Source organism: Chiloscyllium plagiosum, unplaced genomic scaffold (genome assembly GCF_037043375.1).
Source record: "Chiloscyllium plagiosum isolate Xiang-an unplaced genomic scaffold, Cpla_swu_hap1 HiC_scaffold_32, whole genome shotgun sequence".
Lineage (NCBI taxonomy): Eukaryota > Metazoa > Chordata > Chondrichthyes > Orectolobiformes > Hemiscylliidae > Chiloscyllium > Chiloscyllium plagiosum.
In genome coordinates, this window is record NW_028270170.1 from 21,273,130 (window position 1) to 21,417,308 (window position 144,179).

General features: G+C 41.3%; 1 protein-coding gene across 1 annotated transcript; it reads right to left on the reverse strand.

Annotated features, from left to right (window-relative positions):
- Nucleotides 1-88,681: 88,681 nt before the first annotated feature.
- Nucleotides 88,682-90,818, reverse strand: LOC122539905 (protein HEXIM1-like). The gene has a single exon (XM_043675063.2). The coding sequence runs from the start codon at nucleotides 90,662-90,664 to the stop codon at nucleotides 89,756-89,758; it is 909 nt and encodes a 302-aa protein (XP_043530998.1). The 5' UTR covers nucleotides 90,665-90,818; the 3' UTR covers nucleotides 88,682-89,755.
- Nucleotides 90,819-144,179: the final 53,361 nt, after the last annotated feature.

A 144,179-nucleotide genomic window follows, 5' to 3' on the forward strand; every position in this document is an offset into this window, starting at 1 on the left:
TGAATGGAATTTTTAATGGTGTATTCTAATAGAGAGACAGTACACTATATTTAAACTGCTGCTAATTCGCACTATATAAAACACAACAATCATGCCTAAAATTAGATGTAATGTGCACATGTCACCTTGTACCAAGAGGTCTAGCTTTGTCATTCTTTAATTGTCTTCTAAAAATTTGGACGAGGGTTTAACTTGAGGGAAGAAAGAAAAGAACTTGTATATGCACCCACATTCTGGCTTTATTCAGGAGATCCTGGGGTACACCCACCTCAAAGCCAGAAGATCCAGGTGCAAAGACCACCGTAAGGACTTGATGGCACTGGAGAGATTTCTGCGCCTTCCCGCCATCAGCAATCTGTTCTGGGCCTGAAAGGTATGTGGGCTACGTTCTCAACTCGACACCAATTAAGACCTATAAGTGGTAAATCAACAATGTCTATGTTGGCCATTCTAAATGGTCAATTACAGCATCAACACCACCACCACTCCGCACTGCCACTCCACCAGCTAGACTTATTAAATATTTGTTTATGGGATTTGGGTGTCACTGGCTGGGCCAACATTTATTGTCCATCTCTAATTGCCCGGGGGCAGTTAAGAATAAATCACATTGCTGTACATCTGGAGTTGCATGTCGGCCAGGCTAGGTAAAGGTGACGGATTTTCTTCCTTAAAGGATATTAAGTGAATCTGGTTGGGTTTTTATAACAAGTGACAGCAGTTACATGGTCACCCTTCGATGACTTTTTTAACTTTGATTTGTATTGAGCTTAAATTTTACCATATGCCATGGTAGGATTTGAACCCGTATTCCCATATTGGCCTGAGTTTCAAAATTGCTAGCTTAGTCTCAATATCACCTGGGCAGGCAGGAAAAATAACTGCATTCCTGACAAGGAAACCAGCACTGCCAGACTGCCAGATTTCTAAGGGGGTTTGTCCTTAACATGCTTCATGGATATGGGAATAAGGATCCTCGATAGGGGCAGTGGGGTGGTCACTGATAGCCATTAACCTGCTGTTACAATTGATCCTGCTGACACCCCTCTCCCCATTGCCTCTAGCTCACAGTTTTGCCCCTGGAAAACATACCTCCTCGCTAACACAGATCTTCATGGCTGCACAGTTTGGCGTTCAATTGACACTCTTTGGCTCCCAGTGGCTGCTCATCTGTGAAGGGCGGATGTTTTCTCTTTGGTGGGGGTGAGGGTATCATCATCATTTAGGACCCCCACCATTGCTCTTCTTACAAAAAGCCCAAAATACAGCCCTCGTTTTGCAAAAACGTGAGTATTTCTGACTCAGGGTGAGACTGAAAGAATAAGAGTGAGTAATGACATAACAGCAATGTTGTTGGACTCAAAATCCTGAGGCCCAGACAAATGTTCTGGAATTAAAACCTCACAACAGCAGCTGAGGAAATTTAAATTCAATTAATTAACAAATCCAAGATAAAATGTCAATTTTATTAATAATAGTGATCGAATGACCAATGGTCATTAATTAAATTCCATCTGGTTCACGAATTTTCTTCAAGGGAGGAAATCTGCCATCCTTATCAAGCCGGGTCTACTTATGACTGCATCTAGTTGATTCTTGACTTCACTCTGAGACTGTGCAATACGCAGCACTGTGTATCAAACAGCCAGAGGAAAACAGCATCACATGGACTGCAACGGTTCAAGAAGCTGAATCACCACCAACTTGAAGAGCAAATAAAAATTGACAATAAATGCTGGTCTTGCTTCCAAGAATAAATATATGAACATTTAAAAACAGAGGGGCATCAGAGTGTTGAGAGATAAGATTGCACCATTGGAATTTTGTGCCTGAATTTGGTCATATTACTCTCTCTGAGTGTGTTTCAAATTCAGCAGGGAGATATTAGTGGACTCATGCTGTAATCTGAAAATGTGTTGCTGGAAAAGCGCAGCAGGTCAGGCAGCATCCAGGGAACAGGAGAATTGACGTTTCGGGCATAAGCCCTTCTTCAGGAATGAAGAAGGGCTTATGCCCGAAACGTCGATTCTCCTGTTCCCTGGATGCTGCCTGACCTGCTGCGCTTTTCCAGCAACACATTTTCAGCTCTGATCTCCAGCATCTGCAGACCTCACCTTCTCCTCATGCTGTAATCTGCCCAGCAATCAAAATCCAGCAGCACAGCATGGCGTCATCATGAGGTCAATTCTCCCCATGCCCTTTTGTGCCCCTTGCACATTTCAGGTGCACTGCTGCAGTCAGTGCAGTGCAGCACAAAGCAATCAGGCATCATCACAACTACTTTGTGAAATGTGGATTCAGGTGCTGGGTGCAAGGGACTAATTTTGCCTGCAACCTCTTTCCATTCTGCCTTCAGCCTCTGAGAAACAGTACTAGTGGGGTTGTAATGCTCTTTGGAACCTTATTCAAAATTGCTGCAATTTCTTTTTATCCTATTGCTGTCACATCTGTTTATATTTTCACCTATCATTAAGACTTTGGTTTCTCCCATTAGGTTAGCTTGGCCAAAATTGCACTGATAGCTATGAATAATTATGCAAATGAACCAAACATATAAATTTGCATATCATTAGTTGATTACTTGCATTCCTAGATTCATGAATTATTGAATTATTTTGGACTGAATTCTACCTGAACCTCCAACAAAAAAAACCTACCCTCTCAGCTTGAAGGGCAAGGAAGTGTTGTCAAAAAGTAGACATTGGGGAGACTGGGCGCCTCCTAGCAGACCGCTTTAGGGAACATTTCCGGGACACCCGCACCAATCAACCTCACCGCCCCGTGGCCCAACATTTCAACTCCCCCTCCCACTCTGCCGAGGACATGGAGGTCCTGGGCCTCCTTCACCGCCGCTCCCTCAGCACCAGACGCCTGGAGGAAGAACGCCTCATCTTCCGCCTCGGAACACTTCAACCCCAGGGCATCAATGTGGACTTCAACAGTTTCCTCATTTCCCCTTCCCCCACCTCACCCTAGTTATAAACTTCCAGCTCAGCACTGTCCCCATGACTTGTCCGGACTTGTCCTACCTGCCTATCTCCTTTTCCACATATCCACTCCAACCTCTCCTCCCTGACCTGTCACCTTCATCCCCTCCTCCACTCACCCATTGTACTCTATGCTACTTTCTCCCCACCCCACCCTCCTCGAGCTTATCTCTCCACGCTCCAGGCTCACTGCCTTTATTCGTGATGAAGGGCTTTTGCCCGAAACGTCGATTTCAAAGCTCCTTGGATGCTGCCTGAACTGCTGTGCTCTTCCAGCACCACTAATCCAGAATCCTGTGGTATACATCTATCCTCGGTCAAGAGTATAACAGGTTGAGTCAGATCACCACCAAGAATCCTAAGCTGCAGTCAGGACAGCTTTGGCAGAGTCAAATTCAAGAGAGGTGGCAAGCAGCCTGCAGGAATAAAATATAATTGGAAACCATGTTGTCCTTGTGCAGCATATAGTACACTGGGAGCTCGGTGTATTAGGATATATTAAACAAAGTGAAACTGGATCATATACTTGGGTGTGACAACAATTGTGTGGATCTATGGAGCCTGTCTCATTCCAGCTGCCTCATCAGGCTGACCACATTGCTTTTTTGTACAGACGATGCCTTGAAAAGATGAAGACCATGTAAATTTGGAATTTAATTAAAGATCAGATGAGCTGGAATCTTTACTATGGAGGGCACCGCATTTGATTGCACGTTGATGTATTTCTGGAATAAAGTTTCCAGCTTGGAAGCTGTCAAAGAATTCTTCCTCAAGTTACTCAAATTTTGTGTGTTAGTTGTGGCTCACTTGCCACTGATTTGCAAGATTCTTGATCCAAGTCCCACAATGATGCGATATGGTGGCTCAGTGGTGAGCACTGCTGCCTCACAGTGCCAGGGACCCTGGTTTGATTCCAGCCTAGGGTGACTGTCTGTGTGGAATTTGCATATTGTCCCCAGTAACTGTGCGGGTTTCCTCCCACAGTCCAAAGATTTGCAGTTTAGGTGGATTGGCCATGCTAATCTCATCTAATCTAAATTTCCAGGGATGTGTAGGCTAGGTGGGTTAGTCATGGTAAATGAAGGGTTAAAGGGATGGGAAGGGTCTGGGTGGGATGCTCAATGGAGGATCAGTGCAGACTTGCCAGGCCAAATGCCTGTTTCTATTCTTCGACCTTTTAGATGAGGTATTAAAGTGAGAATGCATGCATCTGGAGCAGGGGCTTATCCTGTGTTTGCTGGCTAGTGCTTACCCCTTAATCATCATCACCTGATAATGGTATTGTTTGTGGGAGTTTGCTGTGTACAAATTGACTGCTGTGTTTCCAGTAACACAGCATTACTGCGTGTTATGCTGTATTACCACTGGGGAGTTGGTTAGCTCAATTGGCTGAATGGCTGGTTTGCAATGCATAGTGATGCCAACAGCGTGGGTTCAATTATTGCTCACCAGCGAAGGCTACCATGAAGCATTCTCCATCACATCCTCTCCCCTCATCAGTGACATTGTCACCCTCGAGTCAAACCACCACCAGTGGTGGTTTCTCTCTCATCCTCTGATACGACAAGTATCTATGACTATATTGCAAAAGTATTTCATTTGTTGTAAAGTACTGTAGTGCTCATGAAAGTGTTGTATAAATAAAACTTTTTTTGTCACTTGCTTCAATGTAGAGCTTCCAGTGCTGAAGACAGTGACTCAAGTTGTAAAGGATACCATCTGGGCCAAATGGCCTTTATTATTCACAAGGTTAGTCATTCACCCAGAGAGTGTGATAGCTGAGGCAAATTGGGTTCCTATTCATATGCCAGAGGCAGCCATTAGCCTCAGAAACCAGATCTTCAGACAATTAGGTAAGGCTGGTCAGTATCCTAAAGCTAGCAATTTACCTTAGCTGAGTAACATTTGATACCCTTTCCTAACAAAAACAAAGATCAATTTTACATTTTAGTTGATGAGTAAAGGAGTCTTAATCTCTTTGAAAAATCAGTGAGTGAAGCGACTGGAGATGGAACCTAGTCCACTCCATGTCTCAAAGTGTCATGTCCCTGCCTCAGTATTAATATGATAATTGCTGGTGATTGTCCGATTTTGCAGCATTGAAGTACAGAAGGGTCGGAGATGTGCCATGAGGATTTTTTGAGGCTGGCACATATTGGGTGCCTATGGAAATGGGGATTCATGGCCTCATGCCCACTGTGCATACCCTGAGATGTTGGGGCCCATTGTCCAACATGGAGATCCTATGAAGCAAGAGGTGAGCTGAATCTATCAGGTACCTGTACCAGTTGCCATATTGGGGTTTTCTTGACAGCTAGCTTGTTTGGCATGTTTGGTAAAATGGAAAGCAAAAGATTGAGGTGAGTCAGGACATCAATAAGTTATTTAATGAGCAATAATTCCCCCTTACTTGGCAACTCATCAGTGCCAGACAAGAAATCCACCCCACTACTTGTGAAAAGTATAAAAGAGGCAGCGAGATGTTTCAAAGTTCGATCAGCCTCACTGCACTTCTCCTTCAATTCTGCCACCCATCATAACATAGCTCATGTTGCTCAGACCCCCTATAGGACTCTGCCCTTTGAATAGTAAGGAAAATACAGATAGATTCTGGGTAAGTAAGGGGATGAAAACTGTTGGAGGTAGTTAGGAATATGGAGTAATCAGATCAACCATGCATTGATTAAATGGCACAGCAGGCTTGTAGAGCCAAATGGCCCAATCCTAATTTGGATATTCAATCAATCCTTAACCTTGATTTTTTTTAATGTGGGGTGGTGGGGAAGGAGGAAGAAGAGAGTTTCACATTTTATAAAAGCTTCTGATTCTCTTCTGACATTAGCCTTGAACAATGCAGTTTTAATTTTCTGCTCATGCCGCTGTGGGTTCCCTAAACACTCCATCGCAGGTGAGATTATATTCCTGAAGAAGGGTCAGTAGACCCAAAACATTAACTCTGCTTTCTCTCTACAGATGCTGCCAGATCTGATGAGTTTTCCAACGATTTCTATTTTTTGGTCCTGATTTCCGGCATCCACAAAGTTCTTTGTTACTTTTTGTTTAGAAATGATATTCCTGTTATCTTGAGAGCAGTTGCCAGTGCCAGATTAATTTAGATTACACCAAAAGTTGCAGAGTTGCTCTGCTGCCTTCTAAAGATGAGGTTACCTGTGATCAGATAATTAAACAAATTGCTGAACTGAAGGAGGGTTCTCTGTTCATTCCCCGTGGTAGATGGAGAGTGGCAATTTGTTAGTCTTCACAGACACTTTTTGCCTTTGGGCAACAATGGACAAATGTTGGAAAGTTTCGCAGGCTGATATTAATCTGGGAAACTTTGTCCCAAACAGCCAAGAAATCCAGGAGTGTGGCTTGAATGGAGAGGAGGATCTACATACCTCCAGAGGGAACTTCTGAGAAACACTTCCATCCCAGACACAGGAGATTGCACCACTGAGGAAGAAACATTGGCCCCAGTGGGTTCCAAGGAAATCTTACAACTTTGTGGCTTTTAAATGGAAATGTATTTTCATCTATTAGGTCTGTTGTTGATTATGAGTCAGGGTAAAGAGAGAATGGGGTATCTGCTAGCTCTGTGGAAAATTGGCTCAAACTATACCAGTGGGTATCTGTAAATAATAATTGAGGAATAGCTCCATAAAATAAAAGAATCACATGGGTCCATAAAACAAAATAATTACTTGAATGTTGCTGGAAAGAGGTTGCGGAAATTAAGAATTAATTTTTAATAATTTCTCCACTCAATTGCCCCAATCCTCACCGACTATGAAATGATCAAATCCTTTCAGAAGTTCCTTATCCAGAGCTACTATCTTATTAACACAAAGAGCCTGAAAGTTTACGTTGCACTCATTGACAATTTCACTGTGAGAGGTTCAACTGGAATAATCTTCCCCTTGTGTATTAGGGAAGTATTTTTCACAAAAACATTTGGAAACAGAAGGTGAAAATTTTCAAAATATGCTGTGGATGATGTAAATACCCTTGACACACATCAACAGGCCAGCTTTGCTTGGATTGTACTATCAGAGGTCCCAGCATATGGCCAATTGTATCCAACTGCTACATCCCCATATTCCCAAGATCAATCGCGATAGAGGTCAATTAATAATGGCAGATACAATTTCCACAAACCTCTGCACTCCAGATGCCATTCAATCATGACAGGTACAGCTCCAATGTGGTATGTTGCACATGTTGTCGTTATGATGAGTTCAGCAGTAGGAAAAACAGGAGGAGGAGGAGGCTCGTGATAGTGTCATAGTGTGCCTACCTCTGAGCCAGGAGACCTGAGTTTAAGTCCCACCTACTTCAGTGTCTAATAACCTAACTGAACAGATTGATAATAATCACTAAAACAGGAGGAGGAAATGCATCCATGCCTCCCCTTTGCCTCCCACCCCTCTCTACATCAGATCTCAGGAGCGTGTCTGCAAGATTAATCCTTAAACATCAACACAAAACTCGAGGCTGAAACTGCAATGCACTAGCAAGGGTATGCTGCACCAGCAGAGATGCTATCTTTCAGAGAAGATGTTAAACCAAGGTTCCATCAACCTACTCTGAAGGACTATTACAAAGAAGAGCAGAGGAGTTATCCCTGACGTCCTGGCTAATTTTGCTCTACCAACCGCACAAAAACAAATGATCTGATCATTATCACATAGCTGCTTGTGAGCATTTCTATGCACAAAATTGACTGCTGTGTTTCCTGCATTTCATCAGTGACTATTAAAAATTTTAAAATAGTATCATAGCCAATGTGTGATAGAGTCTTCACAGAATTTGGAAGATGAGAGTATAAAGTCATAGAGATGTACAGCACGGAAACAGAAGCTGAACATATACTCTAAAATAATCTAGTTCCATTTGCCAGCATTTAAACCATATCCCTCTAAACCCTTCCTATTCATATACCCATCCAGAAGCCTTTTAAATGTTGCAATTGTACCAGCCTCCACCACTTCTTCTGGCAACTCATTCCACACACGCACCATCCTCTGCGTGAAAATATTGCCTCTTAGGTCCGTTTTAAATCTTTCCCCTCTCACTTTAAACCCATGCCCTCTAGTTTTGGACTCCCCTACTCTTGGGAAAAGACGTTGACTATTCACCCTATTCACGCCCCTCATGATTTTATAAACTTCTAGAAATTGCCCGTACTGTTAGGTACATTAGTCAGGAGTAATATGGGGAATGGGTCTGGGCAGGTTACTCTTCGAAGGGTCGGTGTGGACTTGTTGGGCCGAAGGGCCTGTTTCCATACTGTAGGGAATCTAATCTAATCTAAAAGAAAGGTCACCCCTCAGCCTCTGATGCTCCAGGAAAATAATCCCAGCCTATTCAGCCTCTCCCTTTGGCTCAAACCCTCCAACCCTGACAACATCCTTGTAAATTTCTTCTGAATAGTCAAGAGTTTTGGGGAGGAATAACAGGATAAAACAGTTGCTTGCTCAAGCTAGAAGTATGTTTTTCTTTGAGGAGGGACTGAAAGGGAGAGGGGTAGTACCTAAGGAAAGGGATTCATTTACATTGTCAGCTAATATGGGTTCAGAAAGAATAATGAGTGGCCAGAGGACACAGAGAAGTAGATGGGATTCATTTGGAGAGGATATCAGGGTTCATGGTGGAAAAATGAGGGAGACAAATTGATTAAGTGCTCAGGTGAGGAATGTAGGGAAAGGCTTGTGTTGGTGGAAAGAAAGAACTGGGAATAGCAGAAGCAAGTGAGGTCTCAATCTTGGCAACAAATTTTATCAGCATCTTGCACTTGTTGATGGAGGTGGAGGGAAAGCAAAGGGGCAAAGGAAGGTCTTGTTCTCTAGGATAATCCTGGACTAGCGTGTGGTTTAGCAGATGAGAACAATACTCCTAAGCGCATCATATGGTCCAACTATAAGTAATGATGGATAGTTAAAGCAACATGTGAGTTGAATAAACTGAAAACTGTACCTTTTTCACTCATGGAAGCAAAGATGAGAACCATGTAAGTGGGAACCTCTGAAATGTGTGGAAGACCAAGCAAAGGTTTTACTGGAACCAAAGTATCTAAGATGGGGGTGAAGCGATGGCTAAGTAAATTACCAACGAAAGAATCCCAGCGAACAGAAAGCCAAACTTCAGTATGCGGTTGAATGTTTCTGAAAGAAGCAGTCTCCGGGAACATTTGGTAAATATTATGCAGTTTTTACAACTCTCAGGAGAAACCCCAGTAGGATCTACTCCAGCAAATGAACCAATGTTGGGCTCATGTTGGCAAATGGTAAATTATAAACAGAATTAATTTAAAAGTTCCAACCTAAGCCTTCATCATAACTCCACAATATTTACTTTTAAGAGACTGAATCAGTTATCGAGTTAACTTGCCTGCTCTACAACACCCTCATCAGGATGTATAATGTACAATGCAAGCACAACCAATTTTCAAAGGACAAAAATCTATTTATATTTTGCTTCAATGATTATGTGACAAACTTAACAGTTTTGGCTGTGCTTTTTTAGCGTGTAAAAAGAGAAACCCTGATAATTGAACCTGTCAGTAGTTCTTAGCATCTCACATACAATCTTCTGTGGATCACCAGCAGATAGTCACAAGTTGAGAAATATCAAAAACACAAACACGACATTTCATTCATGACTGTGTGTCAGAATTGTAATTAGGGTCAATCCAAAATAAGTTACAGCACTACGTATATCCTGCACAATCCAGTGCTTCAATCTGACCTAGCTATACAATAAAATCCTGAACAATTACAATGGCTAAATGTTCAAGTGTTCCCATTTTTTAGCAATACAGGAAATGCACAGTAGGATCATTTCAACTGAATGTGGAAGCATGAGGCATACCCAGTACAGGATGATGTCCTCTTGCTGACAACAGCAAGAGCTGAAATGTTACCAACAGCCCTCACGATAAGTGAAGGAGGAAGGGACTAATGGAGGGATATACAATGGAAGGTTCAAGTTCACTATCCCAAGGGTATAATCTCAGGCCAGCGTGGGGGAAGTGGGGTCGGAAAGATCATTCCATAGTTGGGATGGAAGGGCTGGAGGGCCTGTGATGGTTGGCTGCAGGGGAATCAATGCATTTTGAGACGATTAACTAGTAAGGAGTGTGGGTGGGGGAATGAGGATAATTAGCAAGGCAGCTAATATTATTGAGATCAGGTACAGTACGCCTACTCCTTCTGTCTCCGCATCAGGTAGGTATGGCCATCATGCCAATTACCATCACATTGTTAATAAATCAAGAAGGAGTCTTTGAAGTGAAGGACCATATTTAAGTAAATGATTGCCACATTTGAATACTCTTTGCGTGACCTTCTGTCATCAATCCAACCACCTTATCCAGTAAAACAGACTGTTGAAGGCTATAGGCCGATGGTCTTTTTTTATTTGTTTGTGGAATTTGGGCTCGCTACCATTTATTGCCCGTCCATGGTTGCACTTGAGAAGGTGGTGGTGAGCTGCCTTCTTGAACCACTGCAGTCCACACGCTGTGAGTTGATCCACAATGCCACTGGGGAGGGAATTCCAGGATTTGAACAGTGAAGGTATGGTGATATGTTTCCAAGACAGGATAGTGAGTCGCTTCGAGGGGAACTTGAATGTTTTCATAATTCTGAAACCAAAAGAGAAAATGCTGGAAAATCTCAGCAGCTTTGACAAAGGGTCAGTTAGACTCGAAACGTCAGCTCTTTTCTCTCCTTACAGATGCTGCCAGACCTGCTGAGATTTTCCAGCATTTTCTCTTTTGGTTTCAGATTCCAGCATCTGCAGTAATTTGCTTTTGTTTCCATAATTCCGCTGCCCTTGTCCTTCTAGATGGATGTGGTCATGGGTTTGGAAGGTGTTATCTGAAGCCGTGTGACAAAAGCTGACTGGTTAGTGCAGCCCTGCATTTGGGTCCCCAGAACATTCACACTTACAATTGTTTCCTGGCTAATTAATTCCTAGCTCTATAAAGACAAATAAAATTTAACAGAAACCCAATATTAAATTCTGACTGTGGAATAGTCAGCAGTGAAATTTTACACCTTGCATACAAAATTTCTTACCCTGTTTTTCTTTGTTTAGCTGATAAAAAGCAGATTTGCAGCAGCTTCTCAGTGAAGAAACTCGTCTCTTGTCTTTGAAACTACTTGCTGATAGATTGATTTTTTTTGCTCACAGCTCCTGGAGCCAACTGCACAACTTGATTATTTCTTTGCATGGGCAAAAGGCAGAAAGTAGCCCAGAATTCTGATAGCAGTGGGAAACACTGATTTTTTTCGAAGAATTTGTTCAGATGTTTACAAAGTCAAAATATTTATTTCTTGGTCTGAAATGGAACACACGTTCACAGTTTAAAACCATAGATGGCAATAACAAAGGAAGGTCAATGTTTGTGAGAAGATTTGTAGCTCGGGTGCTCGTTGTTGTGGTTCTGTTCGCCGAGCTGGGAATTTGTGTTGCAGACGTTTCGTCCCCTGTCTAGGTGACATCCTCAGTGCTTGGGAGCCTCCTGTGAAGCGCTTCTGTGATCTTTCCTCCGGCATTTGTAGTGGTTTGAATCTGCTGCTTCCGGTTGTCAGTTCCAGCTGTCCACTGCAGTGGTTGGTATATTGGGTCCAGGTCGATGTGCTTATTGATTGAATCTGTGGATGAGTGACATGCCGCTAGGAATTCCCTGGCTGTTCTCTGTTTGGCTTGTCCTATAATAGTAGTGTTGTCCCAGTCGAATTCATGTTGCTTGTCATTTGCGTGTGTGGCTACAAAGGATAACTGGTCGTGTTGTTTCGTGGCTAGTTGGTGTTCATGGATGCGGATCGTTAGCTGTCTTCCTGTTTGTCCTATGTAGTGTTTTGTGCAGTCCTTGCATGGGATTTTGTACACAACATTGGTTTTACTCATGCTGGGTATTGGGTCCTTCGTTCTGGTGAGTTGTTGTCTGAGAGTGGCTGTTGGTTTGTGTGCTGTTATGAGTCCTAGTGGTCGCAGTAGTCTGGCTGTCAGTTCGGAAATGCTCTTGATGTATGGTGGTTCTGGAGTATAAGATCATAAGATTCTGCGTCTTACGATCTTATACTCCATAACCACCTGATGAAGGAGCAGCGCTTCGAAAGCTAGTGCTTCCAAATAAACCTGTTGGACTATAACCTGGTGTTGTGTGATTTTTAACTTTGTACACCCCAGTCCAACACCAGCATCTCTAAATCGCTGAGTGAAATATAGGTATAGAACTGGGGGAAAAAAACTGATGACAAAAATGTGGGTGACTCAAATCTACCAGCTAGTGGACCAAGTGCATTACTCATCGCTTCCACTGACTGTGGTAAGTTTAACATTAGCTTATGAATGCATCTCTAATGGATCAGACCACTGCTTGGCAATTCCTCAGACACTAACTACCTCTGGCCGCTCTTCATTATCAGACCTGCTTTCAATTATTTCAGTGGCAAGACATTTTGGATTGTATAATTTCCACATTCCATAATTGATTAAACATGAGCACATTGTGGAAACATTTCTCAGCAAAGCAATGAAATAAATAGACAAAAAAGAAACATGCATAAATTTTAGTACTGAAATATTTAGTGCAAACATTAGATTACCACTACATGTGTTTGTATTGCAGTAAAAGTCACCACAAATACATTCATTTATTTAATTGAAAGAAATGCTCTTTTTGATTTCTGTGCTGCTCCTTTGGGAAAACGTCTTATCAAAGGTAACAGAATAGGCAGTTCATTCAAAAAGTCATCCAGAATAAAATGATGAAGCTGCAAGTAGATTGAAAAGGTTATCAGAAAGTAGAATCTCTGTTGCTTCTGATAAAAATTTTGGTTCAGCCACATCTAGGTCTTTTAAGATTTTCTTCCATGGAAGTGTTGAACACACAAATGTCAATTCATGTGTGATCATTAGAAATATGATTGGAGAAGGTGCAATTAGAGGAAACAATCTGGTTATGAAGAAAGGATTGAACTGACATATATACAGTATGCTGGAGCTGAATATCAATCCCGGGATAACTGCCCACATCCTGTGCAGATATGAATGATTACAGGAGAACTTCAATTTTATCAGCAACAGGAAGGCTTCTCTTTACAAATTTCATTAGGCAATGCCACCACACTATCTCTCCTCTCCTCTCCTCTCCTCTCCTCTCCTCTCCTCTCCTCTCCTCTCCTCTCCTCTCCTCTCCTCTCCTCTCCTCTCCTCTCCTCTCCTCTCCTCTCCCCAGTTCATCCCCATATGCTTTCTGAATGTGCAAATAGGATGCAAGGAGGAAGACCTGTAGCACAGCGCTGAATAAGATCAAGTAGCAGCCATTTTTCAGATAAGCTGGTGTGCTGGTCTTGCTGCAGAAAATACAGCAAATGTGGCTGAGGGTGCTTGTGGTGGGAGGAATCTGTGTTATCATAGAATTCCTATAGTGTAGAAAAAGGCCATTCAGCCCATTGAGTCTGCACCGATCCTTCGAATAACATTTCATGCAAACCCAAACCCCAACCCTCTACCCTATCCCTGTAATCCTGCGTTTACCATGGCCAATCCACCTAACCTGCACATCCCTGGACACTGTGGGCAATTTAGCATGGCCAATACACCTGACCTGCACAGTTTTGGACAACAGGAAGAATCCTACGCAGGCACGGGGAGAAAAAATGCAAACTCCACACAGACAGTCACCCAAAGGTGGAATCAAACCTGGGTGCCTGGAGCTGTGAGGCAGCAGTGCAAACCACTGAGCAACCAGGCTGTTGTATGACAAATGGCAGGTCGTTCTCCATCGCAGGAAAAAAACCTGGTCATCAAGTGTGAGGCACTGTCATTGCTGCTGTACGTGGCACAGGTCTGGCCTATTCCCAGAACCTGCGCCACTGCAATCACCCGGGCCATCTTCCAGTTTATATGGAGGTCAAAGATGGACCGGGTTCGAAGGGACTCGCTGTACAAAGATCTGGGCAACGGGGGAAAAAATACACCCAATGCTACCCTCACCCTTTGTGTGTGGCTGCATCAAGCTGTGCGTGGATCCCCAGTACGCAAACACCAAGTGTCACTACGTACTGAGGTTCTACCTGTCCCCGGTGTTGCGAAGGATGGGCCTGGCCTCGCTGCCGCGGAGTTGGACCGTTCCGTATACCTGTCCTTCGTGGAGAAGTTTATGAAGAAAAACACCTTTGACCACAAGTCCATCAGGAAGTGGTCAGCACGTAGTGTCCTTGGGACCCTTCGGGAAAAGGAGAGGGCGGATCCTATCGAGCGGTTCCCTGAGCAGACTGTCAAAGCCATTTGGCAGAATGCCTCATCGCCAGAACTTTCCAACAAGCACCAAGACATGGCTTGGCTGGTGGTGAGAAGGGCTCTGCCTGTGAGATCCTTTATGCACGCCCGGACTCTCAGCCGCACCGCACGCTGCCCTCGAAGCGGCTGTGGGGGGGACGAGACTGTCACACACCTCCTTCTGGAATGTGCCTACACAGAGGAAATCTGGAGAGGAATGCAGTGGTGTTTGTCGAGGTTCGCCCCGAGCAGCGCCGTGACGCGGGACTCCGTGCTCTACGGCCTGTTCCCCGGGACGCACACCGAGACGAACATCAACTGTGCCTGGAGGATTATCAACTCGGTGAAGGACGCTCTCTGGGTGGTCCAAAACCTGATGATCTTCCAGCTGAAGGAGTTGACCCTGACTGAGTGCTGCAGATTGGCACGTTCCAAGGTCCAGGACTACGTATTGAGGGACGCGCTGAAGCTTGGGGCAGCTGCTGCCAAGGCGCGGTGGGGAAAGACCACCGTGTAACATCTGCCTGTCTAAGGAGAACAGGGGGCCTGCGCAGTCATTTGGGTTCTGCTGACGCCTCAGCTAAATATATGGACATATGATTTGAAAAACGTACAGACTATATAAAAATGATAAATTCTGATCTCTTTATGTAAATGTTTACATATGTATGGCATGACCAACTGTACTGACCATCAAATTATTTTATGAATAAAGTATATTTTTGAAATAAAAAAAAAGTGTGGGAGCCAATAGACATTCATTGGCACTGGAAGTCACACAGTCATTGTATATACCTTCTTGTCCATGCATTTCTTTGGCTACAAAAGGGGAAGAATAAATGTCAATGTTGAACTTCTGAAATCATAGAGAGACAGCAATGAAAACATGGAGTAACCACCACCCTTCTTCAACATTCCTTCATTCATGAAAGTTGTAGGACATATCTCTAATGAAGCACACCAATAATCAACCATGTAGCAGTTTAAATGTCAGCTTGAGATATACATGGTCAAGATAAACTGCCTAGAGGCTAATTTTCAGTGTTCTCGTGTGATGGGAGGCGTTCTGGACACATCGGGTGGTGTTTGAGTATCTGAGGAAGTTGCTAACATTTCCATAAATGCAGAACCAACTAAAATGAAAAGACAGGTGGGAGGCAAGTCAGTCATATGCCAGGAATTGCATTGCCAATTTATACTGACCAATTTCTTGATTGTTACAATGGTCACATTGTGCAGAAACACAGGGGCATGATTTGTATTTAGGAAGAAAAAGATTAAGATCATTATATCAAGACTGCAAGAATACTGCCTATTTGATCTCATGTGTTTTGCAAAGGGCACTAGTCTGCAGTTTCTTCACTAATTGGTATCACTGATACTGTTATGTCAGGTTGAGTTCTAGATTACTTTTGTGGGGTCATACACTGCCGTAAGGATATATCTAGACTCTTAGGTCTTTTTTAAAGTAATAATCTATTAGCATCCAGGTAACTAGCTACATTGCACACTACAGGAGATCTAAGCTCCTAAGATTAGTCCTCTCATCATCATGTCGATCATCACGTGGTCGTATCATCAGTGGCCCAGTTTCCTGTGTTCATTGTTCAATTAACTCTTTACTTCACAATGACCATTTTCCTCAGCCTAATCTTATTCAAAGCGACAATATGCGATACAATTGATTAGCTTCATAAGCACAGCTGGAAATATGCTAACATAGTTATGAGCGAGACTTGGCTGAAAAATAGATGGTGAAGGCAGCTCCAAATTCCTGATTATAGGGTATTCTGACAAGACAGAAAGGGGAAATAAAGGGGTGTCACAATATTGAAAAAGGAATCAAATAAAGCAGCAAGAAGGGATAATATCTTGGAAGCATCATCAACATACCAAAGCAGCAACCCCGTAGGTGGATGTGTACTGTAGGCCTCCAAACAGTAGGAAGAGATAAAGGATCAAATGTGTAATCAAAATTCAGAGAAGTGTAAGAATAATAAGGTAACAATTGTATGGAATTTTAACTGCCCAGATATTAATTGGAATATTCTAATGGACATGGAAGGGAAGGAACAAAATTCTTAAATTAAATCCAGGAAAAAATTTTTGGCCAGAAAATAAACAGCTCAACAAAGGAGAAGGCAGTTCTGAAGTAAATGTTCAGAAATAAGCCTGGACACATTGAAGGCAAATCAGTGGGGTAATATTTCAGAGAGTAGGTAAAAACAAGGACTGCAGATGCTGGGAACCAGATTCTAGATTAGAGTGGTGCTGGAAAAGCACAGCAGTTCAGGCAGCATCCGAGGAGCAGGAAAATTGACGTTTCGGGCAAAAGCTGAAAATGTGTTGCTGGAAAAGCGCAGCAGGTCAGGCAGCATCCAAGGAACAGGAGAATCGACGTTTTGGGCATAAGTCCTTCTTCAGGAATAGAGGCAGAGTACCTGCAGGGTGGAGAGATAAATGAGAGGAGGGAGGAGGGTGGGGGAAGGTAGCAAAGAGTACAATGGGTGAATGGGGGTGGGGATGAAGGTGATAGGTCAGAGAGGGGGGTGGAGTGGATAGGTGGAAAGGAAGATAGGCAGGTAGGAACAAGTCATGGGGACAGTGCTGAGCTGGAAGTTTGGAACTGGGGTGAGGTGGGGAAGGAGAAATGAGGAAACTGGTGAAGTCCACATTGATGCCCTGGGGTTGAAATGTTCCGAGGTGGAAGATGAGGCGTTCTTCCTCCAGGTGTCGGGTGGTGAGGGAGTGACGGTGAAGGAGGCCCAGGACCTACATGTCCTTGGCTGAGTAGGAGGGGAGTTGAAATTTTGGGCCACAGGGCAGTGTGGTTGATTGCTGTGGGTGTCCCAGAGATGATCCCTGAAGAGCTCTGCTAGGAGGCGTCCTGTCTCCCCAATGTAGAGGAGACCACATCGAGAGCAATGGATACAATAAATGATATTGGTGGATGTGCAGGTCAAACTTTGATGGATGTGGAAGACTCCTTTAGGGCCTTGGATGGAGGTGAGGGGGAGGTGTGGGCGCAGGTTTTGCAATTCCTGCGTGGCAGGGGAAGGTGCCAGGCTGGGAGGGTGGGTTGTTGGGGGGCGTGGACCTGACCAGGTAGTCATGGAGGGAACGGTCTTTGCGGAAGGCGGAAAGGGTGGGGAGGGAAATATATCCCTGGTGGTGGGGTCTTTTTGGAGGTGGCGGAAATGTCGGAAGATGATTTGGTTTATGTGAAGGTTGGTAGGGTGGAAGGTGAGCACGGGGGGGGGGGGGGGGGGGGGGGGGTGGTTCTGTCCTTGTTATGGTTGGAGGGGTGGGGTCTGAGGGCGGAGGTGTGGGATGTGGACGAGATGCATTGGAGGGCATCTTTAACCACATGGGAAGGGAAATTGCGGTCTCTAAAGAAGGAGACCATCTGGTGTGTTCTGTGGCGGAGCAGATACGGCGGAGGCGGAGGAATAGGGAATACGGGATGGAATTTTTGCAAGAGGTAGGGTGGGAAGAGGTGTAATTCAGGTAGCTGTGGGAGTCGGTGGGTTTGTAAAAAATATCAGTGTCAAGTCGGTCATCGTTAATGGAGATGGAGAGGTCCAGGAAGGGGAGGGAGGTGTCAGAGATGGTCCAGGTAAATTTAAGGTCAGGGTGGAATGTGTTGGTGAAGTTGATGAATTGCTCAACCTCCTCGCGGGAGCACGAGGTGGCGCCAATGCAGTCATTGATGTAGTGGAGGAAGAGGTGGGGAGTGGTGCCGGTGTCATTACGGAAGATGGACTGTTCTACGTAGCCAACAAAGAGACAGGCATAGCTAGGGTCCATATGGCGGCACGGTGGCACAGTGGTTAGCACTGCTGCCTCACAGCGCCAGAGACCCGGGTTCAATTCCCGACTCAGGCGACTGTCAGTGTGGAGTTTGCATGTTTTCCCCGTGTCTGCGTGGGTTTCCTCTGGGTGCTCCGGTTTCCTCCCACAGTCCAAAGATGTGCAGGTCAGGTGAATTGGCCATGCTAAATTGCCCGTAGTATTAGGTAAGGGGGTAAATGTAGGGGAATTGGTGGGTTGCGCTTCGGCGGGTCGGTGTGGACTTGTTGGGCCGAAGGGCCTGTTTCCACACTGTAAGTAATCCAATCTAATCTAATCTAATCTAATCTAATACGGGTGCCCATGGCTACTCCTGTGGTCTCGAGGAAGTGGGAGGATTCAAAGGAGAAATTGTTAAGGATGAGGACCAGTTCAGCCAAACGAATGAGAGCGTCGGTGGAAGGGTACTGTTGGGGACATTGGGAGAGGAAGAAACGGAGGGCTTGGAGGCCCTGGTCATGATAGATGGAGGTGTAGAGGGATTGGATATCCATGGTGCAGATGAGGCATTGGGGCCGGGGAAACGGAAGTCTTGGAGGAGGTGGAGGGCATGGGTGGTGTCTCAAACTAATGTGGAGAGTTCCTGGACTAGGGGGGTAGGACAGTGTCGAGGTAGGTAGAGATGAGTTCAGTGGGGCAGGATCATGCTGAGACAATGGGTCGGCCAGGGTGGTCAGGCTTGTGGGTTTTGGGACGGAGGTAGAACCGGGCAGTGCGGGGTTCCCGGACTATGAGGTTGGAAGCTGTGGGTGGGAGATCTCCTGAGGTGATGAGGTTCTGTATGGTCTGGGAGATGATGGCTTGGTGATGGGGGGTGGGGTCATGGTTGAGATGGCAGTAGGAAGAGATGTCTTCGAGTTGGCGTTTGGCTTCAGTGGTGTAGCGGTCAGTGCGGCAGACTACCACTGCACCCCCTTTATCCGCTGGCTTGATGGTGAGGTTGGGATTGGTGCAGAGGGAGTGGAGGGCTGCGCGTTGTGAGGTTGAGAGGTTGGAGTGGGGGAGGGGGGTAGACAGGTTGAGGCGGTTAATGTCCTGGCAGCAGTTGGAGCATTTCAGAGATCATGACCACAACTCAGTCAGATTTTGAAACAAAAACAGAAGTTTCTGGAAAAGCTCAGCAGGTCTGGCTACATCTGTGAAGAGAAATCAGAGTTTTGGGTCCAAAACATTAGTTTTGGGTCCAGTGACCCTTCCTCATTTAGATTTTGAAAAGGATAAGGATGTCCTGGGAGTAAAAGGTGTAAATGGGGAAATAATACTTTTACTAATGGAAGATACAGTTTGAGCCAAGTGGATGGAAGCAGCTACTAGCAGATAAAACAGTGTCAGGGTAATGGGAGGCATTCAGGGATGTAATAGCAAAAGTACAGAAAACATAATGACAAAGGGGGGACCGGGAAGAGATAACACTGGATATCAAGGGAAATACAGGCTAAGATTAAGTAATAAAAGAGAAGCTTAGAGCAGATACTGAGGGCTTAAATATGACAGAGTTCCTAGAGGAGTATAAAAAGTGCTGTGGAATCTTTGACCTAAGGGGCACCTTTTTCACGGAGAGGGTGATATGTGTATGGAATGAGCTGCCAGAGGAAGTGGTGGAGGCTAGTAAAATTGCAACATTTAATAGGCATCTGGATGGGTATATGAATAGGAAGGGTTTGGAGGGACATGGACCAGGTGCTGGCAGATGGGACTAGATTGGGTTGGGATATCTGGTCGGCACGGACGGGTTGGACTGAAGGGTCTGTTTTCATCCTGTACATCTCTATGACTCTAAGACAACTCGAAAAGCAAAGAGAGTGTATGAGAAAATGGTGGTAGAGTAAAACAAGAATCCAAAGGAAATATTCAAATATATAAAGATCAAGAAATAACCAGGGAAACATTAGGATTAATTAGGGACAAGAGAGGTAATGTGTGTGTAGACCTGGAGGACTGTGAAATATTAAAAGAAATTAACAAAGTGGGAGAGGAGATTGTAACAATCTTACCAACTTTTAAAAGGAATAAATCATTAGACTGAAGGAGATGTATCCCAGGCATTTAAGGGAAGCAAATGAGGAGATATTAGGGATTCTAGCATTAATTTTCAAATCCTCTAAGTCCACAGGCAAGGTGCCAGAAGACTGGGAGACTGCTAACATGATCATTATTTAAAAAGGGAGGAAGCAATAGACCAGGAAATGACAGGCCAGTCAGTCTAACCTCAGTGGTGGCAAATCTATCAGAAAGAATTCAGAGGGGCAAAATATAACTGCACTTGAAGAGAAATGGATTAATCAGGTGGTCAGGGTGAATTTGTTCAGGAAAGGTAGTGTTTGACAAATTTGATAAAAGTTTTTGAGGTGGTAACCAGGAACATTGAAAATGGCTGTGCATTTGATGTAGTCTACATCAAATTTAGCAAAGCTGTTGATATGGTCCCTCATCTCAGACTAGTCAAGAAGATAGATGGATGGTGATGATGATAGGTGGATTTTCTGTAACTAGAAATCAATACACACTGGCAATGAAGGACACCAATTCTACTGGGACAATGTTACGATACTGGGAAAGGCAAAACAAAGACAAACTTGGGAATTCCTGGAGGCCTGGTATACATCCACAGTCTGTCCAATCCCTCATCATACCTGAAACTGTCCAGCCCAGGCACCACCCTGGTAAATCTCCTCTGCACCCTCTCCAGTATTATCACATCCCTCCTGTAATGTGGATTGTAGAACTGCACATATTACTCTAGCTATGGCCCAATTTACATTTTATCCAGTAGTGAGTGCTTATGGAACTACAAAGGGTGATTAACAAATGGGATGGTTTCCCAGACAGACCAATTGAGATGAAAACCCTGACATCATTAAAGAATCAATAGTATAAACAAACATGTTGAAATAGACCCCATCTACAGACCACGACAGTACAAAACCAGAAATAGAACCACTCGCCATGACAAACAGAACCGTATAAATTCTGAGCAGATCACAACAACAGCACTTCATCCGGAGGCTACCCAGCGCTGAAGATGTCACTCAGGGGATTAAACATTTGCAAAAAAAAAATCAACCAGCTTAGAGAACCAAACAACAACTCCATCTAGAAATCTGCTCACAGTGGGATTCTGCAGAGCTCAGTGCTGGAGCCCTTGCTGTCTGTGGTGTATATTTAATGATTTGGACTGAAACGTTAAGGGTGCAATCAAGAAGTTAATGGATGACACGAATTGGCGAGTTAGTAAATAGTGGAGCATAGCTAATAAACTGCAGGAGGATATCAATGGACTTGTCAGTTAGGCATAGCAATGGGAAATGGAATTCAACCCGGAAAACTGTGAAGTAATTCACTGCAGAGGGCTAATAAACCAAGGTATGACACGATGAATGGCAAGTCTTTGGAAAGAACTGAAGAACAGAAAGATCTTGGTGTGCGTATCCACAAACCACTGAAAGTCGCAGGGCAGGTAGATAACATGGTTAAGAAGGCCAAGGGGATACTTGCCTTGATTAGCCAAGGCACAGAATAAAGGAGGCTATGCTGAAACTATATAAAAAGCTGGTTAGGCCAAACTATGGACCACATGAAGTTCTGGTCACAAGTTATAGGAAGGATATGATTGGATTAGAAAGGTTGTAGAGCAGCTTTTCTGCAATGTTGTCTGAGCTGAGGGATCCTGAGCTATGAAGAAAGATTTGACAGACAGAAGTCATTTTCCTTGGAGCAGAGATGGCTGAGAGGATTCCTGATAGATGTGTATAAGGTTCGGAGGGGCACAGATAGGATGTTGCTTTCTCCATTTGTGGAGGGGTCAATAACCAGTGGGCATGGAGTTAAGGTAATAGAAAGCTAAGAAGAGAATTGAGAACTTTTTCTTTTAGAGTGTGGTGGGAGTTTGGGACTCACTAGTTGAGTTGGAAACCTCACATAATATTTAAGCAGTACTTAGACATTTATTTGCGTTGCCATTGCCTGCGGAGATGGGATTAATGGTAAATGGTATTTGTGCCGTCAGATCCTGGCCGAATAGCCTCATTCTTTGTTGCAAGTGCCTATACGTCTATTATGTACTCAAGTCTCCAGAGTGGAGCTTGAACACACAATGTTCTGAGTTAGAGCTGCAAGTGTTAGCACTGAGCCAAAACTAACACCTCTCGGTGACGCATTCCAGGAGATGGATCAGAGTTAGTTGGGAAGCCAGACTTCAAGAGAGATATTAAACAGAGGAAATGGGTGTTAGGGATATTATTGTTTTACACATCCTCATAATGTACACAGCTTGCATCTCAGTTGAGGTGGAAATAATTAAAGTTACAGCACTGATGGGAGTTTGTGTAAAGTTCAACTGCATCTTTCGGTTACTCTCAATATTAAAGAGAAAGAGTTAGAGCTGGATAGTTTCAGGTATGATGAGGGATTGGACAGACTGGGGTTATTTTCCTTAAAGCAAAAGAGATTGAGAGGAGACATGACTGAGATGAATAAAATTCTGAGTAGTGTAGACAATGTCGACAGGAAGGAACATTTTCCCTTGATGGAGGAATCAGTGATGGGGAGCATAGATTTAGGGGAAGGTGCAGAAAGTTTAGAGATGTAAGGTAAAACCTTTTCACCCAGAGGGTGGTGGAAATATGCCACCAGGTGAACTCATACTGAACTCAGATGCTGTGTGATACCACAATAACAGCAGACATATTCAATTAATCTGACTAGAAGGACTCAGATTCCAGAATAAACATTTGTTAGAATGTGGTGCGATTTAATTTTCATCAAGGATATTTAAATAGCACAATATTTAATTGCAGTAAGTAACCTGCTAACTTTCACTGATTGCCATGATGTGGAGATGCTGGTGTTGGACTGGAAGTGGACAAAGTCAGAAGTCACACAGCACCAGGTTATAGTCCAACAGGTTTATTTGAAATCACAAGCCCCTGACAAAGGGGCAAAGCTCCAAAATCTTGTGATTTCAAATAAACCTATTGGACTATAACCTGGTGTCATGTGACTTCTGACTATCAATGATTGGTCATATATCTGTTATAGTTATGGAAATGTACAGCACAGAAAAAGGCTCTTCAGCCCAAAACATTCTTGCCTGTCAAAAACAACCACCTAACTATTCTAATCCCATTTTCCAACACCTGTGCCCATAACTTTGTGCCTTGGCATTGCAATAAACATCGAATACTTCTTAAATGTTATCAGGATTTCTGCCTCTACCACACATACAGTTGCAGACTCCCACCACCCTCTGGGTGAAAAGGTTTTACCTTACATCTCCTCTAAACTTTCTGCGCCTTCCCCTAAATCTATGCTCCCCATCACTGATTCCCCCATCAAGGGAAAATGTTCCTTCCTGTCTACCTTATCTACACCCCTCAGAATTTTATGTATCTCAATCATGTCTTCTCTCAATCTCCGCCACTTTCAGGAAAGCAACCCCAGTCTGTCCAATCCCTCATCATATCTGAAACTGTCCAGCCCAGGCAACACCCTGGTAAATCTTCTCTGCACCCTCTCCAGTATTATCACATCCCTCCTACAATGTGAATTGTAGAACTGCACACATTGCTCTAGCTATGGCCCAATCTACATTTTATATAGTAGTGAGTGACTGCTTATGGAACTACAAAGGGTGATTAACAAATGGAATGGTCTCCCAGACAGACCAATTGAGATGAAAACCCTGATGTCATTAAAGAATCAGTAGTATCCTGCAGCAGGAGGATTTGGTGATCACTATTGTTAGACAAATTAAGACGGGTCATGGTACTTTTCTTGGGTTCCTTTATGTAAACTCACCAATTACCCACACAACATTGGTAAACCAAAGCAGATTTTGTTTATTTGAAGACTCCAGCTGAAGAACATACACATTACAAGACAGCTCAGCTGTGTGGAGTACTCTAGGGTTCAGCCAGAGTACATTACTGACAGTAAGTGCTACAATTGAACTCCTGCAATACCAACTGATTACAGGTCACATATTCTGTACATCCTGATTCCATAATGATATATTTCTATCAATTGCAAATTCCCTTCAAGTGATATCACAATTGGCCAATGGTCCTCCTTCAGCCATGATTATCTAGCCATTGCATCTTAGCAAGTTTTAATACCAAGGTTCTACAATGTCTGCATCAGACTGTGGCAGGAAGGGGAATGGATAGGGATCAAAGATTATGGCTTTGGTCTTCCCAGTGTTCGATGAGAGGAAATTGCACCTCCCTGAAGACAAGATGTTGAATATGCAGTCTCCCACCACAGTAAGAGTGACAGGATTTTAAGTGGTCCAGTAGTACTGAGTGTTATTAGTCTACATGGCGGAGCTGATCTCATACCTGTAGGGTATGATGGAACATATGCATTTAGGGTTCTGTGGTGACATGTGCAGAGGGAGCAGAAGTGAGTATAGATCTCTGGGTATTGCCAATTAGTGTAAACAAGCAAGGGTGGCTACAGTTAGACAAGAGGCAAGGTGTTAGAAGTGGTTGACTTGGCCAACCCAGCCTAAAGTGAAACCAGAGAATGAGAAAGGAGGAGCAGAGGTAATGCACTGTGATCATAGTTACAGGATTCAAATGTGGTGGCAGGAATGGTGCAATGATCTGGGACATGACATTACAAGGACTTTGCAAGGAAAAATGAGATAGGAAACATTTTGCAAGGATATATAGATTGAGGGAGAGAATATTTTGATGACAGGGTTATGACAGCAGTTTTGAAAGACTACCTCAGAATTGAACTATTAGCAATGTTAGCTAGCGTTGCGTTGGAGGGGGGAGGTGAGTCAGGAAGAGAAAAGTTCCGTTTTCAATTTAGTGAAACTGGAGTTTCAAGCAACAGGAGATGAGATTGAGAATTGTACAGATCAAAATAGGAGAAAAAACTGGAAGACCATGTGGGACAGAGATTGTAGGATACAGGAAGTAGGTGGTTAGGTTTGGTAGGTAGGTGGGAGGGAAAGAAATAGAAGAGGTTGAATGGAAAGTGACAAAACAAAACCCCATGGTTTTCTAGAATGAATGAATGGAATGAGGATCAAGTGGGCAATGGTGAAGGACTCCAGGAAACCTTTAGTATTCAAGAAAAGACAATGGGAGTTCTTATTCCAGAGAGCATTAAGGCCCTGATGTTTGCCAACCAGATCTGGCTGTGATAACTAAGACAATTCTGTGGCTCAATTCACTGTCAGACTGAAACTGATATTGCAGTTGTGACCATTTTGCCGAGGTCACAGTCATTTAAAGTGGAGGTGAAAGAATGGTTAAACAAATTAATAGTTCCAAAGGCATTGCAGCAATAAGATGGTCAAATGTAACACAGTTCAATAACCATGGTGGCTCAGTGGTTAGCAGTGCTGCCTCACAGCGCCAGGAACCCGGCTTCGATTCCAGCCTCGGGCGACTGTCTGTGTGAAGTTTGCACATTCTCCCAGTGTCTGCATGGGTTTCCTCTGGGTGCTCTGGTTTCCTCTCACAGTCCAAAGATGTGCAGGTCAGGTGATTTGGTTGTGCTAAATTGCCCATAAAGTTAGGTGCATCAGTCAGGGGGAATGGGCCTGGGTGGGTTGCTGTTCGGAGGGTCGGTGTGGACTGGTTGGGCAGAAGTGCCTGTTTCCACACTGTAGGGAATTTAATCTAAATTTGGGGTGGCACAGTGGCACAGTGGTTAGCACTGCTGCCTCACAGCGCCAGAGACCCAGGTTCAATTTCCACCTCAGGCAACTGTCTGTGTGGAGTTTGCACATTCTCTCCGTGTCTGCATAGGTTTCCTCCGGGTGCTCTGGTTTCCTCCCACAGTCCAAAAATGTGCAGGTTAGGTGAATTGGCCATGCTAAATTGCCCGTAGTGTAAGGTGAAGGGGGTAAGTGTAGGGGAATGGGTCTGGGTGGGTTGCTCTTTGGAGGGTTGGTATGAACTTGTTGGGCCGAAGGGCCTGTTTCCACGCTGTAAGTAATCTAATCAAATTACAAATGTGCAATGGTAAATGAAACGGATGCAGATAAAGAAAATGTGGGGGAATATAATTGATTAGGTAATTGAATTATATCAGGAATGGAGACCATCCATAGGAAATGGCAGTTATGGGGACAGCCATGGTTAACGGTGGACATATATATATATATATATATTATATGGGAAAGCGGTTTATGGAGAATAAAAGGTGATGAATTTAGAGGTAATAGGTCAAGAGAATCTGAGGTGAAGATTAAAATCATGGAAAATAAATCAACACAACAATTTTAGACATTACTACTTATATGATCAAATTGTTTTTAAGATAAATTTACCTAATGTTTTTCATTGTCATTTTAAATAACATCACCTGATATTCTCGAATATTAGAAATGAACAGGAAATCTGTTTTCAATTCCGTGTTTCTCTTGGCCTCACTTCCAGGAGATAAGCCCAGATTAAACTCCCTGTAGCTCGTTTTTCCTTCTCCTTATACAATAGACATTCACAGTGCAATCAGATTCTAGATTGAGAGAGTTAGTAATGAGCTTCATCAAGCTGAATGGAATTCTCTTATTTAAGATTTCTATTCACAAAACAGCAGTAAAACAAATTAGTAATTAATGCCCAAACATGAAATAACAGTACATTTTCACCAATCCAAAATACCCCTTCAGCAACAGCATATCAATCCATGCATTGTCAGCAATCTGAGCTCATCAGAAGCCAAAATCTCTTTACTTTAAGTGATGCAATTATAAAAAGCAGTAAGAGATCAATCAAGGCATGACTGTGATAAAAGAAAGTCCATTAAGAGTATCACTGAGCATTTGTAAGCAATTCAGCATGACACCAGTGTTTGGCATTGATAACCTGACAATCCTGAGTCAAATCCAAGGTTTCATGTCATCTGTCAGAAAGCTTCCCACTTAATATTCTAATTCACTTTAAGAACCAGCAATAAAATCTCCAGAACACTGGAGAAAAAAAGACATGCTTTCAAGTTTAGCTAATCCTATTGACATTATTATCAATGATTTCAAGTGACAGAGACTAAACAATCATTAACTTAATAAATACTAGGTTTAAATTACAGTCTGAAATGTGAGATTAAAACAAATTTTGACTTGGGAGAACATGTCATTTAGGTCATATTCATTTTGAAGGATTATAATATCCTCGCTGGCTCATTCAATTAATATATAATATCTCCTGAAATATACATTTTTTAAATCAAATAAAGTGAAAAAGGCTACAACATCCTTTTTTGTATGAGATAGTTTGTAGCGGCACAATATCTATATTGAGACATCAACCTAAAGGAAAAGGGCTTAGGTCCAATATATTGCATAGAGTCATGGTGATGTACAGCATGGAAACAGACCCTTTGGTCTAACTTGTTCATGCCGACCAGCTATCCTAAATTAATCTAGTCCCATTTGCTAGCACTTGGCCCATATCCCTCTAAACCCTTCCTATTCATCCAAATGTTGTAACTGTACCAGCCTCCACCACTTCCTCTGGCAGCTCATTCCATACATGCACAAACCTCTGCGTGAAAAAGTTGCCCCTTAGGTCCCTTTTAAATTTTTCTCCTTTCACCCTTAACCTATGCTCTCTAGTTCTGGACTCCCCCAACCCAGGGAAACGATCTTGTCTATTTACCCTATCCATGCCTCTCATGATTTTATAAACCTCTATAATGTCATCCCTCAGCCTCCGACCCTCCAGGGAAAACAAGCCCAGCCTATTCGGCCTCTTCCTATAGCTCAAACTTTTCAACCCTGGCAATATTCTTGTAAATCTTTTCTGAACCCTTTCAAGTTTCACAACATTCTTCCAATGGAAGGGAGACGAGAATTGTACACAATATTTCAAAAGTGGCTTAACCAATGTCCTGTACAGCTGCAACAACATTCCAACTCCCATACTCAATGCTCTGACCAATAACAGAAAGCATACCAAACACCTTCTTCACTGTCCTATCTATTTGCAACTCCACTTTCAAGGAACTATGAACCTGCACTCCAAGGTCTCTTTGTTCAGCTTCACTCTCTAGGACTTTACCATTAAATGTTAAGTCCTGCCCTGATTTGCCTTTCCAAAATGCAGCATGTCACATTTATCTAAATTAATCTCTATCTGCCACTTCTTGGTCCACTGGCCCATCTAATCAACAACCTGTTGTATTCTGAGGTTACCTTCTTTGCTGTCCACTTAATTGAACAGAATAAGGTGAGAAAAGTTAGAGAATAGTGATTAGACAATACTCAAGTTGGCTTTTGACAGTTAGAGGCTTATGGAGGAGAGGACTCACTTAAAGTGGTAAGTAACTGCACAATATTAAGATCCCAGTGAAGAATGAGTATCCAGAGGCTGTGTAAAGCTTTTATATCACTACCAAATAGCAATGCTGACATTTCCAAAGAACTGATATAACCTAATCTAATCAAACTTTTAACATGTGAAAGCATCCCAAGATGCTGTACAGTGCCATTATCAAACAAAATATGACAACAAGTCACATATTGGGACAGATGACCATAACTTGGTCAAAGAAGTAGATTATAAGGGGAATCTCAAAGGAAGGAAAAAAGATAGACAGACAGAAATGTTTAAGAAAGGAATTCCAGAGCTTGGAGTCATCAGCAGTGGACCAATGAAAATTAGGTGTGCACAAAAGGCTAGAATTGCTGGAGAATTGTAGAGGGATACATGAGGATGCTTTTTCAACTTAAAAATGGGGAATTTTAAGAATGTTACTGAATAACAGCTTTCTGTGAAAGCAAGACTGTAACATATTCACAGAGTTCAAGCAATGTCAGAACCATAGAAATGACATAGAAGTAGTTATCAAATGCCACCTGAACTCCAAAATAACAACTTTAGACAAAGTTCCAGCATTTTCTTTCTAACATGCCCAGAGTTAAAGTGCGTTGTTTTGGAGTGAACAATGTTAAATTCCTTCGTCTGCCTTTGTTATTATTTTATTCTTTGTGAATGACTTTGAATTCTAAAGCTAACTGTGGTTATGACAGATCAGAATACTGTAACTGAATCATAAAATGAGGCCATACAACCTCTAACGCCTGTGCTGATCCTCTAAAGGACCGATGAATTGCCTGTCATTTATACATCTTTTCCCCATTTCCTTCCAGTTTTTCTTTTCAGACAGTGTTCCAATTCCCATTTGAAAGTTTCAATGGATCCTGCCTTCAACATATTCTCAGACTGTGCATTCCAGATGTTAGCCACTTCCTGCATGAAAAATATTTTACTAATATCACCATTGTTTCTTTTGACATAAACCTTAAACTTGTGCCTTCTGCCTTTCAGCCCTTTGAACAACAGAAAATTTTATCTCTATTCGCTCTGATGGTTTTGAACACCTAGATTTAATCTCCTCTCAACCTTCAATTCTCCATGAAGAGCAGCCCCAATTTCTCCAATCTTTCTATGTAATGTATGTTTCTTAATCCTGGAATCAATCTTACAAATCTTTCTGCACCCTCTTCATTGTCTTTACATCTCTCCTGAAGTGTGGAGCCTAGAACTGGATGCAAAATTCTAGCTGAGGCCAAACGCATGTTTCATACAACTTTAATAGAACATATTTTCTTTTGTACAGGAGCAAATATTGCTGGAAAAGCTCAGCAGATCTGGCAGCATCTGTGGAGAGAAAGCAGAGTTACCAATTTAGGTCCATTGAAGCATCTTCAGTCCTTCTATCCACCCGTTGAAGTCATTTTAATGTTCTTTGCTATTACTTACATGGTTCACAGCATTTCCAAGTTTTGTATCAGCTGCAAACTTTGAAATTCTGCTATGTGCATCAAGGTCCAGTCCATTAATATCTGCAAGGAGGAGCAAGGAGCCTAACATTGACCAAGGGGAAACTCCTTGATAACCCCCTCTCCAATCCGAGAAACTTCACAATTACGGTTTGTTTTCCGTCACTTAGCTAATTTTGCTTCCATGTTGCTATTGTTAATTAATTCCACAAGTTTCAATCTTGTTTTACAATACTGGGTTGAATCTTAACAAAAAATGGCTAAGTGTCATTTTGGTGAGTTCCATGGGAGGATTTTTCTGTGAGCTCCAGCAAGTGTTTTTTCATGCTATCGTCCCAAAATCACTCCATTAATGACCCTATTGTGCCCTACATGTCATTATCTCCAAGTTGCCATGGGCAAAAGTATTGGCCAATGCCAGAACATCCCAGGACTCCTGGCACCAGCGCCATCTTGAAAAGCCCAGCCATGCAGCAGGGGACCTGCACTGGTCAAGCCACAGAGATGTTGGACTGATTTGTTCTGAGGTCCAAACGTCCTGACGGGTTTATTTTTTGGGAAGAGTGGGAGGGCAGGAAGTTGGGTTGATCACTTCCTACCCATGGAGGCTGCCTGAAACATTGAGGACTGGTGTCTTAGATGGACGGATTGGGGACAAAGTGGCAAGCTGGAGTCACCAAGTCATTTGGAAATCCAGCAGGTGAGCAAATGAGAAACTATGTGTCCATTAGGCCAGCCTTTCACTACTTCCAACAAGTGATAGTACATGAAATGAATTCCCAGAGAGAGGACTGCAGACATAATCCTAGTATAATTTAAGAACCAGTTGGTTCTTACAATCAAAGAGTGTGGTGCTGGTAAAGCAAAGCTGGTCAGGCAGCATCCGAGGAGCAGGAGAATCGACATTTCTGGCATAAGCCCTTCATCAGGATTCTCCTGCGCCTCAGATGCTGCCTGACCGGCTGTGCTTTTCCAGCACCATACTCTTTGAATGTGATCCACAGCATCTGCAGTTCTCACTTTCTACTGTTTCCAACAGTCAGAGGACTTCAGGTTCATTCCTGATGGTTGAAACTGGATTTGTCATCTATAATTATGGTATTCATTTTCAATACAGGATTAACAGAGTCCTGCACTGTTAGATATACTGTCTCTATCAAACCAAAGTATTGAATATAATATGGACTCGATTTTAACTTTATATCAGTGAATAGGTTTTGAGGAAGTTAAAATTTAGATACCTATCTCTCTACTGAAATAAATGGAGGAGACTGTGCCTTCATGGTAATGTCACTGGATAACTAATTCAGAATCACTGGCTAATGCCCTGAGACCATGGGTTAATGTCCCACCAGGGCAGCTGGTCGAATTGAAATTCAATGAATAAATTTGGAATCTAAATTTACCATCAATTATATATCGGGGGAAACTCTCTGGTGGTCAAAATCATATCTGACAAATAGGAAAATAAAATCACGAGGGGCATAGACAAGGTGAATAGCATAGGGTCTTTTCTCTAGGGTAGGGGAGTTCAAAACTAGAGGGCATATTTTTAAGGTGAGAGGAGAGATTTAAAAGAGACATGGGGGCAACTTTATCATGAAAGGGTGGTTCATATGTGGAATGAACTGCCAGAGAAAGTGGTAGATGCAGGTACAGTTATAACATTTAAAAGACATTTGCACAGGCATACAAATAGGAAAGGTTTAGATGGATACGGGCCAAACACAGGCAATGGAACTAGTTTAGTTTGGGAAATTTGATCAGTATGGATTTGTTGGTCTGTTTCTGTGCTGTATGACTCCAAGTGTTGTTCAATGTAGAGGTGTAGCAATTCATCAGCTGAGAAAGGATGATATGCAGGAATCAGCAGGAGGTTTCCTTGCCTAATTTTAACCTGAAGCCACAAGACTTCATGGGTTCTGGAGTTAATGTTGAGGACTCCAGAGTAACACCTTCCTGACTGCATGCCAACTCTGCTGGATCTGTCCTGTCAGTGGGACAGGACTTATCCAGGGATCATGGTGGTAGTCTCTGGGCTATTGTCTGGTATGATTCCATGAATATGATTATTTCAGGCTAATGCTTGACTAGTTGGTGAGACAGCTAGATGTTAGGAAAGAGGACTTTGCAGGGTCAACAGAACTGTTTTGGCTGTTGTCTTTTCCTGTGCCTTTGTCAATGCCAGGTGATTTGTCTGGTTCCATTTCTTTGAGACTTTATAGCAATCGATATAACTAAATGGCCATTTCAGAGGGCAACTGAGAGTCAACTGCATTGCTGTGGGCCTGGAGTCACATGTAGGTGAGGATGACAGATTTCCTTTCCTGAAGGGCATTAGTGAACCAGATGGGTTTTTCTGACAATCGGCAATGGTTTCATAGTCATTAGTAGATTCTTAATTCCAGATTTTTAAAAAAATTAAATTGAAATTCCACCATTTTCTGTGGTCCAGAACCTTACCTGAGTTTCTGGATTAATAGTCTAGCAATAATAGCACTAGACCATCACCTCCCACCTCTGCATAAGATCCTGTGAAATGTTTAAGAGACAGCACAGTAATATCTCAGTATTTTGTCCTGAAACACCACCATGACAGGAGTAATTGATCACTGGTTTCATTTGCCTTTTGGAATCTTTCTGTGCTCAAGTTTGCTTACTTCAATACAGGGCTATCTTTATGAAAAGTAAATGTAGATGCTGAGGACATGATACATGAATTTGAGGTTATTTTCCCTTAGAGGAAAATAAGAATTCTGGTAACAACATCACAAATTGAAAGGTGCCAGGCCATAGAGCAATATAAAAAACACGTTCCAATTTTTAGCTGAGATGAACAACTGGCTACAACATTGCTGTTGGTTTTGTTACAATTTTATTTTAGCTGCAGGCTTTCCTTCTGCACCAGACTACATTTTAACTCGTGTTTGTTCTCTGTTCTGATGACGCAGTGATGTTCAAAACTGCTCTTTTGCAAAATGCTCAAACATCTTACAGCAAATGTCACAGGAGTTCCAAATATAGCTGTAACAGATGGGAGGATTTTACAACTGCTGAGGCTGATTAAGTCTAAACTTTGAAAATAAAACCCACCACTTAGATAATGTGAGACTAAAGGTGAAGGTTCGAGGTCCACAGAGTACAAAACATCCAAAATTGAAATAAGTTTAAATCAGGTTAGTAACTCCAAAGCCTGGATATTTTCAGGAGAAGCAAAGGGCCCACAGTACTGAACTAATGTAGACCTACTACATAATGGTCATTTCAACAAGCAGGCTCGAGCTTAAAACAAATGAGATTCCTTCATTGTATAATACAATACTTGGGAAAGAATAACTATAGAAAGAAAAGATATGCAGATATATGGATGTATACCAAGTAGTACCCTTAATTCCCAGGGCTTAAGCTCACTTGTTTACTTACGTTGTTCCATTTAGATTTTCACTACTCTATTAATCATTCTAGGGTAAAAACTTGCAGCTATAAAAAAGTCAGCGATAAGCATTCCTGTCCAGCTTACATTTCAGGTACTGCCTATCTAAAACCGAACCATTTCCTTGACTTTTCTTTGGTTCAACAGGCCAAATCCTCCTGATGAAAGGCATTTAAGGTCAAAGATTTCTTCAAGCCATACCGCCTCTAAGTTACTATTTAAAGTTGAATCTTATTTTGGCTGTAAAGCTATGACATTACATAAGGTCAGTGCTTCACTCTGTTATTGGGACCAGTGTTGGCCAGAGGCTCTTGCCGAGAGCAGCAAAAGGATAAGTGGACGACTCACAAAATTGCATAAATAAACAAACAGCCTTTGGCAGTAGGAATGAAAAGGTCTAATTCGACAGATATACTTCTAAATATTTTAATCTATATTTAGATTTCCATGTACTTACATTGTAGCCTTACCCAAATTTCCTGCTACATTCCTCAGACTGAATATAATAATAGTTTTACAAATTTGTATACCTACATGAATTCCTAAGGTTTAACCTATTATCGGAACTGGTGAGAAGGTTAATAAAATATATAAGAAAGGAAAACAGATAATTGAATAAAATAATTACATAGTTAATTCAGACATGTAGAATGACAGAACAAGTGAAGGACCAAGGTATAGTTTGTACGTTTGCTGATAGGTAAGGAAGTAAGGAAACTGCAAAGGGATATAAACATGTTAAGTAAGTGGGCAAGGATCTGGCTAATGGTGTGCAATGTGGGAAAATCTATGCATCAATTTTGACAGGGATAATAATAAAGGAATACATTACCTAAATGGTGACAGACTGCAGAGCTCCAAGATGCAGAGGGATCAAGGAAATATATTTTTATATCGCATCACGACTCTTGGAATAAAGGGATGAGAGTGATTAATATCCAGACTCCAGCTTCAGTATTAACACCATTTAAAGAACATATTATAAACAAACTGCTGTTTTATACAATGCACTGTTCCCTCAATAAATATCATTCTCAGAGAATTCACTCAAGCTACCTCGAGCTTTTACACTGAAGTTAAATCCACCAAATTACTTAATTGCAACCAAGTGGTAAAATTACTCATCAACCATTGTAAATTATGTCCAATTGCTTTGTCAAGTCAGTGGAGAGATTAATTGCAAAGTACAGCACAAAATTTCCACAGGACCTTTACTGACCCCATAGCTACAGGGCTTTTAAACACTACTGGCAAGTCAATAAATTATGGAATTAATACAGTTCCCTTGATATCAGTCAAAGCAGTGAGCCATAATTCACAGGATGAAGTATAATTGTCTGCAGAAAAATCTCAGTGCCAAAATTAAAGAGGGATGGTACTTTTTCCAGTATGAGTACTTCGGCTTCCAGGATTGAATTATTGGTAATGGGGGCTCGAGTAAAGAGTCTGTGCTAAGTTAATGGTCTATTGTAGATCTATTTAGATTCTAATCATCATAAAAGATTACTTGCCTGAAATAAATTAAGCTTTTGTTGAACAATTCCATGTGTGAAAAACTGAAGATTTGTTACTATGCAATCAATGCCAATGTATTCAGTATCATTAGCTACTTCACAAGAAACCTGATTGGTAGCATTGAAAGCGGAAGCATGGACTATAAGTTACTATGAACTTTGGCAGTAAATAAAATGAAAATCATCTTATTGCAGCGTCCAGTGAATTTAATAAGATTCTATATTCCTGTACACCTTGCCCATGACACTTTATGTTTAGAAATAATATTATGGTGGGTTATCTGAAATGACGTAGTTTTGTTGGACATATTACAGGCAATCTCCAAGCACACCTAATCATTCTGAATTGAAATCCTATTGTTATCATAATAAATTCTTCTATACATGAGTGGATGTAATTTTCATAAATGAATAATGGTTAAATCTTTTATAGGAACATACTGGAGGCAAATGTATGAACATGACTACAATATGGGCATACCCGGCCATTAACAGAAATATGATTGATCATAGGCCTCAACTCCACTTTATTATCTGTTCATTGTAGTACTGTTCTCTGTAACAGTTTGCAGAAATTTACTAGAGTCGGACAGCAGGCATTCTTAGAAATGATTACAGAAACTACCAAAAGACACAACGATAGCCATCTCTTTAATGTACAGAGTAGAACCCCTAAGTTTCATGACAACACAAACAATTTCCCGCATTACCTGATTTCCCAAGAGGCCAAATTTCAAATTCGCCTTGATTGTACAACCAAGCAAGTGAGACTAGGGGAGGCCTATTGGTGCCCAGTTAAATGCCCAATTGGCTCTTAATATGGTGACCCTGCCCAAAAAAAGGTTAAGCAGGGATTTCACCAGCTCTCCAGCCACCAGGTGAAAACCTTGTCACCTCTGTTAAATACCATCCCTTGTCTTCATTAACTGTTTGCTCCATGTATCTGACATCAAAAATTCATCTCTGTAGTTTCCACAAACATGGAACTATATCTATCCATTCCAGGACTTGGCTCAGGAGCAAACATCCTTGACTGGCTCAGACTGTCGGTTCAGCTTCCAATAGATGAGCATGTCATAATTGCAGCTGCTATTTCTGTGTGAATTTGAAGCAAGTTAAATAGTGAAAGCAGTGTTGGTAATCCTAGTACCAAACAGTGCAGGCAAGAGCACAGCAAGAAGCAAGGGATGTCTAGGTTAAACTGCATTTGTTTCGATGTAAGAGGCCTGACAGATAAGGCAAATGAACTCGGGGCATGGATGGGTACATGGGACTGGGATATTAAAGCTATTACAGAAACATGGTTGAGGGAGGGACAGCACTGGCAGTTCAATGATCTGGGATACAGACGCTACATGAAGGATAGAAGGGGAGACAAGAGGAGGGGCAGTTGTGTTTCTGATTAGAGAGACCATGATGACAGCAGTGAGAGAGGTCATTCTTAGGTTTCGACCACTGAGTCTATATGGGTAGAACTGAGAAATAAAAAGGGGGAGATCACTTTGATAGCATAGGTTCCCCAGTAGTCAGCAGAAAATTGAGGAGCAAATATGTAAGGAGATCACAAATAGATGCAAAAGTAATAGGATTGTAGTAGGGAATTTTAACTTTCCTGACATTGACTGGAACTGCCACAGTGTTAAGAGCTTGGATGGAGGGAAATTTGTCAGGTATGTTCAGGAAAAATTTCTCATGCATTATGTAGATAGCCCTAATAGAGAAGGGCCAAAATTTGACCTCCTCTTGGGAAATAAGGCAGGCAAATGATGGAAGTGTTAGTGGGGGAGCACTTTGGGATCAGTGACCATAATTTTCAAGGTTTTAAAATAGCTGTGGAAAAAGATAGGTCTGGTCCACAAGTTAAAGTTCTAAATTGGGGCAAGGCCATGATCTTAGACAGAAACTTTCAAAAGTTGATTGGAGGAGGCTGTTTGCAGGCAAAGGGACATCTGCTAAGTGAGAGCCTTTCAAAAATGAATTTTTTTTAGATTAGATTCCCTACAGTGTGGAAACAGGCCTTTCGGCCCAATTAGTCCACACCGTCCCTCCGAAGAGTAACCCACCCAGACCCATTTCCCTCTGACTATAGGCAATTTAGCAATCTAGCTGGTGTTCGCGCATCCTGGTGGCTAACTTTCTTACTGTTTGCCCTACGTAGTGTTTGTGGCAGTCCTTGCATGGAATTTTGTAGATGACGTTGGTTTTGTCCATGGGTTGTACTGGGTCTTTTAAGCTTGTTAGCTTTTGTTTGAGAGTGTTGGTGGGTTTGTGTGCTACTAGGATTCTGAGGGGTCTTAATAGTCTGGCTGTCATTTCTGAGACTTCTTTGATATGTGGTAAGGTGGTTAGGGTTTCTGGCTACGTAGGACAAGCAGGAAGAAAGTTAGCCACCAGGATACACAAACACCAGCTAGCCACAAAAAGACACGACCCTCTCTCCCTCGTAGCCTTAACACGGATGAAAAAAACCACCATTTCAACTGGGACAACACATCTATCCTGGGACAGGCTAAGCAAAGACATACCAGAGAATTCCTAGAGGCCTGGCACTCCAACCACAACGCCATAAACAAACACATAGATCTAGATACCATCTATCAACCCCTCAGAAAACAAACAGGAAATGACATCACCACAAACCCCAGGAACCCCATCCAGGACAAACATATAAATAGAAAGCAGGAGACAACAGCTTTGCTTCACTTGGAGGTCGCCACTGATGATGTTACCTAGCCAGGTAATGAAATGTCTGGATATCAAACCTACAGCTCAGCGAGCAAACCTACACCCTAAACCTCAACCTGAGCTACAAACCTTCACAAACCTTACTTGAGGAGTATAGAGGGTGTTGGACTACACTTAAGAGAGAAATCAAGAGGGCTAAAAGGAAACACAAGATAGCTTTGGCAGATAAGGTAAAGAAGAATCCAAAGAGATTCTATAAGTACATGAAGGGCAAAAGAATAACTAGGGAGAGAATATGGCCTCTTAAAGATCAACAAGGACATCCATGTGTGGAGCCACAAGAGATAGGTAGAAAAAGACAATGGTGTTGAGGACAATACTGAGATACAGGCTTCAGGAGTAAATGGGATTGAAGTTCGCAAGGAGGAGGTGTTAGCAATTCTGTAAAGTGTGAAAATAGATAAGTCCTCTGGGCCAGATGTGATTTATCCTAGGATTCTCTGGGAAGTGAGGGAGGGCATTGCAGAGCATTTGACTTTGACCTTTATGTCGTCATTGTCTACATGAATAGTGCCAGAAGACTGGAGGATAGCAAATGTTGTCCCCTTGCTCAAGAAGAGGAGTAGAGACAACCCTGGTAATTATAGACCAATGAGCCTTACTTCAGTTGTGGGTAAAGTGTTGGAAAAGGTTATAAGAGATAGGATTTATGATCATCTTGAGAGAAATAAGTTGATTAGGGATAGTCAACACGGTTTTGTGAAAGGTAGGTCATGCCTCACAAACCTTACTGAGTTCTTTGAGATGGTGATCAAACAGATGGATGAGGGTAAAGTGGTTGATGTGGCATATACGGATTTCAGTAAGACGTTTGATTAGGTTCCCCATGGTAGGTTATTGCACAAACTACATTGGCATGGAATTAAGGGTGATTTAATGGTTTGGATCAGAAATTGGCTAGCTGAAAGAAGACAGAGGGTGGTTGATGGGAAATGTTCATCCTGGAGTTCATTTACTAGTGGTGTACCGCAAGGATCTGTTTTGGGTTCACTGCTATCTGTCATTTTTATAAATGACCTAGATGAGGCCATAGAAGATGGGTAAGCAAATGTGCAGATGACACTAAGGTCGGTGGAGTTGTGGATAGTGCTGAAGGATGTTGCAGGTTACAGAGGGACGTAGATAAGCTGCAGAACTGGGCTAAGAGGTGGCAAATGGAGTTTAATGCTGAAAAGTGTGAGGTGATTCACTTTGGAAGAAACAACAGGAATAAAGAGTACTGGGCTAATGGTAAGATTCTTGGTAGTGTAGATGAGCAGAGAGATCTCAGTGTCCATGTACATAGATCCCTGAAAGTTGCCACCCAGGTTGATAGGGTTGTTAAGAAGGCAAACGGTGTATCAGCTTTTTTCGGTAGAGGGATTGGGTTTCGAGTCCACAAAGTCATGCTACAGCTGTACAAAACTCTGGTCTGGCCGCACTTGGAGTATTGCATACAGTTCTGTTCACCACATTATAGGAAGGATTTGGAAGCTTTGGAGAAGGTGTTGCTTGGTATGGTAGGAAGATTTTATGAGGAAAGACTGAGGGACTTGAGGCTGTTTTCATTAGAGAGAAGAAGATTGAGAGGCGACTTAATTGAGACATACAAGATAATCAGAGGGTTAGATAGTCTGTACAATGAGAGCCTTCTTTCTCAGATGGCGATGACTAGCATGAGAGGACATAGGTTTAAATTGAGGGGTGATAGATATTGGACAGATGTTAGAGGTAGTTTCTTCAGTCAGAGAGTAGTAGGGGCATGGAATGCACTGCCTGCAACAGTAGTAGACTCGTTAACTTTAAGGACATTTAATGGTCATTGGATAGACATATGGATGAAAATGGAATAGTGTAGGATAGATGGGCTCCAGATAGGTTCCACAGGTCGGCGCAACATCAAGGGCTGAAGGACCTGTACTGTGCTGTAATGTTCTATGTTGCATCCTAAATTAATATTTCTCGTCATTATTTACTGTCGTGAAAGGCAAAGATGCCAAGGAACTTGGGGAAATAAATAATGATGTTTTGAAGAGAGTCCACCTTATAGAAAAGGTGGTGCTGGAAGTCTTAAACGCATTAAGGTGGATAAATTCCCTGATGAAGTGTATCCCAGGTTTTGTGGGAGGCTAGTGATGATATTGCGGGTCCCCTAGTGGAGACATTGGGTGAAATGCCCGAAGATTGGAGGATACCTAATGTTGTGCCATTATTTAAGAAAGGCTGCAGGGAAATGCCTGGGAGTTACAGATCAGTGAGTTTAACATCTGTGTGGGGTAAGTTGTTGGGGGGGATTCTGAGAGATAGGATCTACAGGCACTTGGAGAGATAAGGTCTCCTTTGGGACAGTCAGTTTTGTGTGTGGGAAATGGTGCCTCATGAATTTATTGAGTTTTTTGAAGAAAGGGTGACAAAGAAAGTAGATGAAGGCAGTTCAGTAGATGTTATCTACATGGACTTTAGTAAGGCCTTTGACAAGTTACCACATGGTGGGTTGTTGAGTAAGGTGAAATCTCATGGGATCCAGGGAGAGCTGGCCAATTGGATATAAAATTGGCTTGAAGGTAGAAGACACAGGGTGGTGCTAAAGGGTTGGGAGGCCTGTAATCAGCGGTGTGTCACAGGGATTGGTGCTGGATACACTGTTATTTAGAAAATTATTTGGATGAAAATATATAGAGGGCATGGCCAATAAGTTTGCAGATGAGATTGGTGATATATTGGACAGTGTAGAAGGTTATTTGGGAATACAGCGAGATTTTAAATCAACTGGGCCACTGGGCTGAAAAATGGCAGATGGAGTTTAATTTAGATAAATGTTGCGTTTTGGTAGATCAAACCAGGGCAGGACATGCACAGTCAATGGTAGGGCCCTGGGGAGTGTTATTGAATAAAGAGACTAGGGGTACCGGTTCATAACTCCTTGAAAGTGGAGTCACAGGTAGACAGTGCGGTGAAGACAACTTTCAGCATGCTTGCTTTCATTGGTCACAGTATTGAGTAGAGAGTTGGGATGTCTTCTTGCTGCTGTACAAGATGTTGGTAAGGTCACATTTGGAGTGCCACATGCAATTCTGGTTTCCCTCCTTTTGAAAGGATTTTATTACACTAGAAAGAGTGCAGAAAAGATTTATTAGGCCGCTACCTGGCCTGGAAGGTTTGTGTTATAAGGAGAGGCTGGATAGGCTGGGACATTTTTCTCTGGAGTGTAGGAGACTGAGGGGTGACCTTATAAAATCTATAAAATCATGAGAGGCATACATAAGGTAACCAACATCTTTTCCCCATGGTACAGGAGTCTAAAACTAGAGGGCATAGGTTTCAGGTGAGGGATACAAAAGTGTCCAGAGGGGAAATTCTTTCACAGCGGATAGTGAGTGTCTGGAACAAGCTGTTAGAAGCAGTAGTGGAGGCGTGTACAATTTCGTTAATTAAGCAACAATTGGACAGGTACACAGGTAAGATCGGCATGGAGGGATAAGGACCAGACACAGGCAAATGGGAATACTTTAATTGTGAAAACTGGATAGCATAGGCAAATTGGGCCAAATGGCCTGTTTCCCTGCTGTAAACCTCTATGACTTTACGAATATTGCATTGTTAGAGGGTCAGGTTTTTTTCCCCCTCTTTTGGATAAAGATCACCTATCCTTTACTGATTTAGACATAGTGACCCACACCACAGAGAAAATGCTGAATGCCCTGTTGCTTGGTTTGTTCCTGAATGCCTGGGTTTCAAAAATGTTTGCAAACAACGCTGTTTGAGGTACAGGCTGATAACAAACAGGACATTTCTATCTGGGATCACAGAGGGCAGCATCTCCTTAAATCTATGGGATTTCACAATGAAGTAATACATAGAACAAGGCCAGAGATAAAAGCTGAACTTAAGTTAAGTTACTGAAGTTAAGTATAGAAAGATAAAAAAGGACAGACTGAATTAAGAGTGGGAAAATGAGGGACAAAGGAAATTTCAGAAATAATTCTTTTAAAAATTGAATTTTATGAAAAGACTAATGTGCTGAAGAACTGAAACTCCAGATATTTAAGTGGTTACTTTCTCAAGAAGAGAGGTTGATTAGTAGTTATCAATAATGATCTCACTGTTAAGAGTACTTCTATGGTAATTACTAGTCTAAACCTTCAGTGGATCTGCAGTATTGACTCTTGCCTCTTTAAAAAATACTGTGGCAAGATCAGCAGTTAGTTATGCGCCAACAAAGTAACTTCATGAAAGTCATGTGAAGGTTATCTGAGAGATGTCATTTTTACAATGTTAAAGCAGGTAAAGTCTGTCAGCAACGTCTGTGTACTTACAAGTCAAGCGGTATCATTCCCTCTCCAAATGTCACTTGCCAATAATAACGACATATATCATTCAAACACAGTTATTTGTCTGCAAAATTTGGCCCAAGCCTTATCGCATTGCCACTGCGAACACCTACCATTATCTTAGTATCAGCTTCAGCTCACTGAGAGATTTGAGTACTGTTCTTGTTCAGTTACTGGGCACAATTAAAAGAAGGGCTGAAACATTCCCACTTCTTCATCAGAAGGTTAAACACTGGTCTGAAAAGACAGTGCTTTGTCACTATTTGTTTGACCATTTGCATTTATGAGGGATGTGCACATTAAAGAGTCTAACAATTATAACGATTATTGGACTCTTGTGTGGGAGAAGCAGCAACAGAAAGAACGTGACAAAGAAAATTGGAAAATGAACTACAGAGAAAGAACAAGGTAAATCAAAGGCTGATAAAAGAAAGCATAAGTGTATAGAGGTTAAAATGTAGCAGAGAAATTAAGAAATCAAAACGCTGGTTAAGAAAAAGGACCAAAATATGTCAAATATAAAAAGCTGGGATGAAGTGAATCCCTGGAGGAGTACAGGTGGATTAGGCTGCAGAGGGAAATCAGGAGGGCAAAAAGGGGATATGAGATAGCCTTGGTAAATAAGGTTGAGAGATTCCACAAAAAACATTAAAGGCAAAAGAGTTACCAGGGTGAGAAGAGGACCCCTTAAAGATCAACAATGTTATGTATGTGTGAAACCACAGGAGGTGTGTGAGATACTAAATGAATATTTCACCTCAGTATTCACAGAACAGGAGGTGAGGTGGCACGGAAGCTCAATGATTAGCATTTCTGCCCCATAGCACCAGGGGCCTGGGTTTGATTCCACCCTCAGGCGACTGTCTGTGTGGAGTCTGCACACTCTCTTCATGTTCGTGCAGGCTTCCTCTGGGTGCTCCAGTTCCCTCCCACTGTCCAAAGATGTGCAGATTAGGTGGATTGGCCATGGGACATTCAGGGATAGGTTAGGGAGATAGGTCTGGGTGGAATGCTGTAGAGGGTCAGTCTGGACTTGATGGACTGAAAGGCCTGCTTCCACACTGCATTGATTCTTTTAAGTATTGGAGGTCTTAAAATGCATGAAGGTAGATAAATCCCCAGGACCTGATCAAGGGTAATCCAAACACTGTCAGAAGCTTTGGAAGAGATTGCAAAGCCCCTTGTTAAGATATTTGTATCATCTACAGCCATAGGTGAGGTGCCTGAAAACTGGAGGGTTTAAGAAAGGCAGCAAGGAAAAGCCAGGGAACTAAAGACAGTGAGCCTTACTTCAGTGGTGGGTAAGTTGTTGAAGGAGAATCTGAGAGATAGGGTTTACACGCATTTGGAAAGGCAAGGGCTGATTAGGAATAGTCAGCATGGCTTTGTGCAAGGGAGGTGGTGTCTCACAAAATTGGTTGAGTAATTTGAAAAGGTTACCAAGAAGATAGATGAAGGTAAAGTAGTAGACATTGTCTGCATGGACTTTAGCAAGGTCTTCATCAAGATCCCACACGGTGGACGGTTAGTAAGGTTAGATTACATGGGATCAAGTGATAGATAGCCAATTGGATACAAAATTGACTTGATGGCAGAAGACAGGAGAAGAAGCTTCTTATTCAGACTGGAGGCCTGTCACCAATGATGTTCCAGAAGTGTCAGTTCTGGGTCCACTGTTGTTTATCATTTATATCAACAATTTGGATGAGAACATAGGAGGCACGGTTAATAAGATTGCGAATAATACCAAAATTGGTGATATAGTGGACAGTAAAGAAAGTTACCTAAGATTACAAATAGATCTTGATCAGACGGGCTAAAGAACTGAGAAGTGGCAGATGGAGTTTAATTTAGATAAATGCGAGGTGTTGCATTTTGGTTAGGCAAAACAGGGCAGGACTCACAATTAATGGTAGGGCCCTGAGGAGTTTGACGGTCCCAGTCTATGTTTGGAATGTTAAAATTGCCTACCATTACAATCCTATTTTTCTTACAGATACCTGAGATCTCCTTACATCTTTGCTTCTCAATTCCCCACTGACTATTGAGGACCTATAATACAATCCCAACAAAGTGATCATCCCTTTCTTATTTCTCAGTTTCGTCCATATATAACTTCACTGGATGATCTCCCAGGAATAATCTCCCTAAGTACAGCCATCATGTTATCCCTAACAAAAAACGCCACTCCCCATCCTCTCTTGCTTCCCTTTCTATCCTTCCAAGAGCATCTACATCCCAGGACATGAATCTGCCAGTCCTGTCAATCCCTGAGTCATGTTTCTATAACAGCAATGATATCCCAATCCTATTTTCCCAACCATGCCCTAAGTTCACCTGCCTTACCTGTCAGGCCTTGTGCATTGAAGTAAATACAGTTTGTTAGTCTTATCTCATTCGTTGCCAAGCTCTTGTCTACCATGACCGTTTGACTTGGGTCCCTTATCTACTGTACTAGCCTCAGCCTTTTCTCGCTGCTGCTTTGCTTCCCCACCCAACATCCCTCCAACCCAGAAATAAAGGAAAGTGGTCCACTTATATTATTCACCAATACTAAACATAATGATCAAAGTTGAATACAATGGAATTTAACACATATTCCCAAATATATCCACTCCAGCCACTGTACCCAACAAAAGGAATTGTCAATTAAAACATAGAAATTATTTTTTACAATACTGAATGAACATTTCACAACTCAATATGCCATTTCTGTCTTTTATCAAAATCCTGGCATTAAGCTACTTACTAGTATATACATATTGAAAGTATGTATCAGAAAACTGTGCACTCAGCATGTGATCTTTTATCCATTAATTTTTAGATGGAGAAAATTTATACTTGAATATATTAAGGTAGAGACCTGAAGACAGAATTCAGTTGATGACTGGCAAATCACTAGATCAATACTCAATCCACCTCTTCAGCATTCAGTCCCTCTATTGCTGATAAACCGGAGAAGCTGTATACCATATATAAGCTCCATTGGAGTAAAATAAATGAGCAAGGGCATCAAACACATAAAAACATCATCACAAGCAAATTCCTCTAGTCACACACTATCTGACTTGGAAACTTGCCAGCATTCCTCAACTGTCACTTGGTCAAAATTCTAGAACTCACTTCAGAACGGCACCTACATTGACAAAGCCTGCAGTAGTTCAAGTAAGCAGCTCACCACCATATTTACAAGAGTAATTGGAGATGGGCGATAAATTCTAATCCTGTTCACGATGTTCATGATTCATGTTATGACTCAGGCTGACAGGCAGGAACAGGTCAGACTTACTTCATCAGTGACCTCCCTCCGTCATGTTATCAGATGTGGTACAGTTCACTCTGATTGCACAATCTCCAGCACCATTCAATACTTCTCAGATATGGTGAATACACGCATATATCTATCTGGTAATGATCCACTCTTCAACTGGTAAGTGGCAACTAACATTGATGCCACACAAATACCAGAAAACACCATCTCTAACAAGAGAGAATCTAACCATTGCTCTTTGACGCTCAATAGCATTACCATCACTGTTCTGCCACTTCCAACACCTGACAGGGATTAGAATAGACCAGCAACCAATTGGGACCAGCTATACAAATATTATTGCTGCAAGACCAGGTCAGAGTCTACGAGTTCTGCTGCATGTAATTCACTTCTTATCTCCTCAGTGCCTATCCATCATCTACAATGCACAAAACAGGAATGTGGTGGAATACTGTCCACTGTCCTGGATTAGTACAACTTCAACAACACTCAAGCTTGACACCATCCAGGGCATAACTGCCACTGGATTGCCACTGCATTCATAATGCTTCAAAATGTTCCCCTTTCATCAGTGATGCACAGTAGCAGCAGCATATACGATCTGCAATACGCTCTGCAGAAACTCACTGAGGTCCTTTGGATTGCACTTTTCAAATCCATGACCTCTACTACTCGGAAGTATAAGGACAGCAGATGCATGGGAATATAACCACTTGCAAGATTCCACCTCCAAGTCACATCATCTGGATGTGGAACTATTTTCACCATTCCTTCACTGTCAACGAGTTAAAATCCTGGAGCTCCCTTCATAATATCAGGGACTGCAGTGGGTCAAGGTGGCAGTGAGCTGGGATGGGCAATAAATGCCTAGCAAACGCCACCCACATCCTATGAACAAATAAAATCTCCTTAGCCCAGGTGGACTCCAGAATCACAGGCCCCCTCAAAATACTGCGGGCCCTGACACCTCTCCCTATGCAAAACTCTTACATTCATCCAAAGCTAATTGAGCAGTCTTGCTGCTAGTAATATAATGTCCTCTTCTCATAAACCTTAAGATTTACTGTGAGCAGTGCCCTGGTTATTTTATGTCTATGTTGTATCCATAAAAGTCTATTGCTTTTTAAAAAAAAATCATAAATGGGGCAAGATCACTAATGCTGCAGATGTCCTTAATTCTATTTTCGATGAATTTAAACGTTCATGAGTGACACTGTTAGAATGATTTTGATTGCATTGCTTCTGAAATATTTCCAGAACTGGATCAATATTTTAAACTGATGTCAGTCTGGCTTAGTCTAAGCATACAATGTTGCATGTGTTAAGTTGCTAGCAAGCCACTGGGATTCCTTGAATCTATTTGGGAATGTGTTGTACAACAGTGGAAGTTATGTTACAATAACTTGATAACATCAAGATTTCCCTTCTAAAGGCACCGAGAGCTTCCCTGATGATTCTGATAATATACTGGATTTTGTGGAATGGAGATATGTATGCTAAAAAGATCTCAGGCTCATTGCCAGGATACAGTAAGAGTGCCACAATTGGTTTCAGTTCCCCGGAGTTATGGAGGAGGAAAGTATTTGTCAGAGTTCCACTCCCAATCAGAATTCAACCTGTGCCCCATGAACTAAGCCATGTAGACTTCATACCATCAATGATGAACACACATTCTACATCTCAGTTAGCACTGTCACAGCTTGCCGTTCTAAAATGCTTTAGGTCATTTTACTGGCTCTGACACATCAACCTGCTTAGTCAGACAGATTTTATATCACAGTTTACAGTCACACTGCCAATTCTAACATATCCTAGCCAGCATTAGGCATTACTAACACAATCCAAATTTCACAGTACACACTAACGACCAGCCACATCACATTGCTGGACTCAGTAGTTCCTGCAACACATTTGAGGTCTTAGCCTACTGTGTACACCACACTCTGGAAAAACCACCCTGTCACAATGATACCCCGACCAACCCTCAATAATCACACAGATATCCGTGATGAATTATATTGTGTTTGGTGAATCAGATGCACCCGGGCCATCAGAGATCCAGCTCTGACATATTAATTTTGTTATATTACCAGATATTTTACATTACAATCTCCAAAATGCCCTTTTGCACCACAGCTAGCCTCTGTGACATACTGGCTGTGTATGACACAACTAACCTTAATAATGCATTTACAAAACACTAATGTGTTTGAGACTCTCTTTGCATCACACCTTCAGTAATAGATATCCTGTTTGTCACTTTTATGACTCTGGCATAATCCAACTGGATGGACACAATGGTTAATTTACAGATCCAGGACTCTCTGGCTACTCTATCACAGTGTTGTCTATGATGTACTCTCATTAATCTGTTAATTCCAACATGCTATCCACATTTGAATCCAAACACACATTGGCCCGAGGTATCGTTTGGATTAAATTGCTGTGCCTGACCATTTATTCATACAGTCACATTGTACCTTTTACATCATATTACAAAGCTGAATGCATTCTCTGTCATATTATTGGCAGTATTTCTTCTGTGTCACAAAAGTGGCCCTGATGTAACTTGTAAAATACTTATAACGCACAATACATACAATTCTGGCCCTTGTTCATGAAACATAACTGATTATAATAAACTCTAAAATTTAGATCAATTTACTATTTATTCTGATCCCACATTAAAAGAACACAGGCTGTTCCCTTCCACACTCCACTCCCACTTTCTCATAGTTGCAAGCTTGGGTTTAAATTCCTTCATTTCCACACCCTTCCATATTTTTGTAATTTCCTCTACCTTAGGGGTACAAACCTCCCACAATTATCTGTTCCTCTGAATTCGGTATCTTGCTCCCAGGGCCACCCCCAACATTCAGTCCTCACAATGCCTTATTAATGACATCATGATGTCACATCAGAAGCCCAGAACATTTTGAATACCAAGATGTATTTTTTTTAAGAAAGGGCTGCTACAGACCAAAAAGAAATGACTGCTGATGTAAACAGAGTTCTATCTGGCAGTGCCATGTGTGGGACCCATGGAATGCTGCACCTGTGTAATATCAGGGTAACTTCAAATAGAGAAAAAGACTTAACAGGAAGATATAATGAGAACACTGACCATGTCCTCCTCCTTCAGAGAAAGCTACTGCTTGCAGATAGTTTTCATTTTTGCCTATTTAGGTATAGACAAAAATGTGTTCAATACTGACTGCAACTATCGTCTGTATGAGCTAGTGGGAGAAAATTGTGTCAGTTAACGGATATTAGCGTATACAGGTAGTTCTCCTATAACGCTGTATTGCATTCCAGCAAAACCTCACTTAATAAAAATAATGGGGCCTAGGGAAAAGTGGGCTATGGGCAGACCAGCAAAAAATATCACTCACAATCACTCAAAAATCTCCCAAAAGCCTAACACAAAGTATAGCACAGCCTGAATGAAGGTTTAAATCATATTTATTAATAAAACAAAAGTAAATTTAACACACTACACTGAAAAAATATTGTTAACGCAAGGACAGAGGGTCATCATCACCAACACCTTCAGGTGCAGTTGTGGTTGCAGTAATGGATGGCTGTAGCTGATTGTTTTCTGACTGTCTCTGGGGAGTTGATTTAGATTGTGTGATATGCAGGTAGAAGAACAAATTAGAAAGGCAAATGGTATGTATAAGAGTAATGCAGTCTTGCAGGAATTATTCAGGGCTTGTACAGGAATTATACAAGAATATTCTTGTCTCAGACAGAGAGCAATGAATATTCATTAGTTTAATTTTTGAGATGAAGCTGTTCAATGTATAGTACTATACCTCTCGCATGCTCTTACGGCAGCTGACATTGGTGTATGTACAGAATAAAGCGCGTGAAATGATTGCTGCTGGAAGTGTGCTATTTTGAACAGAGGGAAGCATTCTTGAAAATACCTTTTCCTAATTCTTCAACGACACTGTAGCCAAATTGTGCTGCCGAAACACATCTTATATGTGAATTACCTGTACTATTCTGGGTTCAAGTGCTAGTATGTGCTGAAGGTTAAGGTTTAAGAACCACCTACTCGTCATCCCTGCATTGCAGGTAAAATGGGTTTCTTACCCAGAGTGCTGGAAGCTGGCCAGCTAACAAGCCAGTCAAAGGAAACAGTACAACAGAAGGATGCTCCTGCTTGGCGTGCTGCCAGCTAAGCACTGTCAACAAAACCATTTCAACTCATTTTAAAAGCCATTAGATCACAGAAACAACTGTTCAATGATCAACTTTCCACTATCTACTCTTCTTGAACAACCTAGAGACACTAGCCATTATAAATTTTAACTTTTTTTGACACACTTATTTCTAATCTGTGTATGTGTTGTTACGACTGTTCGTGTTTAGTTTCTAATAAACACATCTTTTTTTAAAAGAAATGCAGGAAAACCTGGTTAATTTGGTTAAACAAATTCATTTGGTCGGGAGAAAGGCATCCACAAAGGAGACATTCTTTTTAAAGTAACCTTGTTGTGACCATATGCATCCCTTCTTACGAGGAGATTAATAATTTGGGGTATCCATCCAAAACCACAAAAATTTGGGGAATCTTACCCAGCATCTGGTCATAACAGCTAGGCCTTTAGCCATTAAATGCAGTGCTGCAGAGGTGGACTACTTTCTAGTTGTCTGGTATTAAAAGCACTATATAAATATATATTGTTGTTGGCTGTTTTAGAGTATCACTTTGTTGAAATAGTTGGTCAATGTTTATAATTGTTTTTAAGGAGGTTAGCAGATAGGCTTTCTTCTCAAAAATCGCTAAGACTTGTATTTCCTCAGCTCACCATCACCTTCTCAAAAGCAATTATGGACGGGCAATAATGATCGGCCCAATCAGGGACACCCACATCCCCTGAATGATTATAAAGGGAAAATCCCACATATACACACAGCCCAGGTTAACTTCTGAAGCATATATGGTGATATTAAAAGATTTTTTAACTTAAAAGTATAATTGAATGATAAAATCCAATACCGTAAGTAACTACAGAGACCAACTCAAATGAGAAGAGAAGTTTGGGAAATTATAAGTTGAACCACATGTAAGGAAGCTATCGATTCTCCTGATTAAAGTGCAGGAGATTGAGACAACCATAATAGCTTCACTGTGAAGCTATCTACAGTGCAGGCACATTGGGCTTTTATGGTACTTAGATTTCTGTCATTTTATATCATCTCAGTTTCAACAATCATATACATATGCCTTGTGTAATAAAGCTGATCCTGACTTATATTATACCACAGAATCTTTACAGACCACATGGCCTATCGTTGTATGTTGCAGACCATAACAAACTTTCCAAACTGTGAAGCCTTGTGAATTTCATCCAATATGCTGGCACTGATATAATGACTATATCATGTATTTTGACTGAACATACCCTTTATTATTACAGAACCACCTTTGCTGTATTTTTTGGAGGACTGTACCAGCTCTAATATGTTTGATGTTATATTTTTAACTAGCCACACCACAATCATCTGCAGTGATCTTGAGCATACTTTCTTTTCCCAACCCTTCACCCTCTAACAAATCCAGACATATATATTGTACATAACAAACAACAAATGTCCTAATAAATAAAATCACACCCTTTTTTTAAAAAAAATAAACAAGCGATTTTCCAGTGGGCATGGGGCACAAAAGTTGACAGAAAAAACTTCCATCTTAAACCTTATTGTGGAACAAGTTTAATCTTTTCTTGCCCTTTCAGTTCCTTGGATCTCCAATAAAGGTGTAAGTGCATACTAGTCGACACTGGTAGGATATTCTAAGTCTCAGCCCTTTATTTGAGTGGTGACTTTAACGTTGGGCAGCAGTACAGTTATAGAGTCACAGGCCCTTATCCCTCTAAACCTTTCCTATTCATCCTGTTTATTCAAATGTCTTGGAAATGTTGAAACTATTCTTGCATCTATCACTTCCTCTGGTAGTTCACTCCGCAATCTATCCTCTGTGTAAAAACTTGCTCCTTGGGTCCCTTCTAAATCTTTCTCCTCTCATCTTAAAATTATGCCTTCTAGGTCTGAATTCCCCCACCCTAGGGAAAAGACATTTGATATTCAATCTATCTAGTAATGACAATGGTCTATAAGATTTCAATTAACAGAGCGACACAGAATGCCTAACACCTGCAGTGCCAGTTCTGCTATAGTATGTGATTTTTTTGCTGTGCAAAGTCACTGAGGTATAAGACCGAAACGTATTTTTAAAATGATATGGAGGTGCCAGTGTTCGATTAGGGTGGACATGACACCAGATTATAGTCCAACAGGTTTATTTGAAACCACAAGCTTCCGGATCACTGCTGACTTCATCTGACATGTGACTTCTGACAATTTTTAAAATGATAATAGAATATAACAAATGGCTAGCAGCAAGGTTAAATCAAAATATTTAATCTAATGCAGGATTTAATATTTATGCAGCTCTATTGTTTAAGATGTCCTCAGAACCTCTCGATTGAAATACTGTTAACTTTTAAAATTAAATACTCTTCCTTTCCAAATCTCTCCAGATGAACCTTTCATCAATCCACTTAGTTCTCCATCTCGTACAATTTCTCAGTATGCCATAGCCCAGCAGTGCATGTTGGTGCATCAGCTGTCACACTGAAATTGAATTATGGGAGTTGTAGTGTTTTTCACATTATTTTCAAAAATTGAACAGGGAACTACAATTCCCAGGTGCACAATCAGCCCAGCTCAAACTGAATTCAGCATTCAGATTGCAGTGATTGGCTTAGCACTGTTGCTAGCAGAAACTGGGAGGAAGCAGCAATAAGATCTAGAGGCTGAATTTGAGCAGTAAAGAAAGGAAGCTACATCGAAGGCAGTAGGAAGGATAAAGAACATGAGAGCCATTTCAAAGACACCATTTTAAACATGCAGATATTTTGCTGCTGGGAAATTAATAATCATTACCTTTTTTCATTAGTGATGGCTAGTTCTCCCATAGGTCAATGTTGTAACATTTCCAGATAGAGGTGTAAAAAGCATTCATTAAAGACAGGCAGAATTAAAATTCGGTATGCAAAGAGAATGGATTACTTAATTCAGCAGCAGAGGGACTTTTCTATAATAAAATAAATGCTATGTCTGATTTGGTTTTATAATGCTTATTTTCAGCACTGTTGGGTTTCAATAAAAAAATGTGGGAATTGCTGGCTAGGTCAGCATTGACTGCCCAACCTGAATTTCCCCTCAGGAAAGGTGGTGGTGAGTACCTTCTTCAATTGCTACAGCCCTTAGTGTAGATAGACTGATTTAGCTCAGTTAGTTGGTCTGTGATTCTGAGTGATACCAACAATGTAGGTTCAATTCCCATCATTGGCTGAGGTTACTATGAAGGAGTCTTCTTCTCAATCTCTCCCCTTGCTGGAGTAGAGATGACCATCAGGTGAAACCACCACCAGTTTCTCCCTAATGAGAGAGCAGCCCTATGTCCAGTAAGACTATGGCAACATTACACTTGCGATACTGTTAAGAAGGGCTGATGGTTCAGCACCTTTGTACAGAAGTGTGCTGTACTATTACCTCAGTCGGTGAGACAGCACTCAACAGGCAGTCATTCACTTTTTCTCAGATTGAGGACTCCCTGCGTCAAGTGGCAATAAACTAAAACATGGCCATTTACAAATCTCTAAGTGACCCTCCTGAAAAGTGGGGGATATAACTATGGAACTGAGAGGAGTCCCTGAACAAATTAACTACGGATGTTGTTCCTCGCTTGTTAACATATCAACAAACTAACACATGTTACCAAGTTGCTGGAATGCAGAATGCTGTTTAAGAATTTGAATGATGCCCTGGCTGATGGCACATTTGAATCTAAATAATGTTTTACCCAATCACACCAAAATCTGGCCAAATTGTACTGGCTTGATTGAGCTTCAAATTTCAACTCCAATTAACCTAATTATTCACAAACAAACTATTCCTTGAAAGTGTTTCATTTTGATCCCTTTTCCATAAAAATGCAAACCTGATGGTGTACCGAGACCCAATTTTCACCCCTTCAAAATGGGGTAGGAGGTAGGGTTTTTAAATCAGGTGGCATTTGGTAATGGGGGGGGGGGAGGGGAAGGAGAGACAGGTGATTGGCTTATTTGCCTACCTACCTCCACTTGAGTTTTGCCATTTGCTGTTGACACCTTGAAGCAGCTAATTAAAGGCCATTTTAGACCATCTCTTCGAACGCTCTAAGGATATCCATGTCACATCATGGGGCTGTCATGTAATCCCTGGAAGCAGATTTAACTGGGCTCCTCCTCTTCAAGCACTCTTTGCCCAACAAAAGCTGGCCCCACTGTTTGCTCATTGCAAAATTAGTGCAGTTAAAGCTGTTTCCCAAGGCAACTGCTTAGAAATATCTCAATTTTGACCCAAAGGAGGGCCAATGGGCAAGCTTACGAGCAGAGCCTCACTAGGGTGAATCAAGTCTCGAAACAGCACTAAGGATTCAGAAACATGAACACAAATGATCCATCATGCAAAGTATAACAACTTGCCCTGTTTCCAACACCTGCTCCTTGACATTCCGAGTTTGCACGAAGGTCCCATACAATCCAGCTTTTATTGCGTTATTGATTTTGTGTTTTCTTCTATAAAAGAGAGAAGTTTGGAAACTCTGATCAAAAGCAAGTGAAATAGGCTCTTACAGCAGACAGTCCATTTATTAATGAGGCTGCCAAAAAAAGTCAGTGTGTATTATGTAGTAAAAGCCTTTCTTTCAATTTTTGTTGCTTATTCGTGTTTTCTTTTAATAAGATATGAATATTTTTGATTGTTGAACTTTTGATTGCAAAACGTCAGAATTCAAGGTGCAATCTTACCTGCAGGTTCTGCTCTTTTTAGCATCCAGGTTGTTTGTTTGTTTTAAAGAGGATAAATCAATATTTCAATGAACTGTCACTATCAACTGACTATCAAACTCATGTCTCGGACTCACTGGCTATGTCACAAAATATCTAACAATATGATGTGAATGACCTTTTATTGATTGGTTAAGGACCATATGAAACAAAAATAAGTCTGAGCAAAGACTGAAGTTGTTAATTTTTCTAAATTATATGAAATAGCTTGTCATACTGGTTACATTCAGGCTATTCCATCAAATCTAAAGCTTGGGGAGTAACCTTCCCTCTGAGGTAATGAGTTATTATTGGGGTCAAGAAATTATATTGAACCATCGGAGATTTTGGTCAAGGCTGGGGAATTAGGTGACTTAGTTTTTGAGCTCAAAGCAGACAGCTTTTCAATGGGTTCTGATTACTTAAAGCTTGAAATGTTTGCTTGATATATATTGATTATTGCTTTCTCTTTCTTTGCAAGAATTTTTGCTTCTTTCCATTGTGTATTCTACTTTTCACTGACTCTCTTGTATGCTACTTACGTATTTGCTGTGACTTCAGCTGTCGTTTTCACTAATTTATGTATTTTATATCACTGTTAATATGAAAATAGTATTTTTGTGGGGGGATGGGCTGCATGGATGGGGGAGAGGAAGCATTCAACAAAATATGTGTTAAAAATATGATTGTGTAACGGGTGACTCAAAGAAAAAGAGGAAGTCATATATACAACTTTACTATTGGTTTGCCACAATATAAGTAGCCAATCATAACCTATAATATATGGAGGTATTGCAAACCCAATCAGAAAGCAGCACAGTCACAACACAGTCTAAACTGAGGATTTAACCCCACTTTTGCCAGTGTTGAGAAATATTCAAAACTAGAAGCTCACTCTGCAGGCTGGTTGCAGCACCTCACTGTGGTACAAAGCAGCACATCAGAACAGTATTGTCAAGATCAGAGAACTCTATGTTCAATGAGTGGGACTGATTGCTAACCCATATAAATTTATGGAGTTTTCTTTTCCAAGATAAGAGGCAGCAGCACTGGTACCATTTTTATACCAAAGTGAGTGCAAATTGGACACCATAGGAAATTCTCGCGCCTGTAATGTGAATCCAGATAATCTTCAAATATCATAACCTTCTGGAATCTTTAAGTTGTGTACTTTTTTCCCCTACTAATATTCAAATTTAATTTCCTGATTTTGGAAATTACTAGTGACACTGCAAGCAGAAAGGGCCCCTTCAGCTGTAAGAGGAGTGCGGATTACAAACATTGTGTGTATGAAAATGAAAGTTAAATGATAATTTTCTCCTGCTATATTTACATAACTAACATATCAATGTAAAGGGGCCAAGTCCTATAATGTAAGCACCGTTGAGTTACAGAAAAGCCGATAAGATTGACTAAAAAGAAAAGGTAAATCAACTCATAAATTTCAGTTAGCAGTTGGGTGGTTTCCTAACTTGCAATTCCTAAAAAAATCGTTGTGTTGATTTTGTTAAAGATTTTGTTGGTTCAGTGCCAATACCATTAATGCAGGGGTTACTCTGCAACAGTCACAATTCTGACATTACTTAGTAAAAGCACAACTGGATAAAACACATAACAGGGAATTTCTATGAAGGTGCTATTTCTCCGCGTAATGTTCCATACAATACCACATTTCAATGGTCACAATTAAATGTTTGATAAAGATCCTATTTCTGTGAGGGTTTATCATTTTTGTGAAAACCCTATACTCACCATTAAAACAAATCTAGTAGGTAAAAACAAGGACTGCAGATGCTGGAAACCAGAGTCTAGATTAGAGTGGTGCTGGAAAAGCACAGCAGGTCAGGCAGCATCCAAGGAGCAGGAAAATTGACGTTTCGGGCAAAAGCCCTTCATCAGGAATCAAAACAAATCTATTTGTCCAGTAAAACATAATACTACCTTGCAAGTTACTAACAAGTACAGATGTTTTATACTACTTGTGGTTCAAGCTGCTTGGAATTACCTTATTCCAATTTAACATTGCCTAATTTGATCATGCAACAAATGACTCCAATGTTAATTGAAATATCCAGATGGTGGAGTTGGCATTTATCAAGCCATGGGCAACATTACTGTTGTGGTCCTCTAAACAAATCTGATCAGCTGTCTTTCCTTGTTTGTGGAATTCCAGATCTAACTGTATAATGCTGTTGCTGACTGAATCATTGTCACGTGATGGTGATGATGAGGCGTTAAAGTACAGCTTGGTGTTAGTTTGTCGGATTATTAGGTAAGAGATATTCTTGCCTTCCTATTCGACACTACTTTTTCAGCTTGTGAGGAATCTTATCCCTGTAAGTGCCTTATAACATGCTTGAAGGTGAGCAAGCTCACAGCCCTTTCCTTCTTCCCTGCCCCTTCCAAGGGGAAGTCCGCTTAGCTACATCCTTCATCTCTCTGATGCCTCACGGCTCAGCTTTGGAACTAGCTGCCAGGATACAGGTAGGTGGAAACCAGAGCTGCAGGTGCTGTACTAAACTCTCCTAGCACATAGCTGACTGTTTCAATCAAATTGGCTCATTGCCTTGTTCCACTTGTTTTAGTGAACTATTGCCTCAGCCTTTTGGTTAAAGTGGAGGACAGTGCCTACCAACAACACACTTCCTTGAAACAAAGGTCTCCACTTGTCTCACACACCAAAGAGATTGAACAGTTTTGTTACAATTCAATAAGATAATCTACACAAAACGTTCCATGTTAAAGTCATACTTTAATGAGGTTTAATTTGGAAGATGTTAATGATTTTTTTTAAAAAATGCCTATCTAATATCTTGGTGGAATGCCAGTTTCACCCACTATATCTGAAGCCAACTGTCAAAACAGCCCATTTTGTTCAATCATGCATTGTGAACAAAGCATTGGAATTTGTTTGCAAATACTGCCATCATATGATCATACTGGATGTCTGGAATGATATCAAAACATTTTAAAAGCAGAAGTTGTTAGTTACCAGTCATTTCATTACATTTACATATAATCAGGAGTTTCCCTAGTGTCATGTACCAAGTTAATCTAAAAAAAGGGGCTGGAACATATGGGACTGTTTGGTAATTTAATAATGATCTAACTTGGCACCAACTCCTAACAGTGAGCTTGGCTTTGAATATCACTCTGTATTCTACTCAGTTAACAAAACAAAAAAAAGTATCAACTTTCATGTCCCTCAAACCAGCTCATGAATCAATTAGTTCAGAGCTGATATGTATCTCAACTCCATTTACCTGCTTTGATCTCTGACCCAACAAAACAATCAATTTATGTCAAAAACCTCTAACTATCCCAACAGCCAGTTTTTAGGGCACTGAATTACCGGTTTCTACTACCCTTTGCATGAAAATGTACAGTGCTTCCTAAGTTTGCTCCCAAATTCCCAAGTTCCCCTCCAAGTCTTTGATCATCCTGACTTGAAATATCTCACTATGCTTTCAGTGTCACTGTTAGATGGACTTCAAGTGCTTAGAGTGGACAAATCTAAAGCAAAGCAAGTCAGTATTTAGTTTAGTTCAAATCAATGGGAACAAAATTCCAATCTGTGCACAGCATCTTAGTCACAAAAAAATCCAAGCTCAGAATATGCATTATCTTTACAGCATTCACATGTAATATGATCCCTTCACAACAAGGAAAACAAGTCCAGTTATCAACAAAATAAATAGCTGTGGCTTAAGTGCTTTATTTCTGTTATCCCTCTTATCTCTGGAACTCTCTGAATCTCGTTATTCTCAGCTAGTTATGAAAGTGTATAATTTCATTAATAGTCACATGTCACTACAAATCCAACTACTAGATTGTACTGAAGTATAGCTTTACATTGGGAAGGATTGACAAGTCCACATCATTCAGGACTCTTACAGCCAGCAATGACTGATTGTTGGCTTTGAACTCAATGCCTAAGGCTCTCATTCTAAACTGCACAGTTTTCAAGTCTTCATTCACATCAGTTCGAACTAGGGAATAGGATATTCAACAGTAAGATTCTGGCAAAGGTTTTAGTTTTTTAACTGACTTAAGTAAATTCTGCTTTAAATAGAAATGTCACAGTAGCGCAGGTTTGAATATACATCCAGACTTGTTAATCTATGATGTGAAGACTTAATTGCCCCCTAGCCCCCACTAAACATTTCTAGGGCATTAATTATGACTTCAGAAAGTTAATCGATGCATTAAATGCAATATGCATGCTTTAAGCAGCAAAGTTTTCGCCTGCAGCTTAGGGAACATTTTGTTCCTCAATGCAGTCTAGAGCAGCAGGGAATAGGGTCACGATCCTTGGGAAAGTTTGCTGATACATGTACCCCACTACTCCTGGGATCATCACAGAATTAAAGATTTAGTCAAATTACTCAAAGACCCCAATTTTCCTGTCAGATAAACTCAGGCTAATCGAAAACACTGACTAGGTTTCTATATTTAACAAGAAATTGCTAATTATTACAAGTAAATCAAGTTTAACAACTGGCAAACAAAATATGAATTATCAACTTGTAACTTTAATTAAACTCTATCCGTCTTAAACTCCTGTATACATATGCAGACAGACAAACAAAGAAACACATATCATGGATGAAGAAAAAAATTAGGGGAACACAGTTCAATAGCACCAGCCCACAGGATTCAGTGAGGTATACTTTTGCTTTCTCTGAGCCTTTTTGATCCCCAATCATCTTTGTTTCCAGTCTTTTCAGTTCTTTACTGAAAAGGAGAGTTGGCATGCTGATTATTCAGTCATTCAGCCACTGACCAAAGGTGGACAATTACAGGCAAATGGTGAGTTAGAATAATCAGCCAACTTCCAATTTGTACTTCTCTTCAAGGGCAAGGGGAGTCGGTGGGGGTGGGGGGTGGGGTGGGGGTGGTGGTGCTGGAGAGAAACGGAGAGAGAGATGTTTTTAGAGTTTACAGGCTTTCTGCTGCTGCGATGTTCACCTGCATAAGAGCCAGAGAATTGTTTCATGCTGATATTTCCTGACCTGACTGTTGATTGAAAGACCAATCTGTCCCTGTGAACACATGCCAATAAGTCTCCAGCATCTACCTGCTATAAACACGGAAAGTGGCAATATCAATAAATTCAAAATGAGTTTTAGTAATTAATTTTAAAACTTCAACATCTCCTTCTATAGTCCTTGATTTAAAGCAAACCTTTTCCCATTTTTCTCCATGATATTAGTATTCTTTAATGTGTTAAGTTATGACTTGTTCTGTTTTGCTTTGAGCCAATCAATAAATTATTTCAAGAACTACATGGTAGCAAAAGTGGGTACTTTCAGTGTTGTAAAATATTAAGTGCTGTATGCAGAAGTTTTATTGTCTCACAGTGCATTACTTACAATATAGTTTTTGGTTAGTCAGATAATGTCATGTTTTACAGAAGATACCATATAATGCACTATTCATTATTTGGCAATAAACAGACTCCATCTATTGATGGCCATAAAATTTTACTGTCAAGCTTTGTAAAACACTCAATATTTCATATTTCTTGGAGGACTTGACTTTTGAAGGATTGTGGAAAAATGGTTTTATATCCAGTTTTAGGGTGGCATCTTTAACATGGTTAAAATATCTCTCTGCACACTACTGACTTTTTAAAGAACAGGTTTCCATAGAAATCACTTGACTGGTGATTAAGTGTTTGGTATATTACAGGCCCCTGTTGGGATGGTTTTGAGTGATGACTTGCTTGGAGTCTCTCTGTACCTAATTGTGCATGTGCTGCCCAGCTGATCACTCCCATTTCTGAAAAGGAAACCCCTCTTGTTGAGTTTAAGTTGAAATTTATTTGCTTTTGTTTTCCAGAGGAGCTTCTCAGTACACATTTCCTGAGAACTCTGCTAGCTGTGATCCCAGAGAAAACTGTACATGATCCTATATCCTACAGTTATTAACCCATTGTCCAAAATATGTTTAATTAGTAACCCAAACCTCTGCAGATAGTAACTCAATAAGTATTTTATGAAAGAAACCTGGTTGATAACTCTTTGTTTAATCATGATAATAGACAATGTATTTAACTGACTATTTTATAACTTGGAAATTTGTTTTACTTTATCCATGGAGTCATGGGGGTAGGGAGAAAGTGCACTCCTCCAGCTTTAGTTATAGTTCAAGTTAAAGCAGAAACTGATCAGTTAAAGTTTGTGAGAAGATTTGTAGCTCGGGTGCTCATTGTTGTGGTTGTGTTCGCCGAGCTGGGAGTTAACCTAACTGTTAACTGTGATCAGTTAACCTAACTGTTATTTGGTCTAGGAACATAGCTCAGAAGTACTCAACATTTTAACCTTATTCTATTTTTATAGCAAAGCATGAAACTTGGTCTGTGATGTTTGTACAAGGTTGGGAGAGGTGAAAGAAAAAATCACTAGAATTATTCAATAATTGGTCAGATAAAGTGGAGGTGTGGGTGCTACTGTAGTTTTATTCTTGGATGGTTAGTGGTCTCAGCCACATGTATTCATCCTGTGAAGATGACTATCATTCCATTTAAAAGAAATAATGGCAAGCAAGCCGACAAAATATGTTAAAAATGCATAAATAAAAAGACTATGAAACAGGGATGCCATTAAATGTCTCAGAGACACAAGCTTGAAATTTATTCCTTAAAAGGGAGAGAAACAAGATACTCATGGGACGTCATTGAGAACAGGGCAAATGGACTTGTGACAGCAAAGGAAAATCTAAACATAAAGTCTGGCACTAAAGGCTGATAATTGCAGATGAACAAGGGTAAAAATCATGAACAGGTACATTAAATGGGAGATATACTGGAATGAATAGGTAAGAAAATGTTGACAACAAAAAGGAACAATAAAGCTCCATAAATGCTGATACAAGACAAGAGGTGGTTTAGTGCAAATGGGCTTGACTATACAATATACTTTTGCTTACCGTAACTTCCACAATTATTCCTTTCCACACTTTTCTTCACTGCCACAGCTGCATTAGTTAGAAATGTAAAGAGCAGATTTCCATAATTCAATTATGAGATGTGGGCACCAACATTTACTTCCAATCCCTAATTGTCCTGGAGGCAGCAATGGTATGCTGTCTTCCTGAACTCCTCCTGATGGAGGAGTAACGCTCCCAAAGCTTGTGATTTCAAACAAACCTGTTGGACTATAACCTGGTGTCATGTGAGTTCTGAGTTTGTCCACCCCAGTCCAAATCCGGCATCTCTACATCATTCCTGAACTATTGCAATCCTTGAGGTGTTGGGCACATTTCTGGTCCATGGTAAACTGCAGCATGAATATTGTCTGCACCTTGTTACGTTTGGGCATGGACTGATTTGGGATCTAAACAGTTAGGATTGCATCAAACATTCCCTATTGATGCTTACACAGCCACACTTCAAACCACATGATGGAGGAACGGTCACTGATGAAGCAGCTGGAGATGGTTGGTGCAAGGAAACTGCCTTGACAAATTCCCACAGCGATGGATTCCCAGGGACTGACATGACTGATCTTCAACAACAATCTTTGTTTTCCCCTTGATGTGCATTGATGCCACTTTTGCTGGGGTTCATTAATACCATAATCAGTTGACTGCTGCCTTGATGCCAAGGGAAGTCACTTTTATCTTACCCCGAAATTCAACTTTTTTTGTCCATGTTTGGCTAAAGACTGTAATTAGGTCAGGAGCCAAGTAAAAGAACTGAATGCTAGTGAACAAGTTATTTCACTGCAAGTACTGATTGATAGCATTGTCAATCACCCATTTCATCACTTGAATGATGAACAAGAGTAGACTTGTGGCGAGAAGGCTGGTCAGGTTTTTGTGCACATGACGTAACTAGGCAATTTTGCACAGCACGGTGGCTCTGTGGTTAGCACTGCTGCGTCACAGGGTCAGGGACCCAGGTTTGATTCCAGCCTCAGGCGGCTGTCTGTGTGGAATTTGCACATTCTCCCTGTGTCTTTGTGGTTTTACTCCGGGTGCTCCGGTTTCCTCCCACAGTCCAAAGATGTGCAGGTCAGGTGAATTGGCCATGCTAAATTGCTCATAGTGTTAGGTGCATGAGTCAGAGGGAAATGGGTGTGGGTGGGTTACTCCTCGGAAGGTTGGTGTGGACCTGTTGGGCCGAAGGGCCTGTTTCCACACTGTAGAGGAACCTAATCTAATGTAAATCATCAGCTATGTGCCAGTGTTTGTGCTGTACTGCAAATTCTGCAAAATGCAAATGCTTCAGCTTTGTCTTTGACGTGGATGTGCTGGACTCCTCCATCATTGAGGATGGGAATATTTGTGGATCCACCACCTCCACCGATTCCTTACTTGGCCACCAAAATTCATGACTGATCTTGGGACTGCAGAGCTGAAATCTGACCCATTGGCTGTTTGATCAGTTAGCTCAGTAAATTGCATGCTGCTTCCACTGTGTGACAAGCAAGTGGTTGTGTGTTATAGCTTTACCAGGCTGACACATTATTTTTAGGTATGTCTGGTGATACTTCTAGCATGTCACTCTTCATTGAACCAGGCTTGATCTCCTGGCTTGATGGTATTGGTAGAGTGAGTATATGGGGAGGGACCCTTAGATTACAGATCATACTTTAATACAATTCTGCAGCTGCTGATATTTTACAGATGTCATGGTTTGAGTTGCTAAATTGTTGGAGGTCTATCCCACATAGTACATTGGTGATGCCACACAACATAGAGAGTATCCACAATGTGAAGATGGGACTTTTGTCTCCACAAAGACTGTTCAATGGTGGCTCCTACAATACTGTCATGGATGGGTGGATCTCTGGCAGGTAGATTAGTGAAGACAAGATATCACTTTTTTTGATTCCCACACCACTTGTCGGTCATTTTGCTCTGTAAGACCAGAAGACATAGCAGCAAAATTAAGCCATTCGGCCAATCGAGTCTGCTTCACAATTCAATAATAGCTGATAGACTTATGATTAGTAAGGGGATCAAGGCTTATGTGGAGAAGGCAGAAGAATGGGGTTGAGGGACCTATCTATCTCTGTCTTAAGTATACTCAATGACTCAAATACACTCAACTACACTCTGTGGCAATGGGTTCTACAGATTCACCATCCTGTGACCAGCGGTATGCTGCAAGGTGCGGTTTTGGGTCTACTGTTGCTCGTCATTTCTAAGTGATTTGGATGAGGATATAGCTAGTTAGTAACATGAATAGTAAGTTTGCAGATGACACCAAAATTGGTGGCATAGTGGACAGTGAAGAAGCTTATCTAAGATTACAATGGGATTTTAATCAACTGGGCCAGTAGGCCAAGGAATGGCAGGTGCAATTTAATTCAAATAATCAAGAGGTGTTGCATTTTGGTAAGGCAAATCAGGGCAGGACTTACACAGTTAATGGTAGAGCACCTTGAGGTGGAGGAACTCAGTTCATTGAAAGGTAGATAGATGGTGACGGCGTCGTTTGGTGCACTTGCCTTCATCGGTCAGAACACTGAGTACAGGACGTAATGGTATGGCTGTCCAAGACATTGGTAAGGCCACATTTGGAGTACTGAGTATAATTCTGGTCACCCAGTGATAGGAAGGATGTATTAAACTGGAAAGGGTGGAAAAACGATTCACGAGGATGTTACTGAGACTGGAAGGTTTGAGTTATGAGGAAAGGCAGGATAGTCTGGGACTTTTCTCCATGGGAGCCTAGGAGGCCAAGGGGTGACTAATACAGATTTTTAAAATCACACAGGGTAGAGATAAGGTAACTAGCTAAGGTCATTTCCCCAGGCTAAGGAGTCCAAAACTAGTGGACATAGGTTTGAGGTGAGAGGGGAAAGTTTAAAAGGCACCTGAAGATCAACTTTTTCAACAGAGGGTGGTGCACATATGGAACAAGCTACCAGAGGATGTGGTGGAGGTGGGTACAATTACAATATTTATAAGACATTTGGACAGGTACATAGATAGGAAAGGTTTAGAAAGATATGGGCCAAATGCAGGCAAACATTTAAGAAACCTAGCCAGCATGGCAAGTTGGGCCTAAGGGCCTGTTTCCGTGCTGTACATCTCAAAGGCTCTGGTGGAAGAAACTCCCTCTCATCTCATTCTAAAGGGTCATCCCTTCACTCGGGGGCTGTGCAGTCAGGTCCTTGTCTCTCCTACTAATGGAAACACCTTCACCATGTCCACTCTATCCAGGCATCTTAGTATTCTGTAAGTTTCAAGCAGATCTCCTTTCATCCTTCTAAACTCCATCGAGTACGGACTCAACCGCTCCTCACATTACAAGCCCTTCATCCCCAGGAGCATTCTTGTAAACGTCCTCTGGACTGGCTCCAACACCAGTGCATCCTTCCTCAGATACAGGGCCCAAAACAGCTCACAATATTCAAAATGCAGACTGACCATAGGCTTATACAGCCTCAGTAGTACATCCCTTCTCTTGTTTTCTAGTCCTCTTGAAATGAATGCTAACATTGTATTGGCTTTCCCAACTGCCAACTGAACCTTAAGGAAATCCTGACTTAGGACTTCAAAATCCCTTTGTGATTTCTGAAGACTTTTCCCAATAGTTTATGCCTCTATTCTTGTACCTAAGTGCATAACCTCACGTTTTCCAACATTGTATTGTCTGCCATTTCTTTCCCCACTCTCCTAGTTTGTCCAAGTTGTTCTACACCCTCCCTGCTTCCTCAACATTACCTGTCCCTCCACACATCTGTGTCAACTACAACTTAGCAACAATGCCGTTAGTTCCTTCGTTCAGAATGTTATCCAGATCCTTCATCCAGATAGTGCCTTGTGCCAGTCAGCCAATCCTCTACCTAAGTCAGTTGCTTTCTCCTAACACCATGGGCTCTCATCTTATTTAGCAGCCTCCGTGTGGCATGTCATCAAATACCTTCTGGAAATCCAAAAAGATCACGTCCACTAGCTCTCCTTTGCCTAACTTGTTTGTTACCTCTTCCAAGAATTCTAACAGATTTGTCAGGCATGAATACCTCTTGATGAAGCCATGCTGACTCAGCCCTGTTTTTACCATGGACATTCAAGTACTCTCAGATCTCATCCTTAATAATGGACTCTAAAATCTTACCAATGACTGAGGTCAGGCTAACTGGCCTACAGTGTCTGATCTTCTGCCTCCCTCTCTTCTTAAACAGGGGGGTTACTTTAGCCATTTCCAGTCCTCTGGGACTGTCCCTGACTCCAGTGATTCCTGAAAGATCACCAATACCTCTACAATCTCCTCAAAACTCTGGGAGATAGTCCATCTAGTCTGGTGATTTATCAGACTTCAAACCTTTCAGCTTCCCCAATATCATCTCCTCAGTGATGACCATTACACTACCTCTCCCTCCTGACACTCTTGAAGTTCTGGTATGCTGCTGGTGTCTTCCACTTTGAATGCAAAGTACCTATTCAGTTCCTCCACATTTCCTTTTTCCCCATTATTACTTCTTCAGCCTCATTTTCCATGGTCCAATGTCCACCCTTACCTCTTTTTTACCTTTCACATGTCATCACTTTTTTATTTTCTATTACTAGCTAGCTTACCCTCATATTTTATCTTCTCCCCATATAGATATTTTACTGGTTTTATAAGATTTCTCAATAATCTTCATCACATTGTATGCTTTTTGTTTTATGCTGTCCCTGACTTCCCTTGTTAGCCACGGTTGTCTCATCCTCCCTTGAGTATGCTTCTCCTTCATCGGGATGAATGTTTGCTGTGCCTCCTGAATTATACCCAGAAACTCCTGCCATTGGTGCCCCACCGTCTTCCCTGTTAGGCTCCCCTTCCAATCAACTCTGGCTAGCTCCTCCCTCATGTCTTTGTAGTTATCTTTATTCAATTATACTGCCGTTACATCTGACTCCAGCTTCTCTGCTTCAAACTGCAGGGTGAATTCTAACAGATTCTGATTATTGCCTGGTCCTTTCATCTTAAGCTCCATAATCAAGTCTGCCTCATTACACATCACCAAATCCAGAGTTGCCTGTTCCCTAGTAGGGTCTACCACAAGCTGCTCCAAATAATCATCTTGTAGACATGCCACAAATTCCTTTTCCTGAGACCCACTACCAGTGTGATTTCCCATCTGCACATTGAAGTCCCCTATGATTATTGTAATTGTGTCTTTCTTACATGTCTTTTCTATCTCCTGATTTATTTTCTTCCCCACATTCTGACAACTGTTAGGAGGCCTGTGCACAACTCCCATCAGTATTTTTTTTTCCCTTTGCAGTTCCTCAACTCTACCCACACAGATTCTGTGCATTCTAACTCTATATCACTTCTTGCTATCAATTTAATTTTATTTCTCACTGATAAGGCAATCCTGCCCCATCTGCCTGTCCCTTTGATAGGGTAGGTATGTTTGGATATTTATTTCCCAGCCCTGATTACCTTGCAGCCATAATATCTGTCAATTTCAATCTGCACTACAAGCTTATTCATCTTCTTTCATATTCTGCGTGTATTTAAGTACAACAATCAAATCCTGTGTTGACTGTCCCCTTCTTACAGTTGTCCCCTTCTCTGCTGTGCATGACGTTAGATTCCTGACCCTTTCCATATTCTCTGTCCTATTTCTTGTTCTGAAAACATTAATAACATTTTCTAAGCCCTAACCCCCTTTTAACTCTTTCCATAATTTTCCAGGCAATCTAAATCCCTTCCCCTACAATTTAGTCTAAAGTCTTATCCCCTATCCTAGTTATGGATTTGTCAGGTCTCTGGTCCCAGCATGATTCAGGTGGAGCCCACCTCATTGGAACAGTTCCCTCCTTCCCCAATGTTTCATGATTTCAAACCTGTTTCTCCCACACCATTCTTTGAGCCATGCATTAATCTTGCTTACTGTGCACCAACTTTCTCTTGACTCCAGTAGCAATCCAAAGATTATTATTTTTTAGTTTTGCTTTTTAATTTAGCTCCTAGCCACTCATCTTCCTCAGCATAATCCTGTTGTTCTTTGTATCTATATCTATGTGGACCACAACAATTGTAACTTGTTCCTCCCACACTTAGTTCCTCTGCAGGCCAGGTGAGATATCCTAAGCCGTGCACCAGGCAGGCAACACAACCTTCAGGACTCTCGATCTGGACCACAGAGAACAATGTCTATTTTCCTGATTATACTATCTCCAATTACAACTACATTTCCCTTTTCTCCCCCCTGCCTCTTGGACAATCTCCTGTACCATGATGCTACGGTCAGTTTGCACATCCTCCTAACAGTCTCAATCTCATCACACAAGGAGGAAGAATCTCAAACTTATTAGTCAAGCTCAAGAGCAGAGGCTCCTTCAGCACTACCTCCTAGATCCCTCTACCTTCCTCGCTGGTGGTCACCTCTTCCTGTCCCTGACTACTGACCAAATTCAAGGTAGTCAATCTAATGTGTGTGACTGCCTCCTGAAAACAGTGCCCAGGTACCTCTCCTCCTCCCTGATGTGTCTTTTAGTGTTCGAAGCTCAGACTCCAACTCATCAATTTTTTTTTATTTCAAAAATATACTTTATTCATAAAATATACTTTATTCATAAAATACAACTGGACATGCCATACATATGTAAACATTCCATTTGTTTGCATACCGAAAACAGAGTAATCATTCTTATTTACAGGTCTGTACGATTACATTTTTAGCTGAGGCGTCAGCAGAACCCAAATGACTGCGTGGGCCCCCTGTTCTTCTTTAGACAGGCAGATGTTACACGGTGGTCTTTCCCCACCGCGCCTTGGCGGCAGCTGCCCCAAGCTTCAGAGCGTCCCTCAACACGTAGTCCTGGACCTTGGAACGTGCCAGTCTGCAACACTCAGTCGGGGGCAACTCCTTCAGCTGGAAGATCAATAGGTTTCGGACCGCCCAGAGAGCGTCCTTCACCGAGTTGATGATCCTCCAGGCACAGTTGATGTTCGTCTTGGTGTGCGTCCCGGAGAACAGGCCGTAGAGCACGGAGTCCCATGTCACGGCACTGCTCGGGACGAACCTCGACAAACACCACTGCATTCCTCTCCAGACTTCTTCTGCGTAGGCACATTCCAGAAGGAGGTGTGTGACAGTCTCGTCCCCCCTGCAGCCGCTTTGAGGGCAGCGTGCGGTGCGGCTGAGAGTCCGGGCGTGCATAAAGGATCTCACAGGCAGAGCCCTTCTCATCACCAGCCAAGCCATGTCTTGGTGCTTGTTGGAAAGTTCTGGCGATGAGGCATTCTGCCAAATGGCTTTGACAGTCTGCTCAGGGAACCGCTCGATAGGATCCGCCCTCTACTTTTCCCGAAGGGTCTCAAGTACACTGCGTGCTGACCACTTCCTGATGGACTTGTGGTCAAAGGTGTTTTTCTTCATAAACTTCTCCACGAGCCAGATTTCCTCAAGCAACCAACATTTATAACAGATGTGGTTGCAATGAACCTCAATGGGGTCCACCAGCTCCCACATCATGCAGGTATAATGCATCGTATGACCCAGCATCTCTATTTTATTTATTTAGTTCCTAATTTTTAAATTTTTGGATTTTTAAAAAAATCCTACGAGTTTTTAAATTCATAGCCTGTAAATATTTCCCCTATTTACCTTCAACCTGAAAGTAATGTTTAATAGTCAAATTAGTGGCTATCACTAACCAATGAACTGATGGTATACCTGTGATGTCATTCTTTTGCGCTGGGCCTTTGTTTCCTGGCTTCAATTTATTCTGTCTGAAACAATTGAGCTAAAAGAAACAGAAACAAAGAGCACCTCCTCGCCTCTGCACTGAATTCCCACTCACCTCCAAATTGCCCAAACTATGTACTCAGTGTTGCACACTGTATGTGATCTCTCCTCCTGAATGCGTGAAGCTTACTGACCTCATAGGACATGTCAGGAGTGGTGCTACAAAGCCACTCTTGGTTGTGGACATTGAAATCCCCAAGGCTGAATACATTCTGTGTCCTTTCAACTCAGTACTTCCTCAAAGTGATGTTCAGTATGGAAGAGTACTGCATCTTTAGCTGAGGGAGGTGCTAATTAGCAGAATTCTTTGCCTATGCTTGACATGGCATGAGACTTCATATGGTCTATGTTGACAACTCCCAGATAACTCCTTCCTGATTGTATTGAATGTGCTACCACATCTGACTGGACCATCCTGCTGATGGGACAGCAGTTTGTAGTACTTGTGACAGTCATGAATCATACCTTGCAGATAAGGTCAGGCTGATACTTGACCAGTTGATACTGAGCAGTTTGTCCAGTTTCATTCCTTTGTTTATGCTTCATAGCAGTTAGATACAAGTTAGTAACTTGCTAGGCCACTTCAGAGGGTGGTTAAGAGTCAACCACATGGACTGTGGATCTGGAGTTATATGTACCTAGATTAGCACTAAAAATCATGGGGGAAGGAACCAAATTTGCAATATATTTGGGTAATGATGGTTTGGTAATTCTTGACGAACGGCTCCTGCCCGAAATGTCGATTTTCCTGCTCCTCAGATGCTGCCTGACCTGCTGTGCTTTTCCAGCCACCACTCTAATCTTAACTGAAATGGTGTCAACTAGTCGTTGTAAAAAGGTTATTTGCTAGAAGAAATGAAGTTGACAAATCTCGGAACAGTGATTTAGAAACAGGAAGAGACAAAAAAATTGTCAAAAATAGAAAATTATGTCAAGTGAGGATGCTGATTTAGTCCTGAATTTTGGCATTTTCTTTTTCTGTCTGGTCTTTTCCTGATATATATCTAAAATCACCAGACCATAGTTCACCTTTTACAATTCGTATCAAGAAATCAATTAAAAAACAAAGGACTGGAAATATTCATATGCTGTATGTGACAGTGTTAACATTTAAGATCAAATGTGACTCTTCTTCATAGTGTTCTGAAGTTACATTTAACTCAAAGTTAACTATTTCTCTCTTCCCAGATGCTGCCAGACATGGATTATATTTCACACTTTGTTCTTATTTCCAACATCTGCAGTATTACATAGCAAACCACTTTATTCACCATGACATCCTGCGTTGCCAAACTGTCAAGTTAATAAAGTTCAGAAAAAGTGGATGTCAATAAAGGTGAATAAAAAGAAAAGGTGAACATGCCCTTGACTAAAAAGTGAAAAACTACTGCCAATTTGAATTCTGCTTGTCACCAACTTCCTCTTTACAATTTTCACTATTGGTTTGGCACAGTCACTTTCATAGACCAGATCTGTCTTGATTCTGGGTCACTATCATTTTATTAGCAACCATCTCTCTCATTGTTATTCTGCATTTTTACAATTTTACTCCCATAATTTTATGAATAGAAAACATATTCTCTAAAGCTTTACTTAGAAGTTGGGATGTATACTCGGCATAAATTCCAAAATGACCTTTTGTTCGTTGCCGCTCTACAACTTTTCGAGACAAATTGTGAATGACATTCAAAGAAGTATTTAAATTCTTCCTGTTTCTAATGGGTAAATAAGAACCACCTCTTGTTTTCATTAATTTCCTTGAACTTAAATTTCTGATTATTTCTTTCAAAGATTAATATTTATTGATTAGACTGCTGCTGAAAAGTAACTGATCAGTTTCAATTCCTGCTGTACTTGGATAGGAAATATTCCAGTAAGGAGGAAGGCCAAGAATGGCAAGGTAAGAGATCTTTGGACAATGAGAGAGGTTATGAATTTAGTCAAAAGGAAAAAAAGCATATGTAAGGTTTCGGAAGCTAAAATTGTACAGAAACTGTGAAGAATATAAAAAACGCAGGAAAGAACTCAAGTGGGAATTAGGAGAGAAAATAGGCTTAAAGAGACTCCCAAGGCATTATATATATACATTAAAAACAAGAGGATAAGTAGGGAGGAGGTAGGATCACTCAAGGATAAAGGAGGGAATTCATGCTTAGAGGCAGAGAATGTGGCTGGGATCCTAAATGAGTACTTTGCATTTGTATTCACCCAGAAAGATATAGAGGTTAGTGGGATTTGTGTGGAGCGTTCTAATATGCTACGGCAATTTGAGATCAAGAAAGAAGTGGTATTGGGTGTCTTGAAGAGCATTTACATGGATAAATCCTAGATCCTGATGGTATCTACCCCAGGTTATTGAGAGATCCAAGAGAGGAGATTGCTGGAGCCTTGACCAAGACCTTTGTGTCCTCATTAGCCACTGGAGTGGTGCCAGAGGACTGGCGAGTAGCTAATGTTGCTCCTCTGTTCAAGCAGGGAAATAGGGATAATCCAGGAAACTATACACCGGTGAGTCTCACATTGGTGGTTGGGAAGTTATTGGAGAGAATTCATAGGGATAGAATTTATGCATATTTGGAAAAGCATAGCCTAATTAGGGACAGTCAGTATGGCTTTGTGCAGGGCAGGTTATATCTTACTAACTTGATTGAATTTTGAGAAGATGACAAAGGTGATTGATGAGGGTAGAACAGTGGATGTTGTTTACATGGATTTTCGTAAGGCTTTTGACAAGGTCCCTCATGGTAGGCTCATCCAGAAGATTAAGATGCATGGGATCCTCACCCTGCATGGACTCAGATTTGGCTTGCTCATAGATGGCAGAGGGTAATGGTGGAAGGTTGTCTTTTGGGCTGGAGGTCTGTAACTAATGGTGTCCCGCAGGGGTCCATACTGGGACCTCTGTGGTTTGTGATATGGATGAAAATGTAGATGGGTGCTTGCAGACGATACAAAGATCGGTGAGGTTGTGGATAGTGTAGAAGATTGTCAAAGGATACAGCGGGATAAAGATCAGTTGCATATATGTGTGGAGAAATGGCAGATGGAGTTTTATCCGTGCAAGTGTGAGGTGCTACACTTTGGGAGATCAAATGTTAAGGAAAAATATAGTTAATGGCAGGACCCTGAACAGCATTGATGTACAAAGGGATCTTGGGATTCATGTCTATAGCTCCCTGAAATGGGTCACATGTAGGTAGGGTGATGAAGAAGACATATTGCATGCTTGATTGTATTGGCCGGGAAACTGAGTACAAGAGACAGGATGTCATATTGCAGCTTTATAAGACTTTAGTTGGGCCGCACTCAGTTCTGGTTGCCACATTACAGGAAGGATATGGAGGCTTTGAAGAGGGTGCAGAGGAGGTTAATCAGAATGCTGTCCGTAGAGGGAATAAGCTATAAAGAGAGGCTAGGAAAACTGTTTTATCTGGAGCAGCGGAGGCTGAGGGGAGACTTGGTTGAAGTCTATAAATTTATGAAATGCATAGATAGGGTTGATAGTCAGAATCTTTTTCCCAGAGTTGATACGTCTAATACTAGGAGACATGCATTAAAGTGATAGGGGAAAGTTCAAAGGAGAGAAAAGGGCCAATTTCTTTTTACACTGGCAATAGTGGGGTGTGGAACACACTGCTATGGGTGATAGTGGAGATAGATATGATACAAGCCTTTAAGAGACTTTTAAATAAGCACATGAATATACAAGGAATGGAGGGATATAGACCACGGATAGGCAGAAGGGGTTTAATTAAATTTGGCATCATGTTGGGCACAACATCGTGGACCGAAGGGCCCATTCCTGTACTGTACAGTTCTATGTTCTAAAATCCTTATACACATACCTTACTGCCCCAAGCCAGCCACTTTAAATACCGTCTGTGAATGAAACACAATAAATTTTCAGATGATTCAATGCTGTATTGAGAAATCTGATTATTAAGTATAACATGTCATGTGCAAAGTAGTAAACACCATTGGCAGATTACTTGAGCTTTGTACATTTTACCATTACATTTACATTACATTACAGTGTGGAAACAGGCCCTTCGGCCCAACAAGTCCACACTGACCCGCCGAAGCGAAACCCATCCATACCCCTACATTTACTCCTTACCTAACACTACGGGCAATTTAGTACGGCCAATTCACCTGACCTGCACATCTTTGGATTGTGGGAGGAAACTGGAGCACCCGGAGGAAACCCACGCAGACACAGGGAGAACGTGCAAACTCCACACAGTCAGTCGCCTGAGGCGGGAATTGAACCCGGGTCTCAGGCGCTGTGAGGCAGCAGTGCTAACCACTGTGCCACCATGCCGCCCACAAGGGGTGGAAAGTCAGCTGCACAACAATATTCGGTGGAAGCAGGCCATAAAACTTGGTCAGGTTCACTTTCTACTTTTGTTAATAAAGGATCAATTTAAATGCAGTGTTGTGAAAAGTCTAAATACGTATTATAAACATTTAAGTCACATTTGACGTTATGAAAATAAGAATTTGTATTATATTTGTGCGAATCATGTATTTGGAAAATTATGGCATTCAGGCACTGAATCTTCAACATCCATTAAGTGATCCTGTTCTCATCTCCAATATTCGATATGCCTCTTCCAGCAGTCTATCGTGCATTTGCTTTATCAAATGCTGTATAATCAGCACTTCATTTCCTTCCAGTTTAAACTTTTATTTTGAGATTATATTGTAGGGCCAATACAATCCTTCCAGCCATTCAGAAAAGTAGCAATAACTGGTATCCATGGCATCCCACACCAGTAGCTATAGGAGTCACAGCCAATGATTTATTTGCATAGAATCCACTAATAAAAATGTTATCTCCACAAGAGCTAAAGTTATCTTGTCCACTATGACCATAAAGGTTTAACTAATTCTTCGCAGAAGTCATTATGCTGTTCTAATTTGCTGGGCAACATTACAAATGATTATATTGGTCATAAAGTGCTTTGAGTTGTCAGGCACTTTAAACTCTAAGTTTGTTTTCCCCTCACCATCTTTTATATAAAGAAGGCATATGTTCTTTGGATGCTGAATTAGAGTTGACAATGTTCCAGCATTGCCCTCGAGGCTACAGTTAAAGGTTAATTCCCAATGAGAAAGGTCACAGTTATATTAAAAGAGGTGTTATTACTTCCATTTTCTGTGAACACTTGTTTATTCGTTGTAAGAGCTTTTGGAGGTGGGAGCTAAAGAAAGACATCCAACCAAAATTGAAAAACATAAAATATATGAGGTAGCTGCTTGCAGTGACAAATTAGAAAGTAGGAGGTGAATGCACGGAAGTGCTTTCAGTTTCCTTCAAAGATCAAAACTTCACTTAAGTGAAATGTAGCAATAATCCACAATGGTGCAAGTTAACAGTGACAAGGACATTTCCTTTTTTATGAAATATTTCCCAGAGTTTTGCTAACACATCTGACTTTCCATCTGCTTCTTGCAGCATTATAGTGGCAACGTCAAAACCCAGTTCCCTCTATTATCATGATCACCCAAAGTATTACTGTCATTCTAACAAGGGCGGCACGGTGGCTCAGTGGTTAGCACTGCTGCCTCTCAGCACCAGAGGCCCAGGTTCAATTCCTGCCTCAGGTGACTGTCTGCGTGGAGTTTGCACATTCTCCCCGTGTCTGCGTGGGTTTCCTCCGGGTGCTCCGGTTTCCTCCCACAGTCCAAAGATGTGCAGGTTAGGTGAATTGGCCGTGCTAAATTGCCCATAGTGTTAGGTGAAGGGGTAAGTGTATGGGTGGGTTGCGGGTTGGTGTGGACTTGTTGGGCCGAAGGGCCTGTTTCCACACTGCAGGTAATCTAATCTAATCTAATTAACAATTCTGTCAAGATTGGTCTCATGTCATACATTCATGTAAATGTTTTTCATTAACGATGATCAAATATAGGAAAAGTGATTTCAGATAACTAAATATAATTACAGTGCAGGTGAGGAAAACGGTAATTCCATTCTCTGTATATTATCAGCAGCTATACGGCAGGTGGTGGTGGTGTTGGTGGTGGTGAATTACCAGTGAGTTCTCAACTCAAAATTTCAAAGGCGAGGAATTGAACACATGAAAGACAGAGGATGCTTCAATTTGAAGTATATTTGTACTCTCCTTTGAATGACTATAAAAATTACACCAAAGTCCGGTGGAGAAGCTGCTTATTGCTATGGGAGTAGGAAGCAAACATAAAAAAATTAAACCTTTCATTGGAAAAAAAGAACAGTATGGAAGAAAAAAAATTGATTTTTATTTTTGTCAATTCAACAGTTTGTCAATTTACTAAATTATATATTTTTGAAATATGCATTTTGTTCACTTCACGCTGTTTACCAACTGAAAACTGTGCTTTTTTCACCAGACACCGGCACTAAAACGATTAGGTTTTAGACAATTCTCTCTGACAGACCTTGGCCAACAGGTCACTTTAAATGGCAGGAAAATAGATTTCAACTGAAAATGAATTTTGATTTCCAACCATTCCAATTTTTTTCTGGTTCATAGAAAAACGCATTGATGTCATGGACCTATTGGTATGCTTTCAGTTGATGAAAAGATGAATTACAGTGACACCAGTTATAAACCTTTTAGTTTGAGGAAATAGAACATTCATTCAGAGAGAACATGCTCATTCAGATGAATGTGAACTATTGAAATCTTCAATCACTAAATTTAGAATGAGGCTCATTATATAATTTAGTGCATTTTATTCGTTGAAAATCTCATTTAATTCCTGACGGTACTTCTTCACATAAGACCCATATATTCAAACAGCTTTTCAAGTGACAATTCAACTGCACTCCTGCACGTAAGCATTGCTATTTACTGTTCGAAGTCTTCACAGCACTGCGCAATCCGATCCACAGCAAATATCCAGAGTACTTTCCAGAAAGAGTCATTATTGGGATTAGGAACTCAATTTTAACATCCATGGAGATTATTCCTGACTGAACCATGTTTGCAAGGTGTATTGCCATAAGAAGCTGTGCATCAGCATTACAGTGACAAGTGCTGTTAAATGCCTTCAATTACAGCACACAGCATGGGACAATGAAATAATGTACCATATTGAAAATCTACAAACCCGTTAATTTGAAAATAGGAGCATGCAACAAGCTATAATCTTATGTATCCTTGGGTTTTCTCTCATTCCCACTTATCTACTGTGTTGCAGAGCTCAACGTGCTGTTTATTAAACCAACTGAGAATCATACAGCAATCAGGAAGCAAAAAAGTATCGATAACCAGAGGTGCCAATAAATAACATGACATATACTTACCCTTTTGATTTAAGACACCTATTTGTTTTATGTGCCTCCTTTCAGAGACCCATGTTTAAAAACCTTACATCTTTGGTAGATACTCAAGAAGTATTACTTAAGCACGTCTAATCTGGCAGTCTTTCTCCTGTAGCTGTTGAAACACTCCATATAAGTTCAGAAGAACACACTGCTGTTAATCCAAATTAATTTTCCTTCTATGAAGAAAAGTCCTTATCTTTCCTCTTTGTTGGCATTATTGTGCAGCCAAGTTGGAGAAATCACTTCTTGGAGGATTTCACTGGCGACCTATCTCCCAATCTGTCAGATATATATTTGTTTACCTACTTTCTATACCACCATACAGGTTCTTGCTTTATTTGCATTTTTAAACTGCATATTTCACAAACTGATAGAGGCAAAGAAGCAAAACTAATGCTCTAATAATAGAAACTTATTACACTTAAGTATTTAATTGACCAAAAATTGCTTAGAGACGTCCTGAGGTCATGAAAGGTGCTTTATAGAAATTCAAATTCATTCTGAGATACAAAAGGATTTCTTGCACCCTCCATTAATTATTACCTTGGCATCTCCCCACATTCAAGCAATCTTTTCAACACTGTTATCCTTCAAACAATATCACTCAAACAAAAGGATTGATTTCAGTAAAATGTGATTAAAAAAGGTACAGGCCAAAGAAGGACTAATTTAATTTTTGCTGAAGTAGTGAATTGGATCAAAGACTTCTTTTAAGCGATTCTTTAAAATAGGGAGATGGGGTGAACTGACTATTTCTTAAAGACTGTTGTAGGTTGTTTTATGATGTGAACAAAGTTTTCAGAGCAGATTGTTGGATGTAGATTGGTCTAAAGCTTCAGTAAGATGGAAACTCTGAAAGATCCTTTCTGCTGCTTTTTAGTATCAACCAGGCAGGGAAAAGGCTAAAGGAAGAGCTACATACCTGTAATAATTCACAGAGGTAAGCAATTAATGTTTTCTTAATTTGCTAATTCTGTATCCTGTTCAACATATTAAAACCAATTAGTCAGGTGGGTAGAAGCGCAACATCACATCTGGTGGCAAATTTAGTCTTTTCCTCTTGCATCCCAATCCCTGGCTGGAAGCCAAGCTGATGAAAGGCTCTGGCCCGAAACACCAATTTTCCTGCTTCTCGGATGCTGCCTGACCTGCTGTGCTTTTCCAGAAACATTCTCTCAACTCTGATCTCCAGCATCTGGAGATCTCACTGTCTCCTGTACCAAAATCATCCAGTGACATGATACTGATGAAATATGAACCATTAAGTTTTGGCTTCAATTACCGAATTTTAAAACTTGTTCCTTTGATGAATGGTGGTGGTCTTTTTTTAGAAGAAGTAAAGAAGCCAACTTAAGAATGCCCACAGTGATCATCTGACCAAAAACTCGGGGAATCAATGCAAAATAAAACCAGTTGAACTGGTTAACAATTATCAACAAACTGGTGTCTTCTATTTTTAATTTATATCTGCATGATAAGCTTTACAAATTTAGGATAAAAGACTTGCCTACAAAAAAATCCCAGAAACGAGTTATATTTCAACTGTTTTGGCAGAGCAGACAAGAAGACTTATACCTGGAATTGAATGCAGCAGGGTAAAGGGGGGGGGGGGGGATGCTCACTCTGCTCGCTCAGAAAGGACAACTCTAATTTCAAGAAACATCCAACACCATGAATTTAAAAGTTATCTGCAATATTCACAGCTGCTGCTGATCCTGGACACCACAAACCAACCATGGTCTCAGATTAACACCTAACTACTCCAGGGTCATCCTTAACACTGCATATTCTTTGATCTTCCCTTTTGTATTTGACATTATCCCCCTTTCTAATTAGGTACTTCTTTTTGGAACAAGTTGATGTTAAAGTCTTTATTTTTCTACTTGGGATTATTAATTAATAAAAGTCCTTTTCCTTTCACTCAAGGAAACTTTTTAATTGGATCCTTCTTCATTTTTTGGTAGTTTAGTTTATAAAAATGTAGTTAACAGAGGTATAGCCATGTGTTAAAAGGATAATTGAATCTTGTGGGCAACCAGGGAGGTTGACCCCTTCTCATCTAGTCGTAACACATGTAAACCATCAGATGGGTTTCCCCTTCCCTTTCACCAAGAATTGCCTGGCTAATATTCAGCATCATGGACAACTTGAAATTCCATTGAATAGGGAGGGGCCTTCCTACAGCCTGATAATCTGCATGTCTATGGAATGAATCGAAATCTCTGCTCAGCAGACAGTTGAAGAAATGTCTGTAATCTAGGGGAAGGTGGGCAGGGGGAGGAAAGAGAAAGTGATTTGAGGCTTTTAACTGAATGGGGCTAGCAACAACATTCCAAGATTTGAGATAACGCATTAAAAAGAAGATGACTTAGAATAATGAAAAGTTATAGCTAGGTTGGGTATAGTAAAACATGTTTCAAAAGGAAAAGCACAGCATACAAAGGACAGAAACAGGACATTCAGTGCAATCAGTAATCCGTCTCCTACTTATAAGTGAAAAGTGGAGCGTTTCCATAAATTACAGTCTAACCATTCTTAGACTGAAAATATCAGAGCATACTGTTACTTTTATCAATTAGATAGAAGTTACTCTCCCGACCTTAGGGGCCACACAAGTTCAGATGTCAGTATTTTATTAAGTTTCATATAGAAACACCAGTAAATGGTGTGGAACAAACATACACATCTCCATCTATGACAGGAGTGAACATCTGCCCAGTACTCAACACACACACATTTAAAGACAATAACAAAAAAAAGCTTTATCTTCTATAAATCAATTGCTGCCTAATCACATAAGGAGGGTTGGGTCTTGATGTTACTCTGGCTAGCATGCAAATGTTCTTCTATATTGACCATTATAAGGATCTTGATGACAACTTTTAAATGAGAATAGACGGTTATTCTCTGATCAAAGCCATTGTGGTAAGAGGCACATACATCCACTCAGGTTATTTATTTCTCTCTCCCTCTGAATCTCAGATAGTTATGAACTTGTCATGGCTGAGGGACAAAATGGATTATGATAAGGTACGCATTAAACTGTAAGTTCAGACATAGGTAAGTTGCTCAAGGAGGGTAATCTTTTATACTGTATAATAATTTTCATAGGAAAAATGCACAAATTTCATCAGTCAGGAATTGAAAAGCTCAGGTAGCTCCAACCATTTCTATTCTACCTCTGGAACTGTACAGTAGGCACCGAAATCCAGTTTACACCGAAATCCAGTTTACACCGAAATCCAGTTTACACCAATTGTTAAAGCTGATTTAGTAATCTTGAATGTTACAAGGTGATCACTTCAGGTTTCATTCTAGGGCAAGAAAATGCCATTAAACACTGTGCTGCAATTTTCCATAAATTAATTGCAAAGCTTCCTCACACTTCAATTTTGCAGTTCACTAGGAAACTTGTAACAAAAAATTAAGGCCAATGGAGGCATAACTTTCTGAAATTCATGCTGGGTGACTGGGCGACATAACTGTGATCTCTGCAATGGATGGAACTCATCAGACAGTGAATGTAGTTATTGTGTCTGCGCATTTCTTTCTTTAGTGTTTTTTCTTCTCCAACTCTACGACACAAGAAAGGTGTCAGGACAATTCACTCAGGACTGGTCAGGGTATTTCAATGATGAGGGGTTTGCACGTGCAGAGGAGTGAAGTAAGAAGAACCTAGTGTCCTGGTGTGACGGGGGAAAACAGTCAGTCGAGGCAAGAAAATAAGGTGCCTAAAATGCATTGTCAGTACCTGTCTAATTATGGTCACATTTCAGGGTGTTCACTGGCAGAGTCCTTACAGGGCTCTGGGCTAATCTGCAACATTTCAATTACACCACAGTGTGATTTCAGACAATGCCTTTTAAAATGCATTGAAGGGAAAGCCTGTTGATCAAGTTCAGCAATATCCTGTAGTGGTAAGTTTAATACTGAAAAATAATATACATATTCAATGAAGAATGAACACAAACACACAATACTATTTCCTGCACAGTAAAGAGAATGCCATGTGACATTTCATGCTAACTATGATGCTTGCCAGTGCTTTTAGCTTTCTATTTGAGAAATAACGATGATACACACATGAATAAAGCTAAACCAATCTAAAATGAATTATTTAAAAGTTAAATTTAAGTTTGGAAAGCACTACTGGCACCGTTGTGCTCTCCAATCTTACATAAAAGCCTAGATGCGGTTTCCTGTAGATGTAGCATTGTCAGTTGATGTTACCTTTCAGATTAAAAAGCTTCTCGGCTGATAAACTGAATTATGATTTTTATTCATACTGCTGACACTTCGAATTTTAATTCTGATCGCATGAGATAAAGCAAAAAGAAAGTCAAAGTGCCACCATTCCAGTTTCAATATCAGGAACATTGACAAATTCCCAGCTAATATTCCACCTTCTGACCGGCATCTTATTTTGAAATAATTAACCTGGTCATTAGTGGTTAAATATTTTGAAGACTCAAAAAGCAATGCAGTGTTGAGTGGACATCCCCAGAAAGGTTACTCGCCTCAGTCATTCCATTCGGGTTGGACATAGATCCAAGTCTAGCAAAAATAGGAACTGACATCAGTTTTGTTTGCAAGCCTTTGAATACATTTCCATCATTAAGAATATTATATTTCTAAAGACAAATACTGCTCCCAGAATTCGTAGAAAGTATTGTTAATTTCGAAAGCTATATGGATAATGACTTAAACATTAACAGCTCGTGAACAGTGGAAAACCATTACATTTATGCGAGGTCTAAGCAGGAGCACTGATCAAGAATGTAGTGAAACCAATATGGCAAAAGTGAACAGCACCAAAAATGATTAAAGTGGATTAGTTTAAATTTGAATCCTTGCAGTTTCACAATACAAAAGATCTAAGTCTTCTCGATCAGTCAAACTTCACCCAACAAGACTGTATGAGGAAGCATCTTCATTGCACCAATGGGATTGGGGTTGTCAAGTCAAATTTGATTTCTTGTGAAACTGGAAATGGATTAAGTACAATAACTCATTTTCCTCATGACTGTTTTAATGGAAAGCCAAATACTGGATTTCCATCAACTGAAGCAAATTCATGAGGAGCCATTGACTGTAATCTAGGGACACATTATGGATTAAATGAAGTGTGCCAAAACTTCACTGCCAGAAATTACAAATGTTAAACTTATGTGCATTCTGAAAGATGCCAGCATGTGTTTAACATTCCACATTGCACTGCATCCATTAAACCACTATAAAAATGACAAATGTTAACAGTCAAAGATTTCCAATCATGTTCTTGTCTGTTAGGAGGAATCATTTGAGCCTTTATATTGCATTTGGCTGTTGGAAGGGCAGCACGTAAGATGGAGGTGTAGAACATAAAATAACATAACAAAATGGGAGTGCGAGTAATATATTAAAGAGGTAGCAATAGATTAGGTTTTAGAAAGCAGGTTGGGATAATTGCTCCCATCTTCTTGGTATGCTACTCTGTTTGGTTTCTGATTCACATATGTTGACATGCATCAAACTGATTAGACTGTATCCAGTTGTTTCATTGAGGTCTGTATTCTGGAAGATACATGAGGCTGCACGTAGATCTGCATGAAAAATACAATGTACAAATACACATTCTGATTGGTTTTCCTCAAGCACCAGTGTGACTACGGATAAAAAGACAACGTTTAAAAATGGTATGAATAATTGACTAGGCTGTGAAAAGGGAGAACGAAAAAGAACTTAGAGAAAAGTTCATTTGGCTTAGATATGCATTAGAATATTGTTCAAATCATTCCAATCTCACCTTCCAGAGTTCCCCATTATTGTATCTAGTGGTTTAGCACTCTTACTGCAAAGAGATATTTCCCGTCTCCTAACAAACATATCAGTCATAACACAGAATCCATGCACTTTTGTTCTGAAATAAACCACCCTGATGAGTTTCACCCACACATAAAACTCCAGCCTGTGAAATAATATTCCTTCAGGTTCATGGGAGATATCCGAATTTCTTTACATCCAACTGCTGATTTTGTAGTCCCTAAAAACACTCATTACTTTTTCTTCCTGTAACAAGCACTCCATCACTATGTTCTCAGCTGCAAATTTACTTTCCTACAAAGAAAAGTTACTTGTTCCCTAGTTCTAAACAGTTTTTATAGATTGACTTCTAAACCAGTACCCATGAGCTTTCAGCCAGTGTGCACTCACAGGGTGAAAATTTGTATCATGAAGTAGCATGTTAAAAATAGAAAAAGAACGCCAATCATTTCTAACCAAGAGCAACTTCCTCAGTAACTAAGTTGCCTGCAAGGAAATTAGCCTCTGACTTCAGGAAGTCAGAAGAATTAGAGCTCGTCATTTTAGAGGGACGGGCCATACTGCAAACTGCCTAGCAAAATATGGAGATAACTGTGTGTCTTTAAAAAAACAATGTAATCTCTAACAACTGGCAATTGCTTACAGTGTATGTTATTATTCAATAGATATATAAATTAATTATACAGTTAATATTTCATTTAAAATGCAAATTTATCACTGCCTTTGTCATACCTCTGGTATATATGTCCCCACCCCATGGCACCTCAATCAAGCACAATCTGCATAGGTGGGTCAGGCACCTCCACTGCATTCCTCCATTCTCTGATCCGATGATTTACAATTTCAACCTTACCACTCCCCATTGAAACCTCACAATGCTCATGTCCGCAAGAAAACTCCTCCTCTGGAAAATCCCACCTCTGTTAGTCCTCTCTCCAATTATTTTCTTGCGTCCAGTATCAATGTTCCTTGGCGACACAGAAAACAAGTCTATTAAGATATGTTTTTCAATGGAACAGTAATTAAAAGCCCTTGGAGATATCTCGTTTCCAAAGGTTACCACTCTGCTGCAATTGCTTGTTATCACATTCACACGTGCCAAAGTTTTCTTCTTTCACTGTTCCACCATTAAATTAAAAATTCTCGTGCAAGTTCTTGCTTACTAGCCCCTTCCTTGCTGTCATAGCATTCTCTCCAGCTCTGCATTCTTGCTTCTGCAATTTGGATCAATTAGCATCAGGTGCTTCTCAGGTATAGCTCCTTAAACTGGAGCAGAGTCTTCTACTTCTCAGGCCGATTCTCGACAACAACCTCGGTTTGGAGTATGGCTTTGGAGGTTTTCAAAAGAATTTAAAAGTGGAAGCAAAAGTGAATATTTGCATTTTCCTCTCTTGGGAAAAAAAAAGTCCCACATTTTGGTTTGTCACTTAGCATTTAAACCTACAACTTATAAAAACAAAACATTTCTTACCTTAAGTTAGGTAGGTCTGATGTATTGGAAGTATCTGTAAAAGAGGGAAGAACCGTGTTGTCAATTACCAACACTTTTCACAGCCAGTACTGAGTTTCTAATCTCTGAATTCATTCATCTTACAAGTGGGAAATCAAGGACCACTCAAATGACCCTTTCTTTTAAAATGAAGTTTTCTGACAATTGTGCAACTTATTCTATCAAATATCTCTAAGCAGTTCTGTGCTAAGCATTTGTTAATATACCAAAAGAATCCCCCAAGAAGACTTCACATTCCACCGAATGTTTGTTCAGATTCCCTAATATATATGCTTGAACCTTACAAAACCTGATGTGCCAGCAATACAATCTTGAAGGAAGATTTTTACCGCTCACATTTAAATCATAAACTGGCCATAAATACACAGAGAGAGTTAATGTTTCGAGACTGGCATGACACTGCTTCAGAACAGTTTTGAAGATAATTCAGACCAGACTTGAGACATTAAAATGATTTCTAACTCCATAGATGCTGCCAGGCCGCCTGAGATTCTCCAGTATAGTGTTTCAGATTTCCAGCATCTACAATATTTCACCTGTAATAAGATCATATATTTGATTGAATTGAACAGGAATTCTGTTCTCTTGCATCCTTTACTCCCATTAACCTAAAGTTTTGCTGTGAGAATAGGGACAATTAGAGTGACAGGGACAGGGTAAGGGAAAAGATGTAAATTGATGCCTTTCACCTTTTTGCATAGCCAGCTTTGAATCACATTGAACACTTGATATTTCCATTTTATAATCCCAGCCATTTTGTTCTGTGTAGCCATTTTGTTACGGTCCTTCACTGGATTCCTTAGAATTAGCAATTTACCAAATAAAAGCTGTTTGCAACTAAATATTTAAGTCTCTTGTCCCATTATAAACATTTCATTCTACGGTTTTGAGGGAATAGCAGTTAATGCATGTAATCTCAGCATAATTATTCATGGATGTGGGTTTGCTCGCTGAGCTTGAAGGTTCATTTCCAGCCGTTTCGTCACCCTATTAGGTAACATCTTCAGTGGGCCTCAGGCGAAACATTGCTGAAAATTCCTGCTTTCAATTTATGTGTTTGGGTTTCTTTGGGCTGGTGATGTCATTTCCTATGGTGATGCTATTTCCTGTGGTGAAGTCACTTCCTGTTCCTTTTCTCAGGGGATGGTAAATGGGATCTAACTCGATGTGTTTGTGGAGTGGTCCGGTTGGAATGCCATACTTCTAGAAATTCTCGTGAGTGTCCTTGTTTGGCTTGTCCTAGGATGGATGTGTTGTCCCAGTCGAAGTGGTGGCCTTCCTCATCAGTATGTAAGGATACTAGAGAGAGGGTCATGTCTTTTTGTGGCTAGTTGGTGTTCATGTATCATGGTGGCTAGTTTTCTGCCTGTTTGTCCTAATGTAGTGTTTGTTACAGTCCTTGCATGGTATTTGGTAACTGACATTAGTTTTGCTTGTTGTCTGTAAAGGGTCTTTCAAGTTCATGACGGTGCTTGACAATCATTCTAAATCGAAGAGACTACATTGAAAATGCGAACACACTACTTACAGATTCCAACACTTACCAACAAGTGGCGATGGACCAGACCCCACAACTAGAGAACAGAATCACAGCTCTACTCAATAAACTTCAGAAATCTGGAGAAATAAATAAGACCGACTTCCAAAAAATGAAACCAGACTGATCCAACACACCACGCTTCTACAGATCACTCAAAATTCACAAATCAGGAGCCCCCCTCAGACCCATAGTCTCACTACCTGGAATACCAACTTACAAATCGGCCAAGGAGCTACACCATAGACTAAACACTTACTAGAAGACTCACACCACTCCACCCAAGAATTCCTGAAGACCAAAGACACTAAGATAGAAGAGGATGAAATAATAGTCTCCTTTGATGTAACAGCCCTATTTACATCAATCAACATTAACCTGGCCAAGGAAACACTGACTACACTATTAGAAGACCCAAAGACACACACCAAACACCACTAACTTCATCAACAAGGATAGTATAATCAAGCTAGTGGACCTATGCCTTACCACACACTTCCCCTTAAACAAAACCTATAGACAATCCAATGGAAAACCCATGGGATCTCCAATGTCAGGGTTCTTAGCAGAGACAGTAATGCAGAGACTTGAACAAACAGCTCTGCCAACCATCCAACCCAAACTTTGGGTCTGCTTTGTGGATGACACCTTTGTCATCACTAAATGAAACAAATTAGAGAAAACTTTCAAGACCACCAATAATACCCTTACTTGCATAAAATTCACTAAAAGGAGGAAAACAACAACAAACTGCCATTCCTAGATGTCACAGTAGAACAAACATCCAATGGAGAACTTCAACCATTGTCTTCAGGAAAATAACACAAGGACCAAATATTGAATTACAGAAGCAATCACCCCAACATCCACAAACGAAGCTGCGTCAGAACATTATTTCAACAAGCCAACATACACTGTAGCACAGAGAAACTATGCAGAGCAGAGGAAAATCATCTATACCGTGTATTTAAAAACATGGGTCCACAATGAACACAGTCTGCTGATTTCTCGGGAACAAACCCAAACAAGCTGACAAAATACGTCCATAAATGCTAGCCACTCTCCCCTACATCAAAGACATCTCAGAAATGACTGCTAGACTACTCAGACCCTTAGCATCATGGTAGCCCACAAACCCACCAACACACTAAAACAGCAGCTAATGAACTTGAAAGACCCTATACAGACAAGCAAAACTAATGTCATTTACAAAATACCGTGCAAGGACTGTAACAAACACTACATTAGACAAACAGGCAGAAACCTAGCCACTAAGATACATGAACACCAACTAGCCACAAAAAGAAACAACCCTCTCTCACTAGTATCCTTACATACAGATGAGGAAGGACACTACTTCGACTGGGACAACACATCCATCCTAGGACAAGCCAAAGACACGCATGAGAATTCCTAGAAGCAAGGCATTCCAACCGGAACTCTATCAACAAACACATCGAGTTAGATGCCATCTACCATTCCCCCCCCCCCCCACCCCCCACCTCCCCCAGAAAAGGTACAGAAAGTGACCACCACAGGAAATAGCATCACCCATAGAAAATGACATCCCCAGCCCAAAGAAACCCAAACATAAATAGAAAGCAGGAATTTTCAGCAGTGCTTCGCCTGAGGCCCACTGAAGATGTTACCTAGTAGGGTGACGACACATCTGGAAATGAACCTTCAAGCTCAGTGAGCAAACCTACATCCAAAATCTCAACCTGAGCTACAAATCTTCTCAAAACTTTATGTTTATTCATATTAGGGATGAGTGGAGAAATGGCTCAATTACTAAATTGAATAGGTCACCAACATTAGACAGCTAGATGCGATCAGACTCAGGACACAGCAAGCCCAACATACATATTACTTAATAGCAGTTAGTGGGCGGCACGGTGGCACAGTGGTTAGCACTGCTGCCTCACAGCGCCTGTAGACCCGGGTTCAGTTCCCGCCTCAGGCGACTGACTGTGTGCAGTTTGCACGTTCTCCCCGTGTCTGTGTCGGTTTCCTCCCACAGTCCAAAGATGTGCAGGTCAGGTGAATTGGCTATGCTAAATTGCCTGTAGTGTTAGGCAAGGGGCAAATGTAGGGGTATGGGTGGGTTGCGCTTTGGCGGGTCGGTGTGGACTTGTTGGGCTGAAGGGCCTGTTTCCACACTATAATGTAATGTAATGTAATGACTTAGTTCCCCTGCAGTCTACTCTACCATTCCATTTGATCATAGCTGATCAATTACTCCATATTCCTGACAACCCAAACACCCTTTCACAACCTGGCTCATCAAAAATCTAAGCTCTGCCTTAGAAGTATTCAAATATTCTACGTTCATCACCTCTTGAAGGAGGGAATTACAAAGATTTGGAGACTTTGAAGGGAAAAAAAAACTTGTCTCTTAAATGGGGTGACCTCTTATGTTTGAAGATATGCTTGGTTCCACATTCTCCCACGCAACAGTAAATTCTTTTCCACATCTATCCTATCAAGACTGTCAGATCTTGTCTATTTCAACCTTCACCTTTGTCTCTGAACTCCAGCAGACACTAGCTTAGCCTGTCCAACATTTCTTCCTTAGATAACCCATCCATCCCAGCTATTAGTCTAGTAAATCTCAATTTCTTTCACTGCATTTGGATTCTTCCTAAAAGGGAACAATACGTTATGAATTACTCAAGGTGTTCTCATCAGTGCCCTGTCTGACTGAAGCCTCCCTATTGTTGCAATAGTTTCTTAGTATGAAAATAATACTAATAGTTTTAATACTAACATTTCAGGCATAGTCCCTTATCCATAATCCAGTTAAGATAGTTTCTTAAGGAAGTTCTGCTTTTAACATCAAGGAAATGACAGGGTACCAGTATGTCTTTACATTCAAATACATAGCAGGAACAATCTATTCAACACTACATGAAATGGATGCGAATTCTTAAGATTGTTCATGTTGAACACAAAGAAAATTGATTAGCAACCATGCTTTTGAAATGCTGTGTCTTGCGTCAGTTATAGTTTGCGAGGTAAACATGAATAGCAAATTATGGGACTTTTTTTTTTAAAAAAACAACCACCTGATGAAGGAGCAGCGCTCTGAAAGCTAGCACCTCCAATTAAACCTAGTGGTTGACAACCTGGTGTTGTGTGATTTTTAACTTTGCAAAAGCTTAACATGATTTCATTCCATTACTAAAAGGAAATTTACCATTTGTGAAAGCCTCCCAGATCATAAGAGTCTTTCTCACCCCATTACCATTGCATACATCCCTTGTCATGATGTAAACTCAATCTCAAATCTATACCATTTCAGACAAGTTATCTTCTGTACAACATACTGAAATAAAATCTTAGTATAATGCAAAGAATTTGATCTCATGACTGTCTGGTTCAATCCTGGCGAGTGAAGCAGGGCAACCACATCAGATTACAGGCAGTCCAATTTTGAGCAACTCACTTGCTGGCGAGGAGGAAAAACAAAACTAAATTTTTTTCCGAATTCCATTCAGAAGTTTTTTTTTTTAAAATAAGAAAAAAGATTTTAAACATGCAACAACACATGGACATTTCCAAACTCTTAACCATTGCTGCATCCCTTGATGTGGACCAATGAAGTTTTCCCACCCAATTTTTAAGCAAACTTGTTCTATTATGAACAGTTACAATCCATTCTAGACCAAGATCAGTTGTGAAGCTGGGCCATGTATATTCAGGATTCTTTAAGAACTTAAGTCTTTATGATTAAATACAGTTGGAAAGTCTCAGGTTATCCAAAATTATAAACCATGATATAAGCACCACTTTGCCAGGAATATGAAGTTTATTTGCGACTTTAGCAGTCAAGGTACAAGATACTCTTCTCTTTAAAGACATTCATTTTTATTCTTTAAATTGTATATATATATCCATTGAAAAGGTATATTTTACAAATTTAACCCCAACAATCTTGATTCTGGCTTCCAAGTATATTCTTGGGGAACTATTCAGGTTTTTTTTAAAAAAAGTGTTACCATCATTTTTAATTAACAGAATTTTAAACTAAAACTACATACTGTAATTTATTGGTCAATTTCTTTCATAAACCATTTTAGTATAATGAATAAGATGCAGAATATGGGATAATGGAAACACAGGAAGCAACTGTACAGAAAATCCCATTAAAAGCAAAAGTTGGTTGCAAACTAATCTGTTGGGAAATGCACACAACTATTTGGTTTTGCCTAACTAGTTGGGGTGACAAACCAATGGCGTGGTGGAACAATCCAAAACTATTCCAAACCATTAACTAAATTAATGTTTTAAAACAAGAATGAGGGCACAATTTTACATGACTGCCAAGAGGATCAACAGCCTACAATGCAGCAAACTGCAGAACAACCACTAACAGCCCCATTGTTAGAGGGCTCAGAAAAAAAGGTTTTCTCCAGAGCGGCGGCAGTGATGGATTTTGTACCATAGGCAATCATTTTGCAAAGTTTTAGTTAGCTGACAGCTAACTCAATATTAAGTTAAAATAAGGCAAGAGCACCCCCATTAAAACAGATAAACACAATGTTAAAAACATTGCACTGAAAACTGTACTTCTGATAGTTTTGGTTGCTTCAAGTTTATCAATAAGTGTTGCAGAAGAGATAAGATGGTTGGGGAATCACTTGTATAAAACACAAGTCAACTTTAATATCTCTGCGAAGGCAAAGGTTTAAAAATGTAGAGAAAAACAAAGTGCATCCCAATCCAAAATAATTAAGATTGTTTCAAATTTACAACGCAAGTTCAAAATGAAAAACAATGCCGAGGAAAAAAAAACCTAGACTCTGTACAGACTAAAAATATTTAGATTTATACACAGATATACATACAAGCAGAGCTCATAGTTCAATCAACACTTTCAGACAGTTTCTGCTCCTGTTTGTATAGTTCGTTCTCTTTCAGGAGCTGGAGGTTTTCTGCCCTCAGCCTCTCCATCTCCCGCTCCAGTTCTTTTAGTTTGTTGCTGCTCTCCAGCTCCCCTGCCCGGGCGATCACCGCCGCCTTGCCGCCGTCCAGGCGGCCCCTCAGCCGGTTGTTCTCGTCCTCCAGGCGGGACAGGCACTTCTCCAGCTCCAGGTACTCGCGGATCAGCTCCTGCTTGGTCATGTTCTGCAGGCTCTCGGCGTGGTACTTCTCGTAGGTCTCGGAGAAGTCCCTCTGCAGGAACTCGCCGCCGCCGTCGCCCCCCATGCCGTCGCTGCCGCTGTCCTGCTGCTCCTCCTCGTCCAGCAGCAGCAGCTCGTCCTCCTCGCTGGTCTCGTCAGACTTGACGGCCCGCCGGGGGGGGCCTCCAGCACCAGCACCCCCTCCTCCTCCAGCTCCCCCCGGGTTCAGGTCGGGCTCCTCCTGGTTGTGCTCCTCCATCAGGAACTGGGTGGTGTTGTAAGGGGCCACCGTGAAGCCCTTGGCGAACATCTCGGCGCGGGTCTTGGCCGCCCGCACGCTCTCCCTCTCGTCCAGCTTCTTCTTCTCCTCCCACGACAGCTTGAAGTAGGGCTTCCAGCGCCGCTTCTTCTTGGACGGCCGACGCCGGTGCCGCTTCTTGCCTCCGGCGAGAGCGCCTCCTCCCGTTCCGCCTCCGACCCCGCCTCCCGGAGCTGCGGGCTCTTTAGCCGCGGCGGCGTCGCTCGGCTTCGGCGGCGCTCGCCCTCTGCCGTCCCGACCCGCCCGGGCGACGCTCGGAGACGGAGGCGCCCGCCCGCCCTCCGCCTGACTCCGCTCCCCCAGCAAGTCTCCCGACCCCTCCGACATCATGAGCCCCTCCTGACCCACCGGGTCAAGCGTGAGATTTATTTTTCTCTTTTTGTTGCCCCCTTCCCCAAAATGGAGTCTCTGCTCCGAGACTCCGCTTCTGTGGCGAGCACGCAGGCCCAACACCCAAACAACACTGACTACTCAGCTTAACTGCTACTGCTCGCCCCCCGAGGCGGCCTTTATATAACGATCAGGGCGTCTCACTGCGCATGTCCCCTCCGCGCCGCTGCTCACGGGATTTGTAGTCCAGCGACTCCGCAGCCGCAACGCCGACCGCCTAACCATGAACTACAACACCCACAAACCACTGACGGCGGTTGGACGGGGAGAAAAACCGCCCGATGGACCCGTTGCTTCCGACAGCCTAAGGCCCGCCTTCACTCCATGTTTATTGGTTACTTCGCGCGGGGCGGGCATATCGCTTGGGCAACGCCGACGTTCGCTTGGTTTCTTTCTGCCGTCAATCATCAGCACATGCCCGGGACTGCTTCTCCAACGCTTCTGTGTTTGAACAGGAGGGAAATATCCCTGCGCTGGGTACTGAGGTGACTGTACCAGTTTTAATCCAGAGGGTGGATGAAATAAGGAGTAGAAGTGAAAATGTAATTTCATGTGTTAATGATATATTGTATTTGTATAAATGACTGTATTCAAATATATCACTAAGTTTTGCGGATTTTAACCGTTCATTTCTTTTCTATTATAAATTTTATTTTAAACATACTATGAAAGTACCCCTCACTGAAGAATAAATTGATCCAAACTGTCACGTACCAGCTGTGAATAGAGTGATGTGTTTGTTTGGGAGCTCCATGTTTTGGACGGTTACCCACCGAACGAAAGATTAGTTTGATTATTCTCCCTTTCCCCAAAAAACAAAGCTAAAAAGCGAAATTTGTTACATACCGGTCGCTGCATTAGCCTAGCGTTTCTGTCACGTCGGTTGTTGGACACTGATCACTTTGGGGTTGTGTGGGAGGAGTTGTTGTTGAGGGGCGAAGCGATCAGTTGGTCCTAGTGTCCGAATTAAAACAAAAATACTGCACAGAGATGGGCCGCAAAACAAAATGGTGGAGCTGAAGTCCTGAAACAAGCCTCACTTGAACCCAAAAGCTCTGTTCAAAACATGTTTTATTCTGCTCTGTGTGGGTTCCCGGTGTCGGAGCGCCTTTGACGGGCGACTGGATGAAGAGAGCGGCGGGGCTTCGCAGGCCTAGTGACAGCTCGGTCACGGAGTACTGTACAAGCTATGCATCCATAAAAAAACAGTCAACTATAGAACTCTTTCCAAATGACTGTTTAAACACAATTGCATTCAAAAGTAGAACTGCATTCGCTTTCCCTTGCACTTTCTTTGGCAATGTTCCAGTATTTGGCAAACGAAAGGGAGTTACTGGGATAATTTAATCTAGAGATCTAGATAATATATTCAGTTCAGAAACACGTTTGCGTCCTCTGCATGTGTTGACCAAGGAAAGCAGGTTTATTGTCAGCTCTCCATATAATGTTGTTCAAGTATTTCAAGTTCGCTTTCATCATCGGCGAAGCCTCAGTGTTTCCTGCCATTTTTGGGTCGCTGCTATGCAGTTCAAATGACATAGTTTACACCTTGTTGAGTACACTATTACGATGGTCAAGTACTTGGAATAGGAACGATTATTAAATTGAGAGGTCACAGTCGAAACTAGTGCCAACGTTCGTTAATCACAATTATCTTTAAAGGTCAACTTCTTAAAAGAAGTAATGATATTTCCTGTACTCAAGTGTTGCACACTGGAGATGTCTTCTGTCAGAAGCAGTTTAACTATGTAGAAAAATGGATAATTCTCCCACATACGTCAAAAAGCAATTAATTAGGTGTCATAAGATTGACTACAACATATTGGTAAGTGAATAAGTTAGCAATGAGTATCTGACAGGATGATACAATACCATGAATATAACTATATACTTTCTGTAGACTGCCAAGCAGTTGAAAATGTTTTTCAGGACTAATGTTTATGTGACATAGGAGAGTAAGGAGTCAGTTGACATTGCTCTTAATGTGAAAATGCCCAAATCCTAATGTATAACATGATTAAATCCCAGGAATGCATAATATAAACCCACAAATAGTCTAAGGAATGTTATCCTTTTAGTATAAACTTTTTTTTGTAATTGTGAGACATTACAATGTATCATCTTGTCTATTATGGCTAATAATACATACAGCAAGCTGAACACAGGTTTGCCTACGGTTTATGCCATGCCAAAATATTTTTGGTTCATGTAAATAATAATCTACAAGTGAGTTTTGAGAAGATTTGTAGCTCAAGTTGAGGTTCTGGATGTAGGTTTGCTTGCTGAGCTGGGAATGAACCTTCCAGCTCAGCAAGCAAGCCTACATCCAATAATCTAAAAATTGACACCCACAAATACAACTTCACATAGCAAACTAAATTATTGCATTCATATAGTAATATTTAAAAATTTGTTCTGTTCATTGCCCATCCTAGGCCATGAAACATTTTATAGAAGTGGAGTTTAATGTTTGGCCCACAATATGCATTTGTTCTCTTGGTATCTTATGCAATGACTCACAGTACGAGTACTAACTCACCCCAAATTAGACACAATTTTGTGTTTCAGACAACCTTAACATTTGTGGGTGGAGAGGACTTTATTAGATTATGCTGGATTTGCAGAGATCACAGATGAATGACCATGTGTAACTCACCCTACCATCCAGTTTCTGCAGCACCTGCTTTAAAAAAAGAGATGCTGAGAAGAAGCAAATACTTTTAAGATGAACAGATCCCGAATTATTAAATCACCACAAGTCCTGCAACTAAGGCCATATGCAATCCTAAGTGGAAAATAGTCTGTGAAAGAAAAAAAATACAGGACGATGCACTAATGAGATGAGTAGGAAAGACTAATTGGTGTTATGAGATTTTGACAGTTGCCAATGAAGAGTATCACAAAGACATAGACACCCTACCTTATGTGTTTAAATTCATGAAGAGGAATGTCATGAGTGACAGACTTGTAAAATTATGCCACAAGAGCATCAGTAAGAGATGGCCAGCTTTTGGATGCTTATGGAAAGGAATGTAGAATGTGTTATAGAATATTTGAAGTCCAGTTAACTTTGGGCACAAGCAAGTGGAACCAATCCATGCTACAATAATACTGGTCACAAACAATTTAATCAGGAAATAGCAGGTATGGGTAGTGGTAAGTTGAAACATTATTTTTCCAGCATTCAGATGTCTAGTACTGACAATGTAAAACACGATAATGGAAAATCTGATGGTTATATTAAAAAAATCCCAAAATTTCCTACATGCAAAAACCCAGTGTAAGCCCAAATCCTGGAGTATGAAAACTGTCATTCAGAGAACAAACAGAACCTGTGATACCCAGAAGCTTAATCACATATCTTCAGTTGTTGGATACAGCAGTTATTGAATCTTTTAGAGTATTTTACAGGAAACATTTGCAAATCTGGTCACCTGAAGGCCTAAAATAACTTCTCTGAAAGGAACAGACTGAGAAAAATCACCATAGCTGGAGTTTCTGAATAATACCCAGGACTTAAGAGGCTATATATCCAATAATCTTTTGTGGGTATTCATAATGATTGAATCATAGCAAAAAAAAATGAATAGGATTTTGATACTATTAAACACAATAAGTGAAATTACATGATAAGGAATTCTTAAATTGTTTTATTATTCAAACAGCGATGAAGGAATTTCTTTATTTGGCCCCTGAACAGCTTGTGCGCAGAATCCTGAACAGTTTACATAGAATCCTTACAGTGTGGAAACAGGCCATTTGGCCCAACAAGTCCACACCGACCCTCCGAAGAGTAACCCACACAGACCCATTCCCCTACCCTACTACTCTACATTTTACCTCTGACTAAAGCACCTAAATTACACACCCCTGAACACCATGGGCAATTTAGAAGAGCCAATTCACTTAACCTGCATATCTTTGGACTGTGGGAGGAAACCGAAGCACTCATAGGAAATCCATGCAGACACAGGGAGAATGTGCAAACTTCACACGGACAGTCGTCCAAGGTTGGATTCAATCCTAGGTCCTTGGTGCTGTGAGGCAGCAGTGCTAACCATTGAGCCACCATGCCACCCTTACACACTGCTGCTTTTTATCCATTTCAAGTCATAAAGTCATAGAGATGTACAGCACGGAAACAGACCTTTCGGTCCAAACCGTCCATGCCAACCAGATATCCCAACCCAAATTAGTCCCACCTGCTAGCACCCGGCCCATATCCCTCCAAACCCTTCCTATTCATATACCCATCCAAATGCCTTTTAAATGTTGCAATTGTACCAGCCTCCACCACTTCCTCTCCATACAAGTAACACCCTCTGCGTGAAAAAGTTGTCCCTCAGGTCTCTTTTATATCTTTCCCCTCTCACCCTAAACCTATGTTCTCTAGTTCTGGACTCCCTCACCCCATCTATTCCCCTCATAATTTTGTAAACCTCTATAAGGTCACCCCTCAGCCTCCGATGCTCCAGGGAAAACAGCCCCAGTCTATTCAGCCTCTCCCTATAACTCAAATCCTCCAACCCTGGCAACATCCTTGGAAATCTTTTCTGAACCCTTTCACGTTTCACAGCATCTTTCCAATAGAAAGGAAACCAGAATTGTACACAATATTCCAACAGTGGCCTAACCAATGTCCTGCTCAGCCACAACATGACCTTCCAACTCCAGTTCTCAATACTCTGATCAATAAAGGAAAGCATACCAAACACCTTCTTCACTATCCTATCTACGGGCAACTCTACTTTCAAGGTGCTATGAACCTGCACTCCATGATCTCTTTGTTCAGCAACACTCCCTAGGACTTTACCATTAGTCCTAAGATTTGCTTTCCCAAAATGCAGCACCTCGCATTTATCCGAATTAAACTCCCATCAGCCAATTCTCAGCCCATTAGCCCATCTGATCAAGATCCTGTTGTAATCTGCCTTCTTCGCTGTCCACTACATCTCCAATTTTGATGTCATCTGCAAGCTTACTAACTATACCTCTTATGTCTCACAGTTCTTATGGTGACAATATACCTACCTTGCAAGTTTATGCTATAAACTGTATTGTTTTAAAATAAAATATTACTTTATATGTTATGCAAAGGAATGTTTTTATGTACTATAATGGCTAATATCAGGTTAATTGATTATTGGTTGAATGAATAAATAAAGCTGAGGTTTTGTGAAGTATAAATGTGAGGGTGTTTATTGCAATTTTTATATCTGTTTTGTGATTATGCCCTCAATAACATGGAAATTGTAAATTAGTGGCCTTGATTGTAATGTTTATTTATCTGTATGTCATATTCAATTTTATGTTCTATCTTTTTTCTCCCACAAGTGTAATATTTATAGAAAGGAAGAGGGAAAGATGTTTGTTGGAGGTGTGTGACAAGATGGAGAGTAGGAGAGATAATATAATTTGTCATACTGGGAGAATAGTCCCTGTATGTGTAAACACTGGGGTGATATGGAGCATGGTGGCTTGAATCGGCAAAAGGTACATAGAAAAATGGTTGGGTCTATGTGTATTGGAAAGGGTGTTAGGTCTGAGTGTGGGGTTCTGGCTATGGGAATATTGGGAATGGTTTGTTAAGAACACGGAAGTGCTGGTGGGATAATCAGGGGTTTGTGAGCATGGTCTCAAGATATCAGGTGTTACATGGATAGTGAAAATATTAGTACCGTAATGGGGGTAGATGAGTGGTATTAATACTGGGAGAGAGCTCAAAGAACAAAGATAGAAAAGGTGAATGCTGTGGAATCTTGGGAGCATAATAATGGTGTATTGAAAGTTTGAAAGCTATTAGAAGCTTATGGTGGAGGTTGGGCATTTCAAGAAGAGCAGCATAGTTGTTAGATGACAGAAAAATAAATAGTACAGTCTGGGACAGTTAGTGGTTTTGCTCAAATGCTGGACAGAATGGTGTGATAGTGTGAGATGTCTGGGGAGGGAATTTTGCGTTCCAGGTGTAAATCTATTTAGTAGTGACTATGGTCTGGTACAATTTTGGAGGAGGGTGGGGTAAGGGTGTAAGGGATAAGGACCATCAACCTTCATTATTCCCCTTCCCAGAACTTTCTAAAAATGCTTTTTCCATGAGGTTGGGAAGCTATTTCAGTAGTTTAAAACATTTACAGCATTTATATTGCAAATTGCTCATTGTATCTCAGCAATTACAGTATAAATACCTTGAGGGATTTAAATAAAAATCAGTTCTTGCTTCTGTGCCAGTTGCATTGTGGCTGGTCATCTGCTTTTACCCACTGAGAAAAATATGATAGCCACATTTCATGCTTTATGTTTTTTTTTTAATTTATTCATTTTGTGGGATGTGGGTGTCGCTGGCTGGCCAACATTTATTGCCTGTCCGTAGTTGCCCTTGCGAAGGTGGTAGTGAGCTGTCTTCTTGAACTGCTGCAGTCCACCTGCTGAAGTTTCACCCACGATACCATTACGGAGGAAATTCCAGGATTTTGACCAAGCAACAGTGAAGGAACGGCAATATATTTCCAAGACAGGATGGTGAGTGATTGGGGGGGGCAGGCTGGGGGGGTTGGGGGGGGAAGATGGTACTTGAAGGTGGTGGTAATCCCATATATCTGCTGTATTTATCTTTCTAGATGAAAATGGTAATTGGCTTGGAAGGTACTGTCTGAGGATCTTTGCTAAATTTCTGCAGTGCATCTTGTAGATAGCACACACTGCTGCTACTGAGCATTAATGATGAAGGGAATGGATGTTTATGGATGTGGTACCAATCAAGCCAGCTGTTTTGTCCCTGGATGGTATCAAGCTTCTTGAGTGTTTGTGGGGCTGCACTCATCCAGGCAAATGAGTATTCTATCACACTCCTGATTTGAGCCTTGTAGATAATGGACAGGATTTGAGGAGTAAGGAGGTGAGTTACTTGCTGCACTATTCATAGCCTCTGATCTGCTCTTATAGCCACTGCCTTGATGTGGTGAGTCCAGTTGAGTTTTTGATCAATGATAACTCCCAGCATGTTGACAGTGGAGTATTCAGCAATAATAATATCACCGAATGTCAAGGGACGGTGGTTAGATTGTCTATTAGATTGATCATAGCCTGGTATTTGTGTGACGCAAAGCAACTTGCCACTTGTCATCCTGGATATTGTCCAGATCTTGTGGTATTTGGATACGGACTGCTTCAGTGTCTGAGGAGTTGTGAATGGTGCTGAACATTGTCCAGTCATCGGTGAACATCCCTACTTTTGACCTTATAATGGTGGGAAGGTCACTGATGAAGCAGCTGAAGATGGTTGGGCTTAGGACACTACCCTGAGGAACACCTACAGAGATGTCCTGGAGCTGAGGTGACTGACCTGCAACAATCACGACCATCTTCCTGTGTCAGATATGTCTCTAACCACCGGAGAGTTTGCCCCCGATACCCATTGATTCCAGTTTTGCTACACTTGATCAAATGCAGCCTTGATGTCAAGGGTTGCCACTCTCACTACACCTCTGAACTTCACATCTTTTGTCCAGGTTTGAACCAAGACTGAAATGAGATCAGGAGCTGAATGGCTCTGGCCAACACTGAGCAGGTTATTGCTGACTAGGTGCTGCTTGGTAGCACTGTTGTTGACACCTTCCATCAATTTACTGATGATTGACAGTAGATTGAGAGGGTGGTAATTGGCCAGGTTGGATATGTCCTGCTTCTTATGTACAAGAACTTTAGTCTTGTCTTTTGCACTGATGTGCTGGGCCCTTCCTTTGTTGAGGATAGGGGTATTTGTGGAGCCGCCTTCTTCAGTAAGTTTTTTAATCATCCAACATCATTCACGATTGGATGCGGCAGGACTGAAGTTGGTTGTGGGATTGCTTAGCTCTATCTGTCATTTGCTGCTTAAGTTGTTTGGCATGTAAGTAGTCCTATTTGGTGGTCTCATCAAGTTGACAACTCATCTTCAGGTATACCTGGTTCTGCTCCTGGCATGCCCTCCTTCAATATCCATTGAACTAGGGTTGATCCCCTGCTGTGATGGTAATGGTTGAGTGGGGGAAATGCCAGGCAATGAGGTTACAGATTGTGCTCGATTACAATTCTGCTGCTGTTAATGGCCTACAGCATCTTGGATGCCCAGTCTTGAGTTGCTGGATCTGTTTGACGTCTGGTCCATTTAGCACGGTGATAGTATCACACAACAAGATGGAGGTTATTTTCAATGTGAAGGTGGGACTTTGCCTACACAATGTCTGTGTGGTGGTCCCTCTTACTGATGCTGTAGTGAACAGATGCTGCAGCTGGCAGATTGGTAAGGTTGAGATCAAGTATGTTTTTCCCTCTTGTTTTGGTAAGGTGTTTGATAAGGTTCCCCACGGTAGGTTACTGCTCAATCCGAGGCATGGGATTGAGGGCGATTTAGATCAGAAATTGGCTAGCTGAAAGAAGACACAGAGTGGGAAATGTTCATCCTGGAGTTCAGTTAGTAGTGGTATACCGCAAGGATCTGTTTTGGGTTCATTGCTGTTTGTCATCTTTATAAATGACCTGGATGAAGGCGAAGAAGGATGGGTTAGTAAATTTGTGGACAACACTAAAGTTGGTTCAGTTGTGGATAGTGCCGAAGTATGTTGTAGGTCACAGAGGGATATAGAAAGTGGGTTGAGAGGTGGCAAATGGAGTTTAATGCAGAAAAGTGTGAGGTGATTCACTTTGGAAGAAGTAACAGGAATGCAGAGTACTGGGCAAATAGTAAGATTCATGGTAGTGTAGATAAACAGAGAGATCTCTGTGTCCACATACATAGATCCCTCAAAGTTGCCATCTAGGTTGATAGGGCTGTTAAGAAGGCATATGGTATATTAGCTTTTATTAGTAGAGGGCACGGGTTTCAGTACCATGAGGTCATGGTGCAACTGTACAAAACACTGGTACGGCTGCACTTGGAGTGTTGCATGCAGTTCTGGTCACTGCATGATAGGGAGGATGTGGAAACTTTGGAAAGGGTTCAAAAGAGATTTACCCAGGATGTTGCCTGGCTTGGAGGGAAGGTCTTACAAGGAAAGGTTGAGGGACTTGAGGCTGCTTTCGTTAGAGAGAAGAAGGTTGAGAGATGACTTACTTGAGACATATAAGATAATCAGATGGTTGGATCGGATGGATAGTGAGAGCCATTTTCCTAGGATGATGATGGCTGGCACAAGGCGGCATAGCTTCAAATTGAGGGGTGTTAGATATAGGACAGATGTCAGCGGTAGTTTTTTTTTCTCAGTAGTAGGGCGTGGAACGCACTGCCTGCAATAGTTGTAGACTTGACAACTTTACAGGCATTTAAATGGTCATTGGATAGGCATATGGATGAGAATGGAATACTGTAGGTTAGATGGGCTTCAGATTGGTTTCACAGGGCGGTACAATATTGAGGGCCAAATGGCTCGTACTGCGCTGTCAAGTTCTATGTTCTATGTTCTGTTGGTTCCCTCACAACCTGATGCAGATTAAGTCTAACAGCTATGTCCTTTAGGACCCAACCTGCTCAAACGGTAATACTGTTGCTGAGCCAATCTTGGTGGGGGACATAGAAATCTACAATACGTTTGTGCCCTTGCCAGCTTCAGTGCTTCCTCTAAGTGTTATTCAACATGGAGGAGAACTGATTCATCAGCTGAGGGGGATGGTACGTGGTAATCAGCAGGAGGTTTCCTTGCCCTTGTTTAACTTGAAGTCATGAGACTTCATGGGATCCAGAGTCAATGTTGAAGACTCCCAGAGCTATTCCATCCTGCTCTATAACACTGTGCCACCACCTCTGCTGGTTCTGTCCGGCCAGTGAGACAGGACATATTCAGGGATGGTGTTGGTGGTGTCTGGGATATTGTCTGTAAGTATGATTCCATGAGTATGACAATGTCAGGCTATCACTTGACTGGTCTGTGAGTTTGCTCTCCCAATTTTGGCACTAGCCCTCAGATGTTATTGAGAAGGACCTTGCAGGGTCGGCAGGGCTGTTTCTGTAATTGTCTTTTCCAGTGCTTTGCTCGATGCCAGGTGATCCATCTGTTTTCATCTCTTTGAGATTTTGTAGCAATTGGTATGACTGAATAGCTTGCTAGGCCATTTCAGAGGGCAATTGAGAGCCAACCACATTGCTGTGGGTCTGGAGTCATATGTAGGCCAGAGCAGGTGAGGTTGCAGTGATTTCCTTCCCTGAAGGACGTTTCTGAACCAGATGGGTTTTTCCAACAATCGGTAATAATTTCATGGACAACAGTAGATTCTTAAGTCCAGATTAAGTTTTTTTTAAAAATTCAAATTCCACCATCTCCTTGAAGGATTCAAACCTGGGTCTCCGGAACGTTACTTGGGTCTCTGGATTAATAATCTTGCAATAATACCACTTGGCAATTGCCTTCCCTAGCATTTACGTCTTGGCAAGCGTTCAGCATCTGAAAGAGTTTAAAAACAGATCAAGTCTGGGGAGCTTTGTCATTTTTTAGAGCCACAACAGAATACATGGAATAGTCCGTAGTGGTAACTGGTTGAGATCACTCTCAAGACTTGGAAATGGAATAACAGTAGACCAAACACAAGGCAAAGGACTCAATTTTTATGAGCTTTAGATTACTTTTCAGTGTTAACTAAGGAAATCTTATTTTGTAACAGTGTTAGCGCATGTTCTCATAATTTGAGTGAAACAAGGCCTTGGAGTTTGGCAGTACTGAAGTAGTAAAATTCTTTAAACTAGTGTTAAGCTTTGCTCTGTGCTTGGCACCAAGGTCAGTGTGGTGTCAACTATCTGGTAGAAATCCCAGATGTGTCGGTAGAAGCTCAATTACATTCCAGCTGTAAGTGCCACCACTTTCTCTCCAAGACCTCACATTATTTTTGCTACTATACCCATCTCCTACCAAGGCTCATGCTATACTACTCCCTCACTATATTGCCTGCAACAGTTGGTTTATTCTGCACCGCCCCCCCAGCTCCAACTCTGCTTTCCATGTACATTTTCTATTCACTTGCATGGGACACCTCCCCACCTGCACCAAAACTAATGGCTGTGCCACCACTTCTATCTCTCATAGTACCTGCTTCACTCCAGGAAGGAAACAGCTTACAATTGGGAAAAAACACAGAGAGGTGGTAGGCTCTTCACCCCTTATGTTGGGTGCATCCTGGCTCTGGCCACTCAGAGAGGCTGAGTGATTATGTCCATGCTCCTCGACTGGTATTGGAGGCAGCCCTTAACCTGCTGTGTCAGGATGCACTAATCAAAGGCTATCTCCCCGGCATTGATTGGGACTGCTAAGGCACGTTGACAACCATGACAAGCTTCTTGATTATATCTGTGCTAAATGGCAAGGCACGAGAGAAGTAATATGAGCTGGGCATCTCAGAGGGGAAAATGCAAAAAGATAATACAAAGCAGGAATTCCATGAGCATCGTGGTAGGCTATGAGTGAGTGAGTGCTATGAGAGCAAACAAAGATCCTGGAGTTATAGCCTGGTCCAGAGCATGAACTGGGTGAGTGTGTCCTTGAGAGCAAAGTGCCCTTGTTGCAGCATCACAATGATAGTTGCTGTTACATGGTGAGATGTTGGTTCGTAGTGTCTGAAATGGAGGTCCTTTGAAGCAAGTGGCAAGCTGAAGTCACCAGGTACCTGCTCTGACTTCCATGTCAAGAATTTCTAACACCTAGCTTGTTCGGTATTTTGGGAAGATAGGAATCCTAACATTATGATTTGAGTTGTGGTGTTAATAAAGGGCACTTAACAAGAACAAATCCTTTTTAATTGGCAAATCACTGAGAAACTCACCTCACTGTGTGACGATGCCGCTCATTTAACAAGGTTATGCTGTCCTTGACTCTTATTCTGTAAAGTCTAGTTTTGAAGGGTTTTAGGGCCTATTTTATTATAGCTAACAGACACTGCCTTAGGCAAAAGGCTTTGAACTTTAAAAACACACATGTACATTGAAAGGGGAGTGGCCAGTTCTCCCAGCTCAGCTTTGAACGAATACACACACACACACTATTACAGCACAGTACAGGCCCTTCGATGTTGCACCGACCTGTGGAACCAATCTGAAACCTATCTAACCTACACTATTTCATTCTCTTCTATATGCCTATCCAATGACCATTTAAATGCCCTTAAAGTTAGCGAATCTACTATTGCTGCAGGCAGGGCGTTCCACACCCCCTACTACTCTCTGAGTAAAGAGACTACCTCTGACACATCTGCCCTAAATCGATCACAAGGGTTTGGTTTGATTTGGGCAGTAGATGTGATCTATATGGACTTCAGTAAGGCATTAGACAAGGTTCCCCATGGGAGACTGATTAGCAAGGTTAGATCTCACGGAATACAGGGAGAACTAGCCATTTGGACACAGAACTGGCTCAAAGGTAGAAGACAGAGGGTGGTGGGTGGAGGGTTGTTTTTCAGACTGGAGGCCTGTGACCAGTGGAGTGCCACAAGGATCAGTGCTGGGTCCTCTACTTTTTGTCATTTACATAAATGATTTGGATGCAAGCATAAGAGGTACAGTTAGTAAGTTTGCAGATGACACCAAAATTGGAGGTGTAGTGGACAGCAAAGAGGGTTACTTCAGATTACAACAGGATCTGAACCAGATGGGCCAATGGACTGAGAAGTGGCAAATGGAGATTAATTCAGTTAAATGAGAGTTGATGCATTTTGGGAAAGCAAATCTTGGCAGGACTGATACGCTTAATGGTAAGGTCCTCGGGAGTGTTGCTGAATAAAGATACCTAGGACGTCTTCAGCACCCCTGCAGACGGAGCGCAGCGTAGATACACCTGGTCACGGGCAGACGGGTCTATCCGCTCAAGGATAGATTACCTGTTTGTGTCCCGAATGCTCTCGGTCAGATCCACCGACGTCAAGCCGATGTTCTTCTCTGACCACTGCCTCCTGCTGGCAGACTGTCACCTACAGGACAAGAAGCGGGCTGGTAAGGGAACGTGGAAGCTGAACACAAAGCTGTTAACCCCGGGAAACATTGAGGAGCTCAAGAGGGACTACGCAGGTTGGAGAACCGTGAAGCCCCTCTTTGAGTCCCCAGCGGACTGGTGGGAAACAGTAAAAGGGAACATCAAGAGGTTCTTCATCCTCAAAGGTGTTCAGGAGGCGAGAGAGAGGCAGGGAAAACTGTCCCAGCTCCAGGAAAGTATGCAGAACCTGCTCCTGCTGCAAACGATGGGGGTGGATGTCACGGAGGACCTCAAGGAGGTGAAGGGCCAGCAAGCCTCGCTCTTTGCTTCAGAGGCCTCCAAGATAGTCTTCCGGTCCAGGGTCCGCTCGGTGGAGCAGGACGAGACGTGCTCACGTTTCTTCTTCCAGAAGGTGCACAAAGAGAGCTCCGTGCTCAACAGCCTGAAGGAAGAAGATGGCTCGATAACGTCATCTCAGGCTGATGTCATGAGGATCAGTAAATCCTTCTATGCCAGTCTGTATGATGCGAAGCCGACCGACAGCACGGCCTCCCAGTCGTTCCTGTCCTCTATCACGGAGGTCTTAGACGACAGAACACGGGAGAGGCTGGACCAGCCGCTATCTCTGGATGAGCTGACCAAGGCCCTTGAGTCCTTCGAAAAGAACAAAACTCCCGAAAGCGACGGCTTTCCGGTCGAGCTGTATTCCGCTCTGTGGGACTTGATTGGCCAGGACCTGCTGGAGGTGTATGTCAGTATGCTTCGGGCAGGTACCATGAGCGAATCCATGAGGAAAGGCATCATCACCCTCATCTACAAGCGGAAGGGGGAGAGGGAGGAACTCAAAAATTGGAGACCAATCTCACTGTTGAATGCGGATTACAAAATTCTGTCAAAGGTAATCGCCAACCGGGTTAGGTCTGCTCTGGGGTCGGTGATTCACCCTGACCAAACCTGTGCTGTGCCGGGCAGGAAGATCGCTGAGAGTCTCACACTCCTCAGGGATACGATCGCCTACGTGCAGGACAGAGGGTTAGACACCTGCCTGATCAGCCTGGACCAGGAGAAAGCCTTTGTTAGGATATCACACAGCTATATGAGAGATGTTCTCTCCAAAATGGGCTTTGGGGAGGGAATCTGCAATTGGATCAGACTGCTCTATACCAACATTGTCAGTGCAGTCTCAATCAATGGGTGGGAATCAGATAGCTTCCCAGTCAGATCTGGAGTCAGGCAGGGCTGCCCTCTCTCTCCTGCCTTTTTGGGTGCTGCATAGAGCCATTTGCCTAGTCCATCAGGAAGGATGCGAGCCTGAGAGGGGTGACTCTTCCTGGCAGCGGGGGCCTGCAGGTTAAAGCCTCCCTGTACATGGATGACGTCGCCGTTTTCTGCTTGGATCCGCTGTCCCGTGCGCAGACTCATGTGCATATGTGACCAGTTCGAACGGGCCTCGGGGGCCAAGGTAAACCAAGGCAAGAGCGAGGCCATGCTCTTTGGGAACTGGGCCGACCAATCCTCGATCCCCTTCACCGTCAGGACCGACCACCTGAAGGTGCTGGGTATTTGGTTCGGGGGGGCTGGGGCGTGCACCAAGTCTTGGGAGGAGCGTATCAGCAAAGTGAGGCAGAAACTGGGCAGATGGATGCTACAGTCGCTCTCCATCGCGGGAAAAAACCTGGTCATCAGGTGTGAGGCACTGTCATTGCTGTTATACGTGGCACAGGTCTGGCCTATTCCCAGAACCTGTGCCGCTGCAGTCACCCGGGCCATCTTCCAATTTATATGGAGGTCAAAGATGGACCGGGTCCGAAGGGACTCGCTGTACTAAGATCTGGGCAACGGGGGAAAAAATACACCCAATGCCGCCTTCACCCTGATGGCTACCTTTGTGTGTGGCTGCATCAAGCTGTGCGTGGATCCCCGGTACACAAACACCAAGTGTCACTACATACTGAGGTTCTACCTGTCCCCGGTGTTGCGAAGGATGGGCCTGGCCTCGCTGCCGCGGAACGCTCCGAGTAGTTGGACCGTTCCGTATCACCTGTCCTTCGTGGAGAAGTTTATGAAGAAAAACACCTTTGACCACAAGTCCATCAGGAAGTGGTCAGCACGTAGTGTCCTTGAGATCCTTCGGGAAAAGGAGAGGGCGGATCCTATCGAGCGGTTCCCTGAGCAGACTGTCAAAGCCATTTGGCAGAATGCCTCATCGCCAGAACTTTCCAACAAGCACCAAGACATGGCTTGGCTGGTGGTGAGAAGGCCTGTGAGATCCTTTATGCACGCCCGGACTCTCAGCCGCACCGCACGCTGCCCTCGAAGTGGCTTCGGGGGGGACGAGACTGTCACACACCTCCTTCTGGAATGTGCCTATGCAGAGGAAGTCTGGAGAGGAATGCAGTGGTGTTTGTCGAGTTCGTCCCGAGCAGCGCCGTGACGCGGGACTCCGTGCTCTACGGCCTGTTCCCCGGGACGCACACTGAGACGAACATCAACTGTGCCTGGAGGATCATCAACTCGGTGAAGGATGCTCTCTGGGCGGTCCGAAAGCTGTTGATCTTCCAGCTGAAGGAGTTGACCCCGACTGAGTGCTGCAGACTGGCACATTCCAAGGTCCAGGACTACGTGTTGAGGGATGCGCTGAAGCTTGGGGCAGCTGCCGCCAAGGCGCGGTGGGGAAAGACCACTGTGTAAAGTGTGCCTGCCTAACGAAGAACAGGGGGCCTATGCAGTCATTTGGGCTCTGCTGACGCGTCAGCTAATTATATGGGCATATGATAGGAAAATGTACAGACCTGTATAAAAAATGATAAATTCTGATCTCTGTATGTACATGTTTACATATGTATGGCATGACCAACTGTACAGACCATCAAATTATTTTATGAATAAAGTATGTATTTGAAATAAAAAAAAAGATAGGAGTACAGGTTCATAGCTCCTTGAAAGTGGAGTCGCAGGTAAATAGGATAGTGAAGAAGGCATTTGGTATGGTCAGAGTATTGCGTACAGGAGTTGGGAGGTCATGTTGCGTCTGTACAGGACATTGATTAGGCCATTGTTGGAATATTGCATGCAATTCTGGTCTCCATCCTATCAGAAAGATGTGAAACTTGAAAGGGTTCAGAAAAGATTTACAAGAATGTTACCAGGGTTGGAGGATTTGAGCATTAGGGAGAGGCTGAACAGGGTGGGGTTGTTTCCCTGGACCGTCGGAGGCTGAGGGGTGACCTTATAGAGGTTTACAAAATTATGAGGGGCATGGATAGGGTAAATAGGCAAAGTCTTTTCCCTGGGGTTGGGGAGTCCATAACTAGAAGGCATAGGTTTAGGGTGAAAGGGGAAAGATATAAAAGAGACCTAGGGGGTAACTTTTTCACACAGAAGGTGGTATGGGTATGGAATGAGCCACCAGAGGAAGTAGTGGAGGCTGGTACAACTGCAACATTTAAGAGGCATCTGGATGGGTATATGAATAGGAAGGGTTTGGAGGGATATGGGCTGGGTGCTGGCAGGTGGCACTAGATTGGGTTGGGATATCTGGTCGGCATGGATGGGTTGGACTGAAGGGTTTGTTTCCATGCTGTATATCTTCTATGACTCTATGACTCAGTGATGTCACTCCAACTGTTCCTGATATTTTCCTTTGCATTTCCCCAGTAATAATAAACATCTTTGAAATAACTTCAAAGGCCATATCCAATCACCAAGTCACCCTTTATTTACAGGTGCATATTCCGTGACACTGACCCATCTAGTTCAAAGTTGGCTCCTAAACTGAGCACAACCCCTGACACTCCTGTTTATTTTATTTTATTTTTTTTTCCTCTCTTTTATTAACCCCTACACTATCACATAAGTGCGGTGGTGCTTATTTTTTCCCCAGCACCCATGGTGTGTGCGCGCAGGTGTGAGACACAGTGAAAGACACAAAGTGCACGAATCTTTATTCAAATTCCACCACCAGGAAGATAGGAAAACACCCGGGTGGCCAGTGACAAACACTGCCCTTCACATCAAAGGGCAGTGCTGTGTGATCAAAACAGTGAGGGGGAGGGTAGGGACTAAATCAAAATAGAGTTGGAGGGAGAAATGATGCACTCCACTCCCTGCGGCGCCCACCTCTCCCTGAACAACTCCAGGGTGTTGGTCGACACCGCGTGCTCCTTCTCCGAGGACACCTGGGCTCTAACGTAACCGCGGAAGTGAGGCAGGCAGTCGGCCCTAACGATCTCCTCCACGGCTCGCTGCCTGGACCCTCCTGTTTATTTATTTAAAATTTCTTTTTCTTTATTAAAAGGGCAGGTATCAAATGGAAGTGGCACTGCAGAGTTAACCTACTGTTAGCGCCTCAATCTGGTTATTCCAGGCCATGGCATTTACTAGGTCAATAACAACTAGAAATGATCTTTTTCCCCACATTCCAGTTCAGAGGAGGTTCACTAGATCAATTCCGGTAAAAAAGACTTTGTCTTAAGAGATTGAGCAGTTTAGGCCTACACTCTAGACTTTAGAAGAATGACATCAGATCCATTTGAGGTACAAAGATATTAAAAGGGGACTAACAAAATAGATGGAGAATGGACATTGCTCCTGATGAAGCAGTCAATGCTTCCTTTAAGTTGCACAGCCTTTCTAATGATCTGCAAACAGCAATCGTGGCCTTAACTCCACAGTCCTGTTCTTTTTTTTTATTTTAACCCCCACACTACCACCTAAGTACGGTAGTGCTTATTTTATCCCCAGCACCCATGGTGTGTGTGTGCAGGTGTGAGATACAGTGAAAGACACAAAGTGCACAAATCTTTATTCAATTTCCACCACCAGGAAGTCAGGAAAACACCCGGGTGGCCAGTGACAAACACTGCCCTTCACATCAAAGGACAGTGCTGGGTTATCAAAACAGTGAGGGAGAGGGTAGGGACTAAATCAAAATAGAGTTGGAGGGAGAAATGATGCACTCCACTCCCTGTGGCGCCCACCTCTCCCTGAACAACTCCAGGGCGTTGGTCGACAACCCTCCTGTTTATTTTTTTAATTTTTATTTTAGGAAGATAGGAAAACACCCAGGTGGCCAGTGACAAGCATTGCCCTTCACATCAAAGGGCAGTGCTGTGTGATTAAAACAGTGAAGGGAGGGTAGGGACTAAATCAAGATAGAGTTGGAGCACTCCTATTTATTTTTTTTCTTTTTCTTTTTTTTTCTCTTTTTTTTCCCCCCCACACTACCGCCTGACTGCGGTAGTACTTATTTTTTCCCCAGCACCCATGGTGTGTGTGTGTGTGCAGGTGTGAGACACAGTGAAAGACACAAAGTGCACGAATCTTTATTCAAATTCCACCACCAGGAAGATAGGAAAACACCCGGGTGGCCAGTGACAAACACTGCGCTTCACATCAAAAGGGCAGTGCTGTGTGATCAAAAACAGTGAAGGGGAGGGTAGGGACTAAATCAAAATACAGTTGGAGGGAGAAATGATGCACTCCACTCCCTGCGGCGCCCACCTCTCCCTGAACAACTCCAGGGTGTTGGTTGACAACCCTCCTGTTTATGTCAGGAGAAAGTGAGGTCTGCAGATGCTGGAGATCAGAGATGGAAATGTGTTGCTGGAAAAGCGCAGCAGGTCAGGCAGCATCTAGGGAACAGGAGAATTGACGTTTCGGGCATTAGCCCTCCTGAAGAAGGGCTAATGCCCGAAACGTCGATTCTCCTGTTCCCTAGATGCTGCCTGACCTGCTGCGCTTTTCCAGCAACACATTTCCATCTCCTGTTTATGTCAGTCAGCCAGGGCTCTCTGATTAGGGGTTAACTTTATCCAATCAATCAGGGAACTCATTCTATGAGATCCATCTGTTTCTGCAGTCCTCACTTTTTCCTTGTTCACATAAAAGCAATCTGTTTTGCTACCAAAGTGATATCTTGGGGGCCATTAAAATAATTACAGCTCTTGGTTGGCTGGCTGGCTGGCAGGCAGGCCTAACTCCCTGAATACTCCACATCAAGCATGGGGCAATGTCTCCTTCTAACTATGGTCCCTTGTACATGCTGTCTAATTGGCTAAAAAGTACCTACCTCAAACTCATTGAAATTGTTGATTCAACTATCATTCATTTGAATAGTTTATTGACAGCAAATAGCACCTTACACTTATATGAACGGTATAAATTTAGGATCCTTAACAACACTGGGATCCAACAAAAACATCCTGTGGTTTTTAAAACAAAAGTGCAGGCAGTTTACTTTTGAGACTGGCATGAAAAATACTTTCAACTTTTAACTGGTGGACATAAAGTCATGTTTCATTGTAAGAATGGAAAACATCTGTTGTCTGTGCTAATGATGGACGGTATTATTGAATGTCTTTAGCAGATAAGAATATTGTGTCAAATGACCATGAACAGTATCAGGACTTTGAAATTTTGTCAAGGCTTGGAGATATTCTAGATACTGATCAAATTTGTTAGAGCATGAATCTTATCTGACCCTGGTGGAAATGTAGATGACAAGGGAAATTGAATTTAAGTAGAGACTTCCAACATATTGTTTCAAAATTAAAATCTACAAACATGAGTATAAGAGAACTTGATAAGAGCATGAACACTCCCTGTAGGTGTAATGAAATGGTTGTCTCCCTGGGTGGATGATGTTACAAGTTTTCAGCTCACATTCAGTGATCCTGAAGTAAACATAAATACCACGTAATAAAACTTGCTTTCATATCCGAGTCACCATAATATTAATCCCATACTCATGGAAATAACTGCACAGAGGCCAGTATCCTGTTACTAAGTCACCCTTTATTTACGTTCACTGCACTAAGTAAAAAGACATTCAAAATTGTAGCTCATGATTTCAAAAATATTTTGGCTGCAACATTCCTGCAAGTGTATAATTTTAATTTCTGACCAGAAGTCAAAAGAAAGTTTAATTTAGATTAGACCTTTAAATTCTGATTTCAGGTTGCAATCAGGGGATATCCCTCACCCCATTTTCTTACAGTTACTGTCTGTTCCCTGCTACATCAACAAATGAATGGGAAGGCAGTTCAAAGGCTTCCCAAGTACATCTATGCCCTTGAAAGACTTAGATTAACCTCATACCAACTGAGTTTTGTATGAGGCATTTACTATGTTTTGAAGGCCCAAACCTTGATGAGTGTAAGGTATTCAATCTCAGAGGGGCTTAATTGTTTCCTGTAATTAACGATATTTCAAATAGTGTAAATACCATACTCTATTTCCTGTTTTTGGATTCTGGTCAAAAAACTGCTCTCACCCAAAGTGATGGCTGCAGTTTTGAAAAATATTTTTTTTTACTGGTGCACACTGAGTTGTATTCAATATTGCATTTTCCTAGAACAAGGATAGCAAAAAGCAGACAGCACTAATCTGATGGGTTCCAAATGAAGGAACAATTGCTTAGCAACATTTTACTTGGCTCCTGACTAGGTGCCCATGGCTGGTGTGGGGATAGTGCATCAAAGAAAAAGCATTAAAGAAAGTCTCTGTCCTGTTTGGAAGCATGAGAAAGTCTTTAGTAACAATGAGCTGTCTTCACTCACCTTTCTCTGCAAATCTCCTGTTTCTGTTGGAAGAAGAATAAGACAATGTAAGGACAGATTCTCAATCATTGAATAGTGTCAGCAGCAAAGAACAAGAATGAATTGGAAGAAACTGAAAGACAACAATCAACTCTCGTGTTTGAAATTGGGTGCTATCAAACTGGTGTTGCTGACTTGTTTGTTTAACACTTAATATCCATGTCTTATCAATTTGTTTGAGAGGAGGAATTAAAAGAATGGAGTTTCAGTTAGAGAGTCATAAGTTAGCAATTCATGTTTCCTAATTGCCAAAGTCAATTTGTTCAGATCAGTTATTTTCTTGTTAAGTATAGAAACCTGTTGAGTGTTTTCTTTTAATTAGAGTTTGTCAGCTAGGTAAAATTGGTGATTAACTTTGGCAATAATGGAACTTGATTTCCAGTGCACTATTCCAGTGAGTTGTGACAATATCACCTTTACAACCTTGGAAGTCAAAGGTGGTGGATGCATGGGAGAAACGTAACCTCCACCTTCCTGTCAACTCCCAAAGTTGATTTTCAAATGTGAAAACAACCAGCATTCCCTCTAATTTGTTTTTATAGAGACTGGCAACACAGGCTTCTGTGACCAATGCACAGCAGCAGCTTCTGGAAGCTGTCAATGCCACAATTGACTAACCAATGCTAATCGCCACATGCGGAACATTGGAGCAGCTCCGCACGTGTCTTAGAGGGAACATTGGAGGCAATTTTAAAATTAATGTTTGGATTGCTGAAACAAAGTTGGATACATTATTTTCATCTATCAGATTGAAAAGTGCACTACTGAAAGTAAAGGTATAACTGCTCAACATTTTATTACAGGGCAGAACACAGTTAAGTTCATTGGCCTGGATACCTCTTTTGCTAGAACAGGTCAAATGGTCTTGGGTCATTAGGGAGCATAAGAGATGCTAAAGAAAGCTAATCAAATTCACAGATAGCAATAATAATTATCAGAGTATGGCATATTTGTAACATATTTGGTTGGTTTCAATTAAACCAATGAGGAGAAAGTGAGGTCTGCAGATGCTGGAGATCAGAGATGGAAATGTGTTGCTGGAAAAGCGCAGCAGGTCAGGCAGCATCTAGGGAACAGGAGAATCGACGTTTCGGGCATTAGCCCTCCTGAAGAAGGGCTAATGCCCGAAACGTCGATTCTCCTGTTCCCTAGATGCTGCCTGACCTGCTGCGCTTTTCCAGCAACACATTTCCATCTTCAATTAAACCAAACCTAGAAAGACAGCCAATGTATCAGAGTTTATGATTTTAGAAATGCATTTTCATGAAGAAATGTAAAGAACATTTTTCTTTGTAACATTCATCATAGATTTACTAGATTAAAATGTGCACGTTAGGTATTAGTCAAAAAAAAATCATGTGATGCCTTTTAGGAATCCTGCATAATGTTCAGTCCTGAGGCATTTGAAGAGAATGAATTTCTAAACTACTCTACCATTCCTCTCATGGTTAGGTGACAAGCAACAGCATTGTGTCTTGGAAATACTGTGTGTGGCAGTGTCCTTTCAGAAGTCTGAAAGAACCTTAAATTCTGAGTGCTGATATATAAAAATTCAAGCTGAAGCTTCTGCCAGCAACTATGCCTTCAACTATCATATCTTTGAGATATTCATTTCTTCCTGAAGTTTACATCTTGGTTTCTTGGCCTCTCCTCTCATATAGTTTCTGACTACTCTTTTTGTGAAGGAGGATTTGATAGTCTAACATATTTCTTCTCCATCCACAGGCATTTTTCATTCCACTCTTAAATGGAGCAATGTGCTGGTTTCTCTAACTACTAGACAGGCAGGAGGCTGGAAGAGCACAGCAAGCCAGGCAGCATCAGGAGGTGCAGAAGGGTTACACCCGAAACATCAACTTCTGCACCTCCTGATGCTGCCTGGCTTGCTGTGCTCTTCCAGCCTCCTACCTGTCTACTTTGGATTCCAGCATCTGCAGTTTTTTTTGTCTCTAGCCAAGTTTGTTTCTGTATCTAGACCATCCCTTGTCATCTCAGGCTACCAGATTTCCCCAACTTGCAATGAAGTGTTTGGAATTGTTGTTGCCACTCAAATCAATGTTCACTTTTAACCATTCCTTTTGCAAATTTCTTCAGTCCATTTTTGTCTTGTCACAAAACAGCCCAGGTCAAGGTCATATACTTTCAATTTGCCTGTCACTGTGATATCTCTGCAGCTTTCATCATACTCAACTATGCCATCTTCCTCCAACACTTCTTGTTCCTGACTGTAAACTTTCTTCCAATCTTGGTTTCAATGCATTCCCACTATTAGTGGGAAAACCCTTAGCTATCTTTCTTCACATTCTAGAAAAAGCCATTCTTAAGTCTTTGCAATTCTCTATATTTCAGTCACTTTAAAGAAAGCTTGAAGAATCCATATCTTCAGCAGAATCTTTGACTACTTATTGGAGACTCATTTTTACTAGGTCTGACTGTGACTGAAGTACCTGGGATATTTTACTTTGTTAAATGTTCTGTATAAATGCAAGCTGAAAGAATACTGATAGAATACAAGTCCCTTTGAGACAATTGCTGGCTTATAAAATCATTATGGATTAGTCTGCGTCAAATGTATTGATGAGCAATATTTCAGAATATTGTAATATTTTATTTGAAATCAGTTGATGGAGGAGAACATTGTTTAAGCATCAAGGGAGTGCATATTTGTGTCTCCTCAGTCAATATTGGGTTCACAAGTGTCTAAAATTTGGTTAATTTATACTAATTTGAAAAGGACAAGATTAACTGATTAGTAAATAAAGCATGATTTTGAAATCTTATATGTCCTTGAAAAACACTTCAATTTTCAAATTTTAGTGGAAAATAAACATGTTTATTGTTATTTTTTTCAAATTCAAAAGAAAGATACAGCTTGATATTATGCAAAGTACTAACATTAATATATCCAAGTGATGATTTAACCCACGTGTTCAATCCTAGGCCCAAACATTAATCTCAGCCAACCAACATAACTGTCTCATTAATTTTCAGAGAGCAAGTTCAAGCACCATGAGAGTAATTTTTGTGCTGCATGTTTCATGATTCTGTTAAGAGGAAATACATATACACACAACATGCACGTGTAAAGAAAAACCACTCACTCATGATGCAGTTCATTAACCAGATGGACTTTTATTTCTGAATGTATGGGAATACACTATCAAGTAGGCTTTCCACAAAAAACACAGAAGCAACTCAAAAGTTTTGTAAGAGGAAGGTGCTAGTAAACTAACATGTAATGTCATCATGAAGTTAGATTGAAGAAATATAAATGATGGTATTGAATGATGCAGGTAAATTAGATTCTCACCTCTGGAAGCAGGACTTAAATTCAGCCCAGACCGTGGCTATATTTGCCTATACTAACCACACTTCAATTTCTAATTAGTAGGTTATGACTACTGAGTTGATCAGAGTCCTCCATGTCAGCTTTCTATCCTTGCTATGGCACTGAAACAGTCCTTATCATAGTTACAATTGACATCTTCAGTCACTAATTTACAATGTTATTCCCTTCCTCATATTCCTTGATCCCTCTCCAGCCTTTGACAACACCCTTTTGTCAACCCTTCCATGATATCTCCCATACCTACACTTAACTATATCATCCTCCTCCTCCTCCTCCTCCAATGCCTCTGCTCAATGATTTGGATCAGTAGTACCACCTTCACTTGGTCCTATTATCTGTGCAAATGTGGCCACAGCGTTTCAAGTACTGGTCATCTTTTATTATTCTTGAATCATTATATCTGTAGTACTTTAAGAATTATGCTAAGTGTCCACTTTTTTTTGCTGCTAAATAAGATAAGCACCATGGGTGTTAGTGGCAAGGTACTGACATGAATAGATGATTATCTGACTGGCAGAAGGCAGAGAGTGATAAAAGGGCCAGTAACTGGAGGAGATCCACAGGGGTCCATGTTGAGACTGCAACTATTCATGTCATATATTCATGATCTGGACAAGGAACTTGTAAGCAGTTTTGGACCCTCCAAGGAAGGATGTGCTGGCCTTGAAGGGGGCCAGAGGAGGTTTACGAGAAAGATCCCAGGGATGAAGAGCTTGTCATATCAAGAGCAGTTGAGGACTCTGGGTCAGTACTCAGTTTAGAAGGATGAGGGATGAGAGATGATCTGATTGCAACTTAGAATACTGAGATACTTGGATGGAATGGACATGGAGATGTTTCCATTAATTGGAGAGACACAGCCTTTAGCACTGAGAAAGAGGAATTTCTTCAGAGCATTGTGAATCTGTAGAACTCATTGCTGCAGTAGGCCATGAAGGCGAAGACATTGAATAAAATTTATAACCAAGATAAATAGGTTCTCACCTTTTATGGGGATCAAAAGTTGAAGATAAGGCAGGAGAATGGGATTGTGAAATGAATCAGCCATGTTCTTAAATAATTCAGTGATTTGACCTTCACACCTCATCTCAGATCCAACCCTCCAACTCAGTACCAACTTCTTGACCTGTCCATCTTCCTTCTCACCTATCTGCTCTGCCCTCCTCACTGACCTGTCACATCACCCTCCACCCGTATCTACCTAGCGCCTTCCCAGCTACATTCCCCCAGCCTACCGCTTCTCCCCCACCCCCCATTTTATCTCTCAATAAAGACAAATAGCTCAAAAATAACGCAGTAGTCACATGGACAAATGAATACCAATGCAGTGTTGTTTAGGAAAATTCATGTTTAACTAACTTGGAGTTTCAAAAGAAAGGAGGTAAGAAAAGATCTCCAGAGATCACGAACTTTAGGTATAAAGATAAACTGGCAAAGTATTTGGAAAGGAGAAGACATGAGGGAAGTTTTGTAGCAGATTTCAAAAACGTTGATCTGAACAGACAGAAGGAAACTTCCTGCTTGTGAAAGGATGAAAATAAGATAGCACAAATTTAAAGGCAATTGTCAAAGAAGCAAAAGCAGCACAAAGAAAAGCTTTTTCATGCAGCAAGTGGCCAAGGTCCATAGAGTTTAGTGAAGGGGAGTTTAATCAAAGCTTTCAAAAGAGAATAGAGTTATCAAAAAGAAAGAATGTGCATAGTTATAAGGAATAGGTGAGGGAATAGCACTAATTTCAGCTCATTTGGAGATTAGGTGCAGATACAATAGGCCGAATGGCCTTTGTACTGTAAGCATTCTCCAAATCAAGAAAAGAATGAACTCCACTAAACACTAGGTGGACTAAAGCCAGAGGGCTTTTAACTCTGTTTAAATGAATACATTTTGACAGAGTTAAAAATTAGTTCCTGGGGGTGTAATGGACTTCAGTTCCTGTCACAAACATTTTACTTTTTTATTGATTCCATTCCCCTCCCTAATCACTCTCTCAAACTGAACCCCAAGCTGCCAGCCTATGCAAAACAATCACTCCTTCCTTCCACATTTGTGAAACTGTATTTTAGGCCTCAAACTGTCTCTGTCCAGCAGATGTTGTACCTCTTATCATTTTCAACGTACTCTGCTAGACATATCCTTTCATTTATCAGTCTTGCTGTTACTAATCCAGCACCACAAAAAGATGCAGTTTAAAATTCCCATCCTCCTGTTTAAAGTATTATGTGTTCTTGATTCTGTCTACCCCTAACTTCCCTCAACTCCTTATTCTTTTGATTCCTATCCCAAGCTGCATTCTCTTGACCATTGACAGAGAAGACATGACACATTTGGCCCCATGATCTGGATTCCACCCTTAAATTTCTTATCATTTAACCCCATGCTTCATGAAGTATTTGGCCACATCTAATAATATCTCCATTGATTTGATAACCACTTCCATATGATTGTGCCTCAATGATTTGCCTTTTTTTCCCTTCATCAGAAGAATGCTACTTGAAGGAAAGTTATTGTTTGAAATGAAGGATAGTTTTAAAAATTAGAGTAGTACAGCATGTGAAGCCAATGATCTCTTCAATGTCCTTCTACAAAGCCCTTCAATTTTTCCCCAATGCTTTGTAGAAAATGTTTGAATCTGCTACTAATCTTTCAGTTAGTGCATTCCTGCTCATACTAACTTGCTGCATAATAGTTGACATTGCTTTTGCCAAATGTTTTAAATCTGCTTTCTAATTATGCCCCTTTTGCCACTAAGTTCTCTAAATTCACATAATAAAAATACTTCAAATCTTCTTGGAACTGTTCTAGTAGCAATTTGAGAAAATTTGCAGCTCAAGTTGATGATAAGTAAGTAAGGTAGCTTGCTGAGCAGGAAGGTTTGTCTTCAAACATTTCATCACCATGACTAGGTAACAGAGAAAGAGTCTCTGGTGAAGCACTGGTGGTATGTCCCACCTCTGTTTATAGGTCTTGGTTTCTTAAGTGGGTGATATAATTTCCAGTTCTTTTTTCCAAGGGAAGGTAGATGAAATCTAAATCAATGTGTTCGCTGACAGAGTTCTGGTTAGAATGCCATACCTCTAGGAATTCGAGAGTGTCTTTGTTTCGCTTGTCCTAGGATGGATGTGTTATCCAGTCAGTCAAAGTGTCTTTCTTTGTATGTATAGAAACTAGTGATAGTGGGTGGCCAGTTGGTGTTCGTGTATCCTGGTGCCAGTTTCCTGCTTGTTTGGACACTTGTAGCGTTTTGTTTAAAACTGTTCTTGCATGCTATTTTCTAAATGATGTTAGCCTTGCTGGTAGTATCTAATGGATCCTTTAGGTTCATTAGTTGCTGTTTAAGTGTATTGGTGGCTTTGTGGGCTACCATGATGCCAAGGGGTCTGGGTAGTCTGGAATTCACTTCTGATATGTCTTTGATGCAAGGTAATGTGGCTGTAGTTTTTAGTTGTGTTGTATCTGCTTGTTTGGGTTTATTTCTGAGGAAATCAGTGAATTGTTTATTGGGTACCTGTTTTTCTTGAAAATGTTGTGTAGTATTTTTCTTCTGCTGTTTGTGGTTCTGGGTGCTGCAGTGAGATGTAGCTAATTGAAATAATGTCTTGATGCAGCTCAGTTTGTGTTGGGATGATTGCTTCTGAAGTTAAGTATTTGGTCCGGGCATGTTGTTTTTCTGTAGGCACTGGTTTGAAGCTCTCCATTAACTGTACGTTCAACTGTCACATCTAGGAATGAGAGTCTGTTGTCATTCTCCTCCTTTTGTGAATTTTGTGCATGTCAGGTTATTGTTGATGGTGTTGTATCTTCTGTCTAATTTGTTTTGCAGACCCAAAGTTTGGGTTGGATGGATGGGAGGGCAGCTTGTTCAAGTCTCTGCATTACTGTTTCCGCTATGAGCCCTGATTTTGGTGATCCCATAGGTGCTTCATTGATTTGTTTGTAGACTCGTTATTGAATGTGAAGTGGGTGGTGAGGCACAGGTACACTAGCTTGAGGATGTTGTTTTTGCTGAGAAGGTTGGTGTTAGTGGTCCTGGTTTTTCTAGTAGTGATGCCAATGTTTCTTTGGCCAGGTCGATGTTAATTGATGTGAAAAGCTCTGTAATGTCAAGAAGCTTGTCACCAGGATACATGAACACCAACTAGCCAGCAAAAGACATGACCCACTATCACCAGTTTCCATACATACAAAGGAGGATGCCACTTTGGGACAACAACACATATCCTAGGACAAGCGAAACAAAGACACGCATAAGAATTCCTATAGGCATAGCATTCTAACCAGAATTCCATCGATAAATATATTGATTTATAACCCATCTATCTTCCCTTGGAAAAAAAAACAAATCAGAAATCACAATCACCACCTTAAGAAACCAAGGCTTATTAATATAGAGGCAGGACATACCACCAGCGCTTCAGAGACTCTCACTGATGTTACCTAGTAATGGTGATGAAATATCCGAAAACAAGCCTTCCAGCTAAGCTAACTGAGCTAGTAGATCTACTGTCACCCTTGACATTCTTCCTGAAGATCTATGTTTCAGAAGGATTCAATATAACATCCTTATTTGCTTTGGCACGTTTTGCTTTTTTAAAAAAAATATAAAAAGGATCCATGTCATTTGAACAGCCTCCTGAACTTATCCTACCACTTTCAGATTAATGAACAGATATCCATTGCCTTTCCTAATTCTTCCCAAATTTACTCATCTTAATTTCCTGTGCTAAGTTTCTGTTATGTGTCTGGTCCTTCACCAGTGTCTCAATATTTTCTGGAGTCTGTTATTAATCTTGTTAATGTTTTCTACATTGAGATCTTTGTTATCTGTGCTTTTAATAATTATATCTGATATATCCAAATCTAGATAATTTATAAATCAGAATCAACAATGGTGCAAGTAGTAATCCCTAAGGGACAGTACGGAACACTTCCAATTTGGACAATAACGGCTTAACACTACAGAATGCTTTTCTGTTCCTCAGCCAATTATGTAGCCATGCAGCCATTTCCTCTTTCATCCAATGGAGGCGTAAACACTGGTAAGTTAGCTTATTTTTCCACAAACACTGACTCCATTTCAAAGCATAAAATCAGATACAATTCCTGAATTTGTTTATTTCCTTTCTAGTGAACTTGAACTACCCTAAAATATTAAACTTAGAATACCACCAAGACTAATACTGGGAGAAGCATCTGGTTGGTCATTCTGTATATGAAAACAAGATTGTAAACCTAAAGCACCTTCTCCCTTTTGCATCAACATAGTAAAGTGTCTGTTGACTGACGCTAGTAAAGATCTCCCACAACTGGGGGGAGGGAAAGAGAAAAGGAAAAAGAAAATGCTACTACCTCAAGGAACTGTTTGCTATTAACTAGGAGGCATGAAATAAAGCAATGATTAACTTCAGCATTAGACAACATAACCACCAAGAAGGACTAGAGAGATGTGACTGGAGGGTGGGGTGGGGGACGTGATAACGTTAATTCAAGTTAAATCAGACACATTCAGTGCAAAATGCTCAAAGATTTTTCTGCATTGGTTAATTTTGTACCATCTTTAATATCATATGAAACAATCTATTGTGCAACTGGTACAGTGAGAAAGTTGTAATATATGAATTTAAATCTGCTTGGGGTAAGCCAGGTAAAGATCTAAGAGCAGAAATGAAATGAGGCTGGCCAGAGGAACCTTCAAAATTGCCAAGCAAGAGGCCAGTTTGTTCATCAGTCTGCTTCACATTAGAAGACAATACTGAGTATTATAGCTTCTTCCTTTCCTCTCCTATCCACAAAGCTCACAAACCCCACCTGAGTCATATAATCTTCAGTGGGTGACCAAAAGCGAAGAAAAAAAAAGCCAATAAAGGCAAAAGAACTTTGGAAAATTCCTCCCTGATTCCCTGGGTGGTGAAAAGTCATCCATGAAATCACACAACCCTAGTATTATCTGTATCAAAACACTTACCTTCTACATGATACACCTCTGTCACATCAAGAACTGATTCATCTCCCTCTTGAAGGTATGCAGATAATTGCTCATCACTCTAGGATACTATCACATTGCGGAGGGTCACAATACTCAGATAACTAACCAACTAGTATTCAGTCTATGCCTGTTTCTATAATATTCAAGCTCACAGCCTCTTGTTCTCCCCAATCTATAAAACTGGAGTAATCTATAAATCAGGAGACTATCTAGTCCATTGATTATATTATAGATTTCTAGGACAGCACCCCCAAATCTGTGCTGTGTGTAGATCAAGTCTTTGAGCCTAAATAGATGGTGTTCTAGAAGATAGGAATCATTGCGATTGCTATGCTGCAGACCTTTCCTAAGGTAACTTAGCTTGAGAAACCTAAATTGAGCTTAATATTCTAGATGCAATCTGACTAGCAAATCTATAAAGACAAATGAGTATAATATGGTTTATATTGAATAGTTGAATTAAGACATCCCAATTTCCTATTCACTTTAGCCTCTTTATAGTCTTGCATATTATTGTATTTTGGTTTTACGTTGTTATCTCTTATCTCTTGTGGCATCCAATGTAAACAGTAGTGTAGATCCAGTGAAGGGAGAGAAATATAATGAAAGGAAGGGGAAAAAAAAGGCACGTGCTGCAAAAAGGAAACAGGGAAAGAAACTTGCATGGAAAAACATTACTGGATTAAACTTAGAGCACTAATGACTAACAAAAACCCAGGGTCTAATGGTTCCCAACCCAAGGTTTTAAAGTTAGGAAATTACAATTGCTTTACTCATAATATCCCAATTCCAGAATTGTTCCCTTTTTATTAGAAAACAGCCGATACAACTCTATTATTTAAGTGAGAAAAATTAACAAATTATAGACTTGCTATTTTAACATCTGTTGTAAGCAAGTTTTAATTATATATAAATAAAAAGTCATCCAATTATCAAATAATAAACATTGTCCATATGGGTAAGTTATTGGAGTATATAATTAAAGACAAAGTAACCATGCACTTAAGGCAAATTAGGGCTGATTAGAGAGAGCCAATGGGAAGGTCATGTCTAACAAATCAAATTCATTTTTCTTGAGAATGGAACCTAAGTATTAGACAAGGCAGTGAACAGTAGCTTGGTTAAGGTAAAGGGATCTCAACGGTAACTGTTCTACTATAGTTACATTGGCACCTACCTACCAATGTGGAAAATTGCACAGGGGTATTTCCTGTATACAAAAAGCAGAACAAATCCAAATTGGCCAATTTCCACACCATCAGTCTACTCTTGGTCATGAGTCAATAGACAATAGGTGCAGGAGTAGGCCATCAGCCCTTCGAGCCAGCATCACCATTCATTATGATCATGGCTGGTCATCCACAATCAGTATCCTGTTCCTACCGTATCCTCATAACCCTCGGTTTCACTATCTTCAAGAGCTCTATCCATCTCTTTCTTGAAAGTATCCAGAGACTTGGCCTCCATTGCCTTCTGGGGCTGAGCATTCCATATATCCACTACTCTCTCGGTGAAGAAGTTTCTCCTCAACTCTGTTCTAAATGGCTTACCCCTTATTTTTAAACTGTGTCCTTTGGTTCTAGACTCACCCATCAGCGGAAACATGCTTCCTGCCTCTGTCCAATCCTTTAATAATTTTATACATCTCAATTAGATCCCCTCTCATCCTTCTCAACTCAATGGTATACAAGCCCAGTTGCTCCAATCTTTCAACATATGATAGTCGTGCCATTCCAGGAATTGACCTTGTGAACCTACACAGCACTCCCTCAATAGCCAGAATGTCCTTCCACAAATTTGGAGACCAAAACTGCACACAATACTCCAGGTGCAGTGTCATCAGGGCCATGTACAGCTGCAAAAGGACCTCTTTGCTACTATACTCAATTCCTCTTGTTATGAAGGCCAGCATACCATTAGCTTTCCTTCACTGTCTGCTGCACCTGCATGCTTGCTTTCATTGACTGATGGAAGGTATCATTAACAGTACCTACTCACCAATAACCTGCTTGCTGATGCCCAGTTTGGTTCCGCCAGAGCTACCCAGTTCCTGACCTCATTACAAGCTTTATTCAAACATGGACAAAAGTACTGGATTCCAGAGGTGAGGTGGGCCACATTTGATCAATTGTCTATCACAGAGCACTAGCAAGACTAGAACCAGTGAAATTCAGGAGGCAACCTCTGCTGTTTGGAGTCATAACTGGCACATTAGAAGATGGTTATGGTTGTTGGCGGTCAGTCATCTCATTCCAGGACATCTCTGCAGGAGTTCCTCAGAGTAGTATCCTTGGCCCAACCTTCATCAATAACCTTTTCTCCATCATAAAATCAGATGTGGGGATGTTTGCTGATAATTGCTCAATGTTCAGCACCATTCATGATACTAAAGCAGTCCATGTTTAAAAGATCTGGACATTAGCCAGGCATGGGCTAATAAGTGGTAAATAACATGCACACCACACAATGCCAAATTAAGATTATCTCCATTAACAGATAATCTACCCACTGACCCTTGACGTTCAACAGGTTTATTTGGAAGCACTAGCTTTCAGAAGGTTGTCCACCTTCATCTGGACAACCACCTGATGAAGAAGCAGCGTTCCGAAAGCTAGTGCATCCAAATGAACCTGTTAGACTATAACCTGGTGTTGTGTGATTTTTAACTTTGTACACCCCAGTCCAACACCGGCATCTCCAAATCATGTGCAGGTCGTTGTGGTTTAGTAGACTGATCAAGGTACTAGGTGATGAGAAGTAGGAAAGCTTTCTGTTCAGTTGTTCCAGAAGAGCATGAATCGTACACTATTAACATCCTGATGGTTACCATTAATCAAGTGTACTTGCCATTTAAATACAGGCAGTACAGGAGGCTAGGAGCACTGTGGCGAGTAATTCTTCCTGAATCCTCAAACCTGTTCACCAGCTACAAGGCACAAGTCAGGAGCGTACTGGAATACTCCTCACTTGTCTGGATGAGTGCAGCACCAATAACATTCAAGAAGTTTGACACCATCCAGGTCAAAGCAGCTTGCTTGATTGGCACAAGAGCCATTCCCCCCCCATCACTGACGGTCAATAGCAGCAATGTATATTATCTACAAGGTGCACTGCAGAAGTTCACAGTGGGCAGCACAGTGGCACAGTGGTTAGCACTGCTGTCTCACAGCGCCAGAGACCCGGGTTCAATTCCCACCTCAGGTGACTGACTGGAGTTTGCACATTCTCCATGTCTGCGTGGGTTTCCTCCGGGTACTCCGGTTTCCTCCCACAGTCCAAAAATGTGCAGGTTTGGTGAATTGGCCATGCTAAATTGCCCGTAGTGTTAGGTGAAGGGGTAAATGTAGGGGAATGGGTCTGTGTGGGTTGTGCTTCGGCGGGTCGGTGTGGACTTGTTGGGCCGAAGGGCCTGTTTCCACACTGTAAGTAATCTAATCCTTAGACAGCATCTTCCAAATCCATGACCACTTCCATCTAGAAGGACAAGGGCAGCAGATATATTGGAACACCACCACTTTTAAATTCCCCTTCAAGTCACTCACCATCCTGATTTCAAAATATTTCACAGTCCCTTCACTGTTGCTTGGTCAAAATCCTGGAATTCCCTTCCTAAATGCATTGTGCGTATATCCACAACACATGGATGGCACCAGTTCAAGAAGGCAGTTCACCACCACCTTCTCAAGTGAAATTAGAGATGGACAATAAATGCTGGTCAGTCAGCAACACCCACAGCATACGAGTGAAATTTAAAAAAAAACTGTAAAATGCCTCCAGGTTGAAACAAATCCATTAACTACAAGGTTTTGTACTGCAAGATTGAATCTTATTCCTAATCAAGTGTTTCAAATCTCTGCTGATACCACAGCAATCTACATGCAATCTCACATGCAATCTCAGAAAGGTCTTTCTGGAAGTTCAGGTAGGTAATTTCTACTGGCTTTCCCTTCTCCACTCCTTTAATGCTTTCACCCATTGGTAAAGGCAAAGTAGTACCACGCTGTTGGAGTAGGACAAAGGGACTTCCACTGTGCAGATTGTTAAAAATCACACAACACCAGGTTATCGTCCAACATGTTTATTTGGAAACACTAGCTTTTGGACGGTTGTCCACCTTCATCTGGGCAACCACCTGATGAAGAAGTAGCGTTCCGAAAGCTAGTGCTTCCAAATAAACCGGTTGGACTATAACTTGGTGTTGTGTGATTTTTAACTTTGTACACCCCAGTCCAACACCGGCATCTCCAAATCATGTGCAGGTTGTTGAGGTTTAGTAGACTGATCAAGGTACTGAGTGATGAGAAGTAGGAAAGTATTCTGTTCAGTTGTTCCAGAAGAGCATGAAATTCACATGGAAAAAAAGCATGTGTGTTTGAATACTGCAATCTAACCAAATTTCTGTTCATATTTTGGTATAATCATAACATTTCTAATTTAATAATTGATTGAAAGTTTATACAAAATAGAGCGACATCTATTATAATATAGCAATCACTCAATGAATCGTATTTCTCTGCCAATGTAAACAGAAGAAATCACCTTGGGGCTGCATAAGATATGCCAGCACCCACAGTGAGATGAGTCGCTGAATGTGTTAGTTTCTAGTCCTCATCCAATGAATACCAGAATAAATAACACTATCAGCAGTGAGGAAAGCTAAGTGTCATTCTAGTTCTGGAACTAAATATCATTTGTATAGCCATGTAACTTCAAGTCTGTCAACACCATGTTGCCAAGGAATTGCACTGTTGATATTGCTATTTAAATGATAAGATTGGAAGTTCAGGTGAAGTACAGGAAATTGTACATCAGCAACAGACTCAAAGGCAGAGTTGTACTTATGGAAAATGTACCTATGTATGCTGCAGAGTTCTGCTAATATTTTGCAGGGTTAGATTAGATTAAACAGCTTTTTGTGTTTTGATATGCGTGCAATAGAGATGCATGACTGCTAACGTTGTGATATTAAGGAAAAAGCCCTCAGTTTTTAGAATAGATTCTAGTTAGGATTGATCTTTTTCCCAGAGTTGAAATGTCTAATACTAGGAGGCATGCATTTAAGGTGAGAGAGGGAAAGTTCAAAGGAAATGTGTGGGCAAGTTTTTTACGCCCGAGAACGTGCTGCCAGGGTTAATGGTGGAGGCAGATATGATACAGTGTTTCAGGGACTTTTAGATAAGCACATGAGTATGCAAGGAATGAAGGGACATGGACCCAGGGCAGGCAGAAGGGATTAGTTTAACTTTGAACATTATGTCTGGCACAACATCGTGGGCTGAAGGGTTCATTCCTGTGCTGTACTTTTCAATGTTCTGTGTTGGTAAGTAATTTAAATATAGATATTATATGCAGTCACGTCTTGAAGGATGGGGGAATTTCAAAACTGGGGAGCAATATTTTCAAGTTGAGAGGGGAGGGATTTAAAAAGACACGAGGGGCAAATTCTTTAGGAATTGGTGGATGTTACAATGTTTAAGAGACACTTAGTTAAATACATGAATTTGAAAGTTTTGGAGAGATATGTGTCAGATGCAGGCAGGTGGCACTTGCTGAGTTTGGGGTTATATTCAGCATGGACTGGTTGGACCGCAAGGTCTGTTTCCATACAGTATGAATATATGAATGTGTACAGTATCGGGTTGTTATTGAATTACACTTACGAGTCAGACAGGAACTCAAAGCATTCCATCTTTCAATCTGTATGCTAGGTCAGGCTGCAAGTTGCCTCAGTTTTGTTAGCTTCCTGTTGCCTTCTTTTTTCCAAGAATCCAAACTGAAGAAACGAGCAATACAGTGATTATTTTCCATCAAACAAGTTGTAGAGGATGTGACAAAAATAAAGCATTTTAGCCTTAGTTGAACACAGTATAGGTATTTCTAGCCAACTTGATCAGATGTGATCTATATGGACTTCAGTAAGGTGTTCGACAAGGTTCCCCATGGAAGACTGATTAGCAAGGTTAGATCTCACGGAATACAGGGAGAAATAGCCACTTGGATACAGAACTGCTCAAAGGTAGAAGATAGAAGGTGGTGGTAGAGGGTTGTTTTTCAGACTGGAGGCTTGTGACCAGTCGAGTGCCACAAGGATCGATGCTGGGTCCTTTACTTTTTGTCATTTGGACAAAATGATTTGGATGTGAGCATAAGAGGTACAGTTAGTTTGCAGATGACACCAAAATTGGAGGTGTAGTGGACAGCGAAGAAGGTTACCTCAGATTACAACAGGATCTTGACTAGATGGGCCAATGGGCCGAGAAGTGGCAGATGGAGTTTAATTCAGATAAATGCGAGGTGCTGCATTTTGGGAAAGCAAATCTTAGCAGGATTTATAACTTAATGGTAAGGTCCTAGGGAGTGTTGCTGAACAAAGAGACCTTGGAATGCAGGTACATAGTTCCTTGAAAGTGGAGTCGCAGATAGCTAGGATAGTGAAGAAGGCGTTTGGTATGCTTTCCTTTATTGGTCAGTGTATTGAGTACAGGAGTTTTGAGGTCATGTTGTGGCTGATCAGGACATTGGTTAGGCCACTGTTGGAATATTGCATGCAATTCTGGTCTCCTTGCTATCAGAAAGATGTTGTGAAACTTAGACCATAAGACATAGGAGCGGAAGTAAGGCCATTTGGCCCATCGAGTCCACTCCGCCATTCAATCATGGCTGATGGGCATTTCAACTCCACTTACCCGCATTCACCCCGTAGCCCTTAATTCCTTGTGACATCAAGAATTTATCAATCTCTGCCTTGAAGACATTTAGCGTCCCGGCCTCCACTGCACTCTGCGGCAATGAATTCCACAGGCCCACCATTCTCTGGCTGAAGAAATGTCTCTGCATTTCTGTTCTGAATTTACCCCCTCTAATTCTAAGACTGTGTCCATGGGTCCTAGTCTCCTCGCCTAACGGAAACAATTTCCGAGCGTCCACCCTTTCCAAGCCATCTATTATCTTGTAAGTTTCTGTTAGATCTCCCCTTAATCTTCTAAACTCCAATGAATACAATCCCAGGATCCTCAGCTGTTCCTCGTATGTTAGACCTACCATTCCAGGGATCATCCATGTGAATCTCCGCTGGACACACTCCAGTGCCAGTATGTCCTTCCTGAGGTGTGGGGACCAAAACTGGACACATTACTTTAAATGGGGCCGAACCAGAGCTTTATAAAGTCTCAGTAGCACAACGGTGCTTTTATATTCCAACCCTCTTGAGATAAATGACAACATCACGGACTCAACCTGCATGTTTACCTTTAGAGAATCCTCAACTAGCACTCCCAGATCCCTTTGTACTTTGGCTTTACGAATTTTCTCACCGTTTAGAAAGTAGTCCATGCTTGTATTCTTTTTTCCAAAGTGCAAGACCTTGCATTTGCTCACGTTGAATTCCATCAGCCATTTACTGGACCACTCTCCCAAACTGTCTCGATCCTTCTGCAGCCTCCCTACTTCCTCAGTACTACCTGCCTGTCCACCTAACTTTGTATCATCGGCAAACTTCGCTAGAATGCCCCCAGTCCCTTCATCCAGATCATTAATATATAATGTGAACAGCTGCGGCCCCAACACTGAACCCTGCGGGACACGGCTTGTCACTGGCTGTCATTCCGAAAAACAACCTTTTATTCCAACTCTCTGCCTTCTGTCAGACAGCCAATCCTCAATCCATACCAGTAGCTCACCTCGAACACCATGGGTCCTCACCTTGCTCAGCAGCCTCCCGTATGGCACCTTATCAAAGGCCTTTTGGAAGTCTAGGTAGACCACATCCACTGGGTTTCCCTGGACTAACCTACTTGTCACCTCTTCAAAGAATTCCAACAGGTTTGTCAGGCATGATCTCCCCTTACTAAATCCATGTTGATTTGTTCTAATCTGACCTTGCTCTTCCAAGAATTTAGAAACCTCATCCTTAATGATGGATTCTAGAATTTTACCAACAACCGAGGTTAGGCTAATTGGCCTATAATTTTCCATCTTTTGTCTTGATCCTTTCTTGAACAAGGGGGTTACAACAGTGATCTTCCAATCATCCGGGACTTTCCCTGACTCCAGTGTCTTTTGAAAGATCTCAACCAACGCCTCCGCTATTTCCTCAGCCACCTCCATCAGAACTCTAGGATGTAGCCATCGGGGCCAGGAGATTTATCAATTTTAAGACCTTTTAGCTTTTCTAGCACTTTCTCTTTTGTAATGGCAACCATACTCAACTCAGCCCCCTGACTCCCTTTAATTGTTGGAATATTACTCATGTCTTCCACTGTGAAGACTGATGCAAAGTACTTATTAAGTTCTCCTGCTATTTCCTTATCTCCCATCACTAGGCTTCCAGCATCAGTTTGAAGTGGCCCAATGTCTACTTTTGCCTGTCGTTTGTTTCTTATGTATTGAAACTTGAAAGGGTTCAGAAAAGATTGACAAGGATGTTGCCAGGGTTGGAGGATTTGAGCTATAGGGAGAGGCTGAACAGGCTGGGGCTGTTTTCCCTGGAGTGTTGGAGGCTGAGGGGTGACCTTATAAAGGTTTACAAAATTATGAGGGGCATGGATAGGGTAAATAGGCAAAGTCTTTTCCCTGGGGTCGGGAGTCCAGAACTAGAGGACATAGGTTTAGGGTGAGAGGGGAAAGATATAAAAGAGACCTACGGGGCAACTTTTTCACACAGACGGTGGTATGTGTATGGAATAAGCTGCCAGAGGAAGTGGTGGAGGCTGGTACAATTGCAACATTTAAGAGGCATGTGGATGGGTATATGAATAGGAAGGGTTTGGAGGGATGGGGCCGGGTGCTGGCAGGTGGGACTAGATTGGGTTAGGATATCTGGTCGGCATGGACGGGTTGGATCAAAGGGTCTGATTCCATGCTGTACATCTCTATGACTCTATGTGTTATGATGCACCTCTGCAGTTGGTGGGAGTCAAACCCAAACCTTCCAGCGAGGGACACTACCCCGTTGCACAAGAGTCCTGTTGATACAGTGTGTACATACACACAAAATCTCATGGTCATGAATAATTATGTCTAGCTACTTCTGCAAATGGTAAGAACTGATACAACTATGACATTTAAAAGGCATCAGGACGGGTACATGAATAGGAGGGATTTAGAGGGATATGGGTGAAATGCTGGCAAATGGGACTAGATTAATTTAGGATATCTGGATGGCATGGACGAGTTAGACTGTAGGGTCTCTTTCCGTACTGCACACCTTTATGACTCTGTAACATGCCTTTCACTTTCAATGTTGGGGTTAGTAATTTTGATTGACAGATGGGTCAAAGGTGGGAGGATGGGCTAGGCTGTGAGGTGGGCAAAACAAAGTTAGTTGTATTCCTTTTTGACAGGTATCTCTGGTCTAGGAATTTCTAATTATTGGGTTGTAATTAACGGTTTGCTCTCAGCCAAGCAGTCAATGTGAAGCTAACACAGCATTACGGAACCATATAAAAAGCAAGTGACTGTCATTCAAGGATCAATTTTTTTACCTAGAGATAATGCAGGAGAAATGCCCTTGTGGATAACATTTTGGAAAGGTTAGTAATTCTTGTAAATACCATTTGTAGAACATAAAACAGTACAGCACAGAACAGGACCTTCAGCCCACGATGTTGTACCGACCATTGATCCTCATGTAAAGTAAACCTAATGTACGCACCCTCAAATTTCTGTGACCATATGCATGTCCAGCAGTCTCTTAAATATCCCCAATTACCTCGCTTCCACAACTACTGCGGGCAACGTATTCCATGCTCTCACAAATCTCTGCGTAAAGAACCCGCCTCTGACATCCCCTCTATACTTTCCGCCAAACAGCTTAAAACTATGACCCCTCGTGTTAACAATTTCTGCTCTGGGAAAAAGTCTCTGGCTATCAACTCTATCTATGCCTCTCATTATCTTGTACACCTCAATTAGGTCCCCTCTCTTCCTTCTTTTTCCCAATGAAAAAAGTCCGAGCTCAGTCAACCTCTCTTCGTAAGATAAGCCCTCCATTCCAGGCAGCATCCTGGTAAACCTCCTCTGAATCCTCTCCAAAGCATCCACATCTTTCCTATAATAGGGTGACCAGAACTGGACACAGTATTCCAAGTGCGGTCTAACCAAAGTTTTATAGAACTGCAACAAGATCTCTCGGCTCTTAAACTCAATTGCCCTGTTAATGAAAGCCAAAACACCATATGCTTTCTTAACAACCCTGTCCACTTGGGTGGCAATTTTAAGGAATCTATGTACCTGCACACCAAGATCCCGCTGTTCCTCCACACTGCCAAGAATCCTGTCTTTAATCCTGTACACAACTTTCAAGTTCGACCTTCCAAAATGCATCACTTCGCATTTATCCAGATTGAACTCCATCTGCCACCTCTCAGCCCATCTTTGCATCCTGTCAATGTCACGCTGCAGCCTACAATAGTCCTCTATACTGCCAATGACACCTCCAACCTTTGTGTCGTCTGCAAACTTGCTAACCCATCCTTCAATCTCCTCATCCAAGTCATTAATAAAAATTACAAAGAGTAGAGGCCCAAGAACAGAGCCCTATGGAACACCAATCACCACTGACTTCCAGGCAGAATACTTTCCTTCCACTACCACTCGCTGTCTTCTGTTGACCAGCCAATTCTGTATCCAGGCAGCTAAATTTCCCTGTATCCCATTCCTCCTGACCTTCTGAACGAGCCTACCATGGGGATCCTTATCAAATGCCTTGCTGAAGTCCATATACACCACATCCACCGCTTGACCCCCATCAACTTTTCTAGTAATATCCTCAAAGAACTCAATAAGATTTGTGAGGCATGACCTGCCCCTCACAAAGCCGTGCTGACTGCATTTAATCAAGCCATGCCCTTCTAGATGGTCATAAATCTTATCCCTCAGAATCCTTTCTAACACCTTGCAGACGACAGACGTGAGACTGACTGGTCTGTAATTGCCGGGGATTTCCCTATTTCCTTTCTTGAAGAGAGGAATTACATTTGCCTCCCTCCAGTCCTCAGGTACGATTCCGGTGGAGAGCGAGAATGTAAAGATCATCGCAAGCGGCCAAGCAATCACATTTCTCGCTTCCCAAAGCAGCCGAGGACAAATCTGGTCTGGCCCTGGCAACTTGTCAATCTTAATGTTTGTCAAAATTTTCAGCACATCAGCTTCCTCAATCTATATCCGTTCCAGCATGCTTACCTGCTCCTCAATGCTTTCATTCACTACAAGGTCCTTTCCTTTAGTAAAGACAGAAGCAAAAAACTCATTTAGGGCTTCCCCTACCTCCTCAGACTCTATACACAAGTTACCTATGCTATCTTTGATCGGCCCTACTCTTTCTTTGATCATTCTCTTATTCCTCACATACGTGTGAAATGCCTTTGGATTCTCCCTAATCCTTCCTGCCAAGCCTTTTTTGTGCCCCCTCAGACCATTTTTGAGCTCCTTCCTCGCCTGCCTGTAATCCTCTAGAGCTGAACAAGACTCTTGCTTCCTCCACCTTACGTAAGCTGCCTTCTTTCTTTTGATGAGAAGCTCCTCCACTCTCGTCATTCAAGGTTCCTTTATCTTACCACTTCTAGCCTGTCTCAGAGGAACACATTTATGCATCACTCGCAGCAACTATTCCTTAAACAGTCTCCACATGTCTATAGTGCCCTTTCCATGGAGCAATTGCTCCCAGTCCATGCTTCCCAACTCACATTTGATAGCATCATAGTTTCCTTTTCCCCAATTAAATATCCTCCCATTGTGCCTGCTTCTCTCCTTCTCCATAGCTATGTAGAATGTGAGGCAATTGTGGTCACTATCACCAAAATGCTCTCCCACCGCAAGATCTGACACCTGCCCGGCTCATTGCCGAGCACCAAATCCAAAATGGCCTCTCCCCTCGTCGGCCTGTCAACGTACTGAGTTAGGAAACCCTTCTTTTTAAAATGAAAACTGTTTATTTTATGTTTAGTCTTAAATAAATAGACCCTATGAACTATAACATTGTAAAATATGTTACTCTTACTTGTGAGTTCATGCCTAAAGAACACTGATAAAAATTTAAGGAAACTCTGTAGCACTCTGATCATTTATAGTAGAGCTGAAAGTTATGTAGATATTATGATACAGCTCAGGGAAATGTAAATGATGAGGAATTCTATGAACTAACATTAATGGTTTTTTTCTAGAAGCAGTTTCAGATGAATTGAGTTTGGCTTTTGAGCAGGAACGTAAGACACCAACAGTAATGTGTGACTCCTGTGGAGTGTCAGAAAATTGTTACATGCTTTGGGATTATGATGTCCATACTGCACAATTGGTGAACCTCCAGGGAACGAGTTGTTCAGCTTATACATTATGAGCCTTTGCTGGTATATCTTCTGAATACAAAAGAACAAGGACACAGAGAGGAGAAAGAGAGAGAGAGAGAGAGAGAGAGAGAGAGAGAGAATAACACTATAAACTCTCAGTTGCTGTAATCACAAAACACATCAGCAGAAGACCTAACCTGAAAGAAACCAAACAGTAATAAACTAAAAGTACAGCTGAGTGAACTGATATTAATGTAGAATGGGAACAGAGTGACGACTTCTAAAATGGGAATTTGATGAGCGTGGGATTTCAGGGTGAGAAGGAGATAAACTAATACAGATCTTGTTTTTTGTGGACTAAAATTTAAGCTTGGTTTTTATTTTGAATAATTGCAAATTGACAATTAACTGTCAGTCAACTGTAAGTAGGTCACTGGCAGTTTGTCAATTAGCTACTGTTATTGGGGACTAACTACTGAAGCTTGGTTGTGCCTGAAAGCTATAGAAAGGGTGGCTATGGCAAGGGTCCAGCAGAGTGAGCTAATGGAATGAGTGGGCTTAATATGAACTGAAGCCAATGTGAGGGCTTCTGAAATGGGAATTTATTAAAAGTGGAAATTTGATGAAACTAAGTGGTAAATTATAAAAGTGTTAAATTATGTATGAGATAAATACCTAAGTAGTGTCTTCAAGTGAACAAAAATGAAATACATTAAGATTATGTCATTAATTTAGGCACCTTGGTATGGCAACTTATAAAACTTATCACTTTTTTTTGTAAAATACACGTGACAATAAATTGCTATTCTTGATCCTATTTTCTAGTAGAAAAGTAGTTTAAATTAACAACAATAATACTAACTCAAGTCCCACTCCAGAACTTGAAAGGAAGGCGCTTTCATGTCATGGTCATTTAGGTTGAATATCAGCTGATAAATACGTCCAATGTATACCAATGGCAGGCACTAAGAAGAGAGAGATTCCTGGTCAGCCATGTAATGGAAAGAAGTTGGAGCCTCTACCCTCATAGCTCCTGACTACAATATTCATACAAGAGTGTATGTTGCCACTTGGCAGGGGCTGGTTGACTCAGTTGGCTGGAAAGTCAGTGCAAATCAGACTGATACCAACTGCAGCGGAATTGATCCCTACTTTGGCTGAGGTCAATTTGGAACCTGGGTCCTATCTGTGATGGAGGTCGTAGTGATGTGTTTCAGCCTCAGTAGTCAGTCCCCAATAACAGTAGCTAATTGACAAACTGCCAGTGAAAATTGAAGAAGAAAAGTTGATGAGAAGAAGCCATATTAAATCCATTAATAACTTAGTATTGACAATGAATTGTTATTGTTGGAAATGGAGAAATAGATAATTACTGTCTGATAAGTAAATACAGATAATAGCATGACGGGCAGTACGATGGATTGTAGAATATGGGAATTTGTGGACCATGTGATTGTCGTGAGTGACAGAATCTGTGGGATGTGTTTGTATTCCAAGTCAGTCCAGTTCAGAGCTATTGGGCAGGAGTGTAAGTTAAGGAGCTCGATCACAAAAGGGGAGAAAGGAAAATTTGGATGGTTTACTTGCAAACACAGTCACTCCAAACAGAAAGGAAGAGGAGGAGGTCACTGGCAGTCAACAGAATTCGTGGAGATAGAAAAGGAGAAAATATAGAAAGTGATCCTGTTTGACAGGTGCAATGTTCTTGCTAACTTTGGAGCTAAAGACAATGAGGAGGATGGTCACAATGCTAACCAAGACACCGTGGAAATCAAGGTATTTTAAGGGAGGGAGAAATGGAGCTGAATAGAATGGTTTTAGTGTAACAGATTGATATTTAGGAAGATAAAGGATATCCTGAGTAGCTTCAATTTCAGAGTCTAAGAGGAAGAGTATTCTAAGCATTATGAATGTAAGGAACAAGCCTTTGTTGAAGGGTTTGAAACGGTTGAAAAAAAGCTTCAACGGTTTGGAGGAGGAACTCATTGTTGTGATCAAACCTAGAACCATAGCCGTACAAATGAAGAGGGAGGAGGTCCTTTTGAAGGAATAACTCAGACTAGGAGCTAACTTACAAAGCAGAACAAAAAGTCTTATATTTGGATTACTAGCTACATGATGTGCATACTGGCAAACATATGATTAAGACTGTGGTGTAGAAAAAGGGTTTCCAATCCATGGGGCACCAGCACCTGCAATGGGAAAATCCAACCACTGAATTTGGCTGCACCTGTACTGGAGTGAGATTAAGGTCTTGGGGGAAGGATGAGTTCCACATTCCAACAGGACTTTGGAGGGTGGGGGAGCAGGAAGCAAGTGTGGGAGGGGTTGTCGGAAGTTGTTTGTAAAATAATAGTTAACTTAAAAGAAAAGGTTCGGTCAGTGTACAAAAAGTGATGACAGAAGCCTAAAAGATTAAAGGAGACAGTAATAAAATAGCGATAAAAATAAAGTAGTATTGATAAGTAGTATGCTCTTAATCATCAATTAATTTTCAAATAGACTAGGAGAAACATAACAGTTCATGTAATAAAGGCACCAAATATCTAAGACATGTACAGGACATTTTTCTAGGCAAAGGAACAGGCCACTGCAGTTTTCGTGATGTTTAACAAATCAGGATTAGTTGATATCTTGATGATCAAGGAAACAGTTTCTGAAGACAATTATATTACCAAACTTCGTGTCAGGTTTGAGAGGTATAGAAAATAATCCACAAACTAAGATTATAAATTTGAGTGGGGCAAATGTTGCAGTCAGTGGTGAAAAAATAACTAATCAAGATAAGAGGACCAAAAACTCTTCATTATATTTTTGTAAGTAAGAAATCGAAGTGAAGAATTGAGAGTTGCATGTGAGATGCTGAATGATGACAAGAACATGTGAATCAGAAAACAGTAAGAGACCATTTGGCCCCTGAAGCCTGTTTTATTATTCAATAAGATCATGGCTTATCTGATGGTGACCACAACTCCACATTCTGACCTACCCCCAGTATCCTTCAATTTCCCTATTGACCAAGAATTTATCTACCTCTGCCTTATTCAACGATGCTGTTTCTATCACTTTCTGTGGAAGAGAGTTCCACACATTCACAAATCTCTGAAAGGAAAATTCCTTATCTCCACCTTAAATGGATAGCCCCTTCCTTCTAAATTGTGTCCTCTAGTTCTAGTTCCTCTACAATGAGAAACATTCTTTCATCATCCATCCTGTCAAGTCCCCTCAGGATCTTTTTTGTATCTATTGCCTTGCATTTTTCTAAACTCCGATAGATATGAACTCAACTTGTCCAATCTTTCCTCATTTGATCACTACCCACCTTCATTCCAAGAAGTGGTCCAGTGAACCTTCTCTGAACCAATCACATTCATATCCGTTCTTAAATAAAGAGACCAAAACTCCCAGTATTCCAGATGTGGTCTCAACGAAACTTCGTACAATTGTGGCTAAATATCCCTACTTTTATGTTCCATTTCCCTTGCAATAAATTACAACATTCCATCTTCCTTTTATTTGGTGTGACTGCATACTAATATTTTGTGATTCATTTATCAGGATATTCAGATCTCTCCATACTTCAGAATTCTGCAAATAGTCTCTATTTAAATAATGCATGTTCACATTTTCCCACATTTTACTCCATCTGCCCCATTTTTGGTCCATTCACTTAACCTATCTTTATTCCTCGGCTGACTTGTTGCTTTCCTCTTCACAACTTAGGTTCCTATATATCTTTCAAAGGTCCAATGTAAACACTGCCCATCAATGCTCCCATCATCACAGTGCCATCTGCCAGAAACTCTGACCAACAATTTGATCAATGACATGAAAATGAAAAATTACCAATGGAAAAGGAGACAAATCAAGAGGTATTGACTTGAAATAAGGCAGTGCTATTTCAGGAATTTTCCTTCCTGAAGAAGGGCTCATGCCCGAAACGTCGATTCTCCTGCTCCTTGGATGCTGCCTGACCTGCTTGCTTTTCAGGCAAAACATTTTCAGCTCAGATCTCCAGCATCTGCAGTCCTCACTTTCTCCTAGTGCTATTGAACATAGACTTCTGTAACAGTACATATGTGAAAAGATTTTCTTTGTTGGTGTGTGTAGCATGTAAGATTGGAAGAAAGAAGAAAGCTTCTTCTGCTAGCAGTCCAGTTTAGGTATCTTTCCAGTAGCTGCTTATCCAGCTACACCAGATATAGCAAGGACTTGCATCTGGATAGGGCATTCAAAATATTTTTTAAAACTTCAAGGCTCCTCATAGGAGTGAAATCAGACAATTGGCAGAGAGAGTAAAAATGCATCAGGATTGGTGACAGAAGGCTTGGTCATAGAGATGTAAAGCACGGAAACAGACCCTTCGGTCCAACTTGTCCATGCCGACCATAAGAACATAAGAAACAGGAGCAGGAGTAGGCCATCTGGCCTTTCGAGCCTTCTCCGCCAGTCAATAAGATCATGGCTGATCTTTTTAATGCCTCAGCTCCATTTACCATCCTCTCACTGTAACCCTTAATTCCTTCTTTGTTACAAAAAATATATCTTAGCTATAAAAACATTTACTGAAGTAGCATCAACTACTTCACTGGGCAGAGAATTCCATAGATTTACAACGCTCTGGGTGAAAAAGTTCCTTCTCAATTCAGTCCTAAATCTGCTCCCCCTAATTTTGAGGCTATGCCCTCTTATCCTAGTTTCATTTGCCATTGGAAACATCCTCCCTATGTCCACCTTATCAATTCCCTTCATAATTTTATGTTTCTATAAGATCCCCCATCATTCTTCTAAATTCCAAAGAATATAATCTCCTCATAAGCCAAACCCCTCAACTCTAGAATCAACCTAGTGAACGTCCTCTGTACCCCCTCTAGTGCTAGTACATCCTTTCTCAATTAAGGAGATCAAATCTGTACATAGTATTCCAGGTGTGACCTCACCAGTACCCTATATAGTTGCAACACAATAGTCCTTTTTACTGTTACTCCTACCAACATGGATTACTTCACATTTATTCACATTGTATTCCATCTGCCAGACCTTTGCCCACTCATTTAAAATATCTATATTCCTTTGCAAAGTTTCACAGTCCTTTTCACACTTTACTCTTTGTGTCATTTGCAAACATTGACACCCTACACATGGTCCCCAACTCCAAGTCATCTATATAAACTGAATAATTGCAGACCCAAAACTGATCCCAGTTACTGATCACAAACCAGAATAGCACTCATTTGTCCCCACTCATTGCTACTTGTTAGTCAAGAAATCCTATATCCATGCTAATATTGTACCCCTAACGCCATGCATCTTTATCTTATGCAGCAGCCTCTTGTGTGGCACCTTTGGAAATCTAGGTACACTACATCTACTGGGTCCCTGTTATCCACCGTGCTCATAATGTCTTCATAGAATTCCAAAAGATTAGCTAAGCATGATCTGCCTTTCATGAACCCATGCTGCATCTGCCCAATGGGACAATTTCTAGCTTGATGCCTAGCTATCTGTTCCTTGACAATATACTCAACCATCTTGCCCACTATACAAGTTAAGCTAATGGGTCTATAATTCCCCATCTTGGCATCACATTTACTGTTTTCCAATCTGTTGGAACTGCCCCAGAGTCCAGCGAATTCTGGAAAATTACCACAAGTGCTCTTGCTATTTCTCCTGCCATCTCTTTTGGTACCCTGGGATGCATTCCTACAGGGCCAGGAGACTTGTCTATCCTTAGCTCCATTAGTTTGCCAAACACTTCCTGTCCATGAATATGATAGTTTCCAGGTCCTCACCTACCTTCACCTCTTTGTCAATTACTGGCATATTATTTGTGTCCTCCACTGTGAACTCGACACAAAATGCCTGTTCAATGCCTTGGCCATTTCATCATATCCCATGACTAACTGCCCCTTCTCATCCTCTAATGGACCAATGTTTATTTTAACCACTCTTTTCCATTTTATGTATTTATTGAAATTTTTGCTATCTGACTTTATATTCTGTGCTAGTTTTTTCTCATGTTCTATCTTACTTTTCTTTATGGCTCTTTTTGTGGCTTTCAGTTGACTTTTAAAGCATTCTAAATCTTCTAGTTTCCCACTGATCTTGGCCACTTTGGATGCCTCCTCTTTTAATTTGATAGCTTCTCTTATTTCGTTAGACACCTATGGCAAATTACCCCTTTTCTTACAGTCCTTCCTTTTCACTGAAATACACTTTTGTTGAGCACTCTAAAAAATTGCTTTGAAAGTCCTCTACTGCTCATCAACTATCCCACCATAAAATCTTTGTTTCAGTCTACTTTAGCTAAGTCCTCGTACATCCTATTTTAGTCTCCCTTGTTTAAGCACAGGACCCTCGTATTGGATTTTATCTTCACACTAAATTCAACCATACTGTGATCACTCCTTCCAAGAGGATCCCTAACTATGAGGTCATTAATTATTCCTGTTTCATTACACAGGACCAGATCTAGGATAGTTTGCTCACTCATCGGTTCCATTACATAATATTCAGGAACACTATTGTGTATACACTGAACAAACTCCTCCTCAAAGCTACCCTGACTGACCTGTTTGATGAATCGACATGTAGATCAAAATCCGAAATGACTAGTCTCATTTGCCAGCATTTGGCCCATATCCATCTAAACCCTTCCTATTCATTTACCCATCCAGGTCCCTTTAAAATCTTTCCCCTCTCATCTTAAATCTATGCTCTCTAGTTTTTGACTCCCCCAACCTGGAGAAAAGACCTTGTCTATTTACCCTATCCATGCCCCTCATAATTTTATAAACTTCTATAAGATTACCCCTCAGTCTCCGACACTCCAGAGAAAATAGCCGGAGCATATTCAGCCTCTCCCTGTAGCTCTGAATCTTTTCAGGTTTCACAATATCCTTCCTATAGCAGGGAGACCAGAATTGCATGCAGTATCCCAAAAGTGTTGGGGGTGTGGTGCTGGAAAAGCACAGCAAGTCAGACAGTATTGGAGGAGCAGGAAAATCGACATTTTGGGCAAAAGCCCTTCACCAGGAAGCCATTCCCAATGAAGGGCTTTTGTCCGAAACACCAATTTTCCTGGTCCTCGAATGCTGCCTGACCTGTTGTGCTTTTCCAGCACCACACCCTCAACTCTAATCTCCAGCATCTGCAGTCCTCACTTTTGCCTAGTATTCCTAATGGCCTAACCAATGTCCTATACAGCTGCAACATGACCTCCCATTTATCAAAATTAAACTCCATCTACCAGTCTTCAGCCCATTGACCTGTCTGATCAAGATCCTGTTGTAATCTGAGGTAATCTTCTTTACCGACCACTACACCTCCAATTTTGATGTCACCTGCAAACTTACTAACTATACCTCCTGTGTTCACATCCAAATTGTTTATATATATGATGAAAAGCAGTGGACCCAGCACTGATCTTTGTGGCGCACCACTGATCACAGGCCTCCAGTCTGAAAAGCAACCCTCCACAATCACCACCCTGTGTCTTCTACCTTTGAGCCAGTTCTGTATCCAAATGGCTAGTTCTCCCTATATTCTATGTGATCTAACCTTGCTAACCGGTCTACCATAAGGAACCTTGTCAAACGACATACTGAAGTCCATATTGATCATGTCCACCGCTCTGCCCTCGTCAATCCTCTTCGTTACTTCTTCAAAGACTCAGCCATGTTAGTGACACACAATTACCCATGCACAAAGCCATATTGACTATCCCTAATCAGTCCTTGCCTTTCCAAATCCTGTACCCCAGGATTCCTTCCAACAACTTGCTCATCACCGATGTGAGGCTCACTGGACTATAGTTACTTGGCTTTTCCGTACTACCTTTTTAAAATCAAAGATGTAAGTTTTAAGGAGCAGCTTAAAAAGAAATGAAGTGCTGAGTTGGTGTCAATTAGAGAGGAAATCTCTGGGCGTAGCATCTTAATGTTTGAAGACAAGGCAAAGGTAGGGACAAACAAGAGTTTAGGGTTCAAGAAACAGTTTTCAAAGCAACAAATTAATATAGTACATTTAACGCAGTAAGATACCCTGTGGTACTTTGACAGGAATGTTTTCAAACAAAGTTTGAATTAATATCACCCAAGGAGATGTTAGATGGAGTGTAATGTTTTTCAGATCAAAACCTGAACTCCAAATGCTAAGACGTTTAGCAAGAATAAATGAACTAGGGTCATATTTCCTGGAATTTCTGAGGTTGAGGGGTGATTACAATGAAGTTTTCAAGATATTAAGTGGAACAGATAGGGATAGACAGAGAGAAACATTTCTGGCTGGCTGGAAAATCTAGGACGAGAAATCTACGAAGTTTCAAGACTGTAATTATACATAGAAAGGGTGGTGGAAGTTGGGAACAACTATTAACTCTAAAATCAAGATTGATATTTTTCTGAGTCAAAGGTATTTAGTAAAATGGAACAAAAGGCATATGGAGTTAGATCAAAGATCAACCGTAGTCTCTAGGGATAGTGAAGCAGACCGAAAGGAATAATTGGGTAACTTCTATTCCTGTTTCTACTAGAAGTGATCAAATGAGCAATTTAAAGGAGGATATTGTAAGAGAGGTAAAGTGGAAATTCCAGATCTTTGAGGGTTGGAGAAAGGTTTTGAACAAAATCATGGGAATTTTAAAATTGAGGCGTTGATGGAGATGGGGCCAATGTCTTCTGGCCCAGGGCAGGACTTGTATAAATTTGTATAGTACACTTTGTGATGTTCAATAACTGGAAAAGCAAATATTTAATTTTCTTTGGCTGGACTAAATTGACTCTTAAATCTGGAGGACACTGGTACAGATTAATGCATGAACTATCCCTCAACATTAATAATGGAAAATTTAAACTTCCTCATGCAGCAACATACTTTATGTTCAGCATGTCTGAAATGTCAAATTATAGCAAAAATCTTTTTAATTAGCATCTATTGTGTGCTCATTTTGAGAACCAACTTGTGTTTTCTCAACTATTTGTATATGATCATTTGTAAATGTAAAAGGTTTCTCCTTTAATGAATGATGGAAAAACTCTCACTAATTACTCAAAGAATCCCTGCCTTGGATATTCACTAGTTGGCACCTAACAGTAGTAATATTGTCCTTGTAAATGAAAACAAGAGAGTTCTGGATGGGTTGGTAGAACACAATTATAATTTTATACTTTAATAACTAATTGAGGCAATTTTATTTTGTTTCAACCAGTTGAAATCGCTTACTTATCAAGTGTAGGCATCTAAGTGGCCCTCCAATACCTTACCCAACTGATCATTCTTCATGCCAGCCTAGTGTCTTAATATTTCCTTAGCAATGGCATCACAGTAGGGCTTTATCCCCTCTCACCTAACATTAACACATTTATACTTCATCTTAGCGGTACTGGAGAGGGATCATGAGGATGAACTCATGATTGTTTTGTTAAACTGTCCTGCCTCTTTCAGAAAATCATAAACAAATACCCCGTAGCTCTCAATTGGAGGTCTACAGTTCTCCTTAGCAATCCTGTGCCTAAGAGAAAACAATCTGAAAGAATATGAGATTCTGGTGTTTGAAAACAGAGCACAAAAGTCAGGAAATTGTATTAAACATAAATAAAACATAAGTTTTAGCTGTAATATTGTATCTCAGCTGGAATACTGTGTCTAATTCCAGGCACCACAGTTTTCAAAGGCTGAGAAGGCTTTGAAGAGGGTACAAAAATGATCTACCAGACCCAAAATATTTCCAGTCAGGTCTGTATCTCAGTCATGTCTTGACTGTGATATACTTTGTTAATTGCAGGATTTATTCTTTCAACAGACTTAAAGATAATTGAAACACCTCATTCAGGAACAAAAAGGTCGCACAAAGCTGTCCATGTATAAAAAAAAGCCTAAGAATATAAATACAAATTTTGTTAAGAATCTGGCCTTGCTACTTGTTTATAGTCATACAATATGAAAGTCTAATTGGAAACTGTTTCTTCAGAGTTGAAAGGACAGGTTTGCATCTGATGAACTCAATATGATTCGAGGTATTAACTATTTCGTTGAAATCTGCCTGTTATAATTTCAGCATCTATCATCAAAGAAAACAACTTCCAGTCGTGTTCCATGATAAAATGCCTGCTTCGTATTCAGATTTTGTTGCATCATTATTTTGTTGCTGTTTCCTTGAGTCTAATTTTGTGCAGTGACATATCCATCAGTGTTAGTATGTGTAGAAAGCTTGGAAGGCACAGAGTGATCTATAGAATCAACATTAATGTATTCTTTTAGTTCTCCTGCCAACCTTCCTAAAAACAATTCTTTAATATCTTGGTGAATCTTCATTTTTAATAAGATATCTTTTGAATGGTAAGTTTTGTCAAAATACTTTTGCCACATTTAACCAATTCCATTGACTCCTCCATCACTCCTATGCCATCCCTTCCAGGCCATCCCCTCGTTCCAATGCCATTCTAAAGTCATCCTTGCCAGCTCCTATCTTTCTGTCAACCCTATCCTATCTCAACCTCTCCAGCTAAGGTAACTTCATTGTTATGACTCCCTTACCTTCTGCTGTTTGCCTTCATCACCAAAATGGCTGACTTACTGCTGCCACCAAAGGTAGCCACACACATTCCATGTCTGCATACCCATCATGCCTCTGCCTGCAACAGGCACCCCCACTAAATAAAGCCAACAGATGTGTCCTTAAACTGAACAATCAACACATTCCAAAAGGAAGCAAGTATTGTTATAACAGATGATTCCAGGGTGGAATGATTTCGGTTCAGTGGAGAGATGGGACAAGCTGGAGTCATTTGGCTTTGGTTTGACTACATCTGGAATACTGTTTACAATTTTGGTTTCCATATTTAAGGAAGAATATACTTACATAGGAGGCAATACAGCCAAAGTTCATTAAAATGTGCTCTCTGGGAGGAAGGGATTCTCCTATGATAAGAGGCTGAGTTAATTGTGCCTTATTCTCTGGAATTTAGAGGAATGAGAGATTATCTCATTAAAACATACAAGATTCTGAAAGGGATAGATAGGGTACAGTGAGAGATTGTTTCTAGATCAGGGAACTTAAAAGGGACACAGTCTCAGAGAAATGGGCTGATCATTTAGGACTACCTTGAAGAAATACTACTTCAAAGGATTGTAAGTTTTAGAATGATAAACCCCAGATATAAACATACAAATTAGGAGCAAAGGTCAGTCAGGTCCTTGAACACTGTCACTAATCATAGAATCCCTAGAGTTTGGAAGCAGGCCATTGAGTCCCACCAATCTTCCAAAGAGCATCCCACTCAAACCTCTACCCTATTCCCAGAACACTGGATATC

Coding starts and splice junctions, on each gene's coding strand:
- LOC122539905 (XM_043675063.2), bottom strand. CDS start 90,664: ATGATGTCGGAGGGGTCGGGAGACTTGCTGGGGGAGCGGAGTCAGGCG.